Source organism: Rhopalosiphum maidis, chromosome 4, assembly GCF_003676215.2.
Source record: "Rhopalosiphum maidis isolate BTI-1 chromosome 4, ASM367621v3, whole genome shotgun sequence".
Lineage (NCBI taxonomy): Eukaryota > Metazoa > Arthropoda > Insecta > Hemiptera > Aphididae > Rhopalosiphum > Rhopalosiphum maidis.
In genome coordinates, this window is record NC_040880.1 from 31,090,081 (window position 1) to 31,211,976 (window position 121,896).

At 26.7% G+C, this 121,896-nt stretch overlaps 7 protein-coding genes and 1 non-coding gene across 9 annotated transcripts in view; 3 read left to right on the top strand and 5 right to left on the bottom strand.

Annotated features, from left to right (window-relative positions):
* The window catches only part of LOC113548502 (UDP-N-acetylglucosamine--peptide N-acetylglucosaminyltransferase 110 kDa subunit-like), an 11,676-nt gene extending 1,475 nt beyond the window's left edge, over positions 1–10,201 (bottom strand). Inside the window, exons 1-4 of the mRNA XM_026949408.1 lie at positions 10,175–10,201; positions 10,083–10,101; positions 3,270–4,416; positions 729–1,586 (exon numbers count right to left, since the gene is read on the bottom strand). Of these exons, the coding sequence (XP_026805209.1) occupies positions 729–1,586; positions 3,270–4,336 (1,925 nt within the window). The 5' untranslated portion in view covers positions 4,337–4,416; positions 10,083–10,101; positions 10,175–10,201. The remainder of the gene's footprint in view (positions 1–728; positions 1,587–3,269; positions 4,417–10,082; positions 10,102–10,174) is intronic.
* A 20,405-nt stretch (positions 10,202–30,606) lies between these two features.
* On the top strand, positions 30,607–31,067 carry LOC113551574 (adrenodoxin-like protein, mitochondrial). The gene has a single exon (XM_026953886.1). The coding sequence runs from the start codon at positions 30,780–30,782 to the stop codon at positions 31,065–31,067; it is 288 nt and encodes a 95-aa protein (XP_026809687.1). The 5' UTR covers positions 30,607–30,779.
* Positions 31,068–31,469: 402 nt separating this feature from the next.
* LOC113551550 (calpain-7-like) lies at positions 31,470–40,737 on the top strand. Its single transcript, XM_026953850.1, has 13 exons — positions 31,470–31,680; positions 32,807–32,970; positions 33,098–33,224; positions 36,438–36,597; positions 36,885–37,044; positions 37,420–37,552; positions 37,620–37,810; positions 37,902–38,129; positions 38,200–38,444; positions 38,522–38,730; positions 38,799–39,010; positions 39,094–39,326; positions 40,454–40,737. The coding sequence occupies exons 1-13, from the start codon at positions 31,470–31,472 to the stop codon at positions 40,596–40,598; spliced, it is 2,418 nt and encodes an 805-aa protein (XP_026809651.1). The 3' UTR covers positions 40,599–40,737.
* Positions 39,528–42,551, bottom strand: LOC113551567 (protein lin-52 homolog). Its single transcript, XM_026953873.1, has 2 exons — positions 42,196–42,551; positions 39,528–39,980 (listed from the first exon to the last, which is right to left on the bottom strand). Exon 2 carries the CDS (start codon positions 39,958–39,960, stop codon positions 39,580–39,582), a length of 381 nt encoding a protein of 126 aa, XP_026809674.1. The 5' UTR covers positions 39,961–39,980; positions 42,196–42,551; the 3' UTR covers positions 39,528–39,579.
* On the bottom strand, positions 41,113–42,202 carry LOC113551559 (gamma-secretase subunit Aph-1). Its single transcript, XM_026953861.1, has one exon. It carries the CDS (start codon positions 41,920–41,922, stop codon positions 41,188–41,190), a length of 735 nt encoding a protein of 244 aa, XP_026809662.1. The 5' UTR covers positions 41,923–42,202; the 3' UTR covers positions 41,113–41,187.
* Positions 42,552–43,921: 1,370 nt separating the features above from the next.
* Positions 43,922–46,555, bottom strand: LOC113560829 (E3 SUMO-protein ligase PIAS3-like). The gene is made up of 2 exons (XM_026966922.1): positions 46,297–46,555; positions 43,922–45,882 (listed from the first exon to the last, which is right to left on the bottom strand). The coding sequence occupies exons 1-2, from the start codon at positions 46,321–46,323 to the stop codon at positions 44,140–44,142; spliced, it is 1,770 nt and encodes a 589-aa protein (XP_026822723.1). The 5' UTR covers positions 46,324–46,555; the 3' UTR covers positions 43,922–44,139.
* Positions 46,556–55,935: 9,380 nt separating this feature from the next.
* LOC113548097 (dual oxidase maturation factor 1) lies at positions 55,936–120,220 on the top strand. 2 transcript variants are annotated; one of them, XM_026948771.1, is made up of 9 exons: positions 55,936–56,210; positions 98,256–98,409; positions 98,902–98,959; positions 115,120–115,254; positions 115,429–115,654; positions 116,308–116,522; positions 118,372–118,570; positions 118,701–118,964; positions 119,820–120,220. In XM_026948771.1, exons 2-9 carry the CDS (start codon positions 98,257–98,259, stop codon positions 119,875–119,877), a joined length of 1,308 nt encoding a protein of 435 aa, XP_026804572.1. In that variant the 5' UTR covers positions 55,936–56,210; position 98,256; the 3' UTR covers positions 119,878–120,220. The 2 variants fall into 2 exon arrangements, with proteins under 2 accessions (XP_026804572.1, XP_026804571.1); XM_026948770.1 differs by lacking the exon at positions 55,936–56,210 and adding an exon at positions 88,771–89,435.
* Positions 68,013–68,086, bottom strand: Trnat-agu. Its single transcript has one exon. It is a non-coding gene; the product is annotated as a tRNA-Thr (tRNA).
* Positions 120,221–121,896: the final 1,676 nt, after the last annotated feature.

A 121,896-nucleotide genomic window follows, 5' to 3' on the forward strand; every position in this document is an offset into this window, starting at 1 on the left:
AAATAAATTTATGTTCTGTAAATAAAAATTTTGTTCACTAATGCAATTATTTTATTTGAATGTTCACTGTGTTTTTTAAATTTACAGTAGCCCCTTTGATTCGACTCGATGGGGACTGTACTCTATCAGGATTATTGAAAATATAGATTAAACAGAATGAAATTTTTATTAACTTATGTACTAATAAATATTTTTTAAAAAAAAAAACTGAAATTAACTGATTAACTAAATTGAGAAGTGATAATAATATCACAATGTAATCGAAACGATAAAATTTTAATCAATTATATATGTACATATGTGGGTACTACCAAAAAACAGGCTACGTTCCAGTATATACTTCATTATGTATTACCAATTTTGTATAGGTACCTACAGTTATATGCTATAAATACATACATATGTAAGACAATATATATATATATATCAAAATTATATATACATAAGTTCTAAAGTACGAAGTATAAATTGTCCGGATTAGCAATAACCGGATAAGTGGATTACGCTATACATTTAACAAATATTAAAGGACCCTAAAATTATATCAACCCGGACCCATATTTCCTAAGTTGGCCTTTGCTAAGGAATCTGAAATCACATGATAATAAAATAATTTAAGTTTTTTTAGTTTTATTTTGTATAAATAATTAAAGTTATAAAATGTATTGGAAAAAGTTTACAACATTTTTTGTATTTATTAATTAAAATAATTTAAATCAAATATTTACCAGGCTGGCTTATTATCACTTGAAGATAAAGAATAAAAAAAAAATTGTACTCTGGCTGAGTACATTTTGAATGCGTATTCCATGATATTTGTTATTGGCTGTTTACTGAAGTTGGTTGATATAAAACCAATCCTTAGTTTTCCGTTTAAAGATGTTGGGTGAAGAAACTGTTGTGGTTCATCAATTAATTTTTCTAATTCCTCAACACATTGTTGTACATACTTAGTAGCAATTTTTTTTTGTACTTCAGATGATAATGGAAATAATAATGAATCATGAGGTAGTAAGGACAAGACTTGATCATCCCCGAGTTGTTTATTAATTATTTCTTTTAATTTGATCATGTAAGAATCGTATTTTGACCAGTCACAGACTTTTAGTAAATATAGTATTAAATCAAAATATATTTCTGGAAAATCTGGACTTATTTTTAACACAGCTTCATAAGCATGAATCACCTCTTTATTATTGTTTAACTTGTTATATACGTTTGCCATACATATATAAATTTCAATTAATGTATTGTCATATGTTAAAGCTTTTTCATAATGAAGAAGAGCATCATTAAGATTTATAGACTCCTTCTGTAAAAAATTTGCAAAATCTAAATGCAAATCTAATGCATCTGAATCATCAATTTGAAGAATCCTATTAAAGTTTTCAATATCATCATATTGGCCCAACTTCTTTTTTAAATATAAAAAATTAAGTAAAGCATTTAAATGGTCTGGTTGAAAAATAAGAGTCATTTTGTAATATTGTAGAGCTCTTTCATATTCATCTAAATCTTCATAAACTACTCCAATATCACAATATACCTCAATAAGGGTTGGTTTCAATTCAATAGCTGTTTTATACCTGTTATAAAATAAATTATAATAAAATTATTAATTATGCTCAGTTATATTAAAAAGACACATTTTAAAAGAATAATAACAAAAACTAATTAAACAAAGTGCTATCAGTGGCGGTTCTAGCGTATGGGCAGGGTGGGCAGCTGTCCATACCAACATTTCTGATGCCGCTTACTTTAAAAATGTAATCTTTATACAAAAATAAGATATTTTATCATTTGACCTAACCTAATACAGTTTTTCCATCATATACCGTATTAAGACATATTTAGATCTACTATGAAGAGTTCACGATTAAGCAGCCTTACACTATTAACAATTGATATAGAGAACACAGACAAATTATTAAGAGATCCAACTGCCCTTGAAGTACTTGTAAGCATAAAAAACAGAATTATTGAATTTTAAACTTAGCTTTTACTTTTCTTTTTAAATTAGTCTTTTTGGCAGTTTAAATAAATATAATTATACCTAATTACTTCAAAACTAAGAATTACTCTATTTTTTTATATTTAAAATCTTTTTTACCTATTACCTATCTATTATAATTAATATAAAGATTTTAGCTACATACTATAATGTACCTACTGTTAATATTTAAAGTATTTGTGGAAGCTATAAGCAAAAATATTTTATTAAAAAAATATTGTGGGGAGAAAATTAGGAATATTATTCCCAATTAAAACCTAATTATAAATCTAGTGTTGCCCATAAGAAAATATAGTCCGCTCTACAGAAATTAATAACAAAGAAGTCTATAGATGATAACATTAGTCAACTTATTTTAATTATAGTATCTAATACTAAAATTTAAAATAAAATAAAACAATTATAATTCATTAATAATCGATAATTAAAAATATCAGTAATTAAATGCATGCATGCAAATATATACACCAATAGTATTAAATATATAAAACAATATAATAAATAAGTATTGATATTTTATAACTAATATTAAAATTAACTTGATTTCTTTATAATTGTTAATACTAAGCACTAAGCAGAAATGTTTCTTTTTAAAATATAGATAGATTCAAACAATATAATTCACAGATAGAAATAATATTTTTGTTATTATGTAGGAGTTGTATGCGTTAATTTGTATTTCAATTTCAGATTAGGATATTTAAATTAACATTTTAAATATTCATAAACTACCTTTCGAAAATAAATTTTGGTTAAGACACTGATTTTAGTTATGAATTTATGATACTTTTTTGTACATCATTATAACAATCATCTCTAAAGTTGAGATGGAATAAAACACACAATTCCTCCTTATATGTCAATTATTGCAACACAAAATATAGAAATCTAAAGCACTAAATGTTATAAATAAAAAAAAAAAAATTATGAGAGTCGGTACTTATTAATAAGCAAATAAACATTAAACTAAGGAAGGTAGTTTATATTGAATAAATATGAAGTATAGGACAAATCGAAAATAAAATTCAACAGAAAGGATAGGATATATTTTTAAATTTACAATATCTAATTAATAATTAGGAAATAAAAATAAAATTAATGTCATATAATCAATTTCTTTTATAATGTATTTTCTTTGCAATGGAACTCATATTTACAATTTAATTATTTTAATTTAAGTTTACCAAGACACCATAGATGATTAGTATATTAGTAGACAAATATTTATTTAATGATTCTTATGTTAATTAATAATTACCTAGATAAAGCCAAATTAAGATGACCCAGTTTATGCATAATGAGTCCAAATTTCCAATAACCAAGTGCATTCTCAGGATTCAAATCCACTGCAGTATTAAATGCATCTATTGCATTTTCTAGATCTAAACGATCCAAATATAAGTCGCCCAATGAAATACAAATATCTGATGCATTTATAGATTTATTTGACTTTTTGTAAACTGTAAAAAGAAGCTTATACAGATCTTCTCTTTGTGAATTCAATTCGATACATTTTTTTAAATAATTTTCAGCTTCTTCATAATCATTGAGGATATTTATGTAGATCAAAGCCAATTCTAAATTAATATCTAAATTATCAGGTTGAACTTTCAAAATTTTTTTGAAGGTTTCTACAGATGATAATATATTTCCTTGATAACAATATATAACTCTTAAATAATTGAAAGCAGAGATATTTTCTGGATCCAATTCAATAGCTTTTTCAAATGCATTAGCTGCTTTTTGGTAGTCTGTTAGTTTGAGATAAGCCATTCCTAAATTAACCAAAGTCATTATCAGATTAGGATTTACTTCTAAAGCTTTATGATAATTTAAAATAGCTTTGTCAAATTTATCAGTCATCAAATAAACGTCTCCTAAATTACTCAATGCTTCTTGAGATTCTGGCGCAATTTTCTGAGCAATCTTAAATTGCTGTTTAGCATTTTCTGTTTTATTTAAGGATAGAAGCAATTTTCCATACATATTTCGTACAATATATGAATCCGGTTTTAAATTTAAAATTTGAATATAAACATGTTCAGCAAATTCTACATAATTTGTTTTAATTAATGATTCAGCATAATTAATCCAACCATTACAATATTCAGGTTTCTTTTCAATAGCTTCAGCTAAGTAATATTTTGCTAAATCATATTGAGATTGTTTCCAATAGTTAAATGCAATGTCACTCAACACTTCAAACGAATTTGGATTTAAAGTTCTTGCTGATTCCAAGAAACTATTAGATTTTTCATAGTTTCCACATTTAAAAAATGATCCAGCAATCAGCAAAATTACATTTAAATCATTAGGTTTTTGCATAAGTAATTCATTGCATATTTTCTGAGTTTTGATGAAATTTCCATTTTGATTTTCTAATTTTGCAGATTTTAGAAGATCATCTAAATATAAAAATTATATATATATAGAACATTGTAATTTTTAATATTAAATTATTTTAATATATAATAGATTAATATATAGCAATTAAATTCAAATGGAGTTTCATACTATGAAAAATTGTGATAGAACAGAAGCTAACACAGAATTTAACCTAGTCTTAAGATTTATGGTAAACCTATAAAATATTAAGAGACTATATTGTTCCATTAAGAGAATGTCTTATATTTTTGACTTACTTAATTTTATTTTTTTTTTTTAGTTTTAGCATTTTAAATAAAATAATTAAAAAATTTATTATTTGTTTGAACCAGAGGTTCCCAAAGTAAACTATATCAACTCCGGGATTGATTTAAAAAAAAGTGATCTACAAAAGTCATTAAATTAAAAACGTGTGCATTGTAATTTATATTAAAAAAATGTGTGCGACAATATGAATGTTAAACAACATTTAACATCAAAGTATCAGACTCATCCCTCTCATTAAAATTGTAACTTTTTTTTATATTATTTATATATACATAACGGGTGAATCTCTATACAACAATTTAAACACAGAATAATTTAAAATTTATATCACACTAGAAGTTTAAACATATTAATAATTCAATAATAATAATAATAATAATAGGTAATAAAGAATAAATATAATACAAGTAGTAACAATAATTTTCAATATTATAATATGTTATAATAAATGGTGCTATAATGATATAAGATTTAATTTGCATTTCCTGTCGTTTAAATGATTAAAAAATGAAATAAATAATAACATTTTCACTCCATAATAAACACTTTTCACGCGAATAACTCCATGTAAGCTATCTAAAAACCAGATTACATTAATTTGTAATAAATCAAAATTGAGGATCTAAAAAAATTGAAAAAATTGGCACAAGGTCTCAGAAATTTGTGAATGTCTGGTTTAAATAGTGCATTAAATAGGAAAACAGAAGGCATTGTCTTTCTAATTATAATTACATTTTTATAGCTTCTTTAGTTTTAATTTTATCATATTTTGTGATAGAATTGAAGCTAACACAGACTCTAACCTAGTCTAAAGATTTGTGGAAAACCTATGAAGTATTAAGAAACTATATTGCTCTATCAAGAGAACACGCCAATTATGAGCATGTAAGCTAATGTCTAAATGCTTGCCTAATAAAATGTAGGTATATACTAAGGAAATCCTTCCTTTTTAATTTAACCCTTGTAAAAGTCTTATTTAAGCTATATCAAATATATTATATTATTAAGTATAATTTGTAATATGATTTTAATTAATAAAGGTTTTTAGCAGATCATAAGCCAATCTACCTATATACTCATATTAAAATTAATTAATTTGATAGAAATATCAAAAAACATTTTATAAAATATATTTAGTAATATAGACTTAGATATGGTTAATGTAAGACTTTTATAAGAGAGAAGGATGCCATATTGCTATACCCACATGTCTGTCTTACAAATATACAATATATCAAATTTTCATTCAGTAGAAATAATTTTGTGTTTAACTTAAAGTTATGAGAATATAAAATATTAATACTTTATTTCACTCTAATATTCATGAATTAAATGCGCAAAAATTTGCCATATTGTACGTCAGTAAGACGAAGAAAACACTTGAAGATAATGTCATCTTAAATTAATAAGGAAGACTTCCTACTTCCTAGTAGATTAAATAATAATAACTAACATAAGATGTTGAGCAAATAAGCTTTATGAGAATAGAAAAGTACAGGTACAACCTTATATTATATGAACCAACCAATGGTCATCATTTAGACATAACACACTTACAAAACAGATATTACATAATATGGTATAAATAAGTGATTTAAAGTAACACTAAATATTTTTGCTAAATGACATTGTATCAAGCTAAGTTTTTGAGACACCTTAAAGCAACCCATAGGAATTAAAAAAATATGGTATCAGAATCTCAAGGAATCTATATTGATATGACTTTTATTAAAAACAGTATGTTTTTTAATCTATAGAGAACAAACAAAGAAATATATAAATACATTATTATTAGTAACATTTGAGTCAATACTGCCATACCCTAGAAGACAGTGAATAAGCTTATGGTATAATTAGTAAAAATAAGCAATAGCTAAAAATGTATTTTAATGTTTTGAAAAAGTCATTGTGTATATAAAATATTGTATTAAATCTAAAAGTTTAGAGTCAACACAAATAATATTTTTGAATTACAATCAGGCAATAGCTGACAGGTATATGCAATATGCATATTGCATAGGGCATGCAGGTTGAAAAATCTGTACACAGTTTAGCATCTAGATATGTAGTGGCTAGTATTACATAGAAAAAATTGTTATAAGTTAATTGTAATTATGTATTGAGAAACAAACAATTCAAAGTTTACCTCGCTAGGTGTCTATTATTGATAGCATTATTATTATATATTCCTTTTTGATTGTATTTTAACTTTTATTTTAATGTTAACCTCCCAAGACTACACTCTCAGTAACGACGTGTAATGTGTTCAACTTCTATTTTTCTGTTATATTTATATTAAAAGTACATTAATCTATGGGACAGAATCCCTATTCTTTTTATTATAGTTACAATAATGTGTTGTTTTAGTTTTAATTCCAAAAATCTGGGGATTATTTTCAATTAAATAATGTATAAAATACAAATTATACAAATAACATAAAATAAGGTGGGCAAGTTGGTATCACTGTGCTATACAATGTTTGTTGAGCGAGTCATTGTAATGAATGTATTAAATTTTAATTTAACAATATGTAATTATATAAAAAAAAAAATGATTTTAAGCAAATTATGAGCTTATAATATTAATGTTTATTTCAAATTAAATTGTTTGATTACTTTTTAAGTAATTTACTTTACTATTACAATTTTAATTTAAAATGCTTAAAACAATAAATTGTGCTAATGTATTTTAAATATTTATATAGTTTAAGAATGCCATACATGGGATTTTGTACTAATTTTTCAACCTTTTTGACCAAGTGAAAATTTTTCAGTTACTTTTTCATTGTTCGTTGTTCAATTTCAAATGTCTATAAATAACACAAAAATACTGGAAATATTATTTTAAAAATTTAAAACTAATTTAATTTAAAAAATATTTTTCCAACAAAAAAGAAAATACATTAATAAAGTGCCAACCTTTCCTAGTGTAGGAATTGCTTTAAAAATATAAATTTGTATACCATATTAATGAGCGTGGAAAAACATTTTTTAGTTTACTTTTAGTATAACTTATTCAACCAAAAAACAATTGATGTACAACAATTGTACTTTTTATTTAAAAATATAAGTGGATATAAAAATTATTAATTATTTGTATACCTAACTAAACAAATTGGGTTAACTGGTTAATTTTAGATGATATTCTTGAATAATTAATATAAAACTATGGTATCAATAATATATGTGTTTTTTATATTGAAATGATAAAGGGGTTATATAAAGCATAGTAGTTTAAATGTATATAAAATTTTAGCCCTTCTATAGACACAATTTCAAATTTCATGTTGAATATGCCATTGTAACATGATTATGCCTGTTTTACCTTCTTTTTAAACAATTTAACATGCTAAGGACTGACAATAAAATTAAATTGTTGGCTTTGTTAAAAAGTGTTTCACATTATGATATAAGTCTATACATAATAAGCTATTTAAAAAGGTGGACAAGTGGGTGCCACTATGGTATACATTATGTGTCAAATGTGTTGCTATTAAGGGTGTGTTAAATTTGAATTCAACCATTGTACACGAAAAATGATTTTGAATGGAAAATGTCTATTAACCTATATCACCAAGCATATTTCATATGTTTTTTAATATAAATATTAAAGTCATTTATTTTAATTTTTGTATTATGGTAGGTTAATATGTTTTTTTTTTAGAAAATATTATTTTTTTTTATGTCATTAGTATTTAAGTATTATAATAAAATATATTTATACCATATTATATCAACTTACAGGACTCAAAAGTTAATATTATCTTTCTATAAATACTGTGATACAGTAAAGTGGGTTCATAGTATAAATAAAAAATATCTTAAAATAAGTTAAAATATTTGTTAAGTATAGTAAAATTAATAAAAGATAACTTGAAATCAATAACATGCTATGTGCGAAAAAATTGAAAAATTGAGTTAATCCCAGAAAAATGATCTAAGTGCCAAACCCCATAACATTTAAAACGGACTAAGTACCCTGAGTGATGCTAACAGGCAAAGAATTATTTACTATATAGCGTATGTGGTATGTTCCAAGGCAATATGTTCCTGATAAATAGTGAATAACTCAAAATAACCTTTTTGGCACATAGCACATTATTGATTTTAAGTTTTAATATAACAGGAGTGGCCACAATGCAACTTCTGAGTCAATATTGTGTGGCTCTTGACATTAAACTTATAAAGTGAAATCAAAAATAATTTAATAAAAATCTCTTAACAATGTGGCTCACTTCATAAATTTGCAGTTCTCAAAATTATGGTTAGTGACTATCACTGTAATATAATATAATATATGTAGACATTTTAAGCAAACATAAAAAATGTTATAAAATGATAACAAAATAATAATTAACATTTTTATTTTTTGTTTAAATAAGTAATTTTATCCGAATTGGAACTTAAAATGTCTATAAAAATAATCGTTTTTATATATTTTTAAATTTGATGGTTTCAAAACAACTTATGTGATATATTATATTAAATGATCAAGAATTTTGACTTAGAAAATAAGTTTTATAGACATTTATAGAAAAATAAAATTTTCATGTTTATAAATAGCTCAATAAGAGTTAAAATGTTTTGAAAATGTTATCGTATATTAAAAATTATAATACATGCAATTAGTGATAATTGCAAGTATACTGTTATTTTTTTTTAAATATAACAAAATATAAAAATTGGTTTGGCTTTCCAATTAAATTGTTTTATATAGATTGAAAAACTTATAAAAATTATATTATATTTTCAAACTGAGATTAAAAAAACAAATTTTACTAACTACAAAATAATTTATAATTGAGACAAAAATAAACAGCAACAAACACCATTACAATATCAACATATTCATTATAGTTCTACTCAGAATCTAATACAATATTGATATTATATTATAAAAAAACAAAATAATATATCTATATACTTTATATTACCTGATTATTATATAGCTTTTAAGATATTAGTCTTAAAAATTGTATATCTTTAGTTTATACCAACGGTGGGCAAACTTTTTTAATGGGGGGCCACAAAGTTTAAGAAATTCTAGAGGAGGGCCAGAATTATAAAAAAAATGCATTTTGCATTAAAGCTTTGAATCATATAATATTATAAAAACATGACACTTTTATACTATACAGGCCATGTCGATGGACCCTCGGCGGGCCGGATTAAATACTTTTGCGGGCCGGAGTAGGTCTGCAGGTCGTACTTTGCCCACCACTGGTTTATACATATTAAGAGAATATTAATGTTTTCAAATTATATACTTTTATTGAAAATATGATTGCCCTAATTGTCCAATGATAGTTACTAAGATAGTACTAAGTAAAACTCTAAATCCTATGTTATACTCAGAGACAGCCCATTATAATGGATCATATAAACAATAAATAAAGCATAGGAATTGATAATAACTTACTTAGGTGTTTATTATAAATCTAAAAAAAAAAAAAATATATAATTATAAAAATAAAGTTTAAAAATGTTGATTGCTATTGATTAAGTATTTACCTCAAAAGCTCTATAAAGCAATCCTAAAGGATCTCCACACAATTTGATTGAACTGGCTGTGCTATAACTTGTTTGTGCTAAATCCTTTACTTGTGTAAATCCTAATAATTTAAATTGATTGGAGATTTCGTCAAATCTTTAAAAAATAAAACAATTAATTATAAAATGCTATGTTACAATGTCCAATAGCTTAAAAAGTTTACTTTACGTTAAAAACGATAACATTTTTATTAGGTTACCTAATAAATGATCGGTTCATGGTCAGCAAAATTTGGTATTAAATTTTTATACTCAACAAAATATAATTAACGTAAAAATTAGATTCTGAAAACACTATAATTTAATTTCTTCAATATGCAATAAATATTACATTTTTTCAAAATATGCAAAAAAAAATGTCAGAAGTATTAAACTAATTGATTCATAATGAAATAATTGCTGACAAAAATATTAAAGAATAACAGTTTAGTATTGTATACAATTCTATGCTCTAATTATAAATGTATAAATAAATTATATATTTTAATATATTAGCTTTGAGGGTTAAATTTATAATATATCTTATAACCATAGACTACAATATAAGTATATTATAGTCCGTGTTAAATATGTATATAAGCATCAAGGAAAGGTACATTTTTCTTGCAGCGCTAGTCTAGCTCGTTTAAATCTAAACGTAGATTATGAATTGGAACAGTGTTAAAGCTAGGCATTTAGACACTACAAGGAAAACATATTGAGACAGTTAGAAGCATCTGCTAATTACACAATTTTATTGATAATTACCATATTTAATACTGTTTTGAGCATACTATTTATAAAAAATAAAATAAAATAAAATTGAGTTAATACATAATACCAGGCGCGGATCCTGAATTCTTTTAGGTTGGTCCATAAATTTAATCATGAAAGGGTAATAAAGGTAACACGGTAAAATTTAAATTAAATAATCAAATTAAAAATTAAGGGATTTGAAAATTTTGGGTGAGTCGGGCCCCAACCCTTTGGATCCGTGCTTGCTTAATGTATGTAGTAACACAGAACATAGCAGATTTTTGGCAAGTCCTTATAAAAAGGAATTCGTTCCATTCCTTGTTCCTTAAAAAAAATCGTTCCTTGGTCATTTTTTAAGAAAACGAACTAGTTCCTTTTTTAGTTCCAAATAAAATAAAAATTCTAATTTAATCATTAATGTTTTTTTTCATGTACAAACAATTATACTTTATAGAAATAGTAATACTGGTTAAATAAAAAATAAAAATATTCATATAATAACTAATTAAATAGCGTTGCAAGTTAATAATTGTTGAGTTGACTTTTTATTATACATACTTAAAAGTACATCTTTTTATAAGTTACTATTTAGTTATTTTAGTTAAAGGATATATAATAAATAATAATTACTGTAATTTTTCTTTTGTTCATATTTTTTAAACAATACAAATTAATATGAAATAACAATAGACTGTAATGTAATTTGTTTTTATTTAAGAAGAATTATTTTTTCAAAAAGTTCATCATTTAGTCTATACTGTTGTAACAATCAATGTCGATATTCGATAACCTAACAATCACTAATATTGACAATACACAAACTAAGAAAAAATATATTATAATTTCAATTATTTAAATATCTGTGTAAATTGAAACTCAAAAAGAACGAACACATTCGTTCTTTTTCCTCGAAAAGAAGAATTCGTTCAACATGCCGTTCCTTAAAAAGGAATTTGTTCCCTTTGGAACTCGTTCCTTCCAAACACTGGAACATAGTAGGTAGATAATAGGAAATAACTAATAAATAATACTTAACAGCTTAAAAAATATCACAGTTACAATAAATGTCAATGGGGACGAGAGATAATCCCTAACTTCCCTTTCACTGGCTACAGCATAATAACTTTGAAATAATAAAACATTTGAACATCATTATAAAACTAATAAAAAAAAAATTGAAACTTCATTACACTCAATAATTAAATTCAGTAAGCAATTAAGATCTAGTAGCATAAATGGTACATCCATATAAAATAAACATGAATCACAAATTAATATTTCATACATTACTAAAATAAATAATTCCAAGTTAAACTTTTCGTTTATATTTATAAATAAAGAAATGAAACCAAGATCCTTAGGCATGATACTATAACGAACTTTAAATTATTTACCTTATAGAGTCATTTCCTGACAAGATATCTGTAATAACAGATATTGGTGCTTCACAGTTTGAAAGTTCTGGACAAAACATATTCTGTAAATAATATAATTATTATAATTAATAGAATTAGTTTTACTTGTTCATAAAAAATCAGAAAATAAAATTAACATTATCTTAATAAAGATATTATAGTAATGCATTGCAAAATGGAATTTTATAAAACTATCTCATTTAATAAAATCAAGAATAATTAAATTAGATACACCCATTTGTTGTTTTAAAAGAAAGTACATGTTCTGCAATTTGTGTTTACTCAATTTTCCATTTTGATGTATAATATATACAATTTTCAATTAAAGAAAGTCATACCAGCATCTGAAAATTTCATTAATAGTTATATAACAAAATGGGAGTTTTAAAAGATAAAAAAATCTTTAAGAGGAATCTATTTTTCATTTGAAAGACGTAACAACAAAGAATAATTCAATAATTAAAGTTCTTATAAATCTAAAATTTCAAAATATGATTTTTATTAGTTATTAACATAATATAATATCATGTTTATAGTAAGTAAATATAATAATCCTAGAAACACCCCATGTATATTATATATATAAATAGCTGATTTAATAATATACTACTTACATTAGTTGGTGGTAATGAATCCATAGTTTAAAATATTAGAAATGTGTGATTTTTCAAAGACAACTTATAATGACCCTCATAAACTTATTACCAGATTTTTCACAATGGACTGCAAAAAAACAAAATATATATTGGAATAAGTACATTAGAATAATTAAAATGTATATACATTTTTTTTATTGACTATATTAATAGATATGAAAAATAATAATGGTAATGGAAATTTAAAACTGCTAAAAATTTTAATTTAAATAATTTTTATAACTTCTTTTTTAATCAGTAATAAAACAATTTAAGATTAAAGTTTCAAGTGTAAGTGAATTATTTTGAACTGGATATATAAAATAATTAGTCTATTTATTAAATTCCAGTAATTTTAATTTTTGTTTGTACGATATAAAATAAAAATTTATAAAATTAATACTAAACATTTTATAAAAATAAATGTTTTTCAGCTAAAAGTCATTTAAGACAATAATAATAATGACTTATAGTCATCTCCTTAAATCGTGGTCGGACAAGTCGTTGATGATGACAGTAACCTAAATATTTTAGAATAATATGATATAATTATTCTTATCATGTATTCAAGGATTTAAGAAGTTTTATTTAAAACTTCAATTCTAGCTACAACCACAATTTGTTGTTATGAAGTATGCTGTGTTAATTGATATTAACAGGTATTTTTTTTAAATTAAATTTGTATTTTTTGAAGACTGTATATACGACACCAGTATTGTTTTGTCTTTATCTTAATTACACATAGCATATAAAAATTTAAAAATACAAGATACAATTTTGTGTTTTTAAGTAAAATATTAAGGTGAATTGACCTTTTAAGTTGAAACATAACATGTTTTTGTAAAAACATTATTTGTATCTCATTGAATATTTACAATATTCTAATTTATAAGTAAATTATGAGGAAGTTAAAAATAAATATTTAAAAATGGAAAAATTCTCATGACTTGATTATAAATAAAAATAATGTAAAAATCAAAACAAGAGAAAATGAATAATTTTCTTCCTTTTAAGTTTAATAATGGGTCAATCTACTCTAATATTAAAGCTAACAATACAAAATTGGAACTATCATTTTTATTATATTATTATAATTTGGTATGTTATGTGTTAATAAGATAGAGGCAATATATATAGATACAATATCTTCTTAATGAAGTATAAATACAAGGCACTCGTGTCCACAAAAATTTTTACATAGTCTCATGAGGCAATCAATCTCTTTGACGTTTTAATAGTAGATGTTATGTAGATGTCAACTCTTAGATGTCTTATATCAGTTAGGTATAGACCTATTCTTTACATCTATATAATCTACATTTAGATATCAACAACATATTACGATGATGTATATTAAACGTCTCATAGATGTTTTAATGTTCGTTGGGTATGCAGTGTTGTCAATACTCTATAATATTCATAATCGTCAAGTCTATATTTTTATCAATATTGGCAAAGCATCAGAAGCAATACACTAAAATAACATCTGTATTGAACATTTTAAAACACAAAAAGTGATTATAGTAATATAAAATAAATAAGAAAAAAAATAATCAATAGGATGATATATCTACATGTGTTGTTTCTGTCTTATTAACTTACATCATAACAAATTTGCGTTCAGCAGAACATATTTTGTAATGTTAGCTTTATTATTAGAGTAAATTTATCTTTTATAAAATGTAAGAATATTATCTAGAAAATGACATATGCTTTTATTGATATCATTTTAAAGTGAGTTATGAAAATTATAAAGTTGAAATATTTTACATAGCTATAACTCACCTTAAAATTATAATATCAATAACAGCATGTAATTGTTTAGGTAATACTCATATCTTTAAATTTTATAATAGGTAAATTCACTCTAATATTAAAGCTAACATCACAAAATGTGTTTTGCTGAACGAAAATTTATCATGATATACGTTAAGATAAAGACAACACATGCGGGTATGGCGTTCTCTTAATAAAACAAAACATCAGTGATAAAACTGTAATTTAAATACACTGTAAACACTAAAATCAAAATAAAATAAAATTTTACATTATAAGATTCTGTAGTTTACAAATAAAGCACACAATTGTCAACAATAACAATTTTCACAATGCGCCATATAATATACAGTAAAAACTATATCATAATTATTGACTTTAGATTAAAACTATAATAATTTTAAAGATTACTGATAAAACTCAAAAATTATGAAAATGAAAAAATTTATATTATTAAAACATATATTTGAATAAAAGAATTGCGCTTTATTTATGACATGTCTTATATAAATTTTAGATCATTGTTAGTAATGGATTCGATAGTTGATGATCATTGAAATAACGAATAGCGAACAATGCTATCAGAATACTATTAGATACTTTATAGTTAAGTTTAAAGGTTTGTCATTTGTTGTCAAAATCTATATAGGTATTTAATTAAATACCTACAACGACTTACATTCAAAATTTTTCTTGAAGTTAATACTTACAAAAAATATATTTATACCAATTTTCAAATGTTAAATAATAATAGTCTTTAATTGTGACAACAACACAATAATATTATAAAACACAGCAACATGCCACACAATAGACTATTAGAAATCTATACAAGAGACTCTTCAGCACTCACTACTTATACTCACTATATAATAGAACCGTAGACGGTGTTAACATTGTAAGTACATAGTACAGAATGTATAAAAGATCTTCCAATTTCCAAAAATGTAAAACAAACTGTGATTCCAGACTCCAGTCCAATAAAACGTATTAAAATTCAATGAAATGAACTAGCAAACACACTTAGTCTTATAGTGAAGTTAAAATAAACAAAATTCTTGAACTAAATCACATTTGAAAAATACATTAGAAACGATATAATGGCCGATGGGTTAGGATGCGTGGAATGATCACGTTAATATGAAGCTTAGGTCGCCGATCTACGCGTGCGCGGACAAACAAGCGTGGTTAGTGCATACTAACCTGTTGACTGGTTGATCATTCGCGTTCCGTATGATGTCAAACGTGTACGCCAATACCTCCATGACGGGTCCAAACCACAAAAACAATTTTAACCAATTGTAGCGGTGTACAAAACTATGATTATATGCTATCTATAATAGTATAATTGGCAACTTGGCGGTTATTGACGTTATCATAGACACTACCTGATGCGTGCTAAACACCTGTAGATCCTGTACATTCGTATAATAATACAGTGGATTCTGCTTAATGTGGGCACGTTGGTACCAGCCCTGTTTGCCCACATTAAGCGGTTGCCTATAAAAACCGAAATTGATTCAAAAAAAATGTTTATAAGTCAACAAAATCCCATTCTGCATAAATTTTTATTTTTTTCCGATAAAAATGTACCTATTGTAAAAAAACACCAAGATGATGGAAAAAATATTTAAAAAAATATTCAGGTGAAACTATCCCTAAAAGTTGATTAAGGGTTAATTTGGGCACAAATTAGTTTATGATATATTTCAATAAGTATTATACTTAAAAATCTATACTTTTTTTAAAAATATTCCGGACGAAATGTACTACAAGATAGTATTTTTTTTACATAAGATCGGTAGTATCATTAGTATCAAATTGTTATTGTTGTAAAATGGGTAATTTTCACTTTATACAACAATAATATTTTCAGTCGTTTAATTTTCATCTGAAGTTCACAATTTTACCGCTAGGTAGATGTATCTTACATCAAAATTGTTCGCCTTTTTATGCTGAATCTGGCTGTATATGCAATAACGTTGTAACTTTATTTTTAACAATAGAAACTACAAAAAACTAATTTGAGCCATTTTTAGCCGTTATTGTATACGGGCATATAGCCCGCTTTAAATTTTAAGATGACAAAATGTTGTAATATATTACATTATTTTAAAGTTTTAAAGATTATTTTATTTTTTATAATAAATAATTTAAGAATATAAAATTATTATTTTTGTCCGACCCGCGAACTCTTTTTAATTCGTGAATGTGACCCGAAAGTACAGAAGGTGACCACTACTATAAAGTAACACCGGAACTAACCAAAAATCATTTGAAACATAACTAGACATTTTTACAGCATGGGTATGAGAACTTAAGACAAATTTTAACAAAATTTTCATGGAAATCATAATAAGATAATTTATATAAAAATATATTGTGATTTCACTATTGTGAATGCTTTTTTGAAAGTCAGTATAAATAATGTACAATTGAACACGATTATTTAGGGCCATAAGGCTTTTAGTCTGACAAAGTAAAATATTAGTAGAAATCCATATTTCGGATCTAAAGCCATATTAGTTATTACATATGAAGGGAAGCATAATTAAATAATTAAAGACAACTTGTTGGTAATTAAAGCTTCAGAAATTTTTGGAATAAGGGACATTCTGAAAATTGGTCTATAATAATAATTTTATTAAGTAAATAATTCAAATTTACACTTATAATTAATAATTATTAATATGCAAGATACATGTTTGTAACTTCCACGTCCCCTTTAAGCATAGAGCTTGTTTTGAGGGCAGGCAAATATATAAAAATAAATTTCGAGGGAAGAAGGCTTTTACAAAATTTAGCAACACAAATTGTGCCGTAACATAATAAAACAATTTTTTCCTCGTTACTCGAAAATATTTCAGAGTGGGAGGGGTTGAACCCCAAAAATCCCCCTGTATACATGCCTGTTTGAGAGGGTATATAAGTTTGAGTTAAATACATTATGAATACTAAGATAAAATCTACTATGACATATGTAATAGATAAATTAGGTGATCGGAGCCACTGCAATATAGTAAGTAACATTTAAAAAATATGTGAATAACAAATGAAGAACTTTGTAATAATTTTTTAAACTTTTTGACCAAGTGAACATTTTTTTATCAATATTTATATTTAAATATATTATAAAAATTGTAAATAGGTATAGTTATTCGTTTTTGAATTACAAAAAATATCATAAGTCTAAAAAGTCTTATAAGGAAATAGTTATTTTTCGGGTTAATATCCAATGTCTAATTTGAACTACAAACGCTCATAAAATATTAGTGTGACATTGCTATAAATAAGAACCATCATTCCACCTTGTTGCGTGTAGATTTACCTTGGTGAAAAGTTACCAAACACTGCAGTTGCCAGTTCCCTATCTGAGATTCGAGACAGAGCGATAATTTTTATCACCCTATTACCTTGTTTAAGGTTTTTTATTCGGGCAGCATACTAATTGCGTTCCCAAAAAAGGTATATATTTCAGTGGTAGCAGTAATTACAGGTAAACGCAAAATCATCACTCATGTAAAGTACAGCTCAGTTTTTATCAAATGTAAAAGGTGATATTTAAACTGCACCCGGGTAATATTTAAAAAATCAATAGCCATATTTATGTATAATTATCTTTAATGTATACTTGATTCGTTGCTGCTATATAAATAATTAAAATTAAAATTAAATTACGAATTTAAAAGTATGTATAATTTTAAAAAGTAAAATAATTACAGATATTACAAATAATACCATATTATTGATATAAATTTACCAATTGGAGTTTGACCACTGTTATATTTATTAATTACATTTTGTATATTTTTGCCTTTTTTTGTCTAAGAATTTTAGTATTTAAAGGGTTAAATATTTGTACTATGTAGTTTGATAAATTAATGTTTCTAATTGAATTTATTTTATCTTTTATATTAACATCAAAATATTTTGATGAGTTGTATAAAAGTGAGAATTGAAGTAAGAATGAAAGGTTTCGCATCATTCATTGGTAGTTAAAGTTTGCTCTGTTGATGCTTAATCCCATACTTCAAGTGGATACTGAGGTTCAAGTTGTGGAGCGCAGTTTACATTACAACTTTTAAACGTAGTTAATATGTCGAGTGCAATTAACATTATATTTACCTTTTTAACATACATAATATTTCGGGCATAGCTTATAAAAAAAGGTCATTTAGGCGCGGTTTACATATGCCCTTTTACAGGTAGTAAATTCAACAGGTAAAATGCGTTCCGTTGACTACAGGGCGTCATTCATTTGGGCGATTAACCTAAAATTTACCTGTGTAGAGCATATTACATCATTTGGGCGAGAAATTAACCAATGTTTAGGTGAATTTATACATTATTGAATAATAGGAAAGTAACATATTTATCTATACAATAATTTTTATATTTCTATTTACTACAACATCTTCAACTCAATATTTTTATTATATCGTTTCGTCTGATTGGTGATAATTATTTTGAAGTGTCAAAACCAATTTACAAATATAGATAGTGAACAATAATTTGTTAGATTGTACTAATGTAGAAATAAAAAGGGCATATACATATTTTAAAATATATAGTCCACATAATATTATAACTATATATATATTTTAATAAAATATATAAAATTAAAATAATTATATAATAATTCAAAATTGAAAGATACATTCTGATTAATACGTTTATGTGGATATTTTATAAAATGTATTGTATAGTCTAAATTGTATAAAATGATTTGACTTCGCTAAATAAATATTTTTACAACAAAAAGTTTTCATTCTTGTTAACTGAGAGTCCTAAGTTTCTAAAAAAGGGAAGGAAAACGTATACATAAAGTATATATACATTTCATAAATATCTCGACTCACCCAAACAATGTATTAGATAAATTAGGGGTCCATGTAAATTTCGTCCAAATGATAATATGTATAAATTCATCCAAACGATATGCTATTTTGATTTTTGGGTTATTCGGCCAAAGAAAGCCGCCCTGGCCTGCTACACACGAATTGCACCACTAAATTAAAAATGTGAAAAGTGGGTACACGAATTGTGTCCGGTTTTTTAAATTTTTTAGTAGAGTTGATTCAATATTTATGGATGGAACTTTTAAAAATTGCCCAAAATCATTTACACAATTTTTAAAATCCATGACTTGAAAAATAATAATTATATATAAGTACCACTGATATTTTTTAAAACTTATTTTACTAAAAATCATATTTGCGAATTTGAAAAAATCAATACACTTATCATTATTCATCGTGTGGCCATAAGTTAAAATAAAAAGATGCCGGTTTCACTTAGGTCAAAGTTGGTGAAAAAAATTTCAGATAGTTGTTTTGAGTCAAAAACAAAAAAAAAAGATAAGGTTTTCCATTCAAGTTTTTACCAGTTTTTTAATTTTATATTTATAACTTTTTTATTATTTTTTATTTTAATTATTAAATTACACTCCTATAATTTAAACCTACACATTTTAATTTTGCTTACTTCTAGTATTGCATACTAGTTACGTCTCGAAGATATCTACGAAAAAGGTCTAATCCTAATTGCGGCCCGAGTTTATTTTGGGTATAGTCAAGTTGCGCCCTAGGTTTTTCTAATTCTAGATAATTTAATTTTGACTGATAAAATATAATCACGGATACTAATAAGTATACCTTTTTGTTGTCGCTTTACTACCGCTAAGAACGTTCCGTCGATTTGTTGTTTTAATTTATTTATAATGTCGAATAAAATTTTGAGTGAAAAAATCGTACTTTATTTGTAATCAATGAATATAAATTTCGTTTCCATAAGAATTTAAAAAATAATGTCGATTGATATTGCTCTACTAAAAAGACAAGTACAGCATATACCTATTCATTTAAATAATAACATATTAGAAATGCTATGAAACGGTTAGAAAAAAACCAAATTAACAAACTTGAATTTATACAAATACTATCATACTAGTTTTTACCAATGCCATAAATAGAATAATACCTCCGAATTTTACTAAATTATACTAACATTTTAATATTTTTAACTTCAATAAATTCAATAAAACAAAACATAATTTATCTACCTGCAGTATCTACTTATGCTACAGATAGTATATTACATTTATTATTCGATGAGATACAATATTTTCATTCGATGTTTATAATTTAGGCCTGGGTACACAGATTTAGACGTATCATTCCCAAATGAATGTATTCACTTTAGGGCACAAAAAAGTGCCTTTTTTTGTAAGAAGGTTTACAAAAGGAGAGTAAACCTATTTAAAATCAACAATGAGAGAAAATCGTCTTTATTTATTAGCAATCCTCAACATTGCAACTGACTTAACAAAAACTATTAATTTTAGTAATATTATTGAAACTTTTGCTTCTCAAAAGTCAAGAAAAAAATTATTAGCTATCGTTTATTTTATCATATATAGTTAATAATAAATATTATCTATTTAATCTATTAAAAAATCATGAATTGTTAATCATTGTGCATATAATGATTCCGTTTTCTATGTTTAATATGGTAATTGGTCAAAAAGTCCGGGGACAAAAAGACAATGAACAAAGTCCATTTTAAAAAAAGTTGGACTAATAGTCCGGATTCAGTTTTTATAGTTGGAAAAAAGTTCAAGCGCATTTTTAGTGTTGGACATAAAGTCCGAAAATACAAAATATTTTATATAATTTAATATTTATTTAAAAATTTTAAAATGTTTGTAGACATTATATATTATATACATTATATTATTATATTTTTTTTTCGATTTTCTTATTTTCATCTATAATTATATAATTTATTATCAATTTTAATTTTAATTAATTATAATAGGTACGTATATAGATACATGTATTTAAAAATATTAGCATAGGTACCATCACACGATATCTTAGGAACAACAATATAACCTAACTAAATACATTTCAACAAACAATGAATTTTATTAAATTATAAATAAGTTAATTAAACTAAAACCAAAAAAAATATATTATATATACCTATAGTAAAAATATATAAATTTGTCATTACTATAAATATCTAACTATAGTGGATTTCCGCAAGCCTAGGCATAAACGAGTTAAAAAGTTAAAGATAAGTTAATTTTCATTAACTTCATTTTTATTGACATTAACTTAATAAATAACGAGTTATTTTCAATCCAATCCTAGTTACGTTATTTTAAAAATAATTAAATAATAAATATAATTAAATTATTATTGATTTACAATGCATATTGCATAAAACATAAACATTTACTAGAATTAATTTAATTTAATTAAATTGAATTTTTGTTTCTATTAACCAGAATTGTTTAATAAAAATAACTTAATTAAATATATTATGTAGGATATTGTAGGTATAGCATTCTATACCGTGGCATACGGGTATATTATAATAATAATAATATTTAGGAGCATGTAAACTCCACCGATTGCTATCTTTTTAGACCTTTATTCATGTAAACTCCACTAGTATGTTATTTTTTAAATTGTAATCCAAATCCAATCTGATGAACTAAGATTACATAATTTATGTGGGTGCAGATTTATTATAATATATTTATTGTATTTAAATACAATAATTTAAAAAAAAATCATTTAAAAATCAAATAAAAAAATAAAAAATATATAATTATTAACATTACGTAGGTAATACGTACCTACATAATTTATGTACAGATTTATTATTTATATATATTATATTTAGATACTTATATCTTTTTTTACACAATATTAAAATAAATGAATAAAAAATAATAACTTAAAGAAAATTTAGGTTCAAAAAAAATTTGTTAGGTTTTAAAATTTGGTTTGATAATGTTTAGATGTTGTGAATTGCTTTTTCAAAATCAATAATGATTTCTTTTGGTTTAAAAACAAAATCATAAGATAAACATATTTCGTTAATGCTTTTAAGGCATTCAGAATAAGTGGATACGTGTTTATCTTTTAATACACAAAAACACAAAGGAACGTAATGGCCATTAAGTATCCATGTATAGTAAATAACTGCAAACAATGCTTTACGCAATATGTACATGTTCTGTCCATGTAAACAATTTCTGTTTTACACATAGCCTCAATGTTTATTTTACAACAGAATATAATAATACCATTTTCTTTACTATTATATTGAAGAAAATTTTCATTTCTACTCGTCATACATTGGTTTTCATTTAAAAAATTATGAATGTCAAATGAACTTTGAGGTGTTTGGTATGGTCTTTCTCCTAGCATTATATAAATTTCTTTTAGCATAGTTTACATCTCTAACCTGTATTGTACTGTTATTTTCATCCAATGAATTTTCGTCTAATGTGTGTTTGATAATTTTCCTTGGTGCTTCACAATTATTTTTTATTGCCTTTCATTTAGCTTCAATACTTAGCACTTATCGTTGAAGTTTATTTTCGATCGACGCATCATGATTATGTTCTGTTCGTTGAAATGTAATTAATTGATTTTCTCCAGAATTAATTGTTTTTAAAACCGCGGAAAACTTTTTATTTTCACACCGCCACTTTTCTTCACCGGACTTTAAAATTGTTTGTTTGTAATATTTAAAATTATTCAAACAAAGCAACATATTTCCACGTTCACTGGTTAATTCACTTAATGTGTTCATTTTGAAATCGACGAACGTACTAAAATGTGTCTTCGAAAATATTTTATCGAGTGCATTCGTTTCGCGATATCGCGATATGATATTATCTGCGGTCGTTAAGATGAAGTTTAGATAAGTCAGTTGAAATTTGATGTGTATACACATAGCTATAGGTGGAGTTTACAAGTTTTCAGGTCAAAAATACGTTTCGGTGAAGTTTATATGTTATAAATCCAACCCTAAAATCGACTACCTGTAAATCGGTGGAGTTTACAATCGTCCTATATTTAATACCTAGTTAATAGTAAATACTATATAATATATAATATGATATAGGTAAAAGGTACACTGTATAAATCACAAATATACAATTTTCAAGAAACAAGAATATAATATTATAAAATATTTTCGTCATAAATAACCAAATCAGTTATTTCTGTTTTTGCCATTTTTGGTAATAGTCATGTTTATTTAAAATGTTTATATTTATAAACAGTTAATATTGTCAATAGACAAAATAGTTCTTGGCGGTTCACTTTTCGTTCTCGGTTCTCACAGTACGCAACTACACTTGTATAGTAATTTTCTGGGCCTAATAATATTTATGAATATTATTATTCCAAACCATATTACTGGCTATTTAGTATTTATACATATATATATAAAAAAATAACAACTAAGAATTGAAAGTTTACATATAACTTCTTAGCTGAGTTAAAAAAAAAATTAGATTAACTATTAACTATTAACTTATCAAAAAATTTTCTATTAACTCAGTTAAAAATTATCATGAACTTGTCCAGGCTTGGATTTCCGTTATATTTTTGTTGGTTATACAAAAATATAATAATATAATATGCGTACAAACATTTTAAATCATTTAAATTTTTAAATATTTAAAATAAATATTAATTTTTGGACTTTTTGTCCGACCCCAAAATGTGCTCGGACCTTTTGTCCGACTATAAAAACTGAATCCGGACTTTTTGTCCAACTTTTTTTAAAACGGACTTTTTATCTATGGACTTTTTATCCCCAAACTTTTCGTCCGCGATTCATTTAATATATTTTTTTTATTAAGAAATATTCACTTTGAATAAAAAAGATTAGGTTAACGTTAAGATATGTATTACTATAAAATTGTCTAATACATATATACAATATCACAAAACAACTGATTTATGATTTGTTTCATAAAATTAATTTTTTTATTGCTATTAACTTTTAATTTATTTATATTTTTTTTTGGGGGGGGGAAGGAAGAAAAATTATTTTGCCCTGGGGCGCGTATATTTAAATGCGCAACTGGTGAAAGTGCACAAATAAAAATTGCAAAAGTATTTTAAAGCTCAATAACTTTAAAAATATTATTTCTAAACCAAAAATTCATAATCAATATTCAAATGAACCTGAACACCTTAAACGACAAAAATTAAGCAACGGACTTGAACGAAAAGTTATTACAGATACATCGCAATAAAACCAGAAATACTTATTTTTTTGAGCTGGATGGCGAATGTAGGTATTACTTTTACTGCGAGTACCGCGTCAGATATTAACATAGTACTAAGTAGTACGTAAAAATATGTGCAATGTTCAAAGAAATATTTTGCCAAAAATACTAACAAATTTTGAAGAAGTAACGACATATTACAACAAGATCAAATAATTACAGCTGAAAATGAAACTTTTATTATGGTAAATGATAAGCAAACAAATATTATATTATTTTCATGCAAAAAAAATTTAAGATTTCTAAGTAATTTTAAAACAATATTTATCGAGAAACTTATTAATATACTGCGCAAAATTTTTTCTGCACAATACATGGTCTAATAAATTATGACTATTACATTCTATTGTCATCTTTTTTACTACCTAACAAAGAAAGTAAATCATACGAAAAAGCTTTTAGGTATAAATGAATGAAACGTTTTCAAAACTTCAAAATACAATACGTTACCTTTACTCCTGATACCGTGTTCATTAATTTTGAAATTGCAATTCATAAAGCAGTGTGTGCAGTCTGGGTAGAAGCGGAAATAAAAGGTTGTTGTTTCCATTTTGGCCATTTTGGGACAATCGTAGTATGTATAAATTAACATCCCTATAAACTATAAATAAATATAATAAATATATACAGAATGATCCATCAAATAATTCCGCTTTTATATAATATTTAAAAAACTTTCTCTTAAATTTCAGCTAACATTATTTGAATCAAGTTATTAGTAAATTTTCTATATTGTAATCGTTTTCGTACACCCATGTATTTAACATTTTTTTAAAATTAATTTGATTATAGTTATAACTTATTGTTGACAATTGACGGTTATATCAATTTTTATTGATAATAAATATTTTTTATCTAAGCAAAATTGTTTTATTATGTTAGTTTACATAACTTGTAAATAATAATAATAATTGTATAATTTTATTTATTTAAATGTGATGCGATAATGTAATGTATAATATAATTAAATTTACCTAGTAGAATTATAGTATGCAATGAATCTATTTTGTTATAAAATAGTTTGTAATAATTAATTTATGCTATATGATCATACTTTATATATGCAACTCAACAAGGCTGTTTAAAAAGTTACTATTAGACTCAATAGGCTATGATCCTTTTTGAAATTTTTTTTAGTGGGACGCAAAAAATTTTTTGGTGGGACTACTGATAATAATCTCGGTCGCAATAGCAACAGTATGTAGTAGCGTAGCCAGGGGAGGTTTTGGTGTTCGGCCACCGCAGTAAGTGAATTGATTCCCGAAACCTACTGCTTTATGTATTAGTTGATTGCCGAGTCATTAATAGGTAATTTAGCGGCGATCAAATGATTTTGGCATTTGGGGGAAGGGGTAGGGGATATTGAATGTGGCTAATTTTTTAATACGCACTACTTAATCATTAAAATATAATTTATGGTTATGATGCACTTGGCACTTATGCCTAATATCATTTTTTGAAATTAGTAGGTACTTTATTTATAATATAAGTAAGGAATGTATTGTAGTTATTGAATATTCTCGATCATTGAGTGGGGTAATTCCTGTATATTATTTATAATAATAGCCTTGTTTCTAAAATGAGTCTAGAATCTAGATAATAATATAATATACGTTCATATTCGTTGTTTTGAGAAGAAAAAAGTTAATGCATCAATATTATAGTACGATATACATAAATAATAAATATTAAAGAAAAAAAGTCATGATGGGGGATCTATCAACCCCTCTCATCTCCCCCCTTTAACTACCACTGATATAATTATGTACGAGTAACGAGTTTATTTTCTATTGTTATATATCAATATATTGTACGGCCAAAGAATTTTAGAGTTTATGAACTACGTAAGTATTTGATAAATGATAAATATATTTTCTCAGAAGCAAGTTTTCCATTACTAAGTATATGGTAACTACGAATAGTTGTGATAGTTATCATTCGAAACTCAACAGTTGTATTTATATAGTGCCATCATAGTGGGCACTCAAATATTTATGTACCTATTTAGTATTTAAAGATGAGCTGTTAAAAGTGCAGTCTGAAACATACATAAATGCAGAAACAAGCATTAGAAAATTTAAGAAATAATTTTTTGAGAGTCGATGTACATGGTATACTGGTAATCTCATTACCAGATACCAGTTTTTAAAAACAATGTGTTTTAAATTTTTACCTAACTATAATAAATTTTTTACAAATAATTTTTGATTCTAAACGTATTGATTTTACAATGCTGTGTGTTTTTTTTTTATTTTTGTGTCTGTCATCACGTTTTTGAGTAGTAATAACTAATAGTGCTTTGATTTTTAACTTCAGTCCCTCTTTGAAAAGGAAAATGAAACTAACTGGTACTTTGAGGGGTCAAAAGTAAAAAAATGTCTAGTAGTTTTCAAAAGCGTTAGAAAAAACCCCGAAAAAGTGACGGAAAAACGGGAATTATATTTTTAAAATCACTTTTCGACAAAATCGATTTTTTTATTTTGCTGTAATTCAAAAACGAATCATTGTAAATACTTGAAATTTTCACTATATGTTTATCTATTTACGATTAAATTTCCAAACTATTTTGAATTTTTTTAAGCTATTTGCAAACAATTGAAATTTTCGATTTTTCTAAAATGTTCTTCTTGAAATGCCGATAAAAAAATTTTGTATTCCAAAACTTCTTTAAAATTTAATTTACAAGGTTTATTATAAGTTGTACTTATTGTAGTAAAAAAAAAAAATCAAAAATCGTTGGTTACAATTTATACCTAAGCATTTAAATTTCAAATGTTTACGTAATACATCAAAATCGCAAAAATTAGCAAGGAATTTTGAAGTTGAAAATTCATAAAATTTTTTTGATTTATACCTAAGGTTAAAAAACCTATTACAAGGTTTTCCATAAGTTTTCCTTTAAATAACTATAAAAAAGTACTCCACCGTCAATATAGAAAAATGTTATATAAGCGTATACAATTTAATTATTTTACAAAATTGCATATAAAATAACGATATATTAAAATTATATATAGGTATTATAGGTAAAAATATAATATATTATCCTACTAATTATCCTAGACACACAATTCATCTCCGTTCAGAATCGTTTTTGGTTTACATTTTTTCTGTTATTGCATTTAAATACATCCATACAGCATATACCTATTTTTTATCTCTATACTATACTGCAAAGCGATACCCACTTGCCCACCATTTTTTATGTTTTAGATTAATTAAATTAAGGAAAAATGTGTATTAATAAATTTATTATAAATATTTATTATACACTTAGATACATAATGTTGGTAGAAAGGGGTGTCGCCTCATCAAAATAAATTAATTTTTGGGTCGTAGATCAAAAAAGGTTGTGTATCCCTGACAGCATTTCTCAAACTGTGGGTGGCAAATCATTTTTTGGTGAATCGTGAGCATTTTTTTTTTTTATCTAGATTCTAAAACATTAAGACATAAATGTAATTGTATACTCTATAATAGTCTGTAAACATAAAATGTATAAATTTTAAAGATTTGTTATCAACCATAGAAGGAAATAAGCACACACTTCGCATATACGTCTCATTATTAAAAATACATTTAAATTATATTCATTGTATATAAATCTATAAGACTATAAATATTATAGAATAAAGTAAAAGACAAATTTTGATTTTTTTTAGGACTGTTTATTGGTCTTGTGAAAGTATAAAACTATGTGGGTCACGATAGATTTTCAAGGGAAAATTTATAGGTAGTCCTTTGAGAACCACTAGCATACAATGTATAATTTTTGGTAAATTGAAGTTCATTGTTGATAAAGTGATCAGAATTTTTTATTTAATTCTTTAAGTGCGTTGAAATAAATTACAGACTTATACCAGAAAAACGAATAATCACAACTGTAAAATACTTAAATTGCTTATCTGATAGTTGATACGCCTAATGATCATAAATTTATATTTGTGTAATAGTTGAAATGCCGAAACGCGTATAAAAAATAACATATGGACGTATATGTTTAAGGTTTATATATCATATTATAATCATACTGACTACGATGTTGATATCATATTGTTATTTAACGTATAAGGTTAGCCAAGTTAACGAGTCATTTAATGTCGCTAGTCGCTACACAAAAAAATATTTTACTTTTGTCCATAAATATTAATAAACAACTTAGTGAATTTTATCGAATCGCTAACGACTTCAAGATTATTAATCCTCGAACAATTTTATTTTTAAGTTGACTTCAACTAATTTAAAAGAATAAAACTCTGACTATAATATCTTTATCTAATACATCAATGCCCAATAGTGATTATTGGTGGCGTCGTTCCAGTTTTTGAGAGAAGGGAGCAAAAGTTTTGACCGGCCCATAATAAAAAAAAAAAAAAAACCACTTACTAACAATACATTTTCATCTTAATATAAACAGACTTCTTACCATAGGTGGACATCGGTAGGGGGCTTAGGGGAGCTTATGCCCACAAAAATCGAAGATAATATGTTATACTTGTGTAAGAAAGGGGTGGCGAGGGCGAAGCGCCTGCAGGTCACTTTACATTGGATTGTTATAGCCTTCCTTAAAAATTCAATCAAATGTCCATCTATGCTTCTTACATAATTTTATATATACTAAGGTAATAACCATAAACTAAATATGAACCCAATATTACCTATTAGCATTTAATGTTTATTGTATACTCAATGCTATTAGCTACTATATGATGAATTATTTTGAGGAAAATTTTACCTTCATTTTATTTATGTCCTTTTTGTGCCAAATATGAGTATAAAGCTATTAAAAAAAAATAAAACAAAACTAGCACATACTTGGCCCGGTCGCGACCCGCTAATGACAAGAGGGGCAAATGCCCACCCCCCAAATGACGCCACTGCAATAGTCAATACCATATATAATAGCTATTATATATATATTAACACCAATCTGACTAACCGTCAAGTGACAACCGTACAAAATAGTAATAAAACATATTCATCCAACTAGCTAGGTACTCTAACAGAAGATATTGCTTCGTCCATAGGCCATAGCCGTTATAAGACATCATTAAAAAAATTACTAATATAAAAACAGTATTGCCTTTAATCTTTATTCTTAATTAAACTTGAACACGATAGAAACAAGATATGTTATAATGGATAAAACATAAAATATTAAAATTATAAACATATTTGTAAAATTAGTTAGATATAAAATATTAATGTATCTATTATACAATATATGTACTGACGGGGTTAAATTAAGAAATATTTGAGGTGGCTTTGCCTCCCTTACAAATGTATTGTAAATTTACTTTAATCCATTACATTTAGAGTCTATATACAGTGTACTCACTACTCGCAGAAGACTTGATTTAATGACTTTTTAAGTACAAACTTTTCAGGTGTAATCTACGATAACCTATTATCGGGTATTCGAGTATACATCTGGATGACCCATACCGGTATAAGACCGACAAACCAGGGGAATTATGCAATTATACGAATACTAATAACTAGCAAATATTAATTGCTATATTGTCAGACAAGTATACCATAGAACAGATTTTCATAGTACGTAGCTCGTCATAGAACGCCTACGCGTTGTCATGTATTCGTGGTTGTTACTTGTTTGTTTTTGTATAGATCATCTTTATCATTATCAATACATTTTAATCAGCAAACGCGTATGTGACGTCATCGTGATTAGACAGCACTATAGACGGTTACAAGTTCGGAGTTATAACAACTTTTTTCATTCACGCGCAGTCACAGCGTTATCAAAATATTATAACTGCACTGCATGCACTTTACAGTTTCGGTTTTGACTTACCATCCGGCGTCAAGCTTTGTCTGTCTAGCATGTGCTGTTATTACCGTCGTGAGTATAAGAAATCTATTCGCATAGTATACGATATAGCATGTTTTTGCCCGTCACTGTGGCAAAATTAGTGCGTGGTGTGTTGTGCAATCGACACCGTCACCTGACTCTTCCATTGAGTCGCGTCTGTTTGACAAGGTGCGGAGTTCCGTCGGTCCGGAAGAGGTTTGTGTCCACCACTCCGAGTTTACGGCACGGTGATTTCGAATGGCAGGAACCGAAAAACGAAGCTGACATAGTCCGAGTGGCGTTCATTGATAGAGACGGCAAGCGCACAGAAGTCAAGGGAAAAGTCGGTGACAACGTTCTGTATCTGGCTCATAGGTAAGGGATATTAAATGAAAAACGTGTGTTAGCGTCGACAACCATGGTTGTGAGAATAATGTATCTAACTTTTGAATTTTACCAGGCATGGAGTCGAAATGGAAGGTGCTTGTGAAGCATCATTAGCGTGCACAACCTGTCATTGTTATGTCGCCGATGATTATTTGTCCAAGCTTCCTGAATCGGAAGAGAAAGAGGATGATTTACTAGATTTAGCGCCATTTCTCAAAGAAAACTCACGACTGGGTTGTCAGATTATTCTGACCAAGTGTTTGGACGGCATCGAACTTGTGTTGCCTGCAGCCACTAGAAACTTTTATGTTGACGGCCACAAACCTAAGCCTCATTAGTATAATTTGAATTAGTACGACTGTTAGACGTATTATTTTATAGTAGTTTAAATAAAATGGAGTACGCTGAAGAAGCCATTGTAGTATCTAATAAAGCGGTAGACTGTGACTGCAAAGGTCAAATGCAAGCTGCTGTCTATTATTATAAAGAGGCTGCAACTCTTTTAGAACTTGCGTGGAAAATACGAAAAGATGATCCTCTGGCCAATGAATGGTGTCAAAAATCACATGATTATGTTAATAGAGCTGAAGTCTTGGAATATCAAAGTAATTTTTTTATATAATCAAAGTTAGTTATTTCCTTACATTAATATTTTAGATTTTGAGCATAATTAGTATTCACGTATGTAGTTCTGAAGTCTCAATTAGTTCATGTTTTTTTTTCTACTCATACTTGGACAATAATAATACTTCAAAATTAGTTGAATTTCGGGAGTGATATTCAATAATTTTGGATTTTATTTTTTTATCATATTTATTTTGGAACTCTAACTACCATTTCTATCTATACAAATGATCAACCGTATCATTTAAACCTCAAGATTGATTTTCACGTTGCTATAAGCAAATTTAGGGACATACAATTATAATTGAAAATTGTAAAAACAAAAAACAATAGGTATTCAATTAATTAGTTAACAAATTATTTTATTTTTGAAATATAATACGTTTTAGAAATATTTCAAATATTATCTAATTATTTTTATTTATTAAATTTCAGTATTTTTGGTTTGAAATGAAATATATCCAGTGATCATACTACATGAAGTCTTTAGGACATGGCTCTTCTTGATAAAATAAATGATTGTTTTAATTTAAATTGTGACTAAATATTAGTAATATAGTAATTTAAAGGAAAATAGAAAATTGTTTACTTTTTTTGTTATTTTTCCTACATATATCAAATTTTTTCCTTTTTTTATTTTAGTGGAATTTAGAGATTCAGAGAAATTATTTGTTTTAAAAACATTTAATTATTTGATTATTAAAAGATTAAAATATAGATTTGTTAAAAAATGTTGTTAATTACTCCACTCTGCGCATATTTTAAATGAGTACCTAATCAAGATTTTTATATTTATCAAAATATTAATTTCTCACACCTTTAATTATAACTTAATTTAATAAAATAGGTAATAAGTAACCCAGTAGGTAGTTGTGAATAGTTAATTATTTCATTTTATATCAACTAATTAATCGATTGAAAATAGATATTGTTAGAAAAATCATAACTAAATAAATAATTACTTAACACTTGAATTTATGTTTATTTTCCTTTGATAAATAGATCATTTACATTTTTACAATCAATTTTATTTTTATGTTACACCATTCATCTTGATTTTAATTATTTAATATTCATAGTTTATGATATTTATGTTGAATTTTATAGTTCAAAATGAAGCTGCCAATAATATGGAAAGTATTAACCAAGATAAAGTAAGGTTAAAACAATGCAAATATTTACTCAAGCAAGCTTTGGACATCGATGAGTCAGGAAAAGAGGATTTGGCTATTGATACGTATACACAAGCAATTGAATTATCATTAAAAGTGGTAAATAAAAATGATTTCTAATTAATAAAATGTTTACATATTTTTACTTTGCTTCTTAATAATTTATTAAAAATTATATTTGTATAAAATTGAACATATTTATAAAAGTTATTCATGTCTATTTTAGAAAAAAGAAATATCAGATGATGAGATGATAAGAAATTTAACTACTTTAATTGAAAGAGCTTTAGATCGAGCAGAAAAACTAAAACAATTAAAGGAGTCAAATTCATGTAATAGCTCCAATAATACAGGTATCTTATGAGAGTGAAGTAATTTTATTAGTTTATTTTCTATAATTGCATGTAATTTATTATAATAACATATTTATTTATATTAGAAAGACCATACCTTTATAATTTATACAATATGGATACCCTATATATTTTATATTCAAATTGTATAAAGTAAAATTTTAAATAGACAATTTTTTTAAAAATTGTTATGAATAGTTATATTTTTTTACTGTGATAGTGATAAAAATTAATTTTTATAAATGTTCAAAATTAAAGCTTTATTTGAGCTGACTCTTTAGTTACCAGTATTAATATGAGAAGAAGTGTTTAAAAAAAATGTATTTATTTATTGTTCAATAATTGTATGTGATACTAAGAGTAATTACTTATTTTTATTTATTTTGAAAATATATTTTTTTATAAATACAAGAATCATAATTATATGTAAAAAATCCTTAAATTAACATGAAGTTTTCCGTTTACATATCGACATGTTAATGAAAATTTTAAATATAATATCATTTGTGTTCTTGAAATTATTTTATGTGATTATAATTTGTTATAACTATTAAAATCATATTGTCATCACATTTTTGTTTGGATACAAAAATACACATGTAAAGACTGTAAATATTTAGTATTCAAACTAAATAGAAAATTATTAATTAGATCTCATTTATTTTAAACTTACCTCTTAGTTTTAATATTTAAAATTAATGTTAAACCCAATCAGACCATTTTTATATTTAGTTTTAGGTAAATTATAATTTATTTGATATGTACGGATTCAAAGCATTAATTTAAAGATAAAATAATATTCAGATATAGTATTTTCCATCCATTATTATTTTGAATTTTAAAACAATTACTGTATATAATAGAAATAATACTAAAAATCAAAATTATTAAATTGTATTATTCAATATTTCTATTATTAAAATAGGTTACCTATTTAATTTAAAGTTATTTTATGTTATTTATTAATTATGGTAACTATATTATTTATATAATTAAATAGGTGCTAGTTTTAATTTAATTTTACATTTTAAAATCTAAGACTGTAGACTACTTGCTGTGTTTTAATTAAAAAATAAATACTATTTTTTATAAATAAATTGCATATTATACTGCAAAAACATGTTCATTATTCAATAATTTATGATTGTATGCTGTTTTTATGAAAATATTGAAAAGTGTCATCTTTTATTTATATCAAATGACATTTTTTATGGCATTAAAATATAAATAGTTAAAACAACTAATGTAACATTAAGTATAAGTTCTGAAGACTGATAAATTTAAAATAGTAAATTATATAATTTATAATTTATTTCATTTCTGTAACTATTGATGTCATTTTAAACTATAGTTCAAAAGTGTATTTTTTAATTATGTAATAATGGAATCACTTAGGCATTTCTTTATAAATGTATTGAAACATTTTAAAACTCTTTAATTATCATTTTCTTCAAATCAGCTTATTGTCTGTTCTTTAAGAACATTTATTACTGTATCTTCTTAAATATAGTTTGATATTTTCTTAAATTTATTGTAATAGCTTATAATTTATAACTATTTAAAATTTACCAATTAACATATTGATATATTAAGTAAAATTTTAAATATGTTTTGTATTTAGAAAATACAATTTTACTTAAGAACCATTTTGTTATTTTGCATTATTATGAATGTACTTTTTGTGTTATTAAATGTAGTGGTTCCGAAGTTTTTAAAATGTGGTCAGGTAATTTTAAAACTTTGTGGCCTCAATACTTATTGGAGTAAAAAAATTATTCAATATATATAATATAATAAAGTTATAATGTTTATATAATGTGACCTGCTGGCCACATTTTTCAAAAAAGAGGTCAGGCCATGGCCCGACCTTAACATGGACTTCGGCGCCACTTGTTAAATGCCAAATATATTTTAAATGTCTTATTGCTTTAATATATATATATATATATATATCTGTAAGAAATTTATATAATTTTCAAAAATTAATTGTTAAAACTTGTATGATTTATTTAAATAATTATACAACTAAATTGAGAATAAGAACATCAATTATTATAAAATATAATTGTATTAGTTTTATTCAATTAACTAAAAAATATATTTTGTCTCTTAAATAAAAGCTATAAGCCATTTAAACACATTAACATTAATATGATGTATGTATTGTCTTTGATCATATAAAACATTCAGTCTAATCATCAATTTTTGGAATCATATGTCTTAATGCTAAATATTCCATGTAAGCCAACATGCAAAAAATAGAAAAGTTATATTTTAAAGTTAATGTGTATTTAGATAGTGTAGTAGGTATGAGAAATATTTTTTTTTAAACTTAAAATTTTCATGAATGGAAGTAGTGTTTTCAGTGAAAGAATACTATGAGATTTCAGAATCCTAAACTGACCCATAATAACAGTATCTTCAATTTTAAAACTGACGTCTCTTTTATAACTGATTCTAATTTTAAAAGTACCTACCGTACATACATATACTTACCGAATGTAGTACTATAAAAGTGTACTTTAATGGTTACTCGCAATATTAGTTTTTTTCACCTTTTCATAGTTGTATTATTCTTAGAGCAAACACAAATTATTATTTTTATTTAATATCTTGTGTATATCTTTATGTCAGAGATAAAAGTTAAAGAGTTTTACATTGTATAAAATCAGTTGTTTGCCAATCTTTACAAACATAATGATTTTTTCCTGTCCATCAAGGTGTCGAATCTAAATCATTATGTCATTTATACTACTTAAAATTGTCTGTGTCTGTTTCATAACAATAAATTTAAATTATATACATATATAACCCTAGTTGGGTTGGTAAAATGGGATTTAAATTTGGTACTTGATCTTGAGATGGCAAATTTTTATTTGTAGTACCTGATTTTATGTTATTTTTTGTTATTAAAATCTAAGATTTTTCAGATAATTAGGATTTTTTTTTATCAAACTTTGTATTATACACTATGAAATTAAAATTTTTAAAAATTATTTAAGGTACATAATTAAACAAAATAATGCAAAATTCATGCTATATTTAATTTTTAAGTATGTACTTATATTTGTTTTATGAATGAAATAAAATACATATGTGTATTAAGAAATACATCTTTCAATTTTTATAACTAATTTTTTATACAATGCTTAATCTATTACTAATAAGTTGTTATACATTATTAAATAAATACTTTTGTTAATTACTTTTCAGCAATAGTTCACAAGAAAATAGTTCAAAATCGAACTCCTAAAGTATTAGAAACATCTAAAAGTGATCTTTATACAGAATCAGAAAAACAAGTATTATTGTTTACATCAAAAATTAATAATAAAGAATATGTTCCTTTCATGGATGTTGATCTTTTAGAGAGGTAAATTTAAAAAAATGTATGATACATAATATTATATTACTAATAGTATTTATATACAAGTACTTAAAAACTTAAATATGTTATATTTGTATTTATGTTTTTTTTTCTAAAGTTTAAAACTTGATTTTTATTTAAATTCAAAAACAACTGTAATTAAAATATTATGTCACTACAATTATTACTATTTCAGGTTAAGTAGGCTAAAAGTAATTATAATAAAGTAATTTATTTCTATATACAAATAAAATAGTCCAAAATTCAAATCATCTTTGTATTTGTCTTACAAGGTTTCAGTTATCAATTCCATTCACAGACAGTGATGGTTTGCTGACATTATCATTGGATCAAAAAAAAAAATTTGTACAATGGATAAGACCTGATCAATTATGTTCGGATCCAAAAATGGTGGTTGGAGACTCCATTGATTTTTACAGCATTAAGCAAACGGTAATAATAAAAAACTTGTTAAATGATGTTTAAATACAACGGCAATAAATAAATAATTCAAGAATATATTATTATTTTTATTAATGATATAAGAATTTTTTAACTTATTAATTTTAATATTTTAATAGAAATAAAGTACTAATATTAAAACTATATAAATATGATCAAAATATCTAATTAAACAATTATGCATATTATTTAGTCCAGAATATTTTGTTGCTTTTTACAATTTATTTTTTTTATCTAGTTAAATTATTGTATGTATAATACTTTATGATTTAATAAATGTTTTTTTATTCTCTACCTATTATACAAATTATAAGTTAGGTTATTATATTTTTATTTATTTGAAAGATTTAATTATTTTTGTTGTAGATTGTAACTGACTGTTCATTTGTAGCATCATTAGCTGTATGTGCTGTGTTTGAAAAAACATTTAAACAAAGATTGATCACGTCAATTATCTACCCTCAAAAACACAATGGACAACCCGTGTACAATCCATTTGGTAGTACAATAGAATTACTTTTATATAACTAAAATATATAATACTGATATGTTATTTACTTTACTAGGAAAATATATGATCAAATTTCATCTAAATGGTATACAGCGTAAGGTAATAATTGATGATTTATTGCCAGTTGGCCAGTATAACTCATTATTGTGCTCGCATTCATCAAATAAAAATGAATTATGGGTTTCCCTTATAGAAAAAGCTTACCTTAAAGTAATGGGAGGTTATGATTTTCCAGGATCAAGTAGTGTAAGTTTATTGAACTCCAAAATCATTGCTGAAATGTTTTTATTGACTGAAAAATGAGAGAATCAATGATACTTATTTTTGTTGATTTTAGAACATAGATCTCCATGCTTTAACTGGCTGGATACCAGAACGTTGTGCTATTCGTTTAGATGATAAAACATTTAATGCTGATGGTTTATTTGAGACTCTTTATACAAGATTGTGTAAAGGTGATGTATTAATAACTGTCGCTACACCACCAATGTCGGCAGAAGAAGAGAGAAGAACTGGTCTTGTTTCTTCTCATGCATATGCAGTTTTGGCTGTGCAAAAAGTTAATGTAAGCTAAATGTAAATTAATTAATTTAATATTGGAATAACATAATAAACATTGTTTAAAATTATTTCAGGAATTAAAATTGTTGAAATTGAAAAATCCTTGGGCTCACGTACGGTGGAAAGGACGTTATTCAGAGTTGGATGAAAAAAGTTGGACATCTCAGTTAAAAAATATGCTCGACTATGATCCAACGAGTGCGGCTACATTTGATAATGGAATTTTTTGGATAGATTACAAATCTGTAATTCATCATTTTGATGTATTTTGTATGAATTGGAATCCATCAATATTCCCGTACACATCATGCATACATAAGTACAACATTTTTGGAATTAAAAATATATTAGAACTATATTGAATCTAAATCTAATTTTTTTTTATTATATTTTTAGGACATGGAATACTGGAACAGGTCCTATTAGCGATTTATATAATATAAGTGAAAATCCACAATTTTATTTAGATGTTGGTAATATTAACAGTGGCGCTGTTTGGATACTATTAACCAGACACATAACTGAATTACAAGATTTCAAAGAAAACCGTGAATATATAACTGTTATAATATATAAAAATAATGGAAAACGTGTTCATTATCCAAGTACATAGTCTATCAAATAAGCAATGAAATAGTAACATTTTATTAAGTTATAATTTTATTTCTTATAGATGATCCTGAACCATATATATCTGGAACACGTATCAACAGTCCTCATTACCTTAGCAAGATTGTTATTAATGATAAAACACCATCAAAGTATACATTAGTTATATCTCAATACGAAAAAATGAATACAATTAATTATACACTGCGGGCATATGCTACATGTCCTTTTACAATGAAGGAGCTGAGTAACTCGTATAATCCCAAATTTAAAATGGTTAGTTTTTTATTGTTAACTTGTATTGGGCAAAGCCTCAATTGGATATTAATATATTATTATGAATTTAAATTTGTATATAGACTGTCAATAGTGAATGGAAAGGAATAAGAGCTGGCGGATGTCAAAACCATAGTACTTATAATGATAATCCCAAATTCAAATTAACAGTAGACGGACTATCGGATACTGAAGCGTTACAAATAGAACTAAAGGCCCCAAAACAGTATCAGGTTGGAATTGAGATATCATGTGTTGGCTTAAATAATATAAACGCTACAGCCAAGTTTATAAGTAAATCTTCTGGTAGCTATAGGTTAGTATGTTTTAATTAATACATCAATATAAAAAATGAGTTTTTTAATTTTTCTATATAATTTTAAATTTAAATTGAGAAAATATTAGTTTTTTTTTAATGTTTATTATCTATTACTAATACATAGAAAAAATTTAATTATATCAAATATTATTTATTGAATTAACTCACATTGCTTTAATATAACAATTGTTGAAATGATTACATAAATTAAAAATATACTTTATTTAAGATTGTACAAATTATTACAATATTATTCACTGGCTTTATTAGTGTTGCGTGTGAATATATTTAAATATTTTCCACGCGTCATTTCTTTAGATTCCTCTAAGCCTAAGTTATAGGCGAAATCGTATAAAGACTTTAATTCATCTAAAAGTGGAGGCAGTGGCATTTGACTATAACGTTGTACGAGTAGCATATCATGGGCATCTGGTGGTTGCTTCCATGAAGGTTGTTTATCAGTCGCACTAGATGCGCGTATATGTTGTGCAAAACCAGACATGCCAGGCATTGGTTCAGGCCAAAGTTCTGGCGACGACCGATCGAGGGTTTCCATCGCCACTAAACACTGTTGTTTTTGTTGATCAAGTTCTGGCATAGTCTTCTCAGCTGGGCAGATGATGTAATACATACATCGATCTGGACATTCGGCTTCATTTGGCATATAATGAAACAAATAAATATAAGCAATTTATATAGTTTCAATTTTTATTAGTTCCTTAACACAAAATAATAAATAACCAATGTATTATTAAAATAGAAAAATAAAACATTAAAAACTAATTTCAATAAGATTTAAATCATAAAATGTTAATATGTATAGTAATCATTAAACAATTATGTATATTATAATAAATAATAATATTAGAAATGCTTGGAATTCACTTTTAACAGTTCCCTAAAATTGGGAATTATAATATTGAGATTTTTAAAGTAACAATTAAAATCTATCATTGAATATTTGTTCAATATATACAATATATATTAAACATAAATAAAAGTAATTTATAAAAATCATATTCAAAATAACATTATTGTGTATGTTTTCTTTTTCTATATAGACTAAACAATATTACTATTTAGAATTAAATTATCCCATAATTTTTAATCTTTTTTTATTTCAGATCTGGCTATGTAATTTTAGAATTAGCTGATATTCAGCCAGGAACATATGAAATAATTCCTTCAACATACTTGCCTGGTAAAGAAGGACCGTTTATATTGACTGTAAATGCATCTTGCTCAGTTAGTATTAATCAAATTCGATAGATTAATTTTTAACATTTAACTATTAATTTATTTATCTAAAAACTTGTTGTTAACTAAAATGTATACTTATTTAATATTTAAAAACGTTTTGTATACATTTTTAACATAATGTGTAAATTACATAATGTAATACATATCACTCATGTATAATAGAAAAAATATTATTGTTGTTAATTAACCATTATTTATTTAACCTAATACCTAATTTGTTTAAGGTTGTTATTTTTTTAATTAAAAAATTATTAAAATTGTATACCTAATGATTAATGAATATCAGTAAAATAATTTGTAATACATATATTATAATAATAACATTATTTTTACAAATAACTAAAGGTAAAACATTTACTAAATTTAAGTATTTATATAAATTGGACAGGGTAATTATGTATAAAAAACAAACAAGATTAATTTTGTTATAAATAAAATGATTAATAGTTTATTAATTAAAAGTTCAAATGAATATTAGAAAAACTTAATTTTCATGATGTATAATCAAAATAATTCAATATAAATGATACACATGTATAATAATATAGAAATAAAAAAAAAATTATATAAATATAATTATAAAAAAGAAATACATTTATTAACTTTCAGTTGCTGTTGTATTTTGATTTTTAAGTTTGTCAATGATAGGCAATTGTCCACCTGCAGTTTTGAAAGCATAACATCCTGAACCCACCGTTATTATAAAAACTATAGATAGTGCAAGTGTATTATAATAATATTGATTGAGCAGTGTTACTTCTGATACAACTAAGTGTGAAATAACGACATATAAAATTAAGTTTTTATTGTCTGTGTTCAATCCATGGAAAAATATTATTTCCCAAAATATATGTAGCAGTATGGTGAATGCAGTAAAAATTGAAGATACAATACAAAATGCACTGTATCCACCACGGAGGCCCATTGTTCCTGGTCCTCCGACTTCAGCAAGTATGTTGATCAAAGAGAACAGGCCGCTCATGACGCCAAATCCCAAACCGGAAACATATGATAACATGTGTTTGTTGTTGGATACCAATGAGTGTACCACAAACCGTTTGAGTCCACGTTCCGCTTTGCGCAACAGCAGATATAAAAAGTAACGGAAGAGTTCTTGTACCAATACGGATACGAGCACTCCAAACCAAACCTGCTGCTTGCTGGGGAAGACGAACCACACTATCGATGAAAATAGTAGACTGAGCAGCCAGAAAAATGAGCTGGCTATCAATATGATGACACGTACAGGATCATTCATGATGGTCACAATGAACATTGACAATGCCGGACCAAATGCTGTCAGCGCACAACCAGTAAACTCCAGTAATGTCATTGTGGATTAGCGTAACAAAAAAATGAAGATTCCGTAGCAAATAAATTAATAGAAAAATGTCAACACCGAACAATATACGCGCACATTTCTTTGACAAAAGGGTATGATTAATATCACTTAATTGTAAATATTATATTCGTTTATACTCAATTGATCGTTAGTAAAAAATTGTCGTTTCGCACCACAGAGCATAAGAAATAGGACGTACTATAAACTGTGCGTTTTATATTAATATACATAAAATATACGAATTGTGTACTAAGTCTGGCTTACCGGTTTAATTTTGATCTTGCGGCTTACATCAAAGTTCACTGTTTCAACCAGTAGAAAAAAAAACAATGATCTATGACGGAAAGTGGATCCCGGTTGCAGTGATATCGGCAATATCGTTTTGCTTTGAGTGGGTGAGAAATTAAACTACGTTATTACAACTTGCAATCCAGTAATCGACGTCCGAATATTCAACTTACGCTTGACAACAGCTGAAAGCCTGAATGGAGCACCGCGTAAGTGTAATTAGAGTAAACATAAATAATTACTGTTCAGTGTTTAGCTCATGTTTTAATGTTTTTAATATGCATTTATTATATAAACAATATACGTCCTTTTATCACAAACCATGGATCAATTGAATCCCAACAAATGTACACTCGGTCAACCGGTAAGCTTCTTGGTAACTGGTAAGTGATCTGCTTATATTTAAATGACCATGGTAGTGGTATTATCTTACAGTACAACAACTTAATGTGATTAAACATTTATTATAACCCGATTCCAATGTTGCCAATAAAAATACTTTTGAAATTTCAAATATTTTTTGCGCGTGATTCGCCGAACGATAAAGACAGTAATAATACCAATAACTAATAAATTATTGTGTTTTGTGTTGAATGTTAATGGTGGATGGTGTTGGCGGTAAATAACAAGTGTACGCATTATATTATTATTTATTATTTTATAGACCTATAAATATAGGTCTATAAAATAACGTGGCTAATAATTGTTACCGACTACAGTATAAACTAAGTTTATATTTTTATAAAACTGTAAAACTGCGAATATTTAAGCTTACTCCCATTTTTTTTTCACTGACCTCTTCAGCTTATTAAGTTATGTATAAAGCCCACTAGCTAGATCACACTAGGTATTTATTTATATTATCAACATCAAATACCTTATTTAAATATATAATTTTTTCTTGGATGTCGATAGGGGCTTTTTGAAAATGTCAAAGATAGTACAATATAGAGTTTTGCAGGTATTGGTTACGTTACTATATAACACTACAAATTGTTAACACATTAGAACAGTTATACCATGGCATATTATAATTATTTTAAGTATATAGAATCCATAGTTATATTATTAAATCCCAATATCCCATATAGTATTAGATTATTTATTTCTTGTTTTCTCATAGTACATTACATTTTTTATCTTAACAATTAATAATATCCCTCACGGCTCATAATAAATAAAAATTTTACATAAATAATCAAAATGTATAAATATTAAAATATAATCAGGACAAATTTACGGTGTGCATATATTGCATATTTATTTCAAACATGACAGGTTAAACTTTAAAATTAAAAAATATTTAAAAATAGAATGGTTAAAAAATTAAATAAAAAATAAAAATATCAATTTTATTCTTATATTGTGATAAAATAATTTTATAGAAATGAAAATTACTTTAATTATGTTATTGTACAATTTAGTAAATTCAGAATTCTAAGAATACTTCAGATTCAATTAAATCATTACTAAAAAAATAAAATGTTTAAAAAACTTTTTAACTCAATTTATTTTATAGTTATAACTAAAACTATCTATGCGTTGTTTTAATGTAATTAAAAACAAAAATTTAACATATAATAGGTATTATGATGAGAAAAAATCTCAGTACTCCAGTAGTTATTATACCCATAGCCACCATGTTCAGTAATAGGTTGTAATGTAGGTAGTATCCTAGTATTTCAAATGATCCATAAATAAATTAACATAGAAAAACATGATTTAATTACTGCATCGATAATAGGTTAAATAAGGCAGTTTATAACTATTATATACATTATTAAGAATATTAATTACAATTTACTTGGTTTTGTTAAGAGATAAAACAATATTTACCAGTTCTACTATATCTTTTTGAAAACAAGTTATTTAACATAGATAATTATATACAATTTAAGATAAGAATTAAAATACATCAGTTCAATCTAATGTTATAACACATAAAACCGATCTTGATTTATCTTTTTCTTGATGTCTATTATTTCTACTACTTCCAGAACTACTTGCTATACAGTTATTGGACCCTGAGATTGTAATACTTGGAAGGTACAAATTATTTAACATACAGGATGAGTCACTTGATGGATCAGGTTCATCATTTAATATAACAACTGGTTCATACTTTGAATTGGTAGAAGTTGATGGATCAGGGTCGTCATTTAAAGTAATAATTGGTTCATACTTTGTACTTGAAGCTGATGGTGTTGAATTATTTTTAAGACTCAAGTCTAATACATGATCATTTTCAGAAGGATTTGTTAAATCTTCTATTTCTGCAATATGCTCAGATTTTATTACAGATTCTTCAACTTTTGGTGCATTAAATTTTAAACGTTTTGATTTTGGTATATATTCATTATCATCATCATCATCATCAGAATCTGACAATGTAAACACTTCTATATTATTTGTAGGTCGACAGTCGTTTGTTCTAGAATGGCTTGGAAATTCTCTATTTTTTCTTTCAGACCATGTACCATCTTTTAATAAAATAACATTTTCGCATTCTTCACTTAAATTTGGACTTTCAAGCATATTTAAAAAAAATTCATCAACTTCAATGTTTTCAAATTTGATTTTTTTCTTACATAATGGGCATGTCCACGTTTGCTTTTGCTCATTCATCTGTAAGAATTGTATTGCATCAAAACACTGCAGATGTATACAGTCTACACCCCGAGCAGGAAGTTTCATTCTTAGTTTTGTTAATGGATCCTTAACAGTAGCAAACATGGAGTCTACACCCATATCAGCGTCATTTTCCATAGATTTCTTAATGAGTTCTTTAGTTTTATCAGAGGCACGTACTGGTCTTTTTTTAAGTTCAACAAGTAGATCATTCCAAGTTAATTTTTGGGCCACGTAAACACCAGCTAAATATTCATGTGGTTCTTCCGACCATGTAATTTTTAATGTGTTCTGTAAACAATTTCTTAAATCAGTTTGCTGAGTAATATCAATAGGAACATTGCATCGCCAAGGTGTGATACCAGCTTTTGTTGGGATGTTTAACGTAGGTAACTTACATTGACGATCATTTACAGAAACTGTAATATTGTAAGGTAAACGTTCAGTAACATTTTCATCAAGTCCAACTTGTACTAATCTTAAAATTATTTGAATTTTATATTCTTGTCTGGCAATATTCCATGATTTAACAATAGAATGTCTTACATTATCTGTTAAATAAAATAGCCCAGTAAAATTAGCAGCATCAATATTAGTCTGGCAGTACATAGGCATTAATAATGTTTGAACTGTTTTAAAAAATGGTAAATCTTCAAATTCTTGTTGTGTGATAGCTGGATATGGGGTTTCAACAATAGGTTGAACAGGATTTAGTCTTGGTGATGCATAAGATTGGCTATGAGACGGAAGTCGAGGTTGTCGTAAAAATCGCTGTAGAAAATTTTGTGGTTGTACAACCGTTGTCTGTGGTGGTAGTTGTGGTTGTTGATTTTGTTGTGGTCTAGATCTATAGACTTGAACAATTTTATATTTCAAAGCTCTTGTTTTTGGTGAAGAAGCTGTTAACAAGTTTAAAACTCGCTTGCGTAAAGATTGTTTGCTACCAGATTTGTTCTGCTTAACAGCTTCCAAAATTTGTTGTAATTCATTTAATCTTAAATCATACACCAACTGATGAATATATTCAATGTCTGCCTAAAACCGAAAAAAAAATTAATAAATAGGATAAAAAAAATGTAACAGTGTTGGATAATTTGTTATGCAAAAAGAGCTTAAAATATTAAATCATCATTTGTATGCATAGAATACATGATACATGTATAGGTGATACAAACAATAACATAGTTTAAACAATATTCCACTACAATTTTTATGTATATATATTTACAATAGCATGGCTTCAAAGTAAAAAATAATAATAGTAGGTAAATATTAAATTTAAAAATTAAATAATTAAAAAAATTTAAAGAGTATTATCTAGGCTCTAGGGATATATGTAGGTAATGTATAAAACAACACTTATAAGATAATTGCTTTAATATCTACTATAGTACAGTTAGTTTAGTATGTAATTATAATAAATAATATAATACAAATAGATAAACTTACAATTAAATGACTTATCGATTTCGCCATTTTATATACAATAACCAAGTATCCGTGATTATTTTACGTTTAAATGTTCAATAAACAATCATCTATTTGTTATTCGTCTAAACTATCAATAAGTAAACAATTAGTAATAATTACAATTTATTCAAAATGGATTGAAAAACGGACACTATAATAACAGTCAACATTTGTTATGAACAAGCGATCAGCATGAATATGAAAAAACCAAACAGCGTTGTAAAATACTAAAATATAATATTTTCAATTATAATATACTGATAACATGAGAGTTTCGGATTTCTGTCGTTCTGCAATCGTACACAACTAATAGAAAAAATAATGAGTGTATAATGTAAATGGTATATACCACTCAGACTAGGTTGTAAACACTGTAAAATGTCGTGACTGCGCCTCGGCAGTTCTTCCTTAGAGATAACAGCTGGAGACTCAGAAATAATCTCCTGGCAGAAACGATGAAATTGGGGCAGATCATGGATGGATAGTGCAAATGTAAGATAATGACTATATTAAACATCAATATATTATATATTAGAAGATATCTTCCAAGACCGTAATTTACTGAATTTAGATCGTGAACAACAGAAGCACAAACTAAGATTTAGATACAAATATTCATGGCTAAAAACATTGTCTTGAACTAAAAATAATCAATATTCCTTATGAAGTAGTTTGGTGAGAACAAGAACATTCATAAGAATCAATAATTTGAATACATTTATGATGATAAAATGATTCAAACTAAAAGAAATTAAATTAGAAAGTTTATATTATCATAGATAGTGAGAATAACTGCAAAAATACATTTTTTTTTTCAAATATTAAATATGATATAATATATAAACTTGTCTTGACTTCAAATTAAAAACATAATTTTAAATTATGAAATAAATTAACAAAATAGTTGGTAATGCCGTGAGTAATGTATTTTCAAATTTGGGAAGTAAAAATAATAATAGTACTTAGTGATAATCACGGCTATAGTATCTATAGCCGTGGTGATAATAGTTCTTTCCGCGGCTGATGTCATGACATGCGTATCACAGTTGCTGTTATACCGAAGTATTTACTATTTAGCCATGCAAATATCTACACACGTTGCAGTGGTGAAGTTATGAGTTTATGGCTGTCGACTGAAAATATCTCAGTGCTATCCACTGGTCGATATCAGAAGCGCTAATGCTACAAAATGAAAGAAAAACCACCCATAACTTCACCACTATATATTTTGAGCGAAACACAAACACTTCAAAGTTCAAACACTCCACAAATAATTTTGTGTCTAGCCAGTAGCCAGGCGCAGATCCAGACTAAATTTACGGGGGGGGGATACTATATGCGTATCGTATTTCATTGGCTGCCAAAAACAGATATCCTAAAGTTTACCTGAATAGCAACTGTCAGTCTGGGGGAGCAGTGGTGGTTTATCCCAAATATGGACCTGTATGCAAAACTAAAAAAAGCCCCCCCTCTTACATCTTTTTATTCTAAATAATATAGATATACATACATTTATATTTTATAACAATAATAATATACTATGATATACTGATATCAGATTGAGAAAATGAGAACCATTTGAAATTGAAAACAGTTTTTTTATTTTTTCGTATATAACTGTATTTATTTAATTTTTTTTTTTTGTGAAACGTTGAGCAATAATGGGCCCCCCTGCAAGCCGAGGGCCCGCGGCATTTGCACACATCGCACAATGTATGACACGCCACTGGGGGGGGGGCATGGCCCCTTAGATCAGCGCCTGTGTCTAGCCCGATATCATCATTTATTTAGGACATTAAATTTGGTTGTTATTACTTAATACTTATTGTTCTGTGCTTATTATGAGCAATACGAGCTACGAGCTACGACTGTACGGGCACTACAAGCCCTCCGGTCCGAACTGCCCTACGTCATTATGCGTGTATTGTTATATCTTATATACTTATATATAGTTATATTCAAATACCGGTCAGAAAAATATATAGACACCAAACTTGAAACTATGCTATAAACTATAGTACTTACTAATATTACTCTAGTGGAGAATATGAAGAAGTATATTGTATAGCTTGGAAAGCATCGTTTCAATATTTCTAGAAAAAATACATCATTTCTTAATGATTTTGATTATTTGCTCTAATTAGAATAACTATTGTTTACCTACCTACTACTAAAAGATAAAAAATATTCATTATTATGTCATGTATTATAATAAAATAATTTAATTACTAAGAGTATAATTATTATAATAAGACTATTGCCTATGGTTCTACTATAAGTATTTAAAGTTACCTACCCGTCGGTCGACGGGGGTGCATGTAAATTCCGCCCGAAAAAAAATTATAATTAATAAACACATCCTACCTATATGTAAGAAGTTCTTATTACTTAATGAAGTTTAAAAGTTTAAAGTTATTTTTTTTGGTATTTTTCAATTAAAACCGTGTTTTTTCTACAAAGTAATTTTTAATAATTATTTTTTATATTTATAAATAAACGTATCTATAAGTGTAGAACTTGTTGGCAGGAGGGGAAGTCATAATACGTAACATAATGTAACAAATAAAATATAATAGGGTTAAATTGTATGCATTTATTACTTACAGTTCTCACTTTTCTCAGTCCTATATGTGCCATAATTGTTATATTTTTGATTAGGTATTTCAATAAATGTTGCTGCATGGGAGTAACATTGAAAACATTCGACCCGCATACTTTTATGGTACGTATACTGGTTCCGTACATGAAAAAAAAAGTATTTAAAATTTTAAAGCTTAAATATAATGAAGTAAAGGTATTCCATCATTTCCATCACTAGTTATCGTTTGTTTATCTGTATAAAATTATGATTCATGATTTACGCATCAACATACTAAATTAGAAGGATTGTAGCCTTGTAGCAACATAGTCGTTTTTCTTAAACGGCTACCGTTTAAAAAAAAGTTAAATTCCCAAACGGCTCCCGTCTAAAATGTTGTACAAATAGGTAACGAGTAGAAATTTAAGTTATTTATACATGCATAATTTTTTTATATAAATATTAATAAGAAATATTTGTACCCTGTTAAAAAACTTAAAAATAGAAGGTTTCTCATAAGTTGTTATTAATGCCAATTCAAAATTTAAAAATACATATAGGTACATATATCTAGTATTTTGTTTTTATAATCATTTGAATTTCAAATTTGAACGAAATTAAATATTGAAACAAAGAGTAATGATTATAGTTTATAGTTATTTTGTTGTAAATTAAAAATATTATTCGCAGTCTTTGTAGGTACTTGACATTTTAAACATTAAACGTTTGTTATTATATTTTATACATTTGAAGACTTTTTCAATTATAATATTTTTGGCGAAAATTAATTTTACTTATATTTCATTACTAATAATAAAATAAATTACCTTAACAGTAATTTAAATATACAACTTAGTAATATATAAGCTGATACAGTCTTCGCTCAGAATTTTTTTTAGTATTCAACATATATATTACAATAAAAACTAATAAATTACTCAACGACAACATGCATTTGACACCGTGCATATGATATGATGCACATCAATAATCTACTGTACAACAGAGTGGTTACATATTTGTATTTTAGTACTTTCCTCCTTTTATATTAATGCATACTTCTAAATGTACTTCAAACGTATTTAATTTTTGAAATATTTTATGACATTTTTACATTTATACGTAAGCTGTAGCTTGTAATACATAATATGTAAGTATCATACTCAGTACTAATACTCATACAGTATATAATATTAAATATACTGATGATGCAAATTTCCTTATCAGAATAATCGAACCATAATCAGAGTCGCTCGGAAAACAGGAAGGTACTTGTATCAGATTAAAAAATATTATTAATAATCATTATGAAATTCAATTGAAAATGACTAAGAACATCTGAACAAACATAATGGTCATAATGCAAAAAGATTAATAATATTGTTTCAATTTATGATTAAGCAATAAGAAATTCATAATATAAATATATAATAATTAATAATAAAATCAATTACACAAAATGTCCAATGAAATAAAATTGATAAAATATGAATAATAAATTAGGTATAATGAAAGTTTTAGAAAATGATTAGATTCTGAACGGAGTGATGAATGTATTGATTTTACAATGTTGTGTGTGTTTTTTTTTTCATTTTTATTTTTGTGTCTGTCATCACGTTTTGGAGTAGTAATAGTGCTTTGTTTTTTGACTTCAGCTTCTCTTTGAAAAGGAAATTGAATCTAATTGGTATTTTTTTTAAGGGGGGGGGGGTTAAAAGTAAGAAAATTCCAGTAGTTTTCAAAAGCATCAGGAAAAACCCTGAAAAAGTAACGGAAACGGAAAGTTTTACGCATAACCACTTAGCGTTATCTATATACGATTAAATTTTCAAAATATTTAGAATTTTTTTAAACTATTTATAGGCCATTGAAATTTTCGATTTTTTTTAAATTGTTTTTTTTGAAATGTCGATAAAAAAATTTGGCTTTCCAAAAAATCTTTAAAATTTAATACAAGGTTTATTATAAGTTGTTCTTGTTGCAGTAAAAAAAAAAATCAAAAATCGTTAGTCACGAATTTTGTTTATATCTAAGCATTTAAAGTTCAAATATTTATGAACTATTTCAAAACCGCGAATATTTGCAAGGAATTTTGAAGTTGAAAATTCATAAAATTTTTGTAATTTATATCTAAGGTTAAAACCCAACACAAGGTTCTCCATAACTTTTCATCAAATAACTGTAAAAAAAAACTCCCGCGTCAATATAGAAAAAATTCGGTGTATCCGAATTGCGCCGTGCCAAAAAAATAAACGTTAATTGGAATGTCCAAATTGCATGCTGACTCTTAGAGAGGTCTGTCCGAATTGCATGCCGTGTAACTATTACAGTATTACCACTTATAAGTTTATCTTTATTTATCATGCACTTACGTGCACAGCTTAAACTTTATTTTTGATTATTTTTTTAAAAACGCGTTTGTATAAGCGCATGCATAGAAACTGATAAGTTTCTAGATGAAAATACATTTTTTAAAATTTTTAACAAATCACAGGAGATAATGGCACTGTGAATGGCAAAGTGCGTGCACTTCGGATGCAGCCAAAAAATTTTATGAGCATATGAAATTTATTTTTTTACGAAATCGAATAAAATAACGATATATTACAATTTAAATATAGGTAATAATGTAATATATTATCCTACTAATTATCCTAGATTGACACATCATCTCCGTTCAGAATCGTTTTTCGTATACAATGATACCTGTCATTGCATTCAAATTTAACACATCCATTATAGTGACCTACTCATCCCCATCTCTATTTTCTACTATACAGCAGAACGATATCCACTTGCCCACTTTTTTATCATTAAAACTATGTAAAACTATTAAATTTTTTTAATTTGTGTTAAAAAAAAAGTATCAATCATTGTCAATAAGAAATCTACAAAAATACAAAATATAATGAAGATCTATATTATTCTATAGCTAAAGAGATGAAAATCTACCAGGATAACTCATGATGAAAGTATAAAAGTTGGGATTTTGTTATTACAATATATGTAATTTATTAGTAACTGAGAAAGTGTCTCTGATACCTAAATAATTCTAGGAATTATTATCATTAAAAATAACGCGTGTTTCTTTTTTTTTTTTCATAATACGAGGAACAGAAATTTACGTAATTTTCTTAAAAATAGGGATTCTTTCCAATTTCTTGTAACAATATTTGAATAGGAATACATTCCTTCCAAAACTGCTCGTTGAATAGTAAGTATAGATTATTAACTATTAGCAAATATTCCTTACGAAAAACATTTTGATACCATCATAGATTTTCAATCGTCTACAGTTATTTAATTGTAAACAAGAAAAATATAGATAATACAAATAAAGGATGCGAATTATCTTTCAAAGGTAAGCACTTATTTTCTCGATAAATTTTAACGTTTTTAAAAATATATTTTTATATAATTTGACGCCATTATACAACAAAATTCTATTTTTTTTTATTACCATAGTTGTTTTAAGTATTTTTGCTTTTTAAACGACAGCATGGTATACATTTTTAATTTCATATTTATAATCGAAATATTTTAGTATCTATAGTAATTATTAAGTAGCTATAAATATTAAGTATTTATTGCTGAGATGAGTGATATATATTAAAATTATTAAAATATTGTGATTGAATATGTTGTCATATTTTCAAAAAATAATCGATGATTATCGATTTTTAAATAAGGCAGTTTTTTCTATTATAAAACTTGTAATTTTTATTTTGAAGACCTGAAAAGTGAATAAAACGTTTAAAAAATATAAAATGTAAGTGTTATTTTTTTGAAAACCATTTAAACAATATAATTTATAATATTATGTTAAAAAATAACTATAAATACTAATAGTAATATTAGTATGATAATAATTCTTAAAAATTAAGTATTGAAAAATTATGATACTTATATTTTAGTATTAACATTTCAGTGTAAGATAATATTTTAGATATTAAATATTTAAATAAATGTAATATTGTAGTATGTAAAATACTAAAATAACATAATACAACTAATATACATTTGTTTTGAAGAAAATTAGCTTTATAAAATATTTAGAATTTAAAAAATGTATATTGACCATAAATTTAAAAATATTCATATTAAGCAAATTAATAATAAAATGTGAACATTCTTTGATATTTTTAGTATATTAAGAAATATTTTATTTCCAATACCAAGAGTCTTAAACTCATAACAGTCATAACTTATACTAGTCTGAAGGTTCAGTCGATTATTAATTACGATTTATCCTTTTAGAGAGATGCCTTCAATTTCAATACACATATTACAATCAATTAACTTTTAAAAGTCAAATTTTTTAACTCATGGTTTATACCATAGTTTCAATAGCTATAGAAATTATGGTAAAAATAACTTATTTGCATAATACTGTATGTTATATAGAAAAAAGTGTTTACGTTTAATTTTAAAGAAATTACTAAGATTTCTTCACATGAAAATATTTTTGAAACAATATTGTTCTCAAAATAAGAACTAGTTTCAATATATTTTATATATTGTTTGTATTTTATGAAATTTGTACTATATTAAAAATTAATTTATCTTATTTTAGTAATAATTAATAATTAATAAATAAACTTATTTTATTATATAGATGATTATATTTTAATACTATATTTTTTCACTTAAAATATGTTTAATTTCGATCTTATGTTTTATTTTTAATAACACTTTTACTTTTATTATAATACTGTATTTTTCATTATGAAATACTCACAGCCCAGCCATTTATGATTTATAAAGTATGCCATTAGCATATTATTAACTGATATTTCAATTTTAAATCATCGTTATTATTGTTGAAATAAAGTTATTTATTATTTTTTCTAGCGCATATTGTTTTTAATTTTATGTATTAAAGATTTAAAGGCATATAATACAAATATATGATTGCAGTATTTTTTATAAATAAATTTAAATATAATTTTTACGTTTTCCCTAGAACAGTTTATACACATTACACACAATATGTGGAATAGTACTATAGTAGTTAGCGGGCGGCCAACGATATATAGTATTATTATATATTATTATGGCATTACGTATGAATCCGGTTGCGTTTTCCGGTTTCGATATTCAAACGTATAGTCTGATATTGGAAGTGAATTGCAATTTGTGAGTGGTCAGATGTTCAGATAATAAACGACTATGCGAGTAGGTAAGTATACTATATATATGTATATTATATTGTTCCAGTGTTTTTCATATTTTTACTTTATACTAGCCTGTGGTCACAAATGTTTTAAAGCGGTTTTCAGCGTTTTTCGTTGGACATTCATGAGAAAAAACAGCAAAATATAATACAGAATTTAAAATAAATTTTAGTTCAGCCGTCACCAAACATATTTTGGAAAAATTACAGAAGATAAAGTTTGAAATGTTGATATATTTTATTGTAATAACGTACCTTTTGGCTATTGCTAAAACTGAAAATGGGAGCAAGACGAAGAATTGATTATGATTATGATTAAATATTATATTTACGATACCTATGGTAAAGATACTATTTGATAAAATAAAAATTAAATTATTAACAATATCAATTCAAAAAAAAAATATATATACATAAAATTTTAAATAAAAGCAATAAGGGCTATTGTAATGTTGTGCAATATCATTACGTTATTATATATTTTATTACAGTATAGTCCCTTTGATCAAGACTTGTTGAGACCAGAATCTATCCGGAATCTATCCGGATTAAACGGAATGACGTTTTTTTTTCAACTTATGTTATAAATATTAAAAAAAACACCTAATTTATAAACATTCAAAATGTATTGATTTATTTTACACTACACATTACATAATCAACTACATAACTACACATACATGGGTATTTCCCGAAAAACACGTAGGCCACGTGCCGGTATAGACTTCATTAGATAATTCCAATTTCGTACAGTTATGCTGTAAATAAGTACATATGTATCTAAGAATATAGATATATATCAATTATGTATTAATAATATAATACTTCTTATAGTAGATAACATAGATAATAATCGACGTTGACATAAGTTATTTTTATATAATATTTATGTGTATGTTTATATATAAATACCAAAGTACGAAGTACAAATTGTCTGGATTATCCGGATGTCCGAACTAGCAATGACCGGATAAGTGAGACTCTCCTGTATTATAATATACATATATCACAGCCGCACTATCATCATAGCATATGACAGCACATCGTAGCCATATAACTCTTTTTAATTACTTAATAATACAATCTATAGTGATAATCCTCCGGCCTGCTCCATAAAATACAATATATACGTGTACTAATCTCGTTTTATCTCTTGATCCGTGCTACCGCTTACCATAATGGTCATCACTCATCAGTAAAATAAAATATATAATACCTATAACATTTTATTTCAATATTCGTTAAACTGTTCTCCGTATAACTAAAATATATCTTATTGTCTGATATTATTAATACAAAAATCTTCTCATACTCTCCGATTTGGTATATTAATCTGTCTCTGATACACTGTGTTATCATGCCAGAGATGGACAACATTTAGTTACTATACCACGTAAAAATATTAAACAGTCGATACTGCGAGGTTCTCTATTTATGCACGTATAGTTTTACGGCCAAAGTGCGGCCACCATATGTTATATACGTGACTTGAAATATATTCAAAAATATGGTACTTATACAGTATCAGTATAGGTTAGGTTAGTATAAGTATCTACAGACTACAATATTCCAACGTCGTCCCCAACTGCATGTTTATTAATTATGATATGTCACATTATTTTAGTAAGCAATTTGAATAAAATAAGATAAAAATAAATTATCAATATAAAACGTTTTTTTAGCTACTCCATACACGTTATAAATCATATCAGCTGTGTTTCCGATTATTGTCAGTTATAATTACGTATGGTACATCTGCTAACAGCAAACCACTTTCACCGGCCAAAAGAGAGTGTGTGGACTGGCGGCCCGCCTTTCGTCTTCACTTCCCGGTCGGTTGTAGTCGTCGTCGCCACCGCCGTCTCTACAGTGTCCCGATGACTCACAGACCGGCAAAACGCCAAAAACCGTTCAGCATTAGTTTTGTTTTTATTATTTTATTTTCTATCCGTACATGAGTTTTTGTTTGAAAACATATATTATGCTGTTTTTCATTTTAAAGTTTCGAAATATTTTGCGATAGATAAACAAAAATGTATCGGGATCTGCAGTGCGTGCGAAACGTTTGGCGTTCCTACCAGCGGAAAGATCATCACCGGACTAAATAATATGTAATAACTACAGGGTACACACATATATCAAGTAAGTACGAGTTAAGTAAACAGTTATATTTCTATTTGCACAAAATGCATTTTGTGTTTATAGTGTTTATACCCATAGTTTAAGTAGCTATATACTACGAAAGATTCAAATTACAAATAATTAATTAATAATATAGTTAAAGAAAACTATTCATTGAACATAATCCTGGTATTAAATGGAAAATGTTGTAAATATATTTCATTGTGGATTAGAGTTTGCTTTATCTCATACTCTCATGTAATCGATTTAAATTATATTTATATATATATATTATATAATATAGAAAAACACTTTTATTGTGGTATATCTATAAAAATTAAAAATATATTTATATATAGGTATAATGATTTAGATAAAAAAATTCATAAACTTGAATATATAAATATTACTTTTATAATATACGCATAATACATAGCAGGGGCGGTACATGAATGGTTTCGCGGGCCACATGTCTAAATATAATGATACCAAGAGCCAAAATTTTAAATAATAATAAATAATATATTATATTATTATTGTTAATTTTTATATTATAACAAGTAAATTTTAATTTTATAATTAATAAGACGCGAGCCGCATCTGACGATGACGAGAACCTCATGCGGCTCGCGAGACGCAAGTTGGCCACCCCTATATAGGTATACTTACAACTAACACTTAATCGCATATCCATAATTTTTTTGGGGGGTAGGAGGGTTGTTATGTGGAGGAGGCTTACCTATAATCTCATAAGTTTGTAATGTTAATGTCGTAACTCGTAGGTATATTGTATACATATAATATTTTAGACTTAACAGAAACCTTCACACAAATTACAATTTTATTTTAATATCGTTATAATTTATAAATGTAATTCCTCTGTTCGTGAGAATGTCATTAAACTTTTTCTAAACGGCTAGACCGATTTTAATGACATTTTTTATGCGTGTGTTTGAGTGGGTCCCTGTATGGTTAAGATTCACAATTGGACCCGGTATAGGTGGTGCTGCAATCGAATTCTAGGAAATGTTGACAGTTATGCCTTAAACATAATAGCAGGCGTGTGAATCTTAGATACTAATCTCGGAAACCACTAATTCAATCGTTATTCGGTTTTTTAAATGAAAAAGCATACTTCGGAATAATTTTTAAAAAATACTACTTTTAAATGATCAAAAAATTTGCCTGGACGCCATTTATGTAAAGTTGATATCATCTATATACATTAAATCAGAAAACCAAAACTATTATTTATCCACACGCGTTACGCTAAATGTTACCATTAGGCAACCAAATTTAACATGGAAGCATTTTTGTACGGGCAACGAAGTGCACGGGGACAACTTACTAGCCTTACATAATATCTTCACAAAACATTGAGAACATATTTACATTTTTTTGAAGTTTTGGTCTGAACTGTGGTCACTTCAGTCCCACTATAGCTACACCACTGCTACATAAAATATTACACTACCCAGTGGCGGCTCGTGGGTTTTTAATGAAGTAGTGCACATCCAAAAAAAATATAACCAATATAATATATATATATATATTATAAATTGTATTAAATAATATTGTTTACAAATTTTAGTTATTTACAAATTACTTTTTCTTTTGCTTATACCTATTTTTACAAGTGTCAAGTACCTATAATAATAGTAAATACATAATAATAATAATAGTAATAATACATTTTCAGGTAAAAAACTATGACAAAGTAGATACAAATTATTATATTTCAGGTACATATTTATATGTTAAATCGATTCTCCTCTCTTTTTTTTCTGCAAATCTGTTTATTACTTCTTCGTTGAAGTTTGGAATGTTGTTGATCATCCGTTTTTCGATCGATAACATAGCTAGTGCTGTAAGTCGATCTTCTGTCATTGAATTTCTCAAAAATGTTTTAATACGTTTCAATGTAGAAAACGACCTTTCGGCTTCAGCTGTAGTCATTGGAATAGTTGAAATTATTTTTAAAAGTTTGTAGCTTTCAGAAAATATATGTATTAAATTATTTTCAATTATAAATTTCAATAAATGAACTGATGAATTGATATCACGGAAATCGGTTCTTTTGTAGAACAGTTGTAGTTCAGTTTTAAGTTTAGTAACATCCAAAAAAGGATATGCTTCAATTGTTTTATTAAAATGGTCACCTGGGAAGTTATTTTCGTACATAAGAAATTTGGTAGATAAAAATAGGTGCGAAGCATTTAAGTGGTTTTTATAATCAAACCGTTCTTTAACGTTGACAATAAAAATGTCACATACTTCTTTTGCAGCGATTTTTCTTGTTTCAATAGTATCATCATGTTTTCGTTTTTTCGTTGGATGATTTTGAGAAGTTTCAAAGATGTTATCAATATTCTGTCTTTCTTTTAATATATTTTCTTCGAACCGAAAAATTGCCTTTGAAAGTTCTACAGGATCCATAGTTGGTTTTTGTAGTTGATTATATAAAATATCAACATGAGGCATTAAAGAATGAAACACTCTTAACCAAAATATAAATCTATCGTCAATTAACATCCGATGCAAAGCTCCAGCTTGATTAATTGCTATGGTTTGATTGAATGTTGATTCAATTTCTTTCATACATTCAATTAACGACTCAAGATTCTCATACACAGTATTTACTATTCGACTTTTAAAATTCCATCTAGTATTAGATGATCGAGGAACTCTGTGTTTAACAATTTTATCTAAAACCGTAACCCGCTGCGGACTGTTGGAAAAAAAATTGGTTATATCAGTTAGGTTTGAAAAAAAAATTCTTATCTCACGATTTTGTGAAGTTGCTTGAATTAAAATTAAATTAAGCTGATGAGCATAACAATGTATGAAATGTGCATTTTTATAGCTATTGTTTATTATTTTTTTTACACCATTGAGACGTCCACTCATCACGTTTGCGCCGTCGTAACTCTGACAAATCAACATATCTGGTGACTCTAGGACTTTTTCCAAATTAAATATTATACATTCAGACAACGATTTCGCATCGTGTCCAGTAGGATTGAAAAATACCCAAAATCTTTCTACTGGTGTTCCATCCGATAGTAAATATCTAAATATTATTGACAATTGAAACTGAGCAGATACGTCAGTTGTTTCGTCAGCCATTACAGAAATATATTCTGCTTGTTTTATTTCATTTTTAATTCTTTGTTGACATACAGCTAAACAACATTCTAGTAAATCATTTTGGATTGATTTGGATAAACCTTTAAATACCGAAGAGTTCTCAATATGACATTTTAGTACCGAATCTAACTCTGAACTAAAGTTTATAAGACCTCGAAATACGCCGGGATTCTCTGAATTTGATTTTTCATCGTGACCTCGGAGTGCAAGCTCAAATGCTCCACAAAATTTAATACAATTTATGATTTTATTCAATATATAACGATTATGACTTATTTTTTCATTGTATTGTTTGATATTCAACCGATATGCACTAGAAAGTTGTTGTCTTATGTCTTGTTTCCCTAATAGTTTTAAATTTAATTGAGAATTTATGTGTGTCATTGATTTTTCGTGTGTTTTGATTTTAGAAGTTAAATGAATTAAATCGTTTATTCCATTCTTTACCCAAGCGGCATCATTAGATTTTTGACCAAAAAGTAGACAGGGGAAACAATACAAACGATTTGTTTCTGAACAACCACAAATCCAGTCATTAGTTTTATATATATCATTTTTAAATTGTCTTACATAATCTCTCGTTTTACATTTAGTAATTTGTTTAATATTTAAATCTGGAGTAGGCCTACCTTTATTTTTTATTTCCATCTTTTTCTCCAACGAGATTGATGAAAAATTACATTGCAGTATTAATTGCTGTACTGAGTTCATTTTAAAAATTGAAAACAAATACACGAGTAATAATATATTAATATACGTTAATGTCGGTCGTCGATAATAAACAGAAACACGATGGTCACGATTAATAATGTTTTGAATTTCCGATAATGATCGACTAGCTAATATTATCAGCTGATAATCGAAATAATATAATAAATTAATGAGAGTAAAAATAAACTATAATAACATAATAATGCCGATGCCGACGCTCAGCGACGCGGCGACGTCGAAAATAATTCGCTGAAAATAATTTAATTGGTTATGTGCACACAAACAAATGTGCACACCAACTCCATTACAACGCGGGCTGCGTGTATCGACTTGCTTCAATTTTTACACTGTACAAATGTGCACAATGATTGTGTGCACAACTGCACTACTATAATAATACACGCCGATACCGTTCCGTCGCGGACAGCCATTTAGCAGTCGAAATAACCCAATCCAAATATTAAACATAAATACATAATATTATAATATTATTATTTTCATAATACTCTGAATTTATATTTTTATATTTTGAAAATAATTCTTATTACATTACAGGTACTTAGTTGTATTATTATGATTTGTTTTCAATTTTTCTTGAGTTTAGGTAGGTAGTGCACGTGCACTTGTGCACATACACACGAGCCGCCACTGACACTACCTATAGATACTTTTTAATGGTAATTATTCATTTCATAGCACTATATAGCAGTCTATAGTACTTACTAAAATATTGTATACTTCATTTTTTTATTTGAACACAAACTTAAAGAATTACTTTAACTACATAATATTAAGTATAAGCATAACATCACTGAAAATAATTTGGACTAATCATTCTTAATTTATTCATATTATTCTTATTATTCAAATATTGTAAGCCTGATGATAGAATATAAATTACGCATAACTTGTATACAATTATGAACATTTGTCTTAATATTCAGGCATTCAGCTATAAAATTCAAATTAATATTACATTTTAAGAATCTTAAATTTAATACCTATATACTGTATTATCATAATTTATTCTGGATAATATAAAATTACTTCAGGTATTTTCAATATTTATTTTTGTACACAAATATGAATAGGTATGATAGATTGATAGACACACTAGTATAAAACAACTCAAACAGAATATTGTCAAACCTAACTTAATAAAATAAAATTATTAAAGCATTAATAATATTAAAAAAGTTTATTCTCTACTTCATGTAATAGATATTATAAATTTATCATATACACTTATAATTTTCAATGGTATATATGATTATAAAATAGGATGACACTTTTTTTAACGTTGTACTATAAAGTAAACATAGTAAAAATTTAATCTATATAATATATATTATTATTTTAAAAATATGTATAATAAAGTCGGTTCATGAAGTTCATCCATTGTGCATCTTGCAAATATATTAAGTACTTATACCAATAATTATTTAATTAAATTTAGAATAATATAGTATAATAGGTACAAAATAATAGTCATTTTTAAATTGTTTACTGTTGTTTTTTCATCATTTTAATTTTGGTCAATTTTTACCAATAATTTTGTTTAGATAATAATACTGCAGAATATAACATCGATTATTTAGAACAAATATTTATATATTATTATGTACTTTCAAAAAATAATTTTTACTATCATCAAATCTTTAATATTATTATAAATCTAAACACAATCGTTACGATTGCGCGTAGGTTTATATTTCTTTGTAACTTGTTTCATATTCATGTTATTTAATAAAATAAATGACGGAAGCTAACAAAAATGATCAATTTAATACGTTTTAATAACAGAATTATTACAACATTATAAAAAATTACTTATATTTTCAATGTATTTACATGGCGTGTGTCTACTGTCTAGCCGTCCTTCCTACAGGCGATGTTACGTAAAAATCCCCGTTACATTTTTATAAGTCACTGAATGAGAATTATTACGATTATCTACCATCATAATGTAAAATCTGTTAGATTGTGTTCTTGATAAACGTAAAAATCCTAGTTCACATGAAACGCAAATTTATAATATGATGAGGAATATTATGTATTGAGTGTTTAGTCAAGCCCTTTTTTCCTTTCAATAATGAATTTATCCAAATAATGATTTTTAGAATTTTTAAATATACTCAAGTGATATATTTTCATATACTTTAGCCTTTAATTGAAAAAGAGAAAATAATATTTGACAAGTAAATTCTAAAGAAAACAAGTTCATATAATACTTAAAATATATCACCAAACGGTTACGCCTTTCGCGTCATGGATATTTATAATAAATATTTACCTATACATATTTTATGCAAAATCATTATCATAATATTATATTATATTTTCAAATTCTTGGATTTTTATTTTTTAGCTACAGTAAATGCTAGTGTCATGTGGATATATAAAATTCTTTTTTTCTAATGCTTTTTTTGAGATTTCTAATGAGTGTGTTTAAGTTATATAATTTGTGTATTATAATAACAATAGGTCTAATAGGTCTATAATAATAGGTTTAGACGATGTTGGGACTAAGATAATTTTAAAATTATAGTGATTAATATTAATCTGCTTTATTGTCATTTTTATAATAATATTAAAAAAATTCCAAATATAACAGGTACTAAATTAAAAAATATTATAATAAAATCTTAATTTGAAAATATTTAATATTAAAGGGAATAATGATGGTATGTTATTATTGTTATAAGATGAATCATTCTTATTATTATTACACGTGTTAGTTATTTATTTGGTCCCCATGAACATACCGTTTAAAGGTATACCTATCGGCTGTCAGTATTTTTAGTCTTCCTAAAATAAGCGATTAGCATCAATATTGTTATCTACTATTAAACACTATTAAAACATTATTATAAAATATTGACCAGATTGTCTATAGAATTAGTGTTCAAGTGTCACTATAGTGTCAGACACAGTGTGAATATAATAATAATTGGTCAGCTTATAGTTTTTAAGTTATTTTAGTTTATTTAGTACACAAGGTTTTTGATTTACATGAAAAAAATAATACATGAAATGAACTATAATACTGTACACAAATTTACTTTTATTATTTTTAAATTTTTTATCCGATACACCGCGTGACTGTGCACGACGTTTAAGAGGGAATTCATGATCATATACTTATTATTATTCACGTGTCATTAAAACATATTCGACCGCTAATGGACACTGGCTGCGCGGTGACGGATTTGCATAACAATCGCGAGTAGGTATATTTTGGAAGATACTTGGCTGCAGTTGCAGGTTCGTCGTGACGGACGCCGGAGGAACTTGTCGAAATAATACAGCCGTTTAAAATAGCGTGCTTCACGATTTTTCTATTGTCAAGTCACGTAATCGTTTGCAATAACTGCAGTGTATAACAACGACAACGAAGACGACGACGTATATTATACACTATGTATATATATATATAATACATGTATAACGGTTATTATATTTAATATAATATTACTTTTATAAAAGTGGATGGGTGTATTTCGATCGGGGGATTTACCTCTTTAGAAATTTCGGCAAATGATTTTGACGACGGACGACAGTATATATATATATATATATATATAGATATGACGATATTATATTATAATGCTATTCAGGACTTGCAGTTATTAAGACAGCTATATGTGATATCAACACGTCCCCTAAGTACTTTATAAACAATCAGTGTATCGCTCAAAGCGTGGATCATCCGTGACAAATCAACAGATCGATTTAAATGTGGATTTTTCAATAGACATCTATAGTAGAATGCTAATCAAATGTCATGGTAAAAAAAAAAAGAAAGATATTTTAAAGATATTTAGGCTCTAATGGGTATTACGAGACTTTTGAAGTATAGGTACTGTTTGAATTACTATAATCTAAATTATGTTATATATAAATAGATTTGAGATAGTCTTTGGAAGGTTTGTGAGTGAATTATAAATATGGAAAATATTTCTTTTTCAATTGTGGGTATAGGTACAAGTATATTATGTTTGAAGAGTACCAACAATAATATATTAATATGTAATAATATATATTGCATATATAGAGCTTTGTGGCTTTCACGTGCTATTAAAATAATGATACGTTACTACGTCAGACAATAATTTATTATTTGTATTATGCCGTGGTGTACAATTATATATGTATTCGTAATAGCAGCAGCAGAGCACTGCAGTATATCTTTTTATACAGATGTATTTCAATAGTCTTTCGTTTTGCCTGCCGAACATTGATTCACGAGAAAGGTCATTATAAATACCTATAATTTAATCTAATTCAATTCTTACTGCTCGTGACAGTCTAGTGTGCGAATATATACATTATATACATATAATATGTCATATGTTATATGTGATATTTATTTCTGCATATACTTAGTATATTATATTCCATACTCGATATACTATGATATAATCCATGCATTGGCGGAGCTTGATAAATTTAATTGGGGGGGGGGGTGAAGGGTTCAAGTCCCCAATTACGAAATGAAAATTATTATTAATAACTTCCTATTTTGTTAGAAATAATCTTGTTTATGTATTGTAAAAGCAAAAAAATAAAAATCAGCCAGCGCTCAGCGTGTGGCAGCCAATTACATTTCAATACAAATATAAAAAATAAACTAAAATGTATTAATGTAACGCATATATTACTACATATACAAAAATAAACAGTAAAATAAAAAAACTGATGTAGAAGAAATAGCTTTAACTGTTTTATTAAATAATATTTTAAATTGTACGTAAAAAAAATTACTGTTATTATGCCCTTTAAATAGTATACTATAAACTGTAGGTACATATAACTAGGAATTATACATTTGAAGGGGCTAATCAGAAACGTAGGCGTCTTAGCCCCCAAAGCCCCCCCCAAGCTCCGCTTATTAGATTCGTTTATAATAGATATTATATAAGTTTAAGTATAATTATGTAATACGCTCGAAAATACTTAAAAAAAATATTGTCGATACTCGACGTCATTCATCTTGGTGATACCATAAATACTTATCAACAATCAAAAAATCATATAGGCACTAAGGTACTAATGGTATAAACCAAAAATAATTGAATAGATACTTTATGCGACACAATCGGTTCATTAAAATTATTTAATACATTTTCGAAGACGGTGTTTTTATGTCTACGACGGCACGGTATTTAACAACATATTTAAGACGGGTTGCTTGTATTTCTCACTCTATAGTAATATATAATGCGTATTATATAATTTGTGGTCAGCGCTATCGGGTATAAATTATTATATATTCGCGTAATATTTGAGAGTGGCAGACGAGGCACGGAAAAGAAGGTGGAGAGCAGTTACATTTTTTTTTAAATTCGACTTTTGTACAACAGTAATATTATTTTTTTTATCCAATGCTGCTGATTTAATGGTTTTAATATTTTTTATAGATACAGCAACAAACGTAAATTCATAAAAAAAACCAAGTTCCACTTCTTGCATCGTTTCCCACTTAAACACGTCACTGTTCTTTCGTGCATATGTATTTATTTCGATTCGTGTGATAGATAGTATGCGTACTTTTAACCGGCACAGTTCGAGAACGACGAGAACCCATTATAATTCCAGGTCGCATCAGCAGCTTCGCGTTGTTATAATATTCGATACGTTTAAGACGCGTATCATCGTGTATTACACCTGGATAATATGACGTATTATTATGTTAGGCGTAGGTGCAAAAAAAAAAAATACATCGAGACGAATCTCTGATTTGTTCCGGAGGAATATAATATACAGGCATCTATGTACACGGGATTCGTTTCGACTTGAACTTCATCAGTCGCGTTTTGCAAAGTTTGAATAAAAAAATATTGCACGCGCAGCAGGTATATATTCAAATATATTACATTACTAATATTATTATTATTATTATTATGCTCATACAAGTACGTGTAAACTATATAGAAATACGTATAACATTGCGTATTATATACATTATTATATATACATTGGTATTATGCGACTCGGCGTTTTTCTCCAAGTCGAAGATCGATATCTATCATTATTACTTACAATTATATATTAGTCAACTATACGTGTGTATAGTCATTGCACAAGTCATATACTTAATAAAACGCATAAATAATTATTGTTATTATTATTGTATATGCATTACAGCTGCAGGTTTGCATCGTCTATGTCGAATCATGATTCCCAATAATATATTATAATTTTTAATAATACGCAGGAGTTGATTTTTCTTTAACGTATGACATTAAGACTCTTCCCTATACAATTTAAAGTAACATATTTCATTGGTTTGACTTACATAATATTTGCAACTATAAAATATATTAATTTTATTTTATTAACCATGAAAATATTTTTAGGTTTTTATTATTCAAAATATTAACATTTTTATTTTTTTGCAAATGTTACTTATACAGGATGTGTAATAAGTTTGAAAACGGTCATTGCTCATTAGACTAATTATAACTAATAATGGATAACACAATACAATTAATGAGGTTATTAAATATTTTAAATTATAAATGTGCAGCAATGTTATCTGTTATTGCTTCATATATAGGTATTACAAGTTTAAAATATTCATTCAATACTTAAGAGTTTCTAAACTTGAACACTTGGTATAATATAATAGGTGTATTCGAAGATAAATATTTTTCTGAAAATATCGATCTATACAATGATGAATTTTGAACATCGAGCCAATGTTTGTCATATTATGTTATAAATTATAATCTATAATATTATCAAATATTTTAGTTAGTTAACCGGTGAATAAATATTAAGAAATCTCCCCTCCTGCTGATTAAAAAGACACTAGTGTCTTGTATTATCATATAAAATAAATCTTTACTATTAAAAACAATTCTTCTTAAAAGTTTGATGGCTTCTACATCTGTAGAATCATCTCCCCTCTACATGTTTATTAATGTTTTTTTTGTGTAATATTATATATGTAATTTAAAATATTATTTTGCTAAAAAAATTGTACAAAAAAGATTAAAAAGATTTTTTATTTTTTTAAATAATAATAAAACAAAAAAACTTAATTAAAAAGATATAAGGAGCGTGGTGATGGACCAGATGTTTTATAAGTTATAAACAATAAAATATTTTTCTGTATCTATATTTGATTATGGTATAATTCAATTAATTTCTTACTTAAAAATTCCCTGCGGTAAAAAGAACAACAACGGGATTGATGTAAAAAAATTATGTTGTAACTTTGATTTTATACAATTTAAAAAATATTTATATAAAAAAACACAAAAATTGACAATAACTGAGTGCATTATGTAAAAAAAAATCACCATATAATACGTACGTCGCACATAAATATGTAATGATGGTTCAATTGTTTTGTCGCTTCCGATAAGGTGTAATAGGTACAGCATATTATAGGTACCTTCGCAAACTAGCTCATCATTCGATAATTCTCTATTCTCGTGGTATATACCATACCTACATTGGACATCGTGACCGAAATAGTCATTTCAAAATATTAGCACGCAACGTATATTAAAATTCGCATAAATTGTTATGTTCGCGTTCAATAGTAATTTCGAATGTGCAGTGTTGTTATATCACCAGTTCGGGAGGACTTCTGATGCCGCAGCTGCGTGAAAACCAATTACGTGACAACGCAGTAAGCACGTATAGAGAAAACACATTTTTAAAACAATTTAAGCTATGGCTGATATAAATGGTATAATACGTATAATATGTATTTAAAGTAAATTTTGCAAGATTTTTATCATTTTGCTTTTCTATAGTCGTTGAAAAATATTTGATTATTATTATTTATATGCACTGATTTGGATATAATTTAGCTAAAATAAATTCAATCAGCGCGCTACACAGATTGTACAAATATGAAACAATATAGCAGGCTTAGTAAAGTAGGTAGTAGTAGACTAGTATATAAATGTTTTAATAATTCCGAATTGAAAATGATGCAAAAAACTAAAAAGGCTCCGGGGAGATTCGAACTCCCGATCTCCTGTTTACTAGACAGGCGCTTTAACCAACTAAGCCACGGCGCCGGTTGTGTACGTTTGACGAAATATTAATAATAAAAAGTGGGCAAGTAAGTAACCATTGGTTAGGTTAATAAGTAGTTGAGTATATCTAGTTATTCTAGTTCCTACTTCATCACTGAATAAAAGCTATGAGATAACTGTAATGAATATTTTGCATTTGAATTCAGTGATAAACACATACAAATTATAAAAATATAATTTTTTTTTTGAAAAATATTTTGTAATGAAAAATTGTGTAAAAATAAAGTTTCTATTTTGAATCGTTAGTCATTCGTTACTTTCCGAAGGTAAGTACATGTGCGTTTTTGCTGTTAACTGTTAGAAGAATCATCCATCAAGCAATCAGTAATCGGTAAAATATTAAAAAAAAAAAAAGTATCTATAGGTATAAAAATATTTACTAGATACGTCTATAGAATAGATATACAGTAAATTCCCGTTACAACGAATACCAATACAACGAAAAATCCCGTTATAACGAAAGTTATAGAAGTTCCCTGCCTAAAAGCAGGACTTATAAAGAGTTTATTTTTTTTTCGTTACAACGAAATTTCGTTGTAACGAAAAAAAAATTCGGTCCCCTGGAGTTCGTTGTAACGGGATTTTACTGTAGATGGATACATCAATACTTACAATATATACCTATTCATAATTTTTGAAAAGATACGTCGACAGTGGCGTACCTAGGGATTTCTTACGGGGGGGGGGGGAGGGAGTAGCGAAATATATTTTCACATCACTCTTAAAATTACTTAAAAAGTAACGTCACAACTACGATAATTTTATTAATACATAGGAATTAGGTTGTTTTATATTTTTAAAATGTAATAAATAAAATAAGAAATTTTTATTTATTTAAATATAGTTAGTATAATGCATGTTTATAATACAATGCACACATGTTATACAACTCGTAGGGGGCTGATTACCCCATCACCCTTCTCCTTTCCACAGATACGTTACTATACGTTGATGGGGTCCATGTTCAATACATAATGGCAAGCACCTGAACTCAGAAGCAATGATTGGTAACCATATTATAGGTACCTAAGAAACAAATATGCGACTGATATATACAGACGCTGTATAGTGTATATTATGACTATATGGGAGGCACTTAATATATTATAATTTAAATATAACTTGATTACCTCACAACCGCGGTCCACGGCCATTAAATTCGCCGAGTTGTGAAATTGTTATTTTACGACGACATACATCACTACATCAGTTAAATAATATCATTTACGATTACATTATTACATATTTCATATACATGATACATGGTTTTGCTGAGTTTTCATTAAACGGACGATCCTCCTCGTCGTCATTGGAATATTTTAATTTTAAAAGAATAACTTGATTCAATGACCCACTAAACAGCAGGGTAAAACAAATATAATACCAGTCGTATATTTGTTATAGATGATTTTAACACGACTCTATGTTATACACATTTTATATTACACTTTTGGAAACGCACAGCGACCCAACTATAAATACGGAGAATTGGCGATGGAGTTTTACCGATATTTGGGAAATAATTAATAATATAAGTTTATAATACTATGTAGGTATATTATATAATATAATCGTTCACATAAATAAATCTTTTATTTGCGTACTATATGTCATGAAAACAAAGACAAATTTAATATAATATATAAAAGAAAAAAATTATTCGTTAAAAACTCTCCATCGCGCTATAGTTTCGAATTTCGATTGAATGCCGTTTCTAGTTTTTGAATAAATCGGTAAATTGTACTAATTGTAGTATGAGTTATCCTTCGATTCTCGTTTTTTCAAAAAAAATAAATAAAATAATTAACAGTTTTAATGATCATTGTTAAAAATATATTTTTAATTTACATAGCCATTGTAATTAAGCAAAAAAAAAATCAAGAATACCACTGCAACAGCTCCCTTTTGTTAACTCTTTCGTCTGCAGTTATTAAGTTATAATAACGCGGTACTTGTTTCTAACACGTGTATAATAGGTACTTACCTATTGAAACTTTTTACGCGCGTTCGATAAACATTTATATTATTATATAACGTATCATCAAAGCGAAAGTGCATTATTATATTATTATTATACGTATTGTATTGTCGTCGCGGAGTTAGCAAAAAATAAAACAACATTTTCTATCGAACTTCTCAGAATGTGTATTGTGAAGGAGGGGAGGGGTAATTACTACATTAGTTATCTAGTGAAGTGCTTCTTTATTCTTTAAGGATGAGTTTATATTAAAATATTTATTTTTATAGTATGTATGATGTATTTTATTTGAACGTACGACTTGAAGATGGTTGTTAAGTGTATTTTTTTTTGATACGAACGTCGAACATCGAACAAACTGTTGTGTGTCACATTAATACCTTATAACAATTTTTGGACGAACCGAAAGAGTGTTGCATTGGTCAATCATAAAACGTTTATATTTTTTTTTTATAAAGTTTCTAATTTCTATGTAAGCAGTAACGAATGTTACAATTTATGAGTGCAGAAGTACTATCAAAGTATTCAAAGTCACAAGTACATGCACATGTACTAGGACTCATACACGCGCGCGTAAATAACTATTATTGTATCTACCTATGTCCTATACGTATATAATATATATATATGTACTATAATATATTAATATATATGTGTATTATATACGATCACGAGATCTAATTTCTTTTCGATCGTTTTTTACGCGTTTTTGACACGAATTAAATACATGTATTATGTATTATATAAAGCGAATCGTTTCCTTTGTGCGCGCAAACCTCTTGTCACGTTTTCCCATTTCGTAAATCTCGTTCTAAGAGTTAATTGCATTTGGGTGTATTATGCAAAAAAAAAAACACATTACTCCCTTTCCAGCCTATAATTTTGTATACATATATATTCTATTTATGATGTTATTACTAGTTTATTCGTTGCGATGGGGGTCAGTCCTTCACCCGGAGACGACGACGACGACTCGGGCCGATGTGCGCGATGCTGCGATACTGCAGGTACGCTACATAATATAATATATATACTACCGCAGGAAATCTAACCGACCTTGACGTTCTTGTACAACAGTCGTTTACTGTTATTATTACTATTATAATGCACACTATAGGACTTAATATAATCTGTGATATGTACATATAGGAGTTATCTATATATACATGGATTTTTTCTATCCTTTACCAGTGTTTTTTTTAAATTTTTATTATCGTATTATTTATTAATTTTTTTCCACACACGATAGATGCTACGTCTTTCGTGCCCAAGGATGATGTTGTGATATCGCTTAATGTGTGCAATACAGTATTTTTTAAATTTACCTATAATTTCATTTTATCGAAAAATCGTATGCGTGCCTCCTAAGTTGTTAATTATTATTAATATATTAGAGGATTTACACGCTGTCTATATATAAATTAAACTAACCTATAATGTGAATTTTTTAAACGTATCTAATATTACCTAAGCCATTAATAAAGCCATTCGATGTCTCGGTTTATTTTCGTGTTATCGAAAAAATATCCGTTTTTACATAGTTTATAAACTTTAAACTTCGAAATATATAATAACAGTAGGTACATTAGACTAATTATTATAACAATATAACCTAACTATATTTACATGATTTTTATGTATTTTTAACGATGGCCTATTGAAATATTATAGTAGTGTTTTAGTTTCGAAATCTAATTTAGAAATACCGAATTTAGAACAGTTTTTTGTTTTGATAATATTCACTACTTTAAGATATCGTAAAAAATGATTAACCGAGATACTGAGTGAGCGGTTCACATCAAATAAATCACCCTGTATATGTTTGAATGCTATATAATATGCGGTACACGCTGCAAGACAATATAATAATATTATATTATAATGTACAATATCATGTAATGTGGGCAACGGCATCATCATAAGCCCACTTCCACCTCCGCCAAAAGGAATTTCGTCGGCGGATATACGCGACTGCGTTTGACTCTCGAGGGCAAAACTATGTTATATAGACGTGCGATTAGGATCGCGGCCGTCCGTCTGTCACTATTTTGGACGAGTCGTCGTCGTCGTCGTCGTGGCGCAACGGTCAATGACAATATAGTAATAATAATAGTAATAAATACTTAATAATAAAAATAATACTGATACACCGATATTACGCTTGATAGGTACAATAATAATAGTATATTATAATATATTATATATATATATAATCATTAGGTATATCGAGATAATTACGCAGAGATAACGACGCGCGTACAATAATAATATATGCAAGAAACGGTATACTATTGTGCAAACGCGTGCGGCTGTTACGTCAAAAATAATACACAGGTACCTATAGACAGCTAGGTAGCCAGTATAGGTACATAATGTGTGTGTGTGTACTTACCAGCAATATGACGAAAAAAAAATTATAAAATTGGTAATATCATATTATTATTACAAAAAAAAAAAAATAACAACGAAAAACTTGTTGAACCGTCTTCGTCTGCTGCGTGCACTACCTATACTGTCTACGGAACGTGCACATTATATATTGGATCGAAAAATAGACATATATAATTACCCGAAATTACAAAACTATATTATAATAATATATACATACATTATATTGTGTTGTATGTGTGGCGTGCGCACGCGATTGGCACATGCTGAAGAAGCGTGAAATCGTACAATATGAAATGTGCATACACACGGGTAGGTATTACCGTACTCGATATATATACGTATACAAATCGCATTGCTAGTTTACAACTTAACCCGACCTAACTTAACCTATACCGGTCGTATACACCGTTTACCGAATTTCAACAGCAGTAATAAGTACTAATAACATACATTACCGGGCATAAACTATTTACCGAATTTCAATAACAGTAATAACATACATTATACACATATAGGTGCAATATATAATAACCGGACGATTATGATTTTATTATATTATGCATATCATTATATTGTTTACCTCATCACGTGGCCTTACAATATATAATGTTACACCACTTACAGTACGGTTGACCGAGGCACGCAACTAATATCTCACGAATTCGCGATTAAATCAAATATATTAGCTGGAGCACATAAAACATTAGAATAATATTGAAACGTTGAAAGTACTGTGCTATACAATATTATTTAGTAGGTTCGACAATAACAAGACGGAGATAACAATTATTGCGAGTTCTAAATGGCGTATAACACAGACCATATCGATTTAAATTCGATTGTCATCTTTTAAACTAATTTGAATGCCTTTCGTGTATACTCAAGTAAAAGTTGTGATGTCGGAAGGAGAGAAGATTTGATACTTCTTGCGGTACTTATAACTAATTTTAACAACTACACTGCACGAATGCACATTTAATACATACAAGTTATAAGGTACTACATGTTGGACGTTTTATTGTACCGAATGCCGATAGATAGCATTAAATATAAAAGTTGGCTTTTATATAAGTTTTACCTGCTAAATGTTATTCTTGTATAGATAATAGGAAATGGAAGTAGCTAAGTAATGGTTTATAAGGGTAAATCGGAAACTTCACACACACACACATTTGTATAAAGTTAAGTAATTTATAAGTACATAATAAATATAGTGTGTATAGTAGAACTGCACTGTAGTGTGTCATGTGCAACATTTCGTGCAACCCGAAGCTTAAATTTGTATTGTTTTCAAAACAATAAAATGGAATTAATCATGTCAAATATACGGAAAATATATGTTATAAAGCAAGGTCGATTGACATTAAACGTGTACATGAATGTATTGTATATTATGTTGTTCAATACAGGAGACAGGATTCCAGTCTTAATAAAAGTGAAGATTGTAAAATTATGAAAATTATAAAATGTGTATTATAAGTTATAACAAGTAAAAATAAAAACTGAACACAAAATGTAACGTTTTCCACGTAAAAATAATGAGAAATGTAATCGGATGTCATCCTTTGGTGACAACTTTCTATGAATTATTTGTTGTAAAAATTATTTTTCATTACTATTTTATGTAGACGATACATATTGATTGGTATTGAAATTATTATAGATTAAATGCTACAGTTTTGCCAGATCTTTAAACTTAAACTCTACTTAATAATACATGATATAATATTATTTTTTATTGTTCAGTAATATATCAATGTAAACAAATTTATTTCTAAAATTTGAATTACAATTTTGCAATCACCCATTATTCCTCGGAATTTGGTACTACTGTAATTATTTAAAAAAATATTTCACCCCACACCATTCAATCTATTTCATAAAAAACTATCTTTTTTGTCGGATTATATTAACAAAATAGTTAACATTTCGAGAAATGGGAGACTAGAAGTTTATGGAAACCAAATTGTGTAGAATAGTATAAGTCCAAGTCAAGTATCATTAAAATTTGGTTGTGGCGAAGCCATGGGTAACATTACTATAAAGCACCGTCATTGTGAAACTTAAAATTCTGAGTAATATGGATGGTTGTAATAAAATTATGTAAACTGTATGTCTACGTAGAATAAAGTGGATAATACATTAATATCGTGCTATTTTTATGGGGACATATTGTGTGCTTTATGCCGACGATGCATTAAAATTGACATAACATTTTTTATCAGTGACATTTTTTTGAAGAATTGATTAACAATCTCAATGGGGATACATTATACAATATGGTATATAATAATATGGTTATATGTCAATATTTATTAATTATTAATACAGGTGTACTATAGCAGTACCTGTAGCCTATAGGTATTAGGCGATCGTTTAGTTGTGTAAAATACGTTTTATCCACGAACTAATCTATGTTCATGGTTTTATCTCTTTTCTCTGTGGCTCTGAATGTTTATATACTGCAGTAGTTTCTTTATTTTCGGTTACCCAGAATAAACGAATATTAATTTACACACTGTCACGAGTGTCACGCCTTTCAGTAAAAGTCAGATCACGACTGACGCCTCAAAGGGAAAACACTGGTTATACCGTTGATTTTATACATATTTTGTACATTACTAATCGGCGATAATACGCATACGATTCTCGGCAAGGCATTGACCAACACGCGGAACCCGCCTACATATAGTATTGGTATTAATTATTTTATTATTATCATCGTTGACAACAAATAATTGTTTTCGGAAATCGAACGTTATTATTGTAATTAATGCTGTTATTTTTTTATTGGATTAAACAGTAAGCACAACATTAATCGTCGATAATTAGTTCCTCGTATAGCTTTATATACACATTTACAACGCGTAGGTGTACACTGCAGTGCGTCGACCAATAATAATATGTTTGTATATGTAAATATTTAGTCGGACGGTGCATGTTACAAAACGCTCGACCAGTGTCCACTATAATAATAGTACTCAATACGTATATATATATAGTTTAAAAGACACGAGTACATGACGTACTATAATAGTTATTAGCAATATAAATATTGGAATATGGCACACACGCGTAGGTGTAAGTATATAGCTTACGCCTAGTACGAGTAAAAAGTATAAACACTTTTGTAAAGTTGCTCAATACCCAGTCCGTACTCGTTATAATATGTACCCATTAGAAATAGTTCAACCAACAAACTCGATCTGATATTATTTGTTCAGTACAGCACTACAGCATAATATATATATATATATATATACATTATATACGCTGTGTACAATGTGTACATAATATATTTTTCATCATTATAAACAATAAAAAATGGTATTTTCAAACGGTAATACATAAACGTAACGTATAAATACATTTAATGGCTATAATGTGCGTGTATTTGTATAGAGTATAACCTAATCATTATTAAAACGAGTTCGATATGGCGATATCATGAAAAATCAAAAGAATTATTAGGTATACATTTTAATATTTAAATATTGCAAACTCTGGTTTGAGGGTAAAATAGATGAAATTTGTTATCGTTTCCTCGGGACACAATTTAAATGGTAGACGTATTGTTTAATTTTAGGTTTGAAGATCACAATTTGAAATCAAGAATAATTAATATATATTAATTGTACATGACAGGGGTGGCCAAACTGTTATGTTGATAACTGAAGATATGTATTTATTTCCTTCGAGGAATCATAAAAATACGTTAAATAATTTCCAACAACAGTCACTAGGAATTTTTATGAGTTATGTAAAATAATAAATTCTGATAAAGGGAGGGGGATCGATTTTAAAACTGTCTAAGATCAACTGTTTGGCCGCCCTTGGCATACGATACATCACAAGGCCGTAACTGAAAATTAATTACGAGGGGGGGTTAAGTTAAAAAAAATTGTGGTTTGATTAAAACAGAAATTGAAATAGTTATTTTACTACCACATAATATAATACGAAAACATTTCGGGGGGGGGGGTTGAACCCCAACCCCCCCTAGGTACGGCCTCGATACATCGTATACATAGGACCTATGAATTGGAAATTTTCAAGAAACCTGATATTAATCATCTTATCCAAGAATTTTCAAATATTATTGAGACAGCCATGAATGAGTAAGTTCTACATGCTTTATTCAGTTAAAATAATTTGAAGAAACCGTGTAAATTATTATGTATCCAGACATATTGTTATTTGAAAAACTCAACTTAAAAGAGTTGGAATGGTTGAATTTAGATGATTTTGAAATGTAGCTAGTAGATTTTCAGTCGAGTACCCGAAGTACTATATACATGGAAAGAAAAATTCGTTGTACTACTTGTACTAAGGAATGAATTAGAAGAAATTTAGCGTGATGGGGCAATAGTCAAATTGATTGTATAAACATAGGGAAAACGATTTTGATAGTGTGGAATGCAATTCCACAAAATTATTCCACTTTAAAAATAGAAACATTCGCTGTTTTGTCTATTTTTTCTTCAACTTATTCTCGCGAGTCACTATTCTCAGAAATTAATTTTATAAAATCTGATTTAAGAAGCCGACTAACTGATGAATGCAGTGATGCATGTACTCTATTAAAAGTTATTAATTATAAACTAAATACCTATCAACGAATTGGCATCAAGTAATCAACAAAAAAAATCACATCAAGAAAGAAAATAAATAATTAACAAAGTAATATTATTATATTAAGTACCTAAACTAACCTTTTTTAAATAATACATTAATTATACAATAAAATTACGATAATTGTTTTTTTACATTATTCAATATAATATATATATATAATATTTTTCATCGTGACACGCTCGAACACAAATGGTAATTTTTTGCACGTTAATAATTTCCACCCCTGACGTTGGTAGTATTACTAGTATTAAGTTCGTCATAGATGATATCTATATGCGCAGTACAATTACGTATAGTACTGCGCTGTAGTGGTAGTAAAGCGCATTTTATTTTCTCCTTATTATATATCATCATGAATGTTAATAAGTTAAATCCAATAGTACCTTTACTTTTGAAAGTTACATTCTATTAATGAACTACGAACAATAGGGACAATAAGTTATAAGGGAGTGAAGAATAATATAAGAAGTTATTTCAATTTAAGACAAATTCAATTTACGGCCCAACTAAAAGTCTTTGAAAATAGGGATTTTCAACTTACCTGTGTAAGTATATCGTATTTATTATTATACAGGTATCTAACATTATATAGACCGAACGATTTATCGTTTATCAAACACCACTTCAAATGGTCTGTACACCTAAATTCCACTTACGAAGTTTCGTCTATTACAATAAAATTGTAATAGGTAAATATTGTTTAACATTCAGTTTATAGATATAATAGTTATTAGTTGGTGAATAATCAGATTTAGATTTTAGAGTGAATATAATTTTTTTTTTGAAGAAGAACGTGATTGGTTTTCAATGTACTTATACATATAATACATTACAAAAACTTAAAAAAAAAATAAAACATATTTAATAATATCGGTAGGTATATAAAGATATTAGGTATATCGCATTAACTTACCTTTTACGTTAAACGTTATGTTATTATAAAATAATATAGTTTATGGACACGGCAAGCTACACACGCAACGCGAGACATCAATTGGGGACAAATAGTGAAATTACTATAAATGTATCACCTATTTTATGATAGATGAGAGTCATACGTTTAAGTATATCAAAATATAACATATTATTTATTTAAAATATATAGTTTATATATCTTCATAATTAATTAAATATAGTGAATATTAATGTAACAGTCTAATTCACATTTATATTTTATATATAAGTAGTACAAATTGATAGATCAAGTAATCATGTATATCTCTACCTATATATTTGCAAACATTACTTACTAATCATTTAAAACAAAACTTACAACTTTGTATCTACTGGCCAGGGCCGGATTGGATAGTTTCGGCACTTCGAGAAGTATCGTTCAACCGGCCCATATTTTACTGTTAATAGTGCCTAATAACCAGGGCCTGATAAGGCATTTCGTGGCTTTAAGAAAAATAAAAAATGTGGCCCCTTATTATCAACAGTAGCATATATAGCCATAGCTCCCCTCCACAAATGAGTTGTATAAAACAAAATAAAATTTTTTTACAATTTAGTATTTACTTATACATTTTCACAAACATAATTATAATGTTATACATTTTTTTATCTCTACAGGCTACAAATTTCTAATACCTATTATTTTCATTTACATTGACGCTGGTAAGGATTAATTATTTTATTTTTTTGAAATATTATACATTTTTTATATTTATTTTATATGATGAAAGTAGTACTCTAAAAAAAAAAATAAGTTTTAGCCAGTAATACTGGCTTATGATGAAAGTATTTTTATTAAATTAATTTTTCAACTATAAATATTACGTAAAAATGTTATTTTTTTAAAATGCAATAGATACATAATTATAAATAAATACAAAAACATTATATTTTTAGTTTTTTGATTATTTATTTTATAAAAGTCAATATTTATACTAAGCATTAAATAGTTTTCATACACAGGTGTACAATTTACATCTCCATCTCGTATTCTCAATGATATTAATAAACGTGATTCGGAACGTTTACTAGAAAAATGTGTTATGCTTAAATAAAACTAAATAAACAGCCCAACTTTTTTTTTAAAACAATAGTGTGAATCTTGTTTTGATTAACATTTAATTTTTAAGTTTATGTAATTATTTGTAGTGTATACAGCAATACGAACAATTTTACCTGGCACTTTTGCAATATCATCTTATAAAAACATAAGGAAACAAATGTATTTATTGCATTAATATTATTACTACATTTTGCACTTAATACTGGTGTTTCATTTCCAGTCATTTTTAAAATCACTGGAAGAATCCATCCTGCGTTATGATCACATTTTACACAAAATGTTATCTTGTATCTTGAGTCTTAATATAAACATAGTCGAATGCTAAAGGAGTAATATTTATCGTAATAGGCACATACAAAGTCTTTAACTGTTTAAAATAAATACTCACGTTCATATAAGTAAAAACACTTTTTAAGTAAATTGTCGAGTAGATATCAAAATATTTTCAATTGTACACGTATTTTAAGTAAAATCAACAATGAAAGCAATAATATTGTGTATTTTACAGTCCGAATGATTCAATAACGAAAAAATGTAACGTTTATCTTTGAAAGTGACCAGTGCATATACACACATATATATAGATTTATAATTTAATCTGCAATGGTCAATAGCGTTATTATTATTATTATTATTATTTAATTATAACAATAATATAATTTTTATATTATGATTTAAATTGTTGCGCTTACTCATTAGTCATTGTTCAATATTGCATGTATTGCAGACTGTAAATAATATTAAGAATAATAAAGTCAGACGGTTAGATATTATATTTATAATTTATGTATATAGATTTACCATACAGGATGACTAGGAATTAAGATGAGGCAGGGTATACTACAAGCATTTTTGAATAGTTGAAGAATAAGTGTACAAGCAAAAAGTAATAAGTATACTTACCCATACTTTGTGGTGTTAAATTAAAACTAAACTTATCTATATCTACCTATTGTTGATATTATTATTGTATTCTTATTTTTTTTATAATACTCAACAGTAACACATATAGTAGTGTATATAAATATTTATGCGTTTTAAATGTTTTAATTACTGTTTTACGTGTGTATAAACATATCCGATTAAAATTGGTATACCTAATATACAACGATATTATATTATTACGATCGGGCGCGAATAGCAGAAATACTTTAATGTCTCCATAAATTAAATTAGTATCTAAAGGTTATAATCATAGTTTTAAAAGTATCATTTACAAAACGTTTATAATTTGACAAATTTTAATTTTGCTCATAAAATTTGAATTTTTTATTGCCTTTAGTTTATAATATAATATTTTAATTGCATGTTTTTCAATTAATGTAAACTTATATAGTCGTATAGGATACTATAGCTATGGCCTATGGGTATAATTATCAGTATTTCTTTCCTAGTGCATTTTATTATTTTTTGTTTTAATAAAACGATAAGCGTTCGTTTTCATTACAGGAGTACTAAAATGGGTTTAAAATGTATATAAACTATTATTATGGCATGCCAGATGTACTAGCGTTCCAGCGTTTGACATTGAAATAAATCCTTGCGTTATCTATCTATATATATGTATATAAACTATATATACTTAGTTGTGCATTATATTATATACAATCGAACCAACTTTTACGTCGATAAAAACCTTTATGATATTGCCGTAGTTCCTTTTCTCAATATTTATTAGACTAATTTACGACAGTTATTTTATCCTGTAGACAACTATACATGCAGCCGCATACAGTATTATAGTTTCTATATAAGTCATACTGCAGTCTGCAGTCATTGTTTATACGGTCCAGTGACTAGTGGATAATACTCGAGTATAAAAAATACGTATTTTTTTCGTTTATAAAATAGATCCATGAACTCGAACAGATAAAATAAAGTATGAAGGTCGGCAATAAAAATGAATATTTTTAAATTCAACTGCACTGTAAAAATTTTAAAATCTAATCATATAATAATACCTATATTTGTACTGGCTATAATTATTATGACACGCGTTGGGCGAGTACAAGAGTAATAACTCTGTAAATAATTACCAATTCCTACCAATGTTATGGACGGTGAAAAAAATGTACACGAAACACGTAAGGTTTAAACTGTTTAAAGAGAATACCACATTTTACGCGTTCATCGTGTTTATCGTTTATATAATTTAAAAAAAAATGTCGTAAATGGTAAATCGCAAAGTATTCACTTCCACTCGAAGTTGTATATATATTGTTATTATTTATAGGTGTGTGCACTGTGCATATCATAATACATTTGTTGAGATTTGTGGGAACTTGGAATAGGTAGTAGTGCATTAGTGCATATACTATTTTGGGTCAGGGTTGAAAACGTCTAAGCTCGTGTTATCAATAATATAATACCGTTTATCCGATAATTATGTAATGTATCCATTTTTCTTTAAATATTTTAAACACAATTTACCATTTGTACATCGACAACTCAATAAGTAGAAAGAAAAAAAAAATAATGAACCTCTGAGAAATATCATATACCAATTTATGTACATAAATAGATGTTGTGTCATTTTTTTTTGATAAATTGTTTTTTTTTCGTTCCCCTCGGGCTTCAATAGTCGTCGACATTTTACTGTTTGTTATTTTCACTGACGAAAGATATTACCTAATAAATAATATTATAGTAATATAATTGTATGCATAAAATATTTATTATGTATGTACGCGAGTTGTTTTAAATTAATTTAAGTTAACTGCACTTTTTACCTGTTTTTATCGCTATCATTTTTCACATAAATCGCTAATAGGCACTTAACGAGATGTGAATATTGTATATTATCTCACAGGAAAATTGCTGTGTAGTAGATTATAGAAGAATTAATAATCGAAAGTTATGTGTCGTCTAATATACTATAGGATTTAACCATATAGATGTAAACAGGTACTTGTCGTAATAAGTCGTAATAGTCGTATCATTTGTCATATTATCTTAATTTGTATAGTAAATCATAATAATAAATAGCAAATGGGTAATAATAATAGTCATTATTAAGATGTCGGCGTATTATTTGTGTTCTCTTTCTGATCCACACGCAACATGGTGCAACATTAATCTATTTTATGTTTAATGAAAACCATTTTTTTTAATTATTATCCTTGGTTGAAAAAAAGTCTTATCATCACGGAACACTTCTAATTAATGATATAAAAATCTAAATTACTAAAATTAACTAAAGTATACTTAAAATTCAAAAAATTCAAAAATTCGAATTTGTATAAGTTGTTTATTGATGGAAAAACGGGAGTAAGTATAGTTGGTGAATCATCATATAAATCTAAAAGTGTATAATCATTTTTGTTTTACAACAAAATGTTTGTATGTTGTGCTTGTTAATCGTTATAATACTTAATAATTATATAATATATACATAAGACTGTTTTGTTTGAGAATGAGAATATTTTTTGGTTACATCGTCTTTTATGCTCATCATTCAGACCTTGTCACTTAAATTTCGAACATTCATTTTATTAAAACTATTTTTTTTTAAATCTAAATATATAGAGGCTATCGTTGTTAAGTACAACTTTTATGCTTCTGTTGTGCCACATAAATCAAGTCATGGCAATTTTCACGGGCAAATGACTACTTTATTTTATTAACGATCCAAAATGCAATTATTTTAATATAATTTATTCTTTAGTATAAATATAATAATAATACACGGAATTCTCGTGTCCGGTAAAAAATTATTTTTACATCAACTTCTTGTATCAAACTGTTGACACATCATTAGAATTAAATGTAAATAAAAAATAAATACGTATACTGTAAAAGTTTCAAAATAATAAAATATAAAAACATTTTACTAAAAAACTATTAATTTTATAGCGACCGTAACATTACATCGGTATCTAATACTTTTTATCATATATTAAGTATATATACGTATATTATAATCATAAAAAAAATTATCTGAAAAAATAAATAAATGTTCATTATTTCTAAAATGTTATCCTGTATATGCCTAATACCAAACCAAATGATACCATAAGTCCATATCATTATGCCTATTATAGTATTGAAATTGCGTAATCATACTGTGCATATTATATTATGTTTTATACCTATATATTCACTTTTTTAATGCATGAAAAATAATATGTTTTATAATGAAAGATATTTGAGACTTCAGTAAAGGACTATTCATGTTTCAGTATTTTCCGCGTGTACTTGGAGAGTGGTGTAGATACACGGCCTTGTTTCTGCCTAATGTTTAGTGGAATTTTACTTACACATCTTGTTTCGTCATTTTACGACCTTAATCAAATAATTATATCATTTTCAAATATTAAACAAAAAGTTAATTTAAAACAAAAAAAAAAAAAATTAAACATACAAGTTGAGTAACGATTCCGTAATAAATTTGCTATGATACGAGAATTTTTTCATTGGCATATTCTTTATGAATTATCCACTTGAAAAATGTACCATGAATTTAACTATAGAAAAAAAATATACATATAATATGCGTATTATACTCGCACACTGCAGCCAAAACCAATTAATCTATCAATCATTTAAGTGATTTAGTTATTACCATTTATTAAAAACGACAAACCGGGACACGTTTTGTATAAGTATACAAAAAAAAAGTGAATAAAAAATAAAAAAAAATTTTATTTACATAACATAATAATAATATATTCTTCTTTCTTCTATAAATTATTATATGTAATAATAATAATAATTATACTTGCGATGTCTTAATAAAATGTGAGATAATCTCTTTTAATAGTGTTTTACATTTTTCTTTTTTTTTTTATGAACGTTTACAATTTTATATTATGCTATGAAATTTTGCGATGGTAAATTTTTTTTGAATTAAACTTTATCACACCAGTTTTTTATGATTTTGGTAATTTGCATTATTTTGTGCATTATTATTATAATATATTAAATTTCACCATACTACGTAATTCTCAAACCATACAATATTCATAAATATTTATTAAATTTAATACATTACGAAATTCCCAAGTATAGTAAGTTTTAAGGCACAAAATGTTATATATGTAAATATATTATATATATATATATATATATATATACCCTATTACCATGTTACTTTACAAATTACTATACTGTAGCTCACATCGTTTTTAAAATGAATTTATATAATGCTATACTTATATTTTTAACTAAAGGAACGTTATTATTGCGTTAAAAATAAAAATAGTAGCACCGTGATGAACGACCGATCATTTGAGCTGAGGTGACCCTCGTTCCTAAGCAACAGGTTCCTAGCACGTTGCTGTTTTTGTATCATTTTCGTAAGCCTTTTAGATCCTAAGCCGAGCTTGAACCTATTTATTTATTTAAATAATACGTAAAAATCTGTGTTACACAATAATGATGCAATTTTTTGTTTTTAAAAATAAATTTTCGGGCAGTAAATAAGAATCTGATAATTGTGTATACAACTGCAATGTTATGCAGTACTATTTCTGTTTCCTATATTATATATTATACCTATAGAAAATATAAAACACACGCAGGAATAAAAAAAAAACAGGCAGTTTTATTTTAAAGAACATTTCGTAAAAAAAAAATATTATTAAAACATGTTAAAAGTTAAAAACCTTTTTATGTGTTTGACATGTTAACACATCGTTAATCATTTTTGTGACGACTGACGATCTATAATATTATACAGTTTTTTTTTAAATAGTTTAAAGTAGCTTAAATCGGGATTAATTAAAACAAATCGTCTATACATAAGATTATAATATATTGTATTACCTACGTGAATTTATAATCTTTTGTCCTCGCTGAATCTGCAGTAAAGATGTTTGTCTGAACTCTGAAGCATCTCGTACAATGTAACAAAACATGCCATTCATTTCTCATATGATATTCATATTATATACGTCGTTTGTAAATAATAATAATTTTTGGGTTTTCACACTTTTACTTTGGGGTTTATACGCGTTCGACACGTATATGCATATTAATTAATAATTGTTCCGTATTATTAATTATTACCTAGTATGGAAATTTCATGACTGCTGTATGGCTACGTATTTTACGTACGCAAACACTGTCAATCTTCAAAAAATAAGAATTAAAGATATAAATTTTCCAATATAATATACTCATCTATATAATCAAAAAATATTAAATTGATTACATTTTATTTTTTATTGAAAAAAAGATATTCTTGGTGCTTATCGAATCGTATAAAAGTCTATAAATATAATATTCTTAAAAACTTTCAATTACATGCTGCAGAATACTATAGTAGTATAGTATTAATAATTATACTATATTACCATAAATTGTATGTAATTTATGATTAATTAGAAAAAAATGTCGATGCTACCAGAATAGTATCTTGAAATCTATAAGACTATTTTGTTTTTTTTTTTTAAATTAAAATTGATAATTTTCTAAATAGGATTTTACGAAAACATAAAAATGACATTTAATACAACTTTAATACTAACGCTAATTCAATATTTTAGTCATATTATCGAAAATGTATTCTATCAATATCAATCTTTTTTAAATTTAATTTAAGGCAGAACTCCTTGAAAAAATGCATTTATACCATTGTAGGCTTACGTCTCGTTGTTCTATCTATAGTGTATACTGTATAATATTAATGGATAATAATCGTGACCAATTGGCAAAACCATGTCTCCATTTGGGTCTCTTCTGAACTGAAATCTTTTCACTTCAATGTTTAGGTGATAAATGTATGATATTTAATAATACATTCTCGAATTCTTCGGTTTATATCTCAAGTTGTTCAAGGACCAATTCAAATCGAAAATTGATTTAAAAAAATAGATAAAAGTCATAGTATAAAAACATAACATATAGTGCGTATTTAGCAATATTTTGATCACAATCGCTTTTTCTTTAGAATTTATTGATGTTATTAATTTTAAATATAATCTGATGCCTGTTATAAATGATTATGCATTGATGATAACTACATTAGCGTATGCAGGCTATATTAACTATCAAAAGTAAAATACGAAGACGTAATAAAAATATTAGGCTCGAAATAATTCCTCATTATTTAATGATAAGATATAAAATACACATAATAATATAATTATTTAGAAAAATTATATACTACATAATATATGTACACTACGTATGTATACACACATACTAATTATTAATTATCAGTTAAAATCTGATACATTCATACGGCACCTAAACATAACAATTACGTAGCTAAGAATTTGAAATTAAAAAAGAGAAAATATTCTTCGACAAGTACTAAAGAAAACAAGTTTGTATTATAAATGTATGGTTACGCGTTACAGATATTTATAATAATAATATGTATCTACTTACTATTTATGCAAAATCATCTTATTATTATATTTTGTACGATAATAATATGGAAATATTACATAATATTATAGATAAGTGCAAAAAAAAGGATGAAAATAATATCGCTGAGTCAATACGCTTTTAAGAGAATAATCTACACAACTATACACATCATTGAATTTTTGTAGGTGAATTGTGTACTTATATAGCTATATAATATACTGCGTGAATAAGCTTTATAAAGGTCTGCGAAGTCTGTTCCTAACACTAAGGTTGATGTACAAATATATAATTATAAATTAAAATTTTACCAAAAATATGTTTAAAAGCAAATTATTACGTTTATTATACAAGACTTTGTTAACATCAATACTTAGTGTAGCTAATAATCGAATTGCGTTTAAATAGTTCAAAACATTTAACATGAAAAAATTCTGATTTTCTTAACATCGTGCTTTAAAATATTTAGATATTTATTATTTTATATAATTTAAGAAGTATTAAAAATAAATACCGATTTTTACTGTAAATTGTTACTTAAATACATTTTTTTTTTTTGAAAATCTAGCTATACAAGTTTAAATAAAAAATAGCTAAAAATTCATAGTTTTGTATAAATGTATTGTTAAAGATACACGTGAGGGTGAACATGCTCGGTGAATCACTCTGTATATAATATACACATTACACTCACTATAATATAATATTATGTTTGGAATAATACGCTTAAAGTTCCACAGATTTGTACACTTTTATTAGTAAATAGCAAATTCAATCGTGTCGCGTGCGTGTCCACCTATACATAATATACGTTACGCGTATACGTTTTATACTGCAGCCCTACCTAAAAGTATAGGAATGCCGGAACACGCGCCGATCTAGGAAAATACTATTTGCAGGCATATATATATATATATATAGTGTATAGGTGTTATCAAAACACGTTTACTTTATTTTATGTAGATTTATATTATTATATAAATATAATATGCAATAACTGTATTGAACCTGCAGTGTTGCAGCTGTTGTGCATGCGAATTTACACAATCAGTTATCACATATATGTGTATAAAATATATCGTCAGTGTATTTAATGTTTATAGTTGATAATTTACAATATTATGATTGTACTGCTATGCAAGACATAATGACAATGATAGTCATTAGTCAATATGTATATGCATAGTGATTATATTTAAACTCGTGCGTGCATACAAATCAAGTACCAAACCTGAAACCAGTAGCACAGTAAGTAGATATGTTAGTTATAAAATTATAATTTCATATTATGATCGTTTCAATTGTAAATCAGTAAAATAAAATAGTACGAGGTTACCATATGGAGTATGGACTCATCTAAGTTTTAAACACTAATAAAACTATTAACATAATATGAGACATGCAATGAAAACTTTTCTTTTTTATATGTTATCATTAAAAAAGTAAAAAAATGTAAAAAACGATAACAATAAATAAAAAAGTAGAAGAAAAATGATATATTTTTCAATTGTAGTATATTGTAAATATATATAGATGCCACTTATATATAGAATACAAATTGTTTTAAAGAACACATCGATTAACCGGGAGAATGATTGCATTTTATTGTAATAAAAGAATCACCTTGTACCTACTTAAGGCGAATAATCGGCCATAACGTTATAAATGATTAAATTTTACGGAATGCGATCGCCTGCAACATTATAGGTACCTACCTACCTTCCTATATATAGCTTTCTTGTATAGCGAATAAACGTGCAGCGCGGGAGACGGCTTGTTTTACTTCCTGATGTCGGCCGACGCGTTTCCTCGTCCGCGTGAAAATAATAGTAGGTAAAAAAAAAAAAATAATAATAATAACGACAACGATTGAAATTAATAAATCGTTACGCGTACCTGTATATAAATTATAATGACACGTTGATCGAGTCCGGTCGACCTTGCTCGTGTATGCGAACGTAGTCGTTTAAAATAATATATATATATATATATGTGATATACGTGTCGCGAACAATAATATTAATAACGATGATAATAATAATTTAATTCGTATTAGTCGACCAACAGCGACGGACTTCAACGCACGCGGTTCCGGTGAAAGCTCGGAAGTGTACACCGTGCAGGTATTAATACCCCCCCGTAAGCGCACAGGCGAAACAAAAATTTCAACGAAATATATAATCGTATCGTATACTTTATATTATTATCAATTATCATTATTAGAGGCCAACGGCGGAGACCTTGTGCTGCCTCATCCCACTCTAAAGAAGAAAAAAAAACACCTAACTAAAATCGTAAAAAAATATATATCGTTCCTGAACAATATCCGCCGTCGCACGCACATTGTTTCGCCGCGGTTTCGTCCGTCACCGCCGACGACGACGTCGTTTCGTTTAGTAAAACAATAATAGTGTCTACTGCTCACCGACTCCACGCACTGCAGTTATTATTGTTATTACCATCGTCATTACCGCACATAATTTGTTGTCGTTATATTGTTGTGATAATAAAGTGAATAATATATAACAATATAGTGGCGCACGCGACCGACAAACCGCGTCCGGCAGTCGACGACGCCGCATCATCGACATCAGTATCCGTTCGGTTACCGGTCCGCATGCACGCGCTCCCGATTCGGTAACTCGCCAACTATTATTATATAACGTGTCCGCGGCGGTTACATTTTTAAAAACAAAAAAAAATTCGTTCGATTTTTTTTCCACCGATGTCCAGCAGGACGCGGTCGCGTTTATCCTATTATAATAACGTGCGTGTTTTTCGAATTCGATTTCGACTCCCCGTGGTCTTGCCGTTTTTTTCTTTTTAATGTGCGGTACCATTTATAATAATATTAATATCAATAATATCAAACCGTACTGATCTCCGGAACACGACAACCGTATCCCACACATATTATTATATATATTTTACTATAAAGATTATATAAAATTGTCTCATACATTTTCGGACGAAACATTTCCACCCACCAACAGTCACAGGTTCGTCATTTATACATAATATATTGTGCAATACTATGTGCAGACAAGTTTTCTTGTTCACACATATCTAATATAGGTTTATCATACATATATATATGCTAATATTATGATCGAGTCCTGGTATACAGAGCGATTCGACTTAAATAATGAATTTATTCTAGTTCAGATTTTTGAGAATTTTTAAATATACTTGAAGACCACATTTTAAAATTTTTTATATTTTTTTACTACTTATTTAATGTGTATAATCTAACTTTTGTTTTACAAATGAAAACCTCCTCTACCTTTTTTTTACTGTAAATTTATTTGGTGTATATTTTTGTTGACATTTTCAATGTAAGTATCTAATTTAAAACTTGAACGAGTAGTTTTCCAGTCGTTAAAATGTTTTTACTAAGAAAAATAGCCCATAAAAATAGATATACAAAAAAAAAATATATAAAATGTACATAACAATTCATTTTAATATTTATTATAATTAGACCATTTATACAAACTAAAAATGTTAATAGATTAATATTTATCAGGTGCTAAAACTTTTAAATAACTATATATTGTTCATATTCCCCACATTGTTTTCCAAATTTATTATTGTAATATGAACCTATTATCCTTAACAAACATAGTTTAATTAATAAAATTATTAAAAACTACCTGTTCATTTTTGATTTTGATACATAAACATTTTTAGGAAAACAATCTGCTAAATAATTTATAGTATAAGAGGGGAGGGGTTTTCATTTGAAAACAGACAATTTTTAAGTAATACAAAAAATAGGGAAATTCAGTATACATAAAAATTCTAAAAATTAGATATTGAATAACTCAGGCATGTTCAAACACCCCCCGAAATATTTGGGTTTTTATATGGTTATTTACTTATTCGATTGTAATGTTAATTTTTTTACATCAATATTTGTATTTAAACAAGTATTGTAAGTATACCTTATTTAAAAAAAAATGTTTTGTATATTTATTAAAAAAAGTTCTACTTTTCAATAACTGATTTTCAAAAACACCTCCCAAACTTTTTTCTGCATACGTTCAGGAATAACTGCGTTATTAAAGTGTAAAAAGGATGAACATGCTTGGTACTCGAAAAATAACTTTGTAGGTATATCTCATAATAAAACGATAATAAATTAACAAAAATGTCTTATAGATAAATATGTGTTTTAATTAAAAAATAACTCTCAGTTGAAAAAAAAAAATTTTAATTTTTTAACTATTTGAATGTGTTACATATTGGCTATTACATGTCTATATATACATGATATTATTATTATTATTATGTGACAGGATAGAATCAAACTAAATATAATCATCTAAGCGTAAACTAAAACTATTTTTGCTACCTTTTTCAAAAGTTAAGTGTCTTCGTATGATACGTTACTATTACTTAATATTCAATATTTATGGGTAAAATTCAAATAATGTTAATTCCTTTAATCGTTTGGATATATGAATGCATATAATTACAAACTATAATAACATTTTTAGAATAGTATACAACTGAATAACTGATAAATATAACCATATAATAAATGTTTTAATTAAATTTTCATTTACAAATAAGGAATTTAAGACATTTGAGAATGATTAAATGATTTGTATACGAATATTTAAATTCTTAATGTATAAATTAAATTATTTAATAACAAATCGAAAATTTAATCAACGCATTATGTAATTCATCTTCAATAAAATATTTTAGAATTCATAATATTGTTCAAAAATGTCTATGATACTTTGTTTTAAATCTATGAATTGTGGTGTTAGGGTGTTATTAAAATTAACCTAGTTTGATATATTGAAATTATTTAAAACCATACAAATATATTTTAAATTTAATTAATTATCTATAGATTACAATCAAAATACATAAATATATAAATATGAATAATACTTAGGCACGTAACATTTTTTTTTTGAAATATCTAAATTCTATTATACAATATCACACATATTTTTTCATGTCATTAAAAATTAAAATATATCGTAATTTATATTTTATACTATACAATAACTAGTTAAATGCTTATACAAGAAGCTGCGATAATATCAAAATTTGCAACGTTGTTATGATGACTTGACGTAGTTATAATACTACTTCAATATAATAATTACACCGACTATCTTAAAAAAAAAACTAATGATACCAAAATTCAAATGGAAGCTGTTGAGATATAATACAACTATACAAGTTACTAGGGCGTATTTCAATTTTAATTTTGATAATATAAGATATTAAATTTGAAGAAATAAATTGTAAATTTTTGACTTATTATTATTAAAAATGTAGTAGGTAATTTACTTGACGAATATAGCTTCCAGGTTATTATAGTAACACACAATTATAGACGTTATATTATCATCATTAGTTTTATTTCATGACTGTGAGAATAAAGTATTAGCTCGTATTTATTTAATTATTTTTATAATTTTCAACAATTAAAAACGTGTTAATCATTATTTATTATACCACTCAGTGACTGTCGCTTGCAACGCATCGCTGCATCACTCAGCATCCAAAATTTATAATATCGGTTGATTTGTTACGAAAAGCCACGTTAAGTATCTAAATATATAACTTGAACGTTATGTGTAGAATCCGGATCCGGGTTATATATCAATATAGTATAGAAGGGGAAAATATTGGAAATAAAAATAATTAAATCATGGTCCAATATTTTACGTAGGTATTTTATTAAAACCTATATAAAAAAAAAATCACCTGCGGCTTTAAACTTATTTATATAGCTACGATTAACTGATTTAAGGACTCTACGAATTTATTCCGGTTATTATAATAATATATTATACACCTATATTCTGTATTGGTTCGATAATCGCGTTATGTTTCAACAATTAAATTATTGTTGGAACACTATTATTATATAATAAAAATATTACCTTTCATTTGTATAGTATTACCGAAAGTGCTTTTATTTCATTAATTTTTTGCATGACTGTTAATTAAACTTGTATTAAGATTAAAGATTATTACCTATAGCTATACGACATACCGTTGTTTATATTTTTAAATTGTTACAAGAGTGAATCTATACAACGTTTACACCGTCTTATAATATATTATGTAAACAAAATGATGTACCTTTCATCATTTTAAAATTTATTTATTATCAAATATTATCTAATATATTGAGAGTTTTATCTATCGTATTATTTCAAAGATTTATTTGTTACTTTGACATATTTAAATCTTTTAATCGCGATTGTACATATTGTAACGAATAATGATGCTAATTATTTATAGGTTATATATTATAAATATTTTTGTCCATGTGTAATATTAAATATTTTGTATGGAAAATTTAATGTTTAATAAATCATAAAACGTGTATAATGTATATAAAATAATTTTCTCCGTTGCACACGGAAATTTTATTTTAACCGTTTGCGGAAGTCTTTAATATTTTTCTTGGGCCAGGAATTTGTACGATTAAGTGCCTTTTCGTGTTGTTATTTTTTTTTAATGGTTGATCAACGCATGTATACTGGCGACGGGTCATTGAGTCATTCATATGACATTCGCCTTGACGTTTGGAACATTCTGTCCGGAAGTCTGAGCGAAGTGAATGTTTGAAAAAATGCACAAATATAATATATAGATAGACAAGATAAATGTTTTGAATAGTTTTATTTTTATTTAAAATATTTTCTACAAATTGATCAAAAGTGTAAGTCTGACGTTTCTTTCAACTGACACAAAGAATAATTTCAAACTCTGGATAAATTATTTTAATGTAACATTATTTAGTGTTTGAGAATGCCGCAACTACCGGGGGTGCTAGGGGTGCACAAAATCCCTGGGCCCCGGGCGGCTGGGCCCTAAATTTTTAAAACTAACTTTTTTTTCTAAATATTATTATGGTTACAATTTATTAAATATGTTTGATCAAAATGAAAAATGTTTAGACTATAGGAGCATTATTATTCAATATTATTCAATAATGCCAATAATAACAATTCTGTGTATTTAGAAATTATTGATTATCTAAAAATAGAAATATTTTGTATACAATTAATGTATGCCAAATAGTTTATCGCATCGCGCCACCCACCACAACACGTTTCATATAAGTATACTATATATTATAAGGTAACTTTTTAAGCATGCACTGCTCCATTTTTATGCTTAAATTATGTACACATTCAAATTCTGAGTTTTGGAATTTTTAAATGTAATTAAAGACGATGGTTTCGAGTACTTAAATTTTTCACAACATTTTAGAAGTATCCTGTATTCCTGTGGCATAACATTGGTTTTTCAAATGAGAACTCATATTACTGTTTTAAAGCAAAATGTGAATCAAGTAATTTTTTTAAAATGTTGACGTATTATAATCGAAATTTGAATGAAAACTTCCGGAGTTATTCTACTTTAAATATTAAGAATTAAGGATAATAATCTATTATACAAAAATAATTTGTAAATGGATACAAGCTTGATAGTTAAAATTCAGTATGCAATATAAACTATTCGTTAATAATTACTACTTATTACTAAATGCTTATGGATTAATATTGCACCTGACAGTTTTCAAAACATGGACTATTATCCTAATTCTTTAGTATTTAAAGTATAATAAATAATTCCGAAAGTTTTCGTTCAAATTTATATTACAATACGTCAACATTTTCAGAAAATTACCCGGTTTACATTTTGCTTTAAAACATATATGTTCTCATTTAAAAAAATAAAGTTGGTATCGCCAAAGGAATAAAGAATACTTCGTAAATGTTGTAAAAAAATATAAGAACTCGAAAATATCGTCTATAATTACATTTAAAAATTAAAAAAAAAAATCAGAACTTGAATACATGCATAATTTAAGCATAAAAATGGGGTAAGCATGTTTGAAAAATCACCTTGTGTTGGTGTCATTTATAACAACAATACAATAAGCACAAAAAAGTAATGGTACAAGAAACATATCTTAATATTAACAGTTTTATACAAAACATTATTGATGTTTCCCAATTTCCAAATTTTATCCTAATGTAATTGTAAAACCTATAGACTATTTTAGGAGCTACTGGTCATTTTGCTCCTCATCTATCTGTGTACTGTGTATAATAATGTATAAAGCTACAAACAGAAAGTTATATTTTTAAGGATTTATTACGTATTTAGGTCCTTGGCTAAATAGGCCCTATAATATTTGCTTGCACACCTACCAATATATACCAAGTTGCGGCACTGGTATTTGACCAAAGAGGAGTAGTGTAAAGTGTAAGCCATATGTATAGGTATAATATCTATAATAATAGTCACTTCATTAAATTATGCTATAGATATATTATGTTTACTAATATATAGTAAGTTATTATAATTGAATATAATAGGATTCGTACAAAGTTGTTTAGTTGTCAATTCATGTATTGATTTATTGATATATAGTTAAGGTTATAACTTTTGGATTATGATTGATTTAATCGTAAAAATTTAATAAGAGTTATCATAAGTGATATTGGTACTTCAGCAAGTTAAAAAAGCAAATATTGGTGGATACGTTATTTGATTTAACGATAAGTGGATGAAAAATAAACATTTCCAATTTTGGAACACTAAAACAAATACCAACAGTGAAAGGTTTGAATACATACCTATGTCACATACGTGCATAAGTCTTTGTTATTAACTTATTTATTTTCACGACGTCGCAATAATTTAAATAACTATTAGTAGAACACGTTTAAGAGTATTTAAAAGTCATATTTATTATTAAACTTGATTTATATAGCTTTTAGGTTTAGGATTGATAAGATTTCAATAAATATTGTACGTATTTGATCATTTTTCTTTTGAAATAACAATTTACTATTTTTCTTAACACTAATTAATAGCACGCGTTATAACCTAACCGACCTAGGATATTAGATATAAGATTTAGAAAAACATTACATGATTATTATTTATTTTACATGTCTAATTTAAATAATCAAAGTTGTGTCGGAAAATTTAAAAGAAAATATAATATTATTTATCTGAATTCTGCGTAAACATAACATTCAAGTATTTTAGATTCTGAGTGGAGTAATGAATGTATTGATTTTACAATTATGTGTTTTTTTTGTGTATAGGTACATGGTACACGATGAGTCATCGACAATAATTTTATTATAAATTTTTAACTTTAAAGGAGGTTTTGGTTAGAAAATCTAGTTTGTACTTTAGAGATGTTAAAATAGAAAATTCCCTGTATTTTTTTTATAATAGCGAAAAAACAAACAAAAAATTAAGGTAAAACGGGAATTTTTACGCTTAACCAGATTTTGATTAAATTGATTTATTTATTTTGGTATAATTCAAAAACGAATAATTGCAGAAACTTGAAATTTTATAAGTATTTATTATATTATCATTTTTCATATGGTATAATTTTAAAAATCTTTTGACTTTTTTGAGCTATTTGTAGACAAACAAAAGTTTTGATATTTTTTTATAATTGTCTATAAAAAAAATATGAATGTATAAAAATGCATGAAAATTTAATTCTAGATTTTTCATTTCATTTTAATAAGTGTTTCATTTCCTAATTTAAAAATGCTAAAAATGTATATTATAATATTTTTTAAATTAAAATTTATTACAAAATATGTGAAAATCTCTAAAAGTACAAATTATTTTGTAGTTAGAAATATACAAAAGATTAAACCTAAGATTTTAAAATTGAATATTTTTTATAAATTTTTCATTCTATCTAAAAAAAAAAACAATTCGATTAATTACATAATTAATCTTTTATTAGCATTAGAATTTCAAATATTTACAACAGGATATTTATCTATATAATAACTATTTATTTTTGTTATTTATTATAATTCAATAACCAATAACTGTAGATAACTGAAATTTTCCAAAATATTTATAAAATCGCTTTAATTATACAATACAATTTTCAATATTTTTATACTTATTTTGAACTTTTTATACTTTATAAGCACGAAATATTTTTGAGAGTCAAACCCAAACATATTTTAAATCAATTTTTTTGTTTTGAACAAATTTCTCTATAGTACGAATTTTTGGTTGTGGTTCATGTAATATAAGTTTTGCTGTATTTAATAGAAATAGAACATCAGAATAGTATAGGTTTAAATGAGGTTGAATTAAATGAATCTACTTATTAATAGGGCAAATGCAACATATATTATGCAATACAAAAAACGAGTAATCGTTGTATAGAAACTATTTATATTTATTTAACATTTGTATTTGATGAAAAATAAAAATCTTATGTGCCTTGTAAATAATATCTCGAAAATACTTAACTGATAAGTTATAGATGTTTATAACCAACTTAAGATAATTGGCCTTATGGCACACTAGCACTTATATAACCATATATACCTATCTATAGTATAAGTCTTTAAATAGACCCGTTCAATGGAAATCACAATTTTGTTTTCCTAATGTTCAAGAGTTACTTAAACGGTTAGACTACCGTACATAATATTATTATACTATATTGCATAGTTTGGGCGAAATGCGTGTATGTGATTCTGACGGTTGCGTGCCTATACAAATAGTTTGCCTTCTATAACACAGTCTTATAATATTTGCCGCAGAAAAAAATATGGTCATGATAACTTAATAATAAATATCAATAATATGAAAATGATTTGTCGCCACATTGTCGTTAACAAAAGAATTGGAGCAAAAAAAGTTCTATGGCAAAGATCAACTTTAATACAGTAGCTACAGACATGAGCACAAAAGCCACTTTGCCCCGACCTTGGTCACACCCAGGACAGGTTTATGCGGATCTGTTGGTCAAAATTAACATGCCACAACTATATAATGGTGATTTTCTATTGTATTTTAATAATATCTATCGAATTCCTCGATGAACGTTACGCGCTACGTTAATTTTAACCGTGACCACAATGCCTACTTATCTGAAACACAAGAAACAATAACAGTACAATGTTGCTGCGGTTGAAAATAATCGACATTGATTATTGAGATATCGATGAGATGTACGTTTTATCATCTATTGCCTAGCCATCTTATTTATTTACTAGAAACCACGATTTCAATGACGATAAAAAATATAGTGTTTTTTTTATATATATATATATATAATATCGCACGGATCTATGGATATAATACATAATATAACAGAGCTGTCATCAAGTTATTATGTATACATAATAAAGTGTTTATAGTGATTAATAATACAGTCTTAAAAGGACTACGTCCCTGCATAGGTTAGGTCAGATTAGGGTCAGAAGAAAAAATATAGTTAGACTTAAGTTCTATAAATCGTTATATATGCAACGATATTTTAATTTCGATAATAACAGTCGATATTTAATACTACAGTCATGAGCGTGTGATTTATAATATGAATACCCGTAAAGTTGTAATTTATTCTTTTCTTGTAACGTTTATACTATATAGCTACATAGATATTAAGTGTTAGCAAATTAATTACAATAGAACATTTATCTACTAATGAGAACATTTTTTATTTTTGGGAAAAAAATTGTGTAAATAAATAACTTTTAAGTAGGTAGTAGGTACTTACATTAAAATATTGTTGTAATCAATTGAGTATGAAAACACGTTGGCATACAAAAACAAAATGAACTTCTTCGTTCATTGAATTTTTATTCTAAATAATAACGTGTGCTTGTACTGCCATAGTAATATCAACATGTTTTCATTTGTCCAGTGCTAATTCTATGAACGAATTAATTTGACGAGATAAGCTAATTAACGGGAGCTATATTATAATTATAAATTTACAAACATTTTGATCTTAACTTTGAAATTGTTTTGTGTTACAGAATGAAGTGGCTTAGGAGTGACGGAGGACCAATGTTTTACGGTTATAGCAACCGTACACCGGTCACAGGTGATGTACAAATGATTACAACCTGTCTGATTTTCGGTACGATTTTCACAGCGTTTCTTATCATCTTCCCTGGAGTTCGAAAAGAAGTAAGTAATTCATATCTCTATGCACACTTTAACCATTTATTAAGGCTATAAAACAAGGTTCTTAGATTTCATACTCAAATCACAAATTTTTTTACTCAAATAATTATTGTAGTTTTACTTGTGCTTCTTGTATCAATTGTTTTCAATTTGAAAATGCATAATATCTCTAGGAAAATTAAGCGGAAATTAAAATAATATTTTTGTTTAAATATCATACTCATAAAAATTGCTATTTTTATTTTTTGTAAATTACAACAATAAAGTAATAATAATATGCTAAAATCAGATTTACAAAGATGTTAAATGAATTACATTTATTTGCGGGGGAACACTACAAACACGTAGATACAGTGGAACACTCTGTATTTAATGTAATGTATGCTTCGACAGTCACGTCTTATTTCTTCCGGAATGAAAGTTTAAACCTTGTCAAATAAATACCTACTCTTACACACCTATACCAGGTAGATGGTAATGAATTTTTTTTTTCAGAGGTTCACCACCTTCACAACTGTCACCTTGAGTCTGTTCGTCGGAAACGTCATATTGTGTAAGTTTTAAGTTTTGACAATGTTGTGATTAATTCATATTTTAGTATATAAATTCATCGGTATATTCTTAAGTATTAGTTACTATTTGTTGTTTTTTAAAACCAAAAGTTATTCTATCCGTCATAATTATATAGTGATTTACTATATAACAATATTAAAAATTGATTATAAAAATCAAAACGAGCCAGTGTGGCGATTCATATTGACAATCTCGTGGTAGAATTATCGTTGTTCGTGTAACTTGTTTAACTTCTATAACAACGACTATAGATAAATAGATTATGTACTTTGCGTTGAATCGTTAAAATATCGGGCATATTTAACTTTAATACGAGTAAATTTAAACAAGAGTATAAAACAGTATAGCATTTGTAGGTGCAAGAATCCAATTATCAGATTTCGGGGTACACGAACTTCGGTAATCGTGCTAGTTTATATATTCGATTGAGTATATATTATAATAATAACAGTCACTCATGACTAGACAAATAAGTTAGCAACTATGTACATACTTAAGTGTATAGTCTTTACACATCAGTTGCAATTCACGGATCTTGACCATGAAACACCATCATTCAACCTTGTTGCGTTTAATGCAGATTTCCTTAGGCGTTTACAAAAAAAAAAAAAATATCGCATTAATTATGTAGGTATACCGAAACCGATAATACAATGTTGATTTTGCATACCTAGTTATAGTTTTTTTTTTTTTTTATTTTAAATTTATATAAGTAATATCTTATTTCAGCAAATTGGTTTTAAAAAGTTTTCGTAATGTATAATCGTAAAAAAAAGACATTATTAATTAATTTGCATAATGTATAAATAGAAATGTATAACCAATATTTATAGCTATTCTACCGTTCGTATATTTTAAATAAATTGTAGGTAGTACTGGTATCAGATATTAAACAAACATACATATACTAATATAGAAATATATAATGAAACATTATGGCGTAATAAAGAAAAATCGAACGAGGTTTTATAATAATATGTGAAACGTTTTAATTTTGGGCTAGTATATATAAGTACTTTTAATTATTCAATAGGGTAATCTTTTTTTATACAATTCAGCTGAAAATATATAATTATTATACTCGTGTTGGATCTCTTATTGGAAAAATTGCAACCATCATTTAACCAAGAATTATTTTCAAACATCGACCTTGAACTTTATATTTTATAATTTTTCAAAATTATTTATTTACATAAAAACCACCAAAAACACAACTGTGTTTATTATTTATAACAATTTAAAATTTAAACTAGATAAACTGCAGAATTATTGTATAAATATACGTTTCTTACGTAATTAAAGATTATATTATTATATGTACTTCACTACTTTCCCCTTTAATTTTTAAATTCAAATAATGCATCAACTATCAACTATATAAGAATATATTGGGTTTTGAGCTTTGTAATTTCTACTGGTCATAATTGAAATGAATGTATACTAAATCAGTTGAATCACTTGTTATATTATTATTTATTGAGCTTTTTAAATAGAAACAGTATCAATTGAGCTTAATAGCTATATAACTTTTCTTACTTTTAACATTTTTTAGCAACAGTAGGACGCTGAATTCATATTCTCCATCTAATTATTATAGGTTCGGGAGTAGGGAGGTTAATTGGAGCTTCTTATTTTTTAAACAGCAAAATATGGAAACAAGCTTTTATATAAGTACCTATGATTGTTTTACGTTGCCCATCGACGGAAAAAGCCATCGTTAAATCCAGATTATTGGCATTAACAGATAAATAGTTTAAAAAAACACGTTTAAGCTAAAATATATGTAAATGCAATAACTTCACTGCCCTAATTATAATATGTTATAATTTATAATGCAATACGATTTACGACAAATTTTTATTTTATCAATTATATGTTTTAATATTGTTAGTTGTTAATTGATAAATATTTTTAATAGATAGCGATAAGTCGGAATTATTACCTAAAATATACTATAACAATATAACAGTAGTGGCATCGATGGGGCGCATACTCCCAAATTTTGGGAAAGTTACGCTTTGAGTATTTATCATTTTATTATAAATGGATTTTCTATCATTTCTATATTATCAATGTCTATAAATATAACCCATTTTGAATGCAGGGTTTTCATAATGTCTACAAGTAGATGTAACGATTAGACATTTTATCGATACGACCATTTTGTATACTGTTATGGCAGAAGAAATGCGTGTATATATATTTAATCATTATAGCCAAACAATATATATCTTCGGGCATCGTATCGTGTCTGCATTATACGTACACCTATTTATGTGTGTGTTTATAGATGTATATATAATAATATGATCATTCATCCGGAATTAACCACAATTATCGTTACTAAAAGTCAAGGAAATCTCAGTTCGACCACCTTGACTGTCCGGATATTAGACCGATCTTATTTGTACTTCCTATTCAGCGTTTAAACAACATGTGTATACTAATGTAACATTCATATAATATTACTAATAACGCATTCCTTTCCTGCGCCAAAACCATTAGTCGACCTTGCCCAAAATGCGCAATCGTTGAATCACATAAACATATTATACAATATGCATATCTGCCACCGACCTTCTCGATCGTCGATTGCACAAAATATAGCGTTTATATCTTACTTATTCGTTTATATTCAGATAAAGCATATCATATTAATATGTGAACTCTTAGAAGTACGACAAATATTTTGTTGGAGCTTTTCCTGAACAATCATCACAATTTTATCATCATAGGGAATTGATAGTGTTTAGAGTTATGGAAAAATATACGATTGTCGTAGAACACTTGATCGACCTTTGGTCATTATTTCCGCTTCAAAGTGACGTTTTCACTAATTTTTACAAAAAATAAATGAAATAAAAATGATTATTCTGGTTATGCGTTTACTATTCATAACAAGTGGATTTTGGTTTGGTTCATTAGTCATTTGGCCTAGCGCTATTAATTTTGTCCCATTCATTTGTCAAATTATATTTTCTTCTGTCATTTTGTCTGATTTGTCCTTCACAAATATACTAAACTAACTAAAGTAAAAGAAACGGGTCATATCTTATTGAGAAAAAATATTCAATAATCTGTATTTGAAAATCGCAATAAAAGATTTATTAATATAATTTATATTACCTTCAAGATTGACGAAAAATCGCGAACATTATAATTGTGTTCGAAGGACTTAAATGAAATCAATATATTAAAACTGAAAAAGTGTTTTTGTCTAAGTGTACTAAGCCTTAAAAGTACACAAAATTCAGTATAATATTACGGTGAACTTACTTAAATGGCTATAATATCCTGATTGTCCTGAATATAATTTTTAAATTTAAATTGCTATTAATTATATTATTAAAGGTAAGTAAATTTTTATCGTTGTAATTTTTTAAATATTTATTTTATTTAAGTAATATAATAATGTTACCGTTACAATATCATAGACAACATGTAGATAAAAAACTTGGTATAAAAAATATTCAACGGTTAGAAAAGTCCAGCAATCATAACGATTACCTACCTATATTATACAACATGTACATAAAAAACAGGCATTTTTAAATTATTTGTTAAATATTTAATCAATTTTTTTCTATCATTAGTATCAATATAGTAAATTTACAAGATATTTCATATTATATTATTATGTAACATATTGCATATATTATTGTAACTAGTATTTATAACGAATAATAATTATCATTTATCATGTAATATCATGGTTATATAGGGCATTATCTGAAATTACACTAATATAGGTATATATATTAACATTGTTGTCAATCATTCAATCCAAAATGTCTGTAATACAAATATATGATTTATATGTTATATAATTATATGTATATGTATAGATTTCTTTAGTCGATCTGTGTACCAATATAGTTTGAATAATATTGTTAATTTTAATATATCAATTTAATTTTTCATTTCTCAAGTGTTATTATTATATAAAATCTATTAATTATTTATTTCGTATCGTCATTCTGGTTGTATTCGTTAAATAAATGTATAGGTTATTTTTTATAGAAGAACAAAACTGCCGAGTGCTAAGTTCAGCATTACAGCCATAATAAGTACTCGTTTAGAGGGTGTGCGCATTTTTTTTTAATTTCGACCGGTCACAATAATTATTAACGTGTTTGTAAAGTCAATCGAAGCATCGAACGGAGCTTATACCTTTACCCGCAAAAAAATAGTATAGACTTAATCAAATTGCCGTAGGTGTCCTACATTTTGACATAGTCGTTTCTTAATTTTTTAAAAAACTAGTGTTTAATTTAAATTGATTGATAATGAACTTCACGAGTTGGAGTAACCAGTATGTTTTAAATCTATTTAGGCATTGCACATAACGACAGAGCTTTTTACTGGCCAAACAAGTGTTTTCCAAAAAATGAACACACGCCTCGTTTTAAAACCAATATATAATTATTCCCACCTATATAGCTCGGCTTTGGAGCTATATATATATATATATATACACAATTATTAACGTATATAAGCAGGTACGTAAATCGTTTCATGATTGACGTTTATATTTATTATAATTATATATTTATATACCCACTATATGGTCATTACTATACAATCACGTATTGTGTTAGAGTATATACATTAACATATTTTGCAATTATTATTCTGTAGAACTCGACTTTTTCACTATTTTTCAGTGGCGGAAAATCGGAGAAAAAAACGAATGCATTTTGTCGCGTTCAGACTCGGTTGTACTTTATGTAACGGAAATATAAAATATTTTCACTGGCAATTACATGTGATTACGCTTATGAAACTACTTAATATATGTATGTATATGTGTATCTGTGCTGATTATCGCGAACAATAGCAAAAGAAACAATATTGTTTTTCCCGTCAATCTTCAAGGATATATTTGTGCATTAATCTCAAGGATCGAAAATAATTGTATCGTTAGTTATTCAGAAAAATAATGAAATTAATTAAACGCGTGTATATTATAATATAAATGTATAACACATAATAATATATGTGTATAATGCGTGTACACTGCACGGTACAAGTGTGTTTGTTATTTTTATACCCACACATGCAGTTGAAGAAATCCAAGTGAAAAGTCATTGCGAAAATTGTATTTAATACGTTCGAGTGACCTTAGAACTGCTGACCGGATCGAAAATATCGTGTTCACACTTTGTATGTTTCTCTATTTCAATTTCGGTTTCCTCTATATAGTATATGTAGGGATAGATAGGTACAGCGTACACGACGAAGCATAATATATAATATATGTGATAATATCGCATTAAGTACACAACAAGTGTTGTACACACGCCTAACATCTATCGTATAATATTATACGTAAATTTATCGGAGCGAAAATAACATGTGATATGTATATTGTATACATAATAATACAATCATCGCGAACGGTGAACATATGACCGGAACACGGTAATAGTATTAAACGCCGCAGTAAAAACATATTCCACCTTCAACCTGAAATATTATGTTCAAATCAAAACGACCATAAATAATAACAACATTATTCTGCGATTAAACGCGTTTCGCAAGTGCTAGTATTAAAATTAAGACTACCGCAGATTATGAGTTGTACCCTAGGTACCTATCACCTTACGTAACTGACACTTAACTATCGAAGTAATTTATGTACCACAACGGATCAAGATACTGTTATTATGATACATCATCATAATAGCACACACGAATACTGCATAATATATTATATATTTTGCAGCGCGAATGTCTTGTATGTATATACCTCTGTACGCGGTGTGTACAGGTACTTATATTATGTGTTTAAATCTGCGATTCATTTGTATACGAGATGATTTACCAAGTGTGGATAAATCTACCCTCATTCTTTTATTTTTTAATTATGCGTTTATTCAAATTTTCCGAATTTTTAAGAAATAGTACACCGCTGTAAACCGTATTTAGATATACAGTAGAATCCGCTTGTTTTGGACACCACATAGAGGGGACAACCGCTTAATAGGGACAGATTGCATAGTCCCGAACGAATGTATCAGTTTATTAGTTATTCGGTTAATCGAGACAAATAGGTCCCGCCCAATGTGTCCCAATTAAGCGAATTCTACTGTACTTGGATTTTTTTTATGCTATTTGAAAATTATCCTGTACATTACAGTAACGCTAATTTAAATTTTTTCAAATAAGAATCGCTCTTTTTTACTGTAAATTGTAAATAAAAAGATTTTTTTTTAATGTCGATATCTTTAAATTTAAATTTGAACTAGTAGTATTTTGTATTTTTAATAGTTTTTATGCTAAGGATAATAATCCTTATGTCTTATTAATTATTATAATGATTTTACATGATGTATAAAATATATGGTGTAATTTAGTACTTATTATACTCTGACATTTTTACGAATTACAAAATATGGTAATATATTAATTGCTCTATAATTTCAAATTATCATAGGCCCCGCACTTCTTGAAAACATATTAGGTATTATTATATTAAATTTTTAAATTTCTTAAAACTCAGAAAGGATTTATTTGAATTTTGATTTTTAGTTATCAATATTAAAAAAAAAAATCTCTAATAATTTACAATAAAAACGATATTTTATATAGTTAAAAAAAATTTTCCCCGCGGAATATTTTATACCAATTTAAAAGTTCAATATTTTAAATTATGGTATACTTAACAGCTTTGAAAATCAGAATTTAAATGAATTCATTATTAAAAAGAAAAATGAAGGCGAGTGAGTCATTTATTGTTTGTGCGCTTCGATGCGTTTTCCCATACTATAAGCGTATAAATCGTGACTGCAGGCTACATACCTACATAGTATTATTTAGAATCATCCATCAGCCACTATTGAGTGGATGTTCAACGAGGCACGAGCTTAAATACTCTTTTCGGTCAACAAAGAGCTAGCTTGATTCAAAATATACACGTTTTGAAAATGGTTTTGTATATTTAATATGTTTACATAATACATAGATCGTAAGCCTTTAAAAAATATTTTATATTTTAATGACATGTTTAAATTATTTCCATATATTTTATGATTTTTTTTATATGTGTTACATTTTTTCGGAGTAGAGGTAAACTTTACAAGATTCAAAATCATTTTTTCTTGACAATAAGGAACGATGCTAATTTTTGCGGAGCCCTGGGGAAAATAAATTATAACTTATGAAGGGCTTTTGAATTCAAAGGGTATTCCAATATAAAGATTTCGACAATATATAGGTGAAAATTTTCGTTTTAATATTTAAAATTTTTAAATTAAGTGAAGTATTCTAGTTCTAAACTGCTGTTCTGCCACTTCTACCTATCATTCGTGTACATAAATAATAACTGTTTAATAGTCTTTAATGTAATAATTAAATATTTATAATTATTATTATATACGGTTAATTTTCTTTAGTAAAATAATTTTAAAATCACAGATTACTATAGAACCTATTTGTTTCGTATATTATAGTATTTATGTTATGAACTTGTCTAATGTTCCTCCCCTTTTGGATCTATCACCGATTCTCGGGCTTATAACTTATAAGTAGGTTTTTATGTATACACAAAGTGCCACAATATAATGTCATAGCTATTCTCGTCTACAGTCGTCGCTAGCAAACCGATCGCAATAGTCATTTTCACATTATATTATATTATATTCGTCCGTTTCACTTTCAACCGTGTGTGTAGTAGGCATATAATAAATATATATATATATATATGTGTAGGCAATAACACGCGAACGGTGTATACGAACACGTAAGACTTCGCGCGCGTCATGACGATTATTATAAACGCGTCCCGGAGGGTCATCGCAATTGTCCGGACCGAGAGAGCCGCTCGAGAGTTTCGTCACACGCGCTTTTATGTACATCTCGAAATCGTTATTATGTCGGCGGCTTTTTTTCGCAACAATACATCATAATATGCATATACATATATAATATGCGTAAATAAAATAATAATAATAATAATAATAATAATATTGTCGTCAACGCCACCGATCGATTGACTGCGACGACATCACGCGATGCTGCAGCGGAACATCGATCGAGTTTTCGGTCCTTTTGTTTTATGATCTCTTCGCTTTCACACTCCCGCGAACAGCCGGCGAATTTTCATTATAATGTATTATTACAATAACGATAATCGAAACATTCGCCTTTAAGCGAAATATAATAATAAGCGCGTATTACGCGACATCACGCGTGCTTAATAGGTCGATTCGCGATTTACGCGTATTCAATAATAATAATATATAAAAGCGAATGAGAAATATTACTCTCACATGATAGTGTATAGTAGGTAGTACCTATACTATACGAGTCTGTCGTGTTTTTGCGCTTTTTATTTTACCGCCGTATACCGACTCATCCAACCGTGACCGCTGCGACGACGGAAAAACATTATTATTATTATTATTATTATTATTACATGCGCATTATATACTGTTGGCCTCATTTGCGCCGCGGTTGCACACGCATAACACACATAATATATCGTTGCGAATATATACATACATAATACATATAAGTGTAGCGTATATAATAATATATAAAATTATCGTTCAGGTTCTTAAAGTTTTATTTTTCGTTCTCACGTGGACGTCGCGATATATTATTGCAATCATATATACATGTATATTTTATTAGGAAAAATAACTCAGCCATAGCTGACAGTAGCAGGGCACCTGTAGAGTTACATTATGCATAGTATGCAAGTTGTTACAATGTGTAAGTACTATAAGCACCTACCACCGTGTCGATGACATCTGCCACCGACGTTTCGCAAATCGTTTTCATCTGGTAGATACATCGCCGCAGAACTGTAATCACCGCGAGCCCATAGACGGATTTGTTTGGCCGTCGCATAAGAATATTTACGACATTTCATTTCATTAAAAAAAAAAAAAAAAAAAAAAACGTTTTAACGGTCTTACCTTTTTTGGGTACAATGCGCAATGTCGCGATAGCCGAGTGTTATATTACACGGTAATATTATATAATAGTGTATAAATATATTCGCGTGGGTACAGGATAATTCACAACAAAGCTCACTCACTCTCATCCCTATATTATTTCATGATTAATTTATTCAAATAATTCTGATTTTTGGAAATTTGAGTATACTATTGAGGATCATATTTTAAATTATTTATATTTTTTTATATTATTCAAATGAGAAATAAACTTTTATACCTACTATACAATCTTAATAATATTATTATAAGATGATTTTTCTAAATCAAAGTTTAAAAAACGAGTAGTTTTTGAGTTTAAAAATATTTTTTTTTTTAAATTTAAAAAATATATTATATAATATTGAATTTGTTTACTCCGTCTGTCTGTCACTTAAAAATTCAAAAATTTAAATTTAAACTATTTAAATACATTCTTGGTAAATCACCCCGTATTGTTTACAGACAGTGGCATTAGACAATCGGACGCAAAACTATAAATACAGTGCTCGCAAGTTTAATGTCTTATGAATGTATTTACTGTTTATGTTTTGTATGTAGGCGTATAGTTATTATTACTACTTATTCGCCTACGCCGTATAGAAATTAATTGGATACTTATGGCAAACGCGGTAACGAGACTGACGTCGTACGTTATTTAAGTGCAAAAACATATCACTATGAAGCTATAACTCTAGGGGGTTATTCTTAACTACTGATACAAGAAGCTGATCCGTACTAGGAAGTCTGTAAACGGTTAGGTAGATACTCAAAAGTGCATGGCATGGTTCTGATTTTCATTTTTTTTTTTTTTAATAATTTCAACTATTTGTTAACTCAGTGCGGCTGGTTAATGAATAAGCTGTTGTAATTAAACAGTTATAAGGTTTAACATTTTAACGTCTATATAACATACACGTAGATTCCTATAGAATATATATGTATGTTATATAGTTTTAATTTAAATTTTAAAGGACGAAAAGTATGGAGACTGAAGAGGACTTGTCGTATTATTGTATAATATATTTTAATAACCCAATTCGTTCGTTTTCCGTAAAAATTACTAATTAAATTTTAAAACTGGCCCAAGTAACCCAAATTTTGACAAAACTCTCAAACTCTTGTTAATAAATTGCTTTGTAAATGTTGGACTCATAGAATTACTGTTTCGAAAGGCACGATAAATGGATTTACCGTAATACTGTGTTAATGACGATTATATTATTATTATTATAGAAGCGATCTATTGCAAACATGCCAACCGTGCGATTCACACGGTGTGAATAAAGGTAGTAATATTTGACGCGATTTTTTTTTTTTTTTTTTGAAACGTGCTTCGTTCACTTGCGTCACACGATTTACGATTACGAAAAAGAGATGGTATAGTATATTAAAATTTAAATTGTTGAAATTAAGACATTATGCGATATTTGCGTTGATATTTTTGTACGATTAATATTAGATTATTGAGAATATGTATGTAAAAGTCTGAACGTATCGATATAGTACCTATTCGTAGATTATTGGTTTCGCCTTGAATAAGATAGAGCCTGTAATGAAGTCGACTTGAAAATATTACATATTATATGACTCTCGGACAGTCGACACTAAAATAGGAAGTACGATAAGCGAGCGTTTGTGTACATAAGTTATGACGCATATTGCATTCGCCCTCCTTGAAACGTTAACTATTTCCATGGGTAGACCACTATAAGGTACGATTGCTGCAGTCTAACTATATAATAACTATACAAGGCGATTCTCAAGCTTTGCTCATCAGTCATCAACTTTATTAACGCGTTTATTCAATAATTTTGATTTTTGGAATTTATATGTTTAAGTAGTATTTACTTTAAACATAATATTTTCAAATATTTAAATTTTTGTATAATTTAAAGAAGGTTCAACACAATTTTTTTCTGGTAATAAAACAACCAGTGAATCTCCCTTTCTTACTATAATTTTTTAAGTAGATTATTTTCTTCGAAAGTATTGACTATTTTCTAAATTAAAAGTGAAATAATTTTAAACTACATCAAATATTCTTCTTATTCTTATTTTGTTGATTTAAAACTAAAAACAATTATACTACCTAATTTTTATTTTAGATTCTGAACAAAGAGATAAATGTTAATTTTACAATGTTTTGTATTTTTTTTCGGTTTGTATGCATGGTACTACGATAGTACTCAGTAAAATGCTTCGAAATTCGTCTCAACTTTATGGCTGGTTTTAGATAGCAAATTGGATCTAGTGTAGAGAAGTTAAATATAGAAGATTTTTTTTTTTTTAATCGGAAAAATAGACATAACCTAGCTAAACCAGTTTTTGACTAAATTGATTTCTTTATATTGTTATAATTAAAAAATGAATAATAAATATAGAAACTTGAATTTTTCACACGTATTTATACATATCATTTGAATTTTTTGGAGCTATTTATTGACAATTTAAATATTTTATTTTTATTTTTATAAATATCGATCAATTATTATATAATTATTATGCAATCGATTTTCACCTGTACTTACATTATTAACTATTTCTTCCCATTTTTTTTTTTGTCATTTAAAAACGATAATAACCATAGATACTTGAAATCTTTATAAAATGTTTATATTATCATTTTCTATAAACGGTGTAATTTTTAATATATTTTGGCTCTTTGTGCTATTTATAAGTATGGGAAATTTTTAGTTTTTTTTTTAAACTTTTTTCCTATAAATGTTGATAAAAAATTATTTGCTTATAATATTCTTTAGTTGTAAAATAATTTAAAATATGCTAACATATTCATCATAAAAATGTTCGTATGAAAAATATAAAGGTTACAATATGCATTTTTATCCTACTCTGCAACTTTTAGTATAGTAAGAAATTAACATAAAAATGCATAAACATTCACCCTTCAATAAAATTATTATAGTAGTGGTTAATCTGTAAAGGTGGATTGACGCATTTTTAATGATTTTTCACACTTTTCTTTTTTTACTTGAATAAATCTCAACACAATTATACTACAATCGCTCAATTTTTTTTTACCAAACTCGGGATCATTTTCTCGGTGTAAAAGTTCTTATTTTCCTTTTACATATATTTTCCTTTATTTTACTTAGTATAAATAGAAAAGTAATAAAGACGATATCAAATCATTAATAAATAATAAATATTGTAATATTGTTTGATTAATATACCTAACTATAATGTTATTTAAAAAAAATTGTTATAAGATATGAAATCTTGATACATCATTGTCTTAGGTGATTAAAATAACTTGTAAAATTTATTAAAAACACTTAGTACCATAGATACCCTTGTATAAATAGTATTATTAGATACACAATAATTATAATATTAAAATGTAGTTATACATAATCTATTTATAAATACCATTTTTTCTTTTACGTTTATCATAATGTATTTAGAAACCATAATATAGGTACTACCTATTTTTTTACCTGTCCGACCTCCACGAGCGAAATATATTTATTTATAGTTTTTATTTCAACGTACACTGATGGTAAACATTTTTATTTCGTTATTGTACACGATTGTATAGATATATAGTTTCAAATAATAAATATATACTTTCTTTTTTAATATGATTAATACACATATTTTGTTAGTACACGGTTTTTTTGTATTCTATATTTATTATTCTTAATCTTTTTTTAATAATATCATAAACATACATCACCATTTTCATCGGCTAATCAGCATAGTAAGTTACCTTAATGAAAATATTATTTTGTTATAATATAAAAACATGTCTGTTTAAGTCAAGCTGAAAATGTACTGAGTGCAAAATTAAATAATAATATAGTAGGTATATTATATTATTAATTTACATATACCTCTATTGGATTCATTTTTCTAGATTTACATTTGTTCCAAGATGTGTATTAAAACCTTAAGAACATTCGCATTACATTTTAAAATAAATGATCGATTCAATAACAGTTATTTTATGAATTATTTATAAATTACTTTTTATTACTTTATTTTACTTTTTTTTTACTTTCTAAAACAAATATTTACTAATAACGCTGAAATTTTCCACAATTTTAAGCACAGAATATGATACATCAAATTATACATTGACGATATTTTATTTATTTATTTGTATTTTTCATAAGAATCTACATACAATAAGCATATGTTGTATTCATATTACATCTATCTAAATTACTTAAAACTTATAATAATTTATTCTACATATTGTATGTTAATCATACATTTTTTTTATGATAACAATATAATGTTTTTATATTCTTGAATAAAAAATAAATAGTCATAAAATGTAATTGCAGTTTGGTATATATCTATCTATAGTGCCCACTAAAAAATGTATTCTACACTAACCACAAATCACAGTAATATCGATGTAAACTGCGTCTAACTAACAAATGCATACTGTAACCTTCGACCTAAGAAACTGTATAAAAAATATTAATTGATTTATAGCGTTTTTATGTAAATTTAAATATTTTGAAATATGTATTTTGATGATCATTATTCAATATGAATGCAATATTTTTTATTGAGAAGATCTTATAATTAGAATAAAGAATATGTTTACTAAGAAAGAATAGTAAAGTATATAAATGTTTGTTTATGAAATTAATTTAAAAATACACATTATTCAAGGATAGTAAGAACCGTTAAAAACTCTATAGTTATAACATATAGTAAATAATTTACAAGTTCTCGAGGTTAGATTTGTGATTATCTGCCACTATCTGTAAAAGTATTAAAGTATATGCTCTTTTCGTGAAATTTGACTAATTAACTTTCATATATTTTCCAGCGTTAAATTTCCCTTAACACTTTGATCTAACTTATAAGCTATAATAGTAATTTCAATAAATTTCAACTTTAACAATAGTTTTAATCATTTTCTGGTTTATCGAAATTAAATCCAAGGACCAAATATAAAAAATCTTTAAAATATGTGACCTAAACACAGTTGTTTTTATATACTCGTGTACCGATATAAATTGATTATTTATTCATATTTCATAGTACTTAGTACTATACTACTATGTAAAAAAGAAAGAAAAATTGCTTATTAGTAGTAAAATCACTAATTACTAGTTTTGTGATAAACTGCAAACAATTTTCGCCGAATATGTACCAAAACAACGTAAATAATATTTCAGAAAACTATGTGCATTATACTTTCAACTAAGTGAAAAAATATTAGATATATTATTACATAATTCAAGTGTCCGTCATTACGATACGTATCCACATACGTGACAATTGACAAGTCGACAAGATAAATGTAAAAAATACTGTACCTATAGTGTTTTTGTTGTTATAAATTGACTACATCTGTCATTACTTTGATTAGGTTTTTAATGAAAAAAAAATTCACAAAAGAAAATCACTATAAGATGTTTAAAAAAAATAGTTAAGTGTGAAAAAAATATTAGTTATTGGAATATTATAATGCTTTGACGATATTGGATGTCTTAAATGTTCAAATAATACCCAACAAATACAAAAAACATTGCATTAAAATAACCAAAGTTCCAGAGCTGTATAACATAGTACGTTTTTGTACACTGATTTACTTATATTTTGAATTTAGTTATCGTCGAAATAACTGTATAATTAATTTGTACTTTTCTTATGATAATATGTTAATAATATATTAATAAAATAATAATAATATATGTACCTACTTACTAGAAATCATAATATACATATTTTATACATATGTTATCATACTTCATGATCTCATAGTATATTGTATACTATGTAGAATAAAAAATAAATTAATATCTTTTTCACAATTGTCCACCCACTTTTAAAATGCGTCTATCGTATGAGGCCGTAAATCATAATATTCGTAATAATAGGTCTTGCTGATTTCGTTTACATAGTTTTGCCCGCATCAAATGATTACTTGAATACAATCACCAAGTACCCACCTACTAGATCATAATAATTTTATCATTTTTAATTTTTACGGTTAACTTATTTATAGGAATGTATATTATATAGACGCACATTTTTTTTTACAAATTAACGAATTAAAATAATTTTCCACGTATTCATTACAAACTACAGGCATTTTAAATTATAATATTCTTGAATTCCGTAAAATCTTTAAACGTATTTGATTTACTTTTCAAATTTTTAAGTTTAAGACTATTTGTTCATCGATTTACTGTCTTCTGCAAACATTTATTTTTACACTTAAAATTAAAAACATTTATAAAGAAGACCACCAGATATCTGATTAAGTAATTACTTCGACAATTAACAATGATTTTGTATTTTCCATGGTTTTAATATTAACCTTGCAATTTATCATAAATTGTGGTTTTTACAAGCAATTATAGTGTTCGTTTGGTTCAAATTTTATTTGTTCAAAATAAATAAAAATATTTAACTTTTTTAATTGTATTTCTTATTTTTATACCGTATTTGAATAAATAGATAATAATATAGGAATATATTGTATACTTTGATTTTTATGATCTTTTATTTGAAAACGTGTACCTGCCTACGTATGATTGTACTGGTCTTATACTGCGATTAACTATATACTTCATTATAATTTATATTGAATCCCAAATTTAATCAATGGACCTCAGGACTGTGTCCCTTTGTCACGCCATAAAAAACCTTGTACATATTTTGATTCTCTTTATTTTTAAAACAGAAAAATAAACGTTTGTATATAGTTAATACAGCGATGACAACAAGACATGGTAAATAATATTATACATGGATACACAAATGCATGAATTGTTTTATAAAATTGTAAAAAGTATTTTAACATTTACTTCTAGCTACGCATTATTTGTTATATAGAAGGAAAATTATTATGACGGGTACTAAATCGTCTTTTCGAGTTGTTAAAAATCTGCAATAGATATAAATAAACCTACATAAAGCTATTGTAAAATCGTTAATTATATTATTTTTTTTTTTTTACAAAAAATAATATTATAATATAACTAATTGGGTTAAATGATGGCCTCAGGGCCGTGACAAGGTTTGTTGAGGAACCATCAGATTCAGCACATTTACCGCGGTTCGGCGATTTTGCGACCTACTGAATTTTGGGACGCGCTTTCGCTTTTTCGAGGTCTCCGCGGGAAAACTAGATTATATAATTTATTTATATCGATCGCACATCATTTTCATTTGAATATAATTAATATTTTTCGAAAAATTATCGTTACAGTGTCGATACTGGGTTCCAGTTGGCACGTGGCTGAAACAGTGATCACGAGCGCTTACCGAGCTCTTTCCAAAGAACTGATTACTGCGGAACTCGGTGCTTATGTCGGACTTGGTCATATCAACATAACCCTATGCGGTAAGGAAGGATATCGTCAACTTTTTTTTATATATTTTGCATTGTTGACGAGACAAGCTATTTATAGTATCGTATGATTGATATCAAACGAATACTTAACAATATAGTATAATGTACTATGTATACTTATTTTTTCTGTTATACTAAATTATGTTTTTTTTTTGTACCTTACAGCAATACCATCCGACAACTCTTCGATGCCATTGGAAGATATCAGCTTCAACGAACGTTTCTCTTGGTTGGGAGCTCATGAAATGGGCGAAAGCTATCAAGCTGCCTTGTACCGGGGCATGCCTTTCCCTATACTAACTGTCGCCGAATACTTTAGTTTAGGCCAAGAAGGGTTTGCTTGGGGAGGTCAATACAGAGCTGCGGGTTACTACGGGAGCATATTTTTATGGTAAATATATCCTTTTGTGTATAATAATGTCTAATTATGTATATAATTTGGAGAATCTTTCAAAGACGATTAGTCTTAGCATTACTAGATTTTATCGTATGTATAAAATATATAGACGTAAATGGGAATCAAAATATACATAATTCAAGTTCTCTAAACTTTTAGAGTAAAATTATTATGACATACCAAACGTCTCGCCATAATTTTATTAGTTTCGATTAGATGTCACAATTTTAATACAAATCAAATATATTTAATGTTGATCAATACGTACTATATATTCACTGCAGTTTATGTTATATCTTATATAGTTACAATTTACCATTTAGTCCAACAATACAAACGTTTGGATCACTATGGCCAGTCATCGCATTAAAAAATTACCATGTCATATATATTAATTAATAATTTTTTCCCGAAAATTGCTGTGCGCCACGTTGCCTCGGTGTAGCGCGCTGCAGTGTTAAGTTGCCTTTACACGTGTAATAATATGCATATCAACAGGGTTCAAAATGGCTAAGCCTTCTAAGGTCTACTCCCTTCCCTTACGTCTGTGTCGCACAAAATCAAATTTAAAGACTGATTTGCACAAATTGAATGACTTGTTCGTATATTATAATATATAATATAATATATCATGTTTATGTTAACAGGACAGCGTTTGTGTTGTGGTTTCTGATGAACGTGCTGCTGATCGTCGTTCCGCGGTACGGAGCGTACACAATGATAGGCATGGGAAGTTTTATGGTCGGAGCAACAGTCGCCTATCACTGTATGCTTCCGTCGTCACCTCTAGTCATACGTTTTCAGGACGACAAGTTTTTACTGTTCAGGCTGGGCTGGTGTTTCTGGCTAACACTATTTACTGGTTTGTTAGCCCTGCTCGTATTATATAATATATAAATACTTATATTGCTAAACGAAAATTGCACCCAACTAAGAGAGAAAATTGTAAATTGAGATCAATATACATTTATACCGTGTATAGTAAATTGCTTCTGGAAATTTTTTTTTTAAGTAAGATTATTTTCATGTTAGCCATTTTATGACACATACAATTTGTCATTGTGATTTTTGCACACGTCAATGATCAATTTCATGGTTATGATTAGTATTTTATTCTAGTAATATTTTAGTTAATTCACCAAACGTTTTGAAAAAGTCTTTACGTGTGTTGTAGACTAAATAGCCACATTATTTCACTTTAAGCTAATCCATTTTTTTATTTTTAAAATTTTGCATTTTCGTAATAATATAATCTTTGGCGTTTCACCAACATCTGTCAAGTAAAATAATTGATTAATGATTATAAACGATTATAAAGATAAACGTTCGGATTTCACATTAATAAAATATGTACAACAGTGTTTAAAATACTTAGGTTCATCAATGAAATTCAAATGTAATTATATATTAAGGGATAAAAGCACAAATTATCATACTTAACCATTTTAGAAATTAAAATATGTTATGCGCAATTTATCTAACTCTTTTAACTACCTGTTACTATACCTAATCACTGTAGGCGCAATTTGTGCTCATCTATCGTTTCACATACTTATTATACAGTTATATTATATCATTGTGTATAATGTTTTAATAATTAAATGTAATATATAATAAGGGAGGGACCAAAATTATAAGCACTGAACGTACAAACTATATAGTATATACATATATATATATATATATACGTAGTTTATGTATACTATATACTATATTTGCATGTATTATCAAACTGAATTAAATAATTAAATTAAAAACTAATTCGGTCAAAAAGTATTTAAGGGGTCTCAAAATTACCATATTCCAATAAGAAAGTTATATAGACACAACTTCACATGTATATTTAGACGTCTAGCTATGTCTCTATGATAATTAAAAACACGTAAAATTGATCATTCATTCTACATGTTATGTAGAAATTACATTTTTCCCAGACTTAAAATGTGATAGTCGCTTACCCCTCACCCTTTAAACAGTTTGTTTTCTATTTTCAAAATAAGTTATTTATTTAGATAACTGTAAATAATCGATATGTCGTAGTTCGTATTGTAAATTTTAATTGAATTTTATTATATACTGATTTTAATAAAAGCATTAAACAAAATTTATTTTAAAAAAGTTTAATTTTTTAATAGTGTTAGTACGTACCTATATGTATATTGTATAGATATATTTTTTATTTGTTACCTACTTAAAGAGTTGCAGTTGACAAAATATTCACAAATTTGTAAATATTTTTTTGATTACATTGTGTTGTATGAATTGTGCATTTTTTGTAAAAATTTAATATTTGCAATAATGACAGATTTTCAAAAATATAAAAAAATTGTAAAGTAAAATATTGATTACAGAATTATTATGCTTAGATTCAAAATTGTAGCTTATTATACCTAAATATTTTTTTAAATAACTTAAAAATATATTTACAGAAGCGCACAATTCTAAACCCCAGTAACAATTATCGTATAATTGGATACACCTACTGCACTTTCGAGTTATATAATATTTTACGGAGTTTTCTCGATATTTATAATAATTTATATCGAAACGATCCCCACTTATAATTTGTAATAACTTCATTAAATTATAATGTGCTATAATATCATAATGATAGTAAGATGAGTACTATGTGTAAAAATAATAATAATTTATAACCTACATTATTTGGTAACTATAATCGTTCATATCGTTACCAGTTTCGTCCTTCACAGGTCTGCTGTGCATTTCCGTTGGGTTGATAATCGTGGCCATCGACTGCGTGTACCCGCATAAATTCTCCACCATCCTCGAAGTGGACTTCGACACGCCGTATGACCGGCACATCATCATCGAGGACAGTATACACCGAAAGAAACGTGTCGGTAACAAGAGTCTGGAAGAACCCGAGGGCCTCGGCCGCAGGATATTAAGGTTGTCAAACGCTATATAATATTATTACAATCTATATATTATAATATAGTAAACGCGTTGGGTGGTTTCGTCACGTATGAATCTTTATTTATTATTTATACTATGATTAATGCGCCATTTCGTCTCACAGGCGACTTTCGTCCAAGAAAGATGACGACGTCAACAACCACATGAAACTCGCTGGTACAGACAACCGTGGTTTTGAATTAGACCCGGCCCCACCGAATTCCCCGTGGAGGTTTCCATACAACAGGCCCGCAGCCCAAGGGGTGAAGTTCAATAGGACTATATCACAGGACTCTATGACCAGCCAAACGTCTAACTTGGCAGTCGCTTTCAACAACCGCGACAAGAGCAGGCTGTCTATATTAAAAACGTCTTTGCCACCCATAAGGTAATCATATATGTTAATATAAAATAATACTCAAAGGTAGAGGAAAGTTGATTGCTTAATTCAACATGAGTAAGTTAAGTCATTGTCAATAACGCTAAGTTATACATTGATATATTTAATATAAACAACATAATTAATTTTAAAAGTTTAAAGATAATGTGGAGAAAAAGTATATCAAATTAACTCTTTTACAAAAAAAGTTTATTTAATAACAATCTGAGTCACATAATATAGTAACGTAAATTACGATTGTGCAATAATAATTAGCTATTTCATTAAACATTCGTCCCACTATACTTACCATCTTATTGTTATTTAACTGTATAATATTACTAATATTAGATAATTATCACATAAAATTGAATCTTATAAACTATTAATCAACAAATATTTTTATTTAAAACCATTGGAAACAGTGTGGTTAAACAAAAAATGTATAAAATAAATGTTTTAATTAAATCACAGTTAAATAAATATATAATCAATAAAATAACGTATAAAAATATTATGATTTTAACATAATAATGTATTATTTTTCAAATTAATTACAAAAACTGATAGGTGAGTATCTAAGAATATTACAATTAAAACAAACCACTAAAGTTAAAAAGTTAAAAAAAGATTAACTTTTTAACTTTCCCAATAAATTATCCCTGCTACTTGTATATATAACCATGAACTTTATGTTCATAAAGACGATCGTATCGACAAATAAATGTGTCCCTGACGTAATTATTACGAGACATTAATATAATTACAGAAACAATTTTTAAGTCGGAGAATTAGTCACCCTTGATCTTAAAAATAAACATAGACAATATTATACATTTTTAATCATTATAATTTTTTTTTCAGACCTTCGCCGGGACAAGCAATAGTGGTTGATAGAGCCAAAGAAGTATCCATGTGGTAAAACTTCATAAAATAATATAACTTTAAATGTGCCAAGCAAAACGATTTGTGAAAATTTTTTTGAAGTCTGATCGTATAGACATATAGATATATACATATTATGTACCATATTATATATATTACAAAATGACAGTCATATAAAATTATAATTAGTTTCTATCATATTTATATGTTGGATTTTATTAAGTGGAACCTAATAAAACGAAAAGCTTAAAATTCTAGACGTCAAGCTTTGATTAACTTAATTTATAATCAAGTCCATTAATATTTATACTACAATAATCAAAAACATGTAAAAATAGGTTAAAAGTATATCAAGGAGATGTGAATATAATTATTATAATGTTACCTATATTTATTTATTAATTAATATTATTATAAATTAAATGTTTATAAATATTTAATTAAGCTAATTTTTAAATCAAAAACTTTTTTATTGTATAAATTATTATTTTTGACAAATATATGTATTTTTATTTATTTTATAATTGGTTATAAACATATTGTAATTATTCCCTTTTGCATATTTTTTAACAACTTTGCTGAAAAATAAAAATCAAATTGTGCGAGAAACAGCAGTGGCTGCTTTGAGGAGGACAGGGTCCATACTCTTTCTCCAGACCTGTAGTTTTCTAAAAAATGTACTAATTAAAGAAAAAAATGTTTACAATAAACATTATAAATATTAAAGCATATTTTAAATTTTAATATTAGATAATAGTTTGTATTTATTATTTATTAATATGTACGGAAATAAACAAGGCGATATGTTTGAAAATTCTATAAATGGACACATTTTTTAAAAAGTTTTTTTATATGTTTGAGTGTGACATATGACCTCCCTCTCAAATTAATGTTTTGAAACACTCCTAGCGGATGGTTTACCAATTCTATAACAAATACTTCTACTCAACAAATAGCTATAAAAAAATTAGCAGTAAAATATACATGTCTATATGAATGAAATAAATAATAATTTCCACTCTGATTTACTCAATCTACCTAGTTAATACTTTCTTCGTTAAAAAATAATTAATATATTCACTAACTAATTACTTAATTAAATGCAGATACAATGATCTAAATCTAATAAATTTTACATTGAGTAAAAGCATAACATATTAAATACTTATTATATATTGATAGAAATAAATTAAATGTTTTGATTTAACTTATGAATGTTATGATTTACATTGTAGCAAAAAGTTTTAGGTGTTCGGAAATAAATCAAAATTTTTAAATGTTTAAATCGATCCAAAATGTTTTAAAAATATTATTTTATCTTTAAAATTCCAGTGTAAATATTTGGTGAAAAATTATTAATTATAAATATCTCTACAATATTAATCATTTTTAATTTTCTTCACATTAAAACTAAAATATATGTAAAACAAGAATCAAGATCAACACACATAATTGTAAGATCAATAAATTCATCGCTCTGCTCAAATTCTAATACTATAATAATTGTGTGATATTACCAATCGATCGTTCATAAGTCTTTCGCGAAAGCACAATTTATTATGAATTGTAAATCGAAATAATCAAATATCAATATTATGCTATAATAACTTTATTACATTTCGAATTTTATTACAATATTAATACTAACTCTAATTTATTATTGTTATTTTTTTTTTAATATTTAATTAATATAATGCTCGTGAATCACGATAGATATTTTATATAATTTATATATCTTCGCTCCCCGCTCGTGGTTTTTTTTTATTAAATACGTCAATGGCCGCTACTGTCAATACATTATACTATAATTTAATAATTAATTGGTCATATTATCATAATATTATTGAACATCGATGTGTTCGATTATAAACCACAATGACGTTGTTATACGCACACGCTATAGTCATGATAACGATTTCGATGTATTTTTTTCGTATCTATAAAAAAATATTTTTAAGACGTACGTCATAACTATTACTAATATTATGGTTTTAAAATGTAAACAATAATCATAATAGCATGAATGTATTTGATTAGCTTGTTTTTGCATTTCAAC

Excerpts from the sequence above, each read along its gene's own strand:
- LOC113551574 (XM_026953886.1), top strand. The coding sequence starts at position 30,780 with ATGTTTTTGCCCGTCACTGTGGCAAAATTAGTGCGTGGTGTGTTGTGC.
- LOC113551550 (XM_026953850.1), top strand. The coding sequence starts at position 31,470 with ATGGAGTACGCTGAAGAAGCCATTGTAGTATCTAATAAAGCGGTAGAC. Across the intron at positions 32,971-33,097 it reads TTGAATTATCATTAAAAGTG|AAAAAAGAAATATCAGATGA; the intron begins GTAAATAAAAAT and ends TGTCTATTTTAG. Across the intron at positions 36,598-36,884 it reads GATGTTGATCTTTTAGAGAG|GTTTCAGTTATCAATTCCAT; the intron begins GTAAATTTAAAA and ends TTGTCTTACAAG.
- LOC113551567 (XM_026953873.1), bottom strand. The coding sequence starts at position 39,960 with ATGTATTACATCATCTGCCCAGCTGAGAAGACTATGCCAGAACTTGAT.
- LOC113551559 (XM_026953861.1), bottom strand. The coding sequence starts at position 41,922 with ATGACATTACTGGAGTTTACTGGTTGTGCGCTGACAGCATTTGGTCCG.
- LOC113560829 (XM_026966922.1), bottom strand. The coding sequence starts at position 46,323 with ATGGCGAAATCGATAAGTCATTTAATT. Across the intron at positions 45,883-46,296 it reads AATCGATAAGTCATTTAATT|GCAGACATTGAATATATTCA; the intron begins GTAAGTTTATCT and ends TTTCGGTTTTAG.
- LOC113548097 (XM_026948771.1), top strand. The coding sequence starts at position 98,257 with ATGAAGTGGCTTAGGAGTGACGGAGGACCAATGTTTTACGGTTATAGC. Across the intron at positions 115,655-116,307 it reads TACGGGAGCATATTTTTATG|GACAGCGTTTGTGTTGTGGT; the intron begins GTAAATATATCC and ends TTATGTTAACAG. Across the intron at positions 118,965-119,819 it reads ACGTCTTTGCCACCCATAAG|ACCTTCGCCGGGACAAGCAA; the intron begins GTAATCATATAT and ends TTTTTTTTTCAG.